The sequence below is a fragment of the Carettochelys insculpta genome, chromosome 6 (assembly GCF_033958435.1).
Source record: "Carettochelys insculpta isolate YL-2023 chromosome 6, ASM3395843v1, whole genome shotgun sequence".
Lineage (NCBI taxonomy): Eukaryota > Metazoa > Chordata > Testudines > Carettochelyidae > Carettochelys > Carettochelys insculpta.
The window spans coordinates 11,156,173-11,300,351 of record NC_134142.1 but is presented as its reverse complement, the minus strand read 5'-3'; the positions used below and the strand labels follow the sequence as shown (position 1 = coordinate 11,300,351).

Genomic DNA, 144,179 nt, shown 5'->3' with positions numbered 1-144,179 from the left:
GCTCATGTTAGATGCCTTATTACTTACAGCATCCTGGGAGCACAGTGAGAGTCGCCGCAGAATTCGGCCAGGCTTGGGGATGGAAATCGATAGCAGCGGCTCGCTGAAGCGCCAGCTTTCTTCAGAAGCGTGCGGTACAGTTTAACGACTGGGAGAACGCTTGCGGCCAACCAGCAGAGGACTAAGTTCTTCCCCTTTGAACAAGCCAAGGGAGCACTGTGGCACCTTTAAAATTCAGTCATGCCCCTGGATTATGCTGCGATTGTTGCCCCGTACGGAACAGGGGTCAGGGCCCCAGCAGTGGAAGTTCCACTGCAGACTGTTGTGATCTGCGGCCGTGGTTGGGGGGAAAAACAAATGGGCCTTATTGAACTCCAGGGGGCGCTGGCGATTAGCGTTGCTGCGGATCGGGACAGGGAGGGGAGGCAGTACCCAAAACTAAGCCAGCCAGTGTCCCCTGTATGCCGAGCGCTTGGGCAGCTGCCTGGGAGAGTCGCAAGCCACTCAGCTGATTAGCAGAGCACCCGTAGCCAGCCAGAGTGACACGTGTTTCCCTTGGTGGTCCACATCCGCACATGTGGTGGTGCACATAAAATTTATTCTGCCCATGGATGGCAAAAATTAGCAGGAACCCTGGAGCCAGCACCTGGCCAGCTGCTCTCTTGCATGAGTGGCCCATCCACTGGTCTCAGGTGAGCACCTCAGAGGTGTTATTGCAGCCCCCGGCAGAGTCATTACTCCCCCTATACATCCATGCAGGGGAATGGCAGACTGCACCCTTTTGCCTGACCTACTTTGCTGGCCTTTCAACAGACTCCCCTGGACACTAATCCCTTCCCAGGACAGGGATGGGAAATAAGTCTTGTGTCCAACAACAGCCCTACCTTGGCAGCAGAACCAGCCCCAGGGGACCAACATTGGTTCCTGGGACTGGCCTACAGCAGGCTGGTTCTGGCCTTTCTAGGTGTGGGGAGGACAGGGGGGATGAAATCCCTTCCCTATGCTAGGAGAGGCCCAGCCCAGCCCTCCTAAGGGGGAGACCAGTGACTGAGCCTGGTGCCCACAGGCACTGTGTTTTACAACAGTTGCAGAAGCTCAGCCAGCCAGGCTTCTCCCAGCAAATCAATCCAAGGCCATTCGAGTGAGGGGCCACGTGGAGAAAGAGGCCTTTGCCCAGTAGAATGTACTTCCTGTTTCCATCCCTTTGACGTCTAGAGCTGGAAGGTGAAGCCATGTTCCCTTCTCAGGGCTGAGGAAGTACTGACAGCTCCATCCATCACAGAGCATCAAGGATCCGGCGCTTCAAACGAGTGATTTAACGAAGACCTAGCTGGTTAGCAGCCCTAACAACTGAGAAACCGCTCTGCTGCTCTCGGGCACCAGCTGCATTGAAGGCATCCAGCAGTAGGGGCTATGATGGGGCCGATACACATGCTTTCCACTAGCTGAGGCAGAGAGTGGCCTCTGCTTGCGAGACCATTAGAGACTAAACAGCAACTATGAAGATGGATTCAGGCCCTAGCATGGCCATACACGGACAAATACTTGTAAACAATACTGAGACTAACTGCAGGATCAGGATGAGCTTTCACTGCCAGAGATAATGTTGATCTTTTCCTCTGCCTCCACCCCACTGAAGAGAAGCTCATTTCGCAGAGCGCTGAGGGGAGGTGACTGATTTTCCTTAATTGCGAGAGTGGCGCGTCGGATGGTTGTCCGAACATGCATTTAAGGATTGGAAGGGACACACACAAGGCCTGGATGGCCTGACGTGCTCACAGATGGGACGTTTTAAGCTGACAGGGTTTTTCCCTTGCTCTCACTAAGCCAGTGCGTTCAATCACTTCTATTTTTCTGATGTTAACCCAGCTATTATCGCGATATTGATGACTGCATCAGAGGGGTAGTCGTGTCAGTCCATATCCACATAGACAATGAGAAGTCCTGGGGCTCCTTGCAGACTAACAGAGAAATTCAGGTGCTGTCCAGCTGATTGGCAGAGTGTTCACAGCAGGCAGCATGTGGCTCTATTGGTTGTGCATAACACAATTTATTCTGCCCATGGCTGCAAATTATTAGCGAGAACACTGATCACCAGTAATTTTTCAGTAACACTGCAGGCAGGAGAGGCAGCACTGGAAGGGTTTGTGGGGCCATGGGAGTAGCCAGGATAGAAGTGTTTGCAGGATCTACTGAAGTAGCCTTCTTGCCAGAGTATCTGAACACCTCCCAGGCTGACGTGTGCCCATCCTCACACAGCCCCAGGGTCAGGAAGGCACAGAGGGACTTGCTGAAGAGTGTGGCAGAAGGCTGGGGTGAAGCAAGAACTCAAACCTGGATCTCTCAGGTCTCAGCACGGCACCCTAACCATGGGACACGCCTTCCTCGTCTTCATCGCACAACGTAAACATCCTGATCCTTCAAAGCCTTGGCCAGCACCTGCTGGGGGGCATCCTGCGTATTAAGAAAGGCCCTGCCTGCATGTCCTGGGGTCGGCACGTGGCAGAGGTAACCCCACACCTGCCAGCCCTCCCAAGTGATGGAGTAGTTTCTGAGCATCCCACGAGCAGGGTAGCAAGACGCAGAATACAATTTACTACACCCTAACCCTAACCTATTCCACAGCTGCATTATCTCTCAGGCCCTGCATTTGCATAGTTAGTAAGATGTCTCAGCCTGCCGTCAAGTTTTCATTGCACACGCACCACTCAATGCGCTGGAACAGTGAGGGGGCCGTAGCTGTCATACATCAGAAGAGCGACGGGAAAAGCCAGGCAGCTGAAAATGACTCTCTGGCAGCTGTGGCGGGAGGGCTATTTGCTGGGCGCTCTCGCTTTCTGCCTGCATTGTTAGTGACTACTGCGCTGTTGGGGGCTACAGGGGATAAACTCATTAACCCCAGGCAGAGCTTGCATAAGACCCCTCTGGGAGCCTATCAGGGGTGGCAGATTTGTCAGGAGCATGGGCAAAGTGGCAGGTGACCAGCTCCACAACCCAGGAAGGGGCAGGGGTTCAAGCAGAAGGAGAGGCTGAGGGCAGGCAGTCCTTAGCACTGTGCCACTCCCCACACCCAGGCCCCCTGCAGCCAGGCCCCCCACTTGCCCCGCAGCCAGCCCTCAGAGACATCCTAGTGAACATATTTATAAATGATCTATAAAAAAGGGATAAACAGGGAGGTGGCAAAATTTGCAGGTGACACAAAATTACTCCAAATAGTTAAGTCCCAAGCAGATGGTAAAGAGCTACAAAAGGATCTTAATAAATTGTGTGATTGGGCAACACAATGACAGATGAAATTCAATGTTGATAAATGCAAAGTAACACACATTGGAAAATACAATCCCAACTGTACATATAAAATGATGGGGTCTGACTTAGCTGTTCCCACTCAAGAAAGAGATCTTGGAGTCAGTGTGGATAGTTGTCTGAAAACATCCACTCAATGTGCAGCAGCAGTCAAAAAAAAAACTAACAAAATGTTGGGAATCATTAAGAAAGGAATAGATAATAAGACAGAAAATGTCATATTACCTCTATATAAATCCATGGTATGTCCACTTCTGGAATACTGAATGCAAATGGGATCACCCTATCTCAAAAAAGATATTATGGAATTGGAAAAGGTTCAGAAAAGGGCAACAAAATGATTAAGGGTATGGACCATCTGCCAAATGAGGAAAGATTAACAAGACTGGGACCTTTTAGCTTGGAAAAAAGACAATTAAGTGGGATATGATAGAGGTAAATACAATCATGACTGGTGTGGAGAAAGTAAATAAGAACATGGCATGAGAACTAGGGGTCACCAAATGAAATTAATGGGCAGCAGGTTTAAAACAAATAGGAAGTATTTTTGCACACAATGCTCAGTTAACCTGTGGAATTCCTTGCCGGAGGATGCTGTGCAGGCCAAGACTACAGCAGGGTTTAAAAAGAACTAGATAAATTCATGGGGACTAGGTCCATCAATGGTTATTAGCAAGGATAGGCACAGTGGGTGCTCCTAGCCTGTTTGCCACAGGCTGGAAATGGGCGACAGGGAATTGATCACTTGATGATTCCCTGTTCTATTCATTCCCTCTGGGGCACCTGGCATTGGCCACCGTCGGAAGACAGGATACTGGGCTTGATTGACCTATGGGTGTTCCAGCAGAACCCAGCATGGCTGTTCTTAGGTAGAGACTGATTTAAAGGGACCAAGGCTCCAGCTGCCACTGCAGCTGCAGGAGTGGTGGCCAAGAATTCCAGGCTTTTCCTGGGCTACAGGGTAGCTGCCACTTTTACTCCAGCCCCCTCTCCCCCAATCAACAGGCCTGTAGCTTATATATTGGCTCCAGTCTGCCATAGGGCAGCGATGGCCATAGGTTAGCCTAACTCTGACAATAGCACCCAGCTCTTGTGATTTTCATCTGTATCTCAGAGCACTTTTAAAAGGACATCATTTTCCTCCCTTATCCGAATCTATCATCTCTCTCCTGTCTCACACATCACTTATAAGCTTCTTCGGGCAAGGGCTGCCTGTTGCTTCTGTTTGTACAACACCAAGCACAACATCGTCCTGGTTCATGACTAGGGCTCCTAGGACTTGATGGTAATACAAATAATGTCATAAATGGAGAAACTGAGGCCCTGTGGGATTAAGCGACTTGTCCAAGGTCATCCACGAGGCCAGGGCAGAACCAAGAACAGACCCAGCTCTCCTAAGTCCCTCTCCCACTGCTATCCACTAATCCACGCTGCCTTGCCATTTGAAAGTTTTACCATTGATATCCACAGAAACACAATTAGTCCAGCTCTGAGCACTTTTGAAATTCCCACCCAGAAGGACATTCATATTTCTACTCTGCCAGATGCTGTTTTCAACAAAAAAATGGTAAAACAAAATAATCCTTTCTTGATAGTTTATTCAGCACCTAGCCAGGATCAGACTGGGAGTTAGTGCTACAGAAATCCCTGTCACATATACAAGGTGAATTATTATAACCCACATCAAAAAGTATTAAGAAAAGTGGAGAAATCTCGACTAAAGAGAACACTACAGCTACCCAGTGAAGAATGTAAATTAGGAAGTGGCCATGATAAGGTTGCCTGGGTAACCTTAACTGTGGCCCTTTAACATGCATTCTGACACAGATCATACTGATACCAATGGAAAGACAGCCTCTGGGTAAAATTGGCCTTAGATCAAGCTGTTAGTGTTTAATTAATCAGTCACACACTTCTCATTTTGAGACCAAGTAATATCCTGCCTTTAAAAAACCCACCATTAGGTAACATATTTAGACATCTTGTGGTGATGGATAGTGTCATGCATATATAAGGTCAACAGACCCAGCCTGTCAGCACTAGGGATTGAACCCGCAGCCTTAGGGGCTAAGGCCATGTGCCTCTACAGCACAGAAAAGAGAAGTTACTCACCGTAGTAACGGTGGTTCTTTGAGATGTGTCCCCGTGGGTGCTCCACAATAGGTGACGGGCTTGCCCGGCGCCGCAGATCGGATCTTCCAAGCAGTTTCTGCCGGACCGCGCATGCGCCGGCGCGCGCCGCTCCCTTGCACGCTCCTGGCCACATGCGCGATCCGGTCCCCGCCAGTTCCTCGACCAACCGCCTCGGGTGCCCCTGCAAAACACTAACAGAGATCCGAAGCAGGGAGGATGGGCGGGTAGTGGAGCACCCATGGGGACACATCTCGAAGAACCACCGTTACTACGGTGAGTAACTTCTCTTTCTTCTTCGAGTGTCCCCGTGGGTGCTCCACAATAGGTGACTACCCAGCAGTAACCCAAGATAGGAGGTGGGTAATCGGATTATGTGCAGCTTGTCCCCGAGAGGACCGCTGCAGAGAGACGGGTATCCTCTTGGAATACCCTGTGAAGGGCGTAATGTTTGGCAAAGGTGTCGTAGGACGACCAGGTCGCCGCTCTGCAAATGTCTTTTAAAGCAACGCCCTTGAAAAAGGCTGTTGATGCCGCCACCGCCCTGGTGGAATGAGCCCTGGGAGTGGCCGATAAAGGAGTCTTTCTGAGCTCGTAGCACATTTTTATGCAGGATACAATGTGCTTTGAGATTCTCTGCGAGGAGAGACCTTCTCCTTCCGATTTGGGAGCGAGGGAGACTAGGAGTCTATCCGTTTTCCGGAAGGACTTGGTCCTGTCTACGTAGAAGGCTAGCGCCCTCCTCACGTCCAGGAGGTGTAGGCGTGCCTCTTTGTTGGAGTTATGAGGTTTTGGATAAAACGAGGGTAGAACAATAGGTTCGTTGATGTGAAACTCGGAAGAAACTTTGGGGACAAAGGCTGGATGCAGCCGTATGGTTACCGCCTCCTTGGAAAAAACAGTGCAGGGTGGCGTTGCCATGACTGCCGCGAGCTCGCTCACCCTACGAGCTGACGTAATTGCGAGAAGAAAGGTCGTCTTAATTGTAAGGAGGCGGAGGGGAACCGTGGCCAAGGGCTCGAACGGTGGTCCCATCAATGTGGTAAGCACTAGGTCCAAGTTCCACGAAGGTGGAATCGGTTTCCGAGGGGGGTAGTGGTTTATCAACCCTTTGAGGAACCTGGTAACCATAGGGTGGGCGAACACCGTGTGCCCTTCCTCCTCATGTCTGAACGCCGAGATGGCAGCAAGGTGGACCTTTAACGAGGATAGCAAGAGTCCTCCTCTCTTGAGGTCCAGTAAATACTCTAGAATTGTAGGTATAGGCACCGAAAGGGGGGCCAGCTGTTTGGTAGAACACCAAGCCGTGAAGCGAGTCCATTTTTGTTTGTAGGTCTTCCTAGTGGAAGTCCTCCTGCTACTTTCTAGGACATGTTGTACTGCCACTGTGCATGTGCTCTCTAGGGAGCTGAGCCATGGATTAACCACGCTTGCAGTCGCAGGCTGTGGGGGTGCGGATGCACTACAGACCCCTGGGCTTGCGTGAGCAGATCCGGCGCCACCGGAAAAGGCATCGGTGGACGGTTCGACATGCGCAGGAGTAGGGGGAACCATTGTTGGCGATCCCACGTTGGGACTATCAGGATCATCCGGGCCCTTTCCCTCCTGGCTTTTTGCAAAACTTTGTGGATCAGCACTGTGGGAGGAAACGCATAAAGCAGGGGGCCCCCCCACGGGATCGCGAACGCGTCCCCCAGGGACCCCCATCCCAGTCCTGCCCTGGAGCAGAATCGTGGGCACTGCTTGTTGTGCTGAGTGGCAAACAGATCTATTTGGGGAAAACCCCATGCGTGGAAAATCGACCGTAGCAGATCGGGACGGATCTGCCACTCATGTGTGAGCGCAAAACGCCTGCTCAGCTGGTCTGCCTTCACGTTGTGCGCACCCGGCAAGTATGAGGCTTTCAAAATTATATCGTGGGCGATGCACCAGTTCCATAAGCGGATTGCTTCCGCGCATAAGGCACGGGATCGAGCTCCTCCTTGCCTGTTTATATAAAACATGGTGGAGGTATTGTCTGTACTGATCCCGACGACTTTGCCTTGTATGTGGTCTCGAAAGTGTTTGCAGGCGTTGAACACTGCTCTGAGCTCCAGAACGTTGATGTGTAGCGACTGTTCCGTGGGTGACCACAGTCCTTGAGTCACCTCTTCGCCCATGTGCACTCCCCACCCTATGAGGGAGGCATCTGTAGTGAGAAAAACCGATATTTGCGGCTGGTGGAAGGGTACCCCTGTTAGCAAGTTCCTGGGGTTTACCCACCATTGCAGGGATTTGCGCACCCCGGCTGTGGGCGACACCACCTTGTGAACGGTGTGTACTGCCGGTTTGTATACACTCGCCAGCCAGTGCTGCATGCTGCGCATGTGTAACCTGGCGTTCTGCACTACAAACGTCGCCGCTGCCATGTGGCCCAGCAGCTGCAGGCACGTCAAGACCGGCACCGTAGGGCTGAAGGTGATGACTTGCACGAGGGAACCGATGGCTCGAAAGCGAGCCTCTGGTAGGTATACTCTCGCTGCAACTGAGTTTATGCGAGCCCCTATGAACTCTATGTCCTGTGTGGGGTCTATTTGTGATTTTGCCAGATTGATAACCAGGCCAAGTGAGGAGAACGTGTTTGCTGTGACGCGTATCATGCGCAGAACCTCTCCTTTCGAGGCCCCTTTGAGCAGGCAGTCGTCCAGATACGGGAAAATGAATACCCCCTGTCTGTGCAGGTAGGCTGACACCACTGCCAAGGTCTTGGTGAAGCCTCTGGGGGCCGAGGAGAGGCCAAACGGTAGGACCTTGTATTGGAAGTGTTGGTTGCCCACCATGAACCGGAGGAATCGCCGGTGAGCCGGATGGATGGTTATGTGGAAGTACGCGTCTTGTAAATCGAGGGCTGCGAACCAGTCTCCATCGTCCAGAGCTGTAAGGATGGAGGCGATCGTGGTCATCCGAAAACGTTGCTTGCGCAGGTACCTGTTGAGGCCGCAAAGGTCTAAGATGTGCCTCCAGCCTCCTGTCTTTTTCTCCGTGAGGAAATACCTGGAGTAGAACCCTTTCCCGTGCAGTTGCTCCGGCACTCTTTCCACCGCCCCTATGAGCATGAGATGGTCCACCTCCTGCCTGAGCCTCGCTACGTGGGAGGCCTCCTGGAGGTGGGGCTTGGGTGGAGGTCGTGACGGTGGGAGCGACTGGAAGGGGATGGCGTACCCCGTGGCTATGATCTCCAGCACCCATTTGTCTGTGGTGATCCTTTGCCACTGGTCGTAGAATGGTCGGAGGCGATGGTGAAATAGCTGCTTCGGATGACCGTGTGCGATGGTAGTGATGGCGCAGCCCTGGATCTGTATGTCAAACTTGTGGCCTTTGGCCCCGCCCCGAGGACGCCCGGCTCTGTTGTGAGCGTCGCCTGGGAGTTCTGTACTGCTGGTGCTGTTGATGTCGCCCTTGCTCGTAACCCCTGTGATACTGGGGGCGCTGTTGCTGGTACTGGTACCGCCTTTGCTGAGGGTAGTACCTTTTCTTTGTGTATGGGGGGGTGTAAATCCCCAGGGTCCTGAGTGTGGCTCTTGAATCTTTACTGGAATGAAGGACCGAGTCAGTTGATTCAGCAAACAGCTTCTGCGAGTCGAAGGGAAGGTCAACTATCTTCGCCTGCAGATCCCTCGGTATACCCAAGGTCTGGAGCCAGGACTCCCTTCGCATCACCACTGCGGTTGCTGTGGAACGTGCTGCCGTGTCTCCAACGTCCAAAGCAATCTGAACTCCCATCCTCGCAGCCGCGTAGCCTTCTTGCACTATGGCCTTGAGGACCGGCTTTTTGTCCTCTGGAAGCGAGTCCATGAGGGAAGTTAACCTGGAATAGTTGTCAAAATTATGGTTCACTAAGTGCGCTGCGTAATTTGCCATTCGCAACGTTAAAGTGGAGGAGGAGTAGACCTTTCTGCCGAACAGCTCTAGCTTCTTGGCATCTTTGTCCGTTCCCCCTGTTTTAAATTGAGATGTTTTTGATCTTTGTTGCGAGGACTCCACCACCAAGGAATTTGGCTGTGGGTGGCTGAACAGGAACTCCATGCCCTTCGCCGGCACAAAGTATTTCTTATCCGCTCTCTTTTGCACAGGCGGAATAGTCGCAGGGGTCTGCCATATCGTAGTGGCGGACTCTAAGATCGCTTCATCAAGCGGTATTGCAACTCTGGAAGAGGCCGGAGGTCTCAAATTTTTGAGGAGCTTATGGTGTTTCTCTTGCACCTCTGCTGTCTGGATGCCTTGCGTGAAGGCCACCCTCTTAAACAGCTCCTGAAACTGTTTGAGATCGTCTGTAGGATGGACGTCCCCCAGGGCCGTAGCCTCGTCCGGGGAAGAGAGTGAGGAACCGCTGGGGTACATCTCTCTGGACCCTTCCGGTTCCTGCTGGTGATGGTACACCCTCTCACTAGAGGTTTGCGAGGGAAAATCTCGGGGTTCCATGACCAGTCCCCCTTAAGATGCTTGAGTCTCTGTCCCTGGTCGCGATTGCCCTCGGGGGTACGAGATAGTTTGTGGGGATCTTTCCCTAGTAGATTGCCGATGGTGTGTATGCCCCGCGTGGTAGGGGCGACCATGGCAGTATAGGCACTCTTCTTGGGAAGGTGACCTAGACCACTCCCTTGGTGCATACCCTCTGCGTCTGGGGGAGGGAGATCGTCGAGACACTGGAGAGAGCGACTTCGCATAATAGTCCAGTGGTTCAAACCCCAGGAAGGGTGAAGGTGGTCCCAGCCAGGGTGAGGCTGGTTGCAAAAATGGAGAAGGGGGCTCCGGGTAGGCTAGGGGGGACCCCTGCCTTCTGGTTGGAGTCTGCAACGTAAGCGGAGGGCTGTGAGAAAGCAGCTCCACAGCCCTGTCCGGAGAGGGGCTGCAATGCCTCCTCTTGTGTGCAGCCTTCCCCCTCCCTGGAGGAGGTGACTCCGCCCCCTGACGCACGGGGGATCCTGGCCCCGTCGGCACCGTGCTAGGCATGCTCGAAGGCAGTGCCGCACGTGCGGTGTCCTTCTGCGCCTGCAGGCTGAGTGCCTGCGCGCTCTGCACCGCCGGTTCCACTGGGGTCGGTGCCGCTGCCTGCGGTGCCGCCGGTGCCGGCGCTTGTTTAGCCGCCGCCCTGCCTGCAGTGCGGGGCGGCTGGCTGATCATCGGAGGCTGAGCCGTTTGCACGTGGCTCTCCGTGCCGCCGCCGATCAGCTGTTGCTGCGGCTGGGGGCTGCGTGCTCCTCCCGTCCCGCTCACTGTTGCTGCCGGCAGGGATCGGGCTGGAGAGACTTTCCTCCGTTTCTGCGCTGATGGAGTGAGGGAGGCAGCTTTCCTTTTAAGGGCCCCGGAGGGTCCCTCCTGCTGCGGCCACTCCGGCACGTCTGGCTGGAGGGCCTTATCAAGAAGCAGCATTTTAATGCGCATCTCCCTGTCTCTCCGTGCTCTTGTCGTTAATTTTGCACAGAAGGCGCATTTTTGTGCCACATGGGACTCCCCCAGGCACCTTATGCATAGGCTGTGCCCATCGGACACTGGCATCGCCTCTCGGCAGGACTCACATTTTTTAAAGCCTGAAGAGGACATTGTTGGTGAGTCTTTGAGTTTTATTAAGTGGGTACTTAGCACCTTCTTTGTGCTGTTTTCCCCGTCCGATGGCCTGCCTCAGCAGGAGGGCTGATGGCCGTAGCTCCTGGCCTCCGGCGCTTGTTACTGGGACTGGCTGAAGCTGTCCCGCTCGTAGTTTGTTTGTTGTTGTTTGTTCTTTTTTTTTTTTTTTTTTTTTTTGCAAAATAACAACCGGCTAACTCATAGTAGCCTAAGTATCTGAAAAAACTTTGAAAGAAAAACAGATAAAGTCGTTGAATACGCTATTTGGCCTTAGCCTAGTCGGATTCCATCTGCAGCCGACGGCGGTTAAGAGGAACTGGCGGGGACCGGATCGCGCACGTGGCCAGGAGCGCGCAAGGGAGCGGCGCGCGCCGGCGCATACGTGGTCCGGCAGAAACTGCTTGGAAGATCCAATCTGTGGCGCCGGGCAAGCCCGTCACCTATTGTGGAGCACCCACGGGGACACTCGAAGAAGAAGTCAGCTGATTCTCAGCTAAGGTTGCAGAGCAGAGTTCATTCTTCCATACCTGCAGCTTCTATGCCTGTGGGTTACTTATTTGAGAAACATACAGCTCAGACTAGGCAATTTCATATCAGACCCTTTCATTTACAAAGCTAGGCAGACGTTTTGCATTTATTCCAAGGCAGGCTATTATGGAGGAGCCACACTCTGCTCTTCAGAGACTTGATTTGCTGTTTTCTAAAGCTAAAATATAGGCCATTCTGGCTCAGTAGTAGTTTTGCAGAAAAGGACCTTGGAGTTGTAGTGGACGAGAAGCTGGACACGAGTCAACAGTGTGCCGGTGTAGCCAAGAAGGCTAATGGCATATTAGGTTGCATCAAGAGGAGCGTTGCCAGTAGATCCAGTGAAGTGGTTATTCCTCTTTATTCAGCTTTGGTGAGGCCACATCTGGAGTACAGTGTCCAGTTCTGGGCCCCCAATTATAGGAAGGATGTGGACACACTGGAGAGGGTCCAGTGGAGGGCGACCGAAATAATTAGGGGGCTGTAGCATATGACTTATGAAGAAAGGTTGAGGGAATTGGGACTGTTTAGTCTGCAGAACAGAAGACTGAGGGGGAAAATGATAACAGCCTTCAACTTACTAAAGGGAGGCTGCAAAGAGGTAGGAGAGAGGCTCTTCACAGTGGTCAGGGATGGCAGAACACAGAACAATGGTCTCAAGGTGCGGTTGGGAAGGTCCAGGTTGAATATTAGGAAGAACTTTTTCACTTGGAGGGTGGTGAAGCATTGGAATGTTCTACCCAGGGAAGTAGTGGAGTCTCCATCCCTGGAGGTGTTTAAGTGTTGCCTCGACAAAGCCCTGGCGGGGCTGATCTGATGGGTTTGGTCCTGCTTAGAGCAGGGGGCTGGACTCGATGGCTTTTTTAGGTCTTTTCCAGCAATATTGTTCAAAGAAAAAAATCACAATCAGGAGTAGACACAATGGCTAGCTCACAGCTGAGTATTCCTCACGAGAAGAGAAGCTGGATCTGAAGATGATTAATGAGCAGTGCAATAACAGAATAGTCATATATATTCATTAGAGGTTTCATCCAGTTTTTGCAATTTGCCGGATCATAGTACATTGGCATCCTACGGGTATTTCTTGCCGCTATAGGCTTGATATGATCGGATCTGCGCTCTTCTCTGTCTACACTGCAATAAACTGGCATACCTTTATTGGACTGTCAGAAATCCAATTTTACTCTGTCCAATATGCTGAGCCGATTAAACCTGATTTCAACCAACATGCATCCGGGGGGAAGAAAAAAAAGTCTACTGTGGGATGAAAAAGAGCAAGAGTTTAATAAACAGAGCCAAGAGATAAACATCTACTTTTATTCCAATACGATTCACGTATCAAAAAGCTGACAGCTGTGCCAAGGGTAAAACAGAGAAATATCTGTAAGGTGGTAACAGTCGAAAAGAAAAAGGCCAAGGCACTAACTGCCAGAGAAAAGCACACCTGAAACCAGGGTCCCAGTGTTCCTCAGCTAAGTGGTATTGTGTTACGTCTGCATGCAGAGCAGGACATTAATATTAAAGGAAAAGGTTGTGGCCCACCATTGTGATGCCGCACAGGCAGGTGACAGGAGCTCTTCCCGACCTCTTTGCAGGCACCGAACACTGTGCTAGTTTACCCCTTTGTTCTCGTTGCAAATTGCATTCGGCCGTCTCCGTTTAGGGAGCGAGTTCTTTTCAGCTGTGCTGCGACCAGTGTTGCCTGTAAGCTGGGCACTTTTGCAGCCACTCAGGCGAGAGTCAAGTGCCACCCAGCTGATCCCCAGCATGCCCACAGCTAGACTTGCTTTTCTCCTGGTGGTGCGCATGCTGTGGCGCACAAAGTTATTCTGCACATGGATGGAAAAGATGAGAGGGAACAATGGCTGTGACTTGGGGTGTATTGCGGGTTCACTTCATGGGTCATTGCACTCAGTCTGCTGAGGCCCAAAAGCGGGTGCCCCCCACCACATCTGCAGGCTGAGAGAAGCTGCAGGTAAGTACCTGGAACGAGCCTGGGACTCATTCTTGTTTGCTCCAGGACGTGGCTATGAAGCCAGCAGCCCTGTTCGGGATAGTGTGAAGCACCCAGCCTGGCGATGGCACAGCAGGGAATTTGCCTGAGTGAGGCCTGCCCATGACCATCAGGGAACCTGCTTCCTCCTCACCCCCACCCCCGCATCTCTAGCTGTGCTACTTGGACAGGAGCCAGGCTGGACACAAGTCACCAAGGGTGAAATCCTGGCTCCAAGGAAATCAGTGAGAGTTTTGCCACCAAACCAGTTCAGGGGAGTCAGGATTTCCTGCCAGGCGTTTCATCCTTAGCTGGCTGGATGACTCCTGTGCCCATCAGGACTGTTCTGACTAGAGCAGCGCCCTGCGCTGGGGGAGGAAGCCGAAAGAGATGGAGGGGGCAGGAACCTGGGAGGGATGTTCACCGAGAGAGTCCATCTCCTTGTTACCTGCAGGACTCCTGTTCCGAGTCGTGTACTGGTTGACTTGAAAGCGTCCCTAGCCTCACAGGAGTGCAGTGAGACCGGCTGGCCAGCTTCACGAGTGTCATTGCACGTTTCCCAAGAGCTGCTTGTCATATTGGAAGAGAAGAATGAGAGAACCGTCTGCCCGCAGACGTGGAGCAAAGCCGGCAGGACACGGGCCATATTTCTGGCACTGCGGCGGGCTGCCCCACAGGGTGCCAGCTCTGCTGGCGGGTGCCAGAGGAAGGGGGCAGATCCAACCATCCCCTGCCCGACGGACTCAGGAGACCCATTGCCCTGAGGCCGGGTGCTATCTGGCCAACAGTATTTTCAATGGCCTGTTGTCTGGGTTCAGGGTTATTGGAAATAGAGTCTGTGTGTCATGTGGTTCATGGAGGGGTCTGCCCTTACTCCTGGGGCAGAGGATGGTACCGCCTGCTGTGCTCATGTGATGCTCTGGTCTCCACTGCCCTACCCAGAGAGCTACAGCTCAGACACTCTCCCACTCCTGCCTCTCTCATGGGCTCCCCAGCTGGTCTCCGTCCCCTTCGCTCTCCTACCTGCCACTTCCCTCCGAGGCCCAAGGCTCAAACAATCCCCCTGCCCCCCACCAGTGCCCTTATGGCCCCAGAGAACTAAGTTCTCCACCCCCTGCTGGAGCTACTTTGCAGAGTCCCCTGGAAATCAGATCCTGACCTGGAAAAGCCCCTCCCCACTGCCCCAGGGCAGAAATGCTAGGACCACAGCGCTGCTGTGTCAGCCTCCGGAAAACATCTTCCCAGCCACGATGATTTATCCCCAGGCACAAGGTTAAGCACAACCAGGAGTGCTCAGGAACGCTGCGAGGTCCAGGCAGACCTTTGCCATTAATCATGCATGTCCTGCACACTCAGTGCCAACCGTCGAGCTGCAGTGCAGGAAGTCCTCTCTGTAGAACGTAAGACTTGCCGGACTGCTTCAGGCCTGGGACCCACAGCGTCTTGTTTCGTGGCTCTGCTGGTGGCCACCACCAGTTGGCCTGGAGGCAAATGCTTAAATCCACATTGCAAACAGCTTGTGTGGCCCACTGGATACATTTTGAATGCAGCCCCTGCATGCTGGTGCCCCTCCCACTTAAGAGATGCTCCCCATCAGCACCCCTCTGCCACTCCAAAGCATCATTGGCCACCTTCAAATCCTTCCTCCAACTTGTCCTATGCCAGGACACCTGCACCAACACTTGACAACGGTTCAGATGCTGGTGCACTGACAATCATGCTGTTTCAGTGGCTCCCTTGGGCTCCCCTGCCTGGAGCTCTCACATCTCATACAAGGACTGTATGCTCTTCAAGGGCAGGGACCATCCTTTTGTGGGGTTTGTCCTGCGCCTTACACCAAAGGCTCCCTCTCCAAGACTGGGCCTCCCAGGCACTATGATCAAACACACAAAATAACAATAAAGGAATAACCTGCCCAGAGAGACTTTTCTTCTCATCTCCTGTCAGTTAGCAGTCAGCTAATAGCCTGAAGCATGAGTCAACAGTGTGAGGTGGTTGCAAAAAACAAAGATGATTCTGGGCTGCATTAAAAGAATGTTGTGAGCAAGAGAGGTGAAGTCATTCTTCCGCTCTGCTCTGCGCTGATTAGGCCTCAGCTGGAATATTGTGTTCTGTTCGGGGCACTGCATTTCAAGAACAATGTGAAGAAACTGGAGAAGGTCCAGAGAAGAGCTACGAGAATGATTAAACATCTAGAGAACACGAGCTATGAGGGAAGACTGAAAGAACTGGGTTTGTTTAGTTTAGAAAAGAAAATAGAGGGGACAGGATAGTGGTTTTCAAGTACTTAAAAACGTGTCACAGAAGGGAGGTAGAAGAATTGTTCTCTTTGGCCTCCGAAGGTAAGGCAAGAAGCAATGGGCTTAAACTGCAGCAAGGGAGGTTTAGGTTGGTCCTGCTGTGTGGGTAGAGGCCTGCATTTGATGATGTCTTGAGGTCCCTTCCAGTTCTAGTGTTCTGTGATTTTAGGAGGGTTTTATGTCTCTTTAATAATATATTGCATCTAATTTACCAGCAGCGATATCCTGAGCAGCACAGATAAAACACAGCATAGTAACAATTCTTCCACGTCAGAAAAAGGCCATGACAGTCGCAGGACAAGCTCCAGTGGATGCGAGCTCAACCCTTCTTGCTGGCTACTACAGCAATGTTGAGTATTTGGATAGGAACTGGCACAGGGGCACAGATATTTGACTCATAGGTGAGACTGTGCTGTGTAGTTGGAAAAATGGCAAGGAACTTAGTTTCTCCTATGCACAGAAGAACCTCGTGGTGCAGGATATCACAAATATCTGCCTACTGTTCAAAACGTACGACTAAGAGTATATGACCCTGTTAAAAACACCTACAATCCCAAGGCATATGCAAGGATGGGCAGAGCAAAGGCGCACATGTGGTCTGCACTTCTCCAGGTCTGGGCCCTTCACTTTGCAAGGTTAGCATTCTTTTAATGTGCAGGGCATGCTGGCAGAGGCAGGACTTTGGGGTGCAAGCTTCTGAGGTGGCTCCCTGTCGACCACACAGCAAGGCGAAAGCCGGCGGCCTGCCTGACCAGGCTCTGTGGTGCGCCCCAGAAGCAACGTGCGGGTGGGGAGGTGGGAATCCACACACCGGTCTCACCCACCTACAGGCATTGCCTCCACAAGGGGGCAGGGGCAAAGTGGAGAGCCCTGGGCACCTCCCACCTGCGGGCTGCTTCTGGGGCACAGTGCACTGTCCGGGCAGGTGGGAATCCGACACCTGCTCACCCTAAGCAGTCCCTAGTTTTAAGCTTCCATGAACGGCGTGTAAAACGTTTGGCTGTCCTGAGCATCAGTGAGGATCTTACACAAGCAGCGCAGGGCAAGACGCCCTTAACAACAGCGTAAGTTTCGTTGGGCATGTTTGTATCTTCACAGAAAACTGAACCCCTCCCCCCGCAAACAGAACATGTTTCGATTAAAAAATCTGTAAGTTGTCAGTTGCAAAAAAAAACAGGAGTCTCTTGCAGAAAATTTGGGACAAAAACTCTTTGTGGAGCTGCAGGGGAGAAGGCACAATATAAACTGCCTTAACGAGCTTTAAGCCGGAGATTTTTTTGTCATTAATTTTATTTCTTAGGGCCACACACACTCTCCATTTTACATTACATTTGAAAGGCAGCACATTTGCCCCCGCCCCACCACATGTGCAGATTTCTCCTAAGGACAGTTTGTTGTTAGACATTGGAAAGTCAGTCTTGGAACTTGCCAACCCAAATCCATGTTGTCCCATTTCGCACTCTGCAATTCTGTTGAACTGATCTGCAATTCTACTACACCCACCTATTTCTACTTCTAATGGTCGTGGCTGCATTGTCACGGAGAACTTAGACGAAACTGACTACACTCGAGAGGAAAAAAGGGAAACCGCACAACTAACAAGTCTTCCAGACGTCATAAACACAAATATTTAAAAAATGCAAACGGAGACTACAAAGCACTAACAGCAGAAAAAATAAACCAACCATGGCCCATAATAAATATGTTCATATTTAGGTAATATTAAACCAGCTATTGGGTCTCAGTCTGAAACATTCCAGATTTCACAGATCAGATCATCCACTTCATCTGCTTTATAACTTTTGTCCCATTTTTCTATCCAACCCCCACCTAACCTCTCCGGAAACAAAAGCGCAAACACTTTTTAAAAATCAGCTCTAGTTAAGCAAATCTTGTCAGTGAAACTCAGAGGAAAGGTCGTTCTCTCCCAGACAGGAATTTCAGCTACCATTTTCCTCTTTACCCTTGAGTCTCAAAGCTGTCCAGCACATGTCATTTCTGTATTATATCCAATACTTCATGAGAATTCCAAACAAATATAACCCGCTCACAAACCCTTGGGAATGTAGTTGAAATAAGCTGTCTATAACTCCTTAAGCTGGGCTGGGCTGTTCTGTTTTCTTTTCCAAGCTTCCTCCACTATCTTGAAACCCCTGGAGATCAACCTTCCATTCTTCTCCAAAAAACACAGTGAAAACTTCTCCCTCTGGCCTTTTTTATTGTATTGATTTGTAGCAAACAGCAGCAGCTCTCCTACTGATTGTACTTCGTACCAGCAGAGCAGCTGTTGAAAGCTTAGCAATTCTGGCCTTGGCTTTCAGCTTTCCTCTTGGCCCTGGCTGTGCAAGCAGACTGATCATCTTTGGTAGAGCAACATGGGTTTGATTATAGGAGCAAAGCAGCCCAAATGCAATGAAAATGCCTGACTCGGACAACCCTTCTCACCCCTCAGAGCTGATGCTTACTCATATTATAATCCAAGTTGGTTTTATTGGGATTGCTGGTGGTTTTGCTTTTCGGCTTTGAACCTTTTAGGTGACTTCAGGACTTGTGAGAGGCTCCAGCCTGACTGCCTTAGGGTGTGTCTATAGTGAGATAAAAGTTCCACTGCACAGGTCTGGCCAGTTGACTCAGGCTCTCAGTTATGTGGGCTGTCTGGCTAAAACTTAAAACGTAGATATTCCTGTTCATGGTATGAGGTTCTCAGAGCCCAGGATCCAGCCAGAGCCCAAAGTCCACATCAACTGACCATACCTCAGACTCGGGGCCACAGGTTTTTGACCGTAGACCTACCTTAGGGACTGCTCTCCTCTGTGCATGGGCAGCAGCTGCGAAAGCTTGACCACTTTGGGCCACACTGGGAGCACCACCTCCAGAGGTAAATGTGTGGCTCACGCTCCAGGCCTAATCATCTGTGGCTGGGTACTCAGGCTGCCAACCTGGGTATCCCCATGCCAGTTCTAATGGGGATTTTTGTGGCATTGCATTGCATCAGTTAAAAACCAGGGCCAATAACCCCACCAAAAATCACAAACAACTCTGAATTTTATTCTCTGTCAGCATGAGTGGGATCAGAGTCTCCTTCCATGGCAGATTCGATAGGGAAACAGGTTGAATGTAACTGATAAGAACATAAGAACGGCCATACTGGGTCAGACTAAAGGTCCATCCAGCCCAGCATCCCATCTGCCGACGGTGGCCAATGCCAGGTGCCCCAGAGAAGGAGAACAGAAGACAATGATCAAGTGATTTATCTCCTGCCATCCATCTCCTGCCCTTGTTCTGAAGGCTAGGGCACCATACTTTACCCCTGGCTAATGGCCATTTATGGACCTAACCTGCAAAAATTTATCAAGCTCTTTTTTAAACCCTAATAGAGTCCTGGCCTTCACAGCCTCCTTGGGCAAGGAGTTCCACAGGTTGACTGTGCGCTGTGTGAAGAAAAATTTCCTTTTATTAGTTTTGAACCTACTACCCATCAATTTCATTTGGTGTCCCCTAGTTCTTGTATTATGGGAAAAGGTAAATAATTTTTCTATATTCACTTTCTCCACACCATTCATGATTTTATATACCTCTATCATATCGCCCCTCAATCGCCTCTTTTCCAAACTGAAAAGTCCCAGTCTCTCTAGCCTCTCCCCGTATGGGACCCGTTCCAAGCCCCCAATCATCTTAGTCGCCCTTTTCTGAACCTTTTCTAATGCCAATATATCTTTTTTGAGGTGAGGAGACCACATCTGCACGCAGTACTCAAGATGTGGGCGTACCATAGTTTTATATAGGGGAAGTATGATATCTTTTGTCTTATTATCGATCCCTTTTTTAATAATTCCTAACATCCTATTTGCTTTACTAACTGCCGCTGCACACTGCGTGGATGTCTTCAGAGAACTATCCACTATAACTCCAAGATCCCTTTCCTGATCTGTCGTAGCTAAATTTGACCCCATCATGTAGTACATGTAATTTGGGTTATTTTTTCCAACATGCATTACCTGACACTTACCCACATTAAATTTCATTTGCCATTTTGCTGCCCAAACTGATTTGTCAAAATGATCTATTTTATACAGTTACTGGAAGCTCTCCAGGAACGCACAGCAGCTGCCTGATCCTTGGTCCTTACGAAGAGCAATGCTCTGGCCTTGTCTACACATACAGCCTCTTTAGTTAAAATCATGGAAGTTGGAAGAGTTGGAAGAGATTTCAGGAAGTCACAGAATGCAACACACTGCTGAAAGCAGGAACAATCCCAACTAAATCATCCCAGCTTTGGTCAAGCTAGGACTTAAAAACCTCTAGGGACAGAGATTCCACCACCTCTCTATGTAACAAGTTCCAGTGCTTCACCACCCTCCTACACAGAGAGTTTTTTTCCCCTAATATCCAACTTAGACCTTCCCCACTGCAACTTCAAACCATGGCTTCTCATTCTGTCATCCTCCAGCCATTCCCTCTGGAAACCCCCTTCAGGTACTTGAAGGCTGCTATCAAAACCCCCTCACTCTTCTCTTCTGTAGCCTTAATAAGCCCAAACCCCTCAGCTTCTCCTCATAAGTCATGTGCTCCAGCTCCCTAATCATTTTTGTTGCCTTCTGCAGCACTCTTTCCAATGCATCCACATCCTTTCTGTAATGGGGGCCCAGAATTGGCCACATTACTCCAGATGAGGACTCAGCAGTGCTGAACAGAGGGAAACAATCACTGTCTGATATATCTGCTGGTAATGTTCCCACAAATGCAGCTCAATATGCCGTTAACCTTCTTGGCTACCAGACATACTATTGACTCATATCCAGCTTCTCATCCACTGTAACCCCCATGTCCTTTTCTCCTGAATGGCTGCTTAGCCAGTTGATGCCCAGCCTGAGGCAGAGCTTAGGATTCATCCATCCCAAGTAGAGGACTCTACACTTGGTCCTTGTTGAATCACATCAGATTCCTTTTGGCCCAATCCTCCAATGTGTCTAGTCATTCTGGAACCTATCCCTACCTTCCAGCGTGTGTGTGTGTGTCTCTCTCCCCCTACCTTAGTGTCATCCATGAACTTGTTGAGGGTGCAATCACATCAGCCAACTCCCTTGAGACCCTCAGATGCATTATAGCTGGCCCCCTGGATTTGTGTATGTCCAACTTTTGCAGCTTTCTCCAGCTTAAAGCAGTACAACCTCCCTCCCCATCCAATGGCCCCTCAAGCCTGTCCCTCATCCTGCTGGTAGGGTTGCAGTTACATTGGAATAAGTGTGGTTATGGTGCTGTAGCATACTCCTCCACAAGAAAGGGGTTAGACCAGTAGTTCTCAACCTTTGCAGATTATTCTCCCCCTTTTAGGAGTTGGATTTGTCTTGTGCTCTCCCAAGTTTCACATCTCTAAAACTACCTGCTTAAAAGGGTACCAGAATATTGTTACTGAAAAAACCTCTTAACTTTGTCATTCTGGCACAGTGGAAAATTTTTACCCAAGATAATCATAATACTCTTAGTGCCTTGAGCCCCATCTACACAGCCAGAGCATAGTCCCGGACTGTCAAAGTTGTGTTAATCCTGAAACAAACTTTTTTTTTTTTTTTTTGCTAGCCCTAAATTGCTGTCCTCCCATTTAGGCTGCTTCTGCACATGCCATCTCCTGTTGGAGGTGCCATGGTAATGAGGCAATTTGAAGCAGGCTAATGAGATGCTAACATGCATATTCAGTGCCTCGTTAGCATAATGGTGGCCGGGCAAATTTCAAAGTGCAGACTTTGAATTGCAGATTGACAGTGAAGATGGGGGCAGCTCCGAAATAAGCACCCCACTGTGACATTTTCCTTACTCCCACAGAATTAGATCAGAGTAAGGGAATGTTGAAGTCGCATGCTTCCTTCAAAGCTGCCCCCATCTTCACTGTCACTCTACAATCCGAACTCTGCACTTTGAAATTCGCATAGCCACCATTATGCTAATGAGATGCTGAATATGCACATTAGCACCTCATCAGCCTGCTTCGAATTGCCGCATTACCATTGCCACCTCCGACAGAAGCAGCCTTAGTTCTGATGAGCAATTTTAACATCATTTGTTTCTTTAATTCATTTTGGAACATCTTGAAAAAGACTGAAGGATTCCAGACAACGGCTGCTGCTGCAGTCGCTTTTTCACATGGCTTCTGAAAATAAAATGACTATGAAAGTAATTATAATATCTCTGCCTGGTCACTGTTTGATCTCTTTGTAGCATATTAAATGCTGTGCATAATCTGATTAATAAAACCGGTCGGGAACTTGAAACAGTAAGCGGTCACTAGCATTAGGAATCTAGGAGCGGTATTAGTGCACAAATTAATCACCAGGAAAAAGCACCACCTCTGTGCCTTAGATCAGTCTTCTTACTCCCAACACCAGCAGCTCTACCTGCAAAAGCCAGGGGTGAGTCTTTGAAAAACAGGGAGCCGTCCAGTCCAGCCCAGTGTGGAGAAAATCTGAATTGTTCAGTTAAAATATAACTGCTGTCTGAGCATTGGTCCAGTAGTTGAGGCACTAACCAAGCACTTCAGATACAGAACTGGGTTCAAGTCCCTGCTCTGCTAGACATTCCCAGTGACCTTGGGCAAATCACTTAGCCCCGGAGCGTACTGGCTGCCCAGATCCCTTAGGATCTATGTCCTAAACCCCAGCTGCTACTAATTCAACTAATACCTAATGTCCCATCCCCATCACAATGAGCTTCCTCAACATAGGAGCCCAAGAACAGGAGTGGCGCTCCTAATCTGACCAAAGGATGCTGAGTGACAGCACAAAACGTTGCCTTCTTCCACAGTGCTCCCAGTCTCTGCAGGCTTGACAAGTGAGAACTAAAGCTCAAGTCACCATACGGAGCACTCACCTTGCAGGCCAGCCTGTCAGTCCTTGGTGAAAACTGGCAGAGGAAAGCAGCAATCAGAGCCAGATCACCAGGTGTATGGATTAAATGAACTACCGACCCTTCACACATGATCCAAGCACCACATGATAGTCATTGACTCCTGAATGTCAGGAGAGATACCGGGGTAAATATAGAGTTAGCTGGAAAATGGGTTCTCTGCCTCTCACACCGGAACATTTAAATGAATACAAAAAATAAAAAGTTCTTGTCAAAACACTCTATGGAAAACTTGCACTTGGTGAGAAAAGCCATTTTTCTATCCAACAAGTTTCAACCATCCCTAGTTATTATACCCATTATACAGATGGGGAAACAGATAGGAAGGAGAAGTACTTGCCTAGAGCTAGGTCAGTGGAAGAGCAGAATTACAGCTCAGGTCTTCTTGCCTAATGCTTGTGGAGTATTCCTTGAGATCTCTCTTGTTCAGCTTTACAGCTTACATTGCATGTGTCCAATAGGGTGGCTCTATTGTTTCTGCACAAAGCCACCTGCTACCTCATGCTTTTACCATTACAATTTTCAAATTGGGGCCCACCAGCCCCATTGAAGATCCAGGTCCTATTGTGCTAGAAACCTTCAGAGAGAGAATCCCTGCCCCAAAGTGCTTATGGTTCATATACACAAGACAATGTGCAGCAGAGGAAAGAGGGGCGGGATGCCCACAGTCACAGAGCAGAGAACAGAATGAGGAGCTGTATGTGTGAGAGACACAAGATTCAGAAGCAGGCTGAGATCCTGGTGTAAAACCAGGCATATTTAATTAAATAAGCCACTCACAGAACACCAGCAGATTCCACTTTGTCTTTATAAAGGACTCTTATTGGCTCAGCCAAGCTTGCCACCCTCTGGATTCTTTCACAAGAACAAAATGTAACCATTTAATCTGGTCACCCGCCTCTCCTCTGCTTATTGGAGGAGTGTGGGAGGCTTAAATGGGAGGGAAACCATCTATTGCCCAAACTAGCTAAGAGGCAGGAGATGTTATTTGTACCTCTGACTACCCAGCTGAGCCAGCTCTGTAACTGGACCCAAATCCCTCTCCAGGCTCACAGCCTGAACCCTTCCCATTGCCCTACCATGCACACACCAGGCTGGGCTGCTGCTCAACAGCCCATAAGCCTCAGGATCTAAGAAATCGCTGTGATGCGCACATCTTGCCTTGGTGGGATAAGGACCATCAGGAGTGGGGACGACACCAGAGAATCCCTGCAATTCTCCAGTGATCCCGGCTGTGTGCCACTATACCAGGAACCCAGGCAGCAGAACTGTGCCCCTTCACTCACCGGAGGCCAAGCGTTCTGCAGCATGCTTTCAACAGCCCGTGCACAGAGATTCTTACTGGCACGAGCAGCCTTCATGGCTGTGGAGCAGAGGACTAGGTTTGGCCTCCAATGCCAGGTGTTCCGCTGAAAGGATTTTCATGGTCAGCCCAAGGGCTCAGATTTCCAGTTGCCTTCTGCCACGGCCTCAATAGCAGAGACAAATGGATAGAACAATTTAAACAACTTACCTTTTAGAAGCAAGTTGGGTGCTGTCCACATCTCGTCACAAGATAATGAATAGTCGTGGCAGTCTAACAAGCTTCCCATTAGACAACTGCATCTACCTAATGCCGCCTGGGCTCGCCATCTGATATAGCATTCACCACTGCTGCCAAGCTACACCCCCTTGGCAGCTGCGTGTCTCTAGAGGGTCCTTTTGCATGGATGTTGTAAATCCTCTCTCATTTGCTTCAGAGGAAAAGGGGGATGGGCAGAAGGCAAGAGGGGAAGGTGCATGTGCTGTCAAATGAACGAGGGCATCGGCTGAGGTGGTCTGTGAGCTCTTTTCCCACAATGAGGAATCCCAGTGTTCTACCAGGGACATGGAGCACGACGATACAGCAGAGAGCAGCAAGCTGTGGAGGTGACTTTCCATCCCCACTCTGGGAATTCCAACCAGCACAACTGACTGTCTAGGTCGCGCTCTGGGTGCAGCTGCGTTGTTTTACCCAGAGGAATGTGTTGCTCCTGCCCGAAACATTTGTTTACTCCACCTCTGCTTTTGGAGTTTCCCCCCTTCCCTTTGAAGGGCTGCAGAGTCACAGCCACTGAGGGATTTCCTACTGCGAAGCAAAGGCAACAGGAAAAGTACCACTGTCATATGAGCAATCTCACATCAAAGGAAGTTATCATTTGGCCAGCAGGAGGGCCGGGCTGGGGGATGCCAGCTGTTTGCTGTACCAAGGCTGAAGCGCTGCATTCCTGTTACCCTCTAAATTGGTTAGTCTCATCCCTTGAATTAAGGGCAACGTGCTTCTATAGATTATCTGTCCTCAATGTTGAGTAGCGCATAGTGACAACAGCCGTGTGGGCAAGCCAGAATTTGCACAATCCAAACAAAGCAGGAACACACGCCTGTTGCACACCATTAGAACAGATTACCCAACCAGTTCTTAGAATGCGTTGGAAACAATTTTTTTTTTAATTTCAAAAGGCGGAAAAAGCTCCGGGAGGAAAGCAGCCTTCGATCTGGTTGAGAATTTGAAAGTGGCAGGTAGCCTGGGTGAAAGTGATCATGTAATGACAGAGTTCACAATTCCAAGGAGCGATAGAAGCGAAAACAGAAAAATAATGGCAGGGGATTTCAGGAAGGCAGACTTCAGTAAACTGAGAGTGCTGGTAGGTAAGATCCCATGGAAAGCAAGACTAGGAGGAAAAACAGTTGAAGACAGTTAGCAATTTTTTAAAGGGATGTTATTAGGGGCACAAGGGCAAACCATTCTTCTGCGTAACAAGTATTCGAAGTGTGGCAAGAGACCAGTTTGGCTTAACCAGGAGATCTTGAATGACCTAAAAATCAAAAAGGAATTGTATAAAAAGTGGAAACTAGATCAAAGTACAAAGGAGGAATAGAACAAATAACACAGGAATTTAAGGGCAAAATTAGAAAGGCAAAAGCACAAAATAATCTCAGTCTAGCTTGCGACAAAGGGAAACAACAAAGTATACTACAAGTATATTAGAGGAAAGAAGACCAAGGTCAGGGTAGGCCCACTGCTCAGTGAAGAGGGAGAAACAATTAATGATTTCCTTATTTCAGTCTTCACCAAGAAGGTTGATGGAGACTGGATGACCTAACTCAGTGAATGCTTGTGGAAATGGGGTAGGTCAAGAAGTTAAAATAAGGAAAGGAAGTTAAAAAATTACTTAGAAAAGTTAGATGTCTTCAAATCACCAGGGCCTGATGAATTGCATCCTAGAATACTCAGGGAGTTGATAGAGGAGTTATCCGATCCACTAGCTGTTATCCTTGAAACGTCGTGAAGGTCAGGAGAGATTCCAGATGACTGGAAAAGGACAAATACAGTGCTCATCTACAAAAAGGGAAGTGAGGACAACCCAAGAAGTTACAGACCCGTCTGTTTAACTTCAATGCCAGGAAAGATGATGGAACAAATAATTAAGGAATCCATCTGCACACATCTGGAAGATAAGGTGGTGGGTGACAGTCAACATAGATTGGTCAAACACAAATCATGTCAAACCAACCTGATAACTTTTTTGATAGAATAACAAGCCTTGTGGACAAAACAAAAAAGCAGTCCAGTAGCACTTTAAAGACTAACAAAATAATTTATTAGGTGATGAGCTTTCGTGGGACAGACCCACTTCTTCAGATCATAGCCATACCAGATCTGAAGAAGTGGGTCTGTCCCACGAAAGCTCATCACCTAATAAATTATTTTGTTAGTCTTTAAAGTGCTACAGGACTGCTTTTTTGTTTTGACAGTATATAGACTAGCACAGCTTTCTCTCTGTTACTATTCAACTTGTGAACAAGGGAAGTGGTGGATGAGGCATACCTGGACTTTAACGGAAAGCATTTGATACACTACCACATGACCTCCTTATCAGCAAACTAGGGAAATGCAACCAAAATGGGGCTATTATCAGGTGTGTGCATAACTGGTTGGCTAACCATTCACAGAGTGTAGCTGTTAATGGTTCACAGTCATGCTGGAAGAGAACAAGTGGGGTTCCATAGGGTCAGTTCTGGGGCCAGTTCCGTTCAATGTCTTCATCAATAATTTAGAAAATGGCATAGGGCATATACTTATCAAGTTTGAAGATGATACGAAACTCGGGGCGGGGGGTATGGAAGGTTGCAAGTACTGTGGAGTTTAGGGTCAGAATTCAAAATGATTTGGACAAACTGGAGAAATGGTCTGAAGAAAATATGATGAAGTTCAATAGGGGCAAATGCAAAAGTAGTCCACGTAGGGAGGAAATATCAATTTCACAAATACAAAGTGGGAAGTAACAGCAACGAAGGGTCCTGTGGCACCTTATAGACTAACAGAAAAGTTTTGAGCATGAGCTTTCGTGAGCACAGACCCACCTCATCAGATGCTGGTCAGCATCTGATGAAGTGAGTCTGTGCTCACGAAAGCTCATGCTCAAAACTTTTCTGTTAGTCTATAAGGTGCCACAGGACCCTTCATTGCTGTTACAGATCCAGACTAACACGGCTACCCCTCCAATACTTGACAAAATGGGAAGTGACTCTCTAGAATGGAGTACTGCTGAAAGGTATCTAAAGGCTATACTGGACCACAAGCTGCATGAGTAAATTGTGTAACCCTGTTGCAAAAAAAGCAAACATGATTCTGTGATGCATTAACAGGTGTGTTGTGAGCAAGACTCTAGAAGTAATTCTTCTGCTCTACTCTGTGCTGATTAGACCTCAGTTGCACTACAGTGTCCAGCTCTGGGCATCACACTTTAGGCAAAATGTGGAGAAACTGGAGAGGTTCCAGAGAAGAGCAACTCAAATGACTAAAGTCTAGAAAATCTGACATATGAGAGAAGATTAAAAGAACTGGGCTTGTTTAGTTTGGAAAAGAGAAGGCCAAGAGGGGACATGATTGCAGCTTTCAACCGCCTAAAAGGGTGTTACAAGGAGGAGGGAGAAAAATTGTTCTCCACAGCCTCTGATAGAGGCAGCAGCCATGGGCTTAAATTGCAGCAAGGGAGGTTTAGGTTGGACATCAGGAAAAAATTCCTGTCAGGATGATTAATTGCTGTGAAAAATTGCCTAGGGTAGTTGTAGAATCTCCATCGCTGGAGATACTCAGACTACTGAATAACTAACTAACTGGGATGATCTAAATGGTGCTTGGCCCTGCTGTGAGGGCAGAGATCTGCTATTCATGACCTCTTGACGTCTTTTCTAGTTCTAGTATTTCATGATTCTGACTCAAACTTTTTTGGAAGCTCTTAGAGTTGGCCAGGTTGCCTACCCATGCATAAAATGCACATTCTCCACTTTACCCGTGACACACATCACATATGGATACCACAATGCTGTCACACTTGCACCGCCAGGGTCATCACTTCAGGCTTGTTTATTAGGCTTCCTTCTGCTGTCTGCTTCCTCATCTTGGAACCTACCTTGCTACCAGGGGCTACCTGGAGTGGCTGAGGAATGCACAATTAATCCCTCATGTTACACTTTTACCTACCTTGGAAATTTTTTCATAACATTGTTCTAAAATAAAGAGCATACAGGGGACAGTCTCCCTTAATAAAGAACTTCAGTCCCTCTCAACATTACAATGCTACAGCAACATGACACATGGTGCACACACAAAGAAGAGGGAACTGGATCCACAGAAATTGAGAGCAATAGCAATACAGTGATAGCTGCCAAATCAGCTTTCCTCTGACCAGACCATCAGGGTTTGGCGCCATTCAAATCTGGAGAGAGGGGTTCAATAATGGGACTTCTGTTTGAAAGGAAGCAAAATGTTCGATTGACACAGCAATAACTCAGGGGACTTCAGGAAATTGTGGGCCTCAATGCACAGTAGAAACTATGAACAGAGAAACAATTTCTCCCAGGTGAAATGTTCATTACATCACTCAATGGCAGGAACAACAGTTTGTAACAGGAAGTGAAGAGTACTATATGCAAATCAAGATGGGGATGAAAGGAGCCAGAAGGTTATAAGCACCCGTATTGAGGTTGTGACAGAATAACACTCAGTGCTGACCATAAGGTGACAGCCTCTGTCCCCGTAAATGTTGGGCCAGGGGTTGGCAACCTGCAGCTCTGGAGCCGCATGTGGCTCTTTAAGGAGCTACTTGCAGGCTCTGAGCGCTGCCACCGCTGACTCCTCTGTGGTTCTGGAGGTGGCTGCCACTTTAACGGAATTTATTTATTTAAAAATAAATTATTTTTAAGCAGCAGCAGCTCTGGAGCCACTGAGCAGCCAGGGGTGGCAAGGCAGGGAGCCCGGAAGTGAAAGCCGGCTGGGCAGAGAGCTGCCCCATGTGGGTGGAAGTCAGCTAGCAGGAAAGCTGGGGGAAGGAGCAACTGAGCCTGCCCGTGCTGGAGCCGTGCAGCCTGCCAAGACAGAGGAGGTGGCAGCTGCGGTGGAACTGTTCGCTGAGGTGAGTACAGCCTGGAGATGGGGGTAACAACATTTTAACAGGTACAAATCATTGTGTGTGTGTCTGCACTGTTATTTAAACAGGAGTGATAAAAAGCACAGTTTAATGTTATTTATTAAGGGGTGTCTTCTATTCATGTGCATTGCAGCTCTTGAACGATCAATTTTGTAACTGAATTTGAGAAAATGGCTCTTCTTGCAATTTCAGTTGCAGACCCTCGTGTTAGGCATTGCTAGAGATAAGATGGGTGAAGTAAGATCTTTTAATGGACCACCATCTCTTGATGAACACAAGCTTTTGAGCTCCACAGAGCTGTTCTTCAGGTCTATATTGGTAATAACTTTCCATGATAAAGCGAGGAGGGACTTCAGAACGCGTGCAGACAAGCTCTTTGTCATCTAAAATTATTCATGTGTGATCTTGAGTCAGAAAGTTACTTTGCAGAAGTGTATAATTTGAAGGGTTTTCTTAAAATATTCAATTTTGGAAAAAATGCCTTCTTTTAAGAAATGTAACTTACTGTAAAATCCCTCTCAAAACTTTTAAGTCTTGACTGGAAGACTTTTAGAAACAGTAAACAAGTTTTCTGCTCCTGAGCACCTCTTGCTTCTTCCGTACTGCTATCAACAGCTGTGGGGCTTGGTTTCATACCAAATTAATCTTAAGCGTAAAGTATTTTACATCTGAAGCAGTACATCTTCAATTCTATAAGAAATGAAACAACCCTCTTATGCCTCAGAATTTGAATTAAGGTCCATAAAACTTGCACCCTCCCCCCAAAGTTACCCACGTGAAGTATGCTTTCATCAGAGACGTTGGTGGGTCCTAAAATGCATGGCATGTTCTACAAGACACATGTAACTGTTCAGGGCTGCGTCTACACGTGCACGCTACTTCGAAGTAGCGGCAGTAACTTCGAAATAGCGCCCGTCACGTCTACACGTGTTGGGCGCTATTTCGAAGTTGAAATCGACGTTAGGCGGCGAGACGTCAAAGTCGCTAACCCCATGAGCGGATGGGAATAGCGCCCTACTTCGACGTTCAACATCGAAGTAGGGACGTGTAGACGATCCGCGTCCCGCAACATCGAAATAGCGGGGTCCTCCATGGCGGCCATCAGCTGGGGGGTTGAGAGATACTCTCTCTCCAGCCCTTGCGGGGCTCTGTGGTCACCGTGGGCAGCAGCCCTTAGCCCAGGGCTTCTGGCTGCTGCTGCTGCAGCTGGGGGTCCGTGCTGCATATACAGGGTCTGCAACTAGTTGTTGGCTCTGTGTATCTTGCACTGTTTAATGAAAGTGTGTCTGGGAGGGGCCCTTTAAGGGAGCGACTTGCTGTTGAGTCCGCCCCGTGACCCTGTCTGCAGCTGTGCCTGGCTCCCTTATTTCGATGTGTGCTACTTTGGCGTGTAGACGTTCCCTCGCTGTGCCTATTTCGATGTTGGGCTGAGCAACGTCGAAGTTGAACATCGACGTTGCCAGCCCTGGAGGACGTGTAGACGTTATTCATCGAAATAGCCTATTTCGATGTCGCAACATCGAAATAAGCTATTTCGAAGTTGGGTGCACGTGTAGACGTAGCCCAGCAGATGTTTTCTGTTAGTTTTGTTTTGTGCTAGAGCTTTCTGTTTCTCTCTCCTCACCTCAGTCCTGGCTCCTAGCATCATCTCTCCTTGAACACAACACAGAAGAAGAATTTCTCCACACCTAATACTATGATTGTAAACAGACGACAACACCAGAACTCCTTAACCTATCAGGCCCAGCACAGCTATTTTCGTCTCCTTCCCACTGAACTTTTCAGGCAAGTAGTGCTACTACTGATATATGTGGTTTTGCCTGATAAAGCTTGGGTGGCCAACTTTTTAATATATTTTTCAAGACACTATAGATTTCCCAGTTCTGGAAAGTAACATTATTTGCACCAGTAATTAAACAGAAGCTTAACTTTAGGCCTGTGCTTAAATTTCACAGAAGACAATAACATTTACAGGTGTAATTTATGTTATCTTCAAAATGACTAAACCTAAGCATGTGCCCAAGTGCTTTCCTAAATCCTGGCCTAAGAATGCTTCAAACTTTTTGAAGGCCACAATCCTTCTTTCTCTAAATACACATAATTTTAAGCACCCAAGTACACAACAGCTATGCATGTTGTTCCGTTTATTCAAATACTTAAATATCTGCAAGATTAGGACTCATGTAGAATAGAGAAGCTACAGGGCATATTAGCGGTGTCTGTGAAGAAGAATGATTCTCAGGAGTGGGTTTTTAAGCAGGCATTTGAAAGACAAAAGTGTAAATGAAGCAGCTACCTACACAAGACCAGTTTAAAGGTAGAAGACTGATAGATATTTTTCCATGTATACTGGTGTTAACTGTACATTACAGATTGAGCCATTTATATACAAATAATCCCATCTTCTGATTTTCCTAGAGTACCAGACTCCCTTGAAAATTACTTAAAAATACTTGTCCACTAAAAAAAGCCTGACAGAAATCATCATACCTTCCATGCTGAGAAGTTGCAGGTTTTCTTGTTTTCCCCTCCATCCTTGCTTCAGTATAATCTTTTACACCTTCACTCCCCCTCAAACAAAGAACCTCTCATACACAGACAACCATTCTTAGGTCATTTAAAAATGGAACTTATGCATTCAATGTGTGCATATAAAAAAGGAACAAACACAGAGATGCAAACAAAACATTAAAATTGTCATTAGGGTACTTAAAGTCACAGAACATGTTGTTCCTGGAAATTGCTTTTATTTAGCAATGATGTTAACACCACAAGAAGGCAGCTGGCATAGAAAGCACAAGAAAAGTTCAATTGAAACAAAAAGCAGATAACTGAAATTTCTGAGCATTTTCACTGAATACACCCCATAATGTTGTCTGCAAAGAAATTCCAAGACAGGGTGTGTTTTGTTTTATTATCCTGACTTCAGTAACTATTTTTTTAACTGACAATTACATTGAACTGACAACTTTGGAGGGAAAAAATAATTAAAGGAGACAAAGTCAATATTCAGGTAACATTTTAATTATTTTAAGGTTTTCCTGTAAAATGGCTTGTACTTCCACAGGTACAACAGTGAAGAAATAAGTTCTGAATCCATTTCACATGGCATATAAAAAGTTGGTTTTACAAATATATCCTGAAAATTTAACAACTGGTAACACTGTATAAGGTAAACATGGCCACTTCCCCTTGATACTGGGCTTACTGTTTAAAGAGAGATTTTTCCTACAGCTTCATTACAACACAAGAGCCCATGTAAGGATACTGATTTAGTAAAACGTGATGAAGGCGGAAAACAATGCACACTTTATCCATCAGTTACCCATGATGCAACTAAAAGAAATGCAAGGTACTTGGTGATGGTTAACAACCCATCTGGAAAGTATAAATATGTCCCATTAAAATAAAGTGATCTGAGAACTACTGCTTTCTGCAAAGTAACTTCTGTTTGGTGTCCCAATAACTTACAATTTGTCTCTGCTGACAGAAACAACAAAGAGTAGCAGTCAAAGTAAAATTATACACTCCAGCCCCCATCAATTAGTTAGGAACAGAAGGCCAGATTCTGCAGTCTTTTCAAGAACAAAACTAATGGTTAAGTCTATTCAAGCAAATTCACATTAGGACCACAGAATCTGGGTTGGAGTTTTATTTGCGTAAGGAAGTCAGAAACTGATCCTGAATGAATAGGGATATGCGTCACTGTTCCTAGCACCTGTTTTGGGAGCTACTTATAATGCAAATCAGAATTAAAGATAATGGCCAAGACAGAATGCCGTGCCTCTTTACATCTTTGTGGTGAAACAAGCCTGAAAGGATTTGTTCATTAAAATAGTACCCCTCTCCCAACACACTGGGGGGTTTCTTGCCCTGTCTACCTCCCAACTATATGGATACAGAACAAGAGGAAATAAAATACCACAAGAAGAGTGGTATCAACTGAATATCAGAGAGAGGAAGGGATTTTTAGCCAGAATATTTAAAACTATTCAGCTTTTAAATATATTTCTAATTCAAGTGCCTAACGACTTTCTTTCCTTTAAGTGTTTCAGGTTCAACACCTCTGACAGAGTTCCCACATGGCATTGGAGATAACTCCTCCACCAAAGTGAGGAAGACAAGACTTGGCATGGCTTGTATGGAGTAAATCCTCTCAATCCTTTGTAATCACAAAGGATAAAAAGGGGAGCAAATCTTGTTTTAAAATGCCATTTGCTGCTCTTACCTTTAATATAAATAGGAGCCCTGGCAAAGAAGTTCTGTACCACAGGAAGCTCTGTTACCAAGCTGGAGTGTAATTCAGGGCTTTCCATTCGCAATGATGGCCAGATGATGAATTCTGTTTGGCTGCTCTTCTTCAATAAAATTTAATGTCAAAGCTTATCAAAACTCAAGAGATACAAGCTGACTTCTCTTTCACAGCTCTATCTTGAAGAAGTGCCATTTTCCGTGGTATGCTGAAACCTTTAAAATGTGGGCAAGAAATTAACTTAGTTGCTGCAACAGGCCCAAACAGAGAGCTATCAGAACAACAATCATGTTTGGGCTATTTTAGTGTGCTTGCATGTGTACATATACAAAATAAAGACACTATGTAGTCTCTCAAAAATAGTGAGTTATCTAAGTACAACAATTAAGCATCCCCAACCCCTCTGCCTTCCGGCTATAGTCTAAAACAGGATTCTCAAGTCAGAGTCAGGAATAAAGAATACAAAACCCTTGCCTCCAACCCCAGTAAAGCAGCAACAAGAGAGTGAAATATTTTCTTAATGAAGATTTGTTGGACTTGCCTATAAAAAGGCTTCTCTTCAATTTTTGACTATGTAATACGTTAAACAAGTTTAGAAAAAAATCAAGAGATGTATGAAAATCAAAATGGCTACAATCACATTCATATCCTATTTTGCATCAGAATCAGTTTTTTGCTCCTTATGGAGCCTTTTGTTAATGGCTTTCTCCTTCTTTCCAGCCATGTGTCAAGAAATTACTTCTCTAATCATCTATGCCAGGCTACTCTGAGGCACAAAGGTACGATAGTTCGTAATTGAATATTGAGTCATGATTAATATGAATTATTGTGCTAAATGTTTTTGCTTAATTTGGACCATGATTCAAGATCAGGCAACTTATTACTGAGTCTTCAGTGTAGACTTCAGCCCTCTTTGCAAAAAGCTGCCTGAAAAAAGGACAATGTGAAATCTTCAGCAAACAAGAACTGACAAGCAGAGACTAAAACAAAGACTAGAAAAATACTTGGATTTGTGCTTCAAGCAGCTTTGACTCACTCAAATGAAAATGGTGGAGTAACTTGTAAAATATTACTTATGGAATACATTATTGCTGATTTTTGTTGAGGGATATGCAAACAGACAAGTCTGATGGGACGGTCAGTGAAATACTGAAGTGACTTTTTTTTTTTGACTAAAGGTGATCTTTCGGTGATTTCTCTTGCAGGTATATATTAGAGAAAGAATTCAGAACAAAACTGAATTTTCCTCATCTTAATTCCAGAGTTATGAAGGGATAGGGAGAGGAGAGGCAACACACTCCCTCTGATTGCAACTCCTGGTCGACGAGAGAGTACCTGGGTTCATAGAAATGAAATTCTAGAAACTGGTTTCATTGGTAAAACCCTTCTGCAGCGTAGCTTGTGTTAATCCAAGCTGGATGGGAATAAAAGAGTTTGGACAAAGTCTTTCAAGTGCTATCTCTGCAGCTGAAAATCAAAAGCTCCGAACACCAGTCTTGTACCTTAGTATTCCTGGCAAGGCGAGCGTGCAAAATAATAGCATTTTACACCCACTTTACACAGGTGTGATTGGTCAAGGTTGGGGGGCATCAGATCCCACACCGAGATTATTATGGAAAAGGAGAAACAAAGAGGCTTGGTATGGCGGTGTCTTGGAACTTTTACGACTACAGCCCATTAACTTGGATGGTGAGATCATCCTTGCAGCTTGCCAGAATAGTAACTATCCCAGGGGTGTGAAGCATATCTTGTCCAGTGAGTGCAAAAGGTCTCGATATCAAGGGCACCAATTACCACTGTGAATCCCTCTTGCCAGCATTCAATCTTGTGACCTTGAGACAACTATGTACACTTCCTGAAAGTTTGATTTTATAGTCTCTCTCATGACAGAAGATCTCTAGCTAAGGGACACTGTTCAACAAAACAGGCTGGAGTCTGCCTCTCATAGATGAGGTATATGCTAGGTAGAACAAATGCTGCAGAATGCATGTGGAACCTGAGAGGAATTTATACAGAAGACAGCCAGGAAAGACACATTTAGGCCCTTCTGTTTATGCCAGAAATATTGACAAAGAAATGAAGACTAAAGGCTCCCTCCCCACCCCCCGGCTGGGTTGTCCTTCTTGGTGTAACATTAACCATAAGATGTGGAAGTAAGCATCTGTAACATGGAACCATGCAAGGATCTCACTGAAAAGGCACTGGGAAGAAGTGTATAGTTCTAGACTAACCAAATGGGACAAGCAAATTGTACAATTTGGGAGTTGTAACAGGAATGCTGCAGAATGAACACTACCTTTTACAGAAAAATGAAAATAAAAGTTTCAAAGAGAAGTAAAGCTCATTTCAAATTATTAAAATGCCAAAAAATTTTACACAGCAAAATTATATTAAACAGCAGCAGATGACGTAATATATGTCCCACAACCATAGGCAAGGAACATTTTAAATGTTTATAAGGTTAATTATAAAATGTATTGACAACCAAAATATGAACAGTCCAATTCAAATATATACACAATATATTAAAATCATATAAATTATATATTTATAAAAAGGGCACAAGTATAGCAAATTTCTGATGACAGAGTAATCACTTTAATAGAACCGAGTTTTGATAATCAGTTTCACCCTTTGAGGATTTTCTCCCAAAGCCTTTCCACCTGGAAAGACTGATATCTCAGATACCCAGATTTCAGAGAACAAGGATCAAAATTATTATTATTCTCAACTAAATGAAATGGCAGAGTGGGATGGTAGATCTCTCATGAAACTCTGATTTACCTAGTAAACACTATTTGTTCTCATAAAATCAGGAACTTAAGATTACCTACTGCAGATGAAAAACATGCTCTGTTGTGTGTATTCACACTTGAATTTGATTACATTTGAATTCTGTTTGATTTGCAAGCATTTTCAAAGTAGATTCCAGCACTTCTCAAAGTTGCAAGAGAAGATGGCAGTAAGTCAAACAAAAGTGACAGTTAAATTATGGAAGGATGCCCTCCTCACAGCATTTTGGTTAGTACTACGTAAATGAACTTAAAAACACCCAGTAGCTTATTTTAAATCATTTTTTGATTTCAAAAGAAAATAGTGTGGTCCCATCCAGTCAACTATTTAAGCTCCAATGAAAGTCAAAAGGGCTAAAGATGTGCTTAAAGTTAAACATGTGCTTAGAATGCCTTGCTGGATTTAGATTTATGTGCATAATTCCATATAACAGTACCTAACCCTATTTACTATTGCTGCAGTGCTACCCCTTCATTGATGCATTTCATTAAAGGGTTGCTACATTAATTAACCCAGTAATTCCAGGCATGCAAGCAAGGTGAGCAACAAGGGCAAGCTACATTAAGCAGAAAGAAAGCAAAGGCAGGCCTAAAATATACAGGAATTCTCTCTTTAAAAAGGTATAAACAAATTTACATGTGTAAAAGTAATTCAATTTCACAAAATGCAGGTTAAAAAAAAGATCAATCATAGTACATATCACGAACACTGGATATCCACTACAGTGAAAGGAAATCAAAGCAGACAGGAATTTCCCAGTTTCAAGTAATCCTCGATGCCTCTTTGGCCAACTGCATTATACTGTAGCAGGTAATTTAATAGCATATGTATGCTACAATGTATGCAGCTAACCTTTCACGTCGGATCCAAATTGATAGTTGTGTCTAGTTAACATTCACCTATGTTTGCCCACACATTCCAGATTAGCTCTTTGAGAAACTATTCAAGTTAATTATATTGCAAATTAAAGACAAATTACACTCTGTATGTTCCTTCTAGATTTGAAAAAATAGGTTTTTAAAGGCTTGTCAAAGTTTAGAAGAAAAGAATTTCCATTAAAAAATCCAAGATTAAAAAAAAATCATTAAGACTTTTCTCTTTTACTAAGGACACTAATAAAAAGATTATTACAAACATACTACAACTTGACCAAGACGACTTCATGAATATGCTGCTGATGAGCATGCAACACCACTGGTATCTGTCAAGTTCCAGGTATCAAGGTATTCCCAGTTCACCCCCATCAGGCCCCTCCCTTCACCTTCCCAGTAACAACGGTGTTATAAAAACGGTAAAATCTAGAGTTAGTGGCAAAATTTTCACAGTAAATTGTTAAAGAAAACGTTATTGTGGTCATTTTTAAAATGGCATCAGTCGACTGGACCCTGAAAAATTAGTTTGATGCAGTTGTGGTCCCCAGCCAGCTGTGTTGCACAAAAAGGGCAGGCAGCATGAAATGCATGAGTACCATGAGGCAGTGGGATTTGAGACCAGTATTTTGCAGACTTCTCAGAACACACATGCCCACAAGGGGTGAAAGCATAAGTTGGAGGACCAGCATCCACGTAAAACCCTGCCTCGCAACCAAGCCAAAGAGGCACATAGGGACCAACGGTTCTGCACATAGGGCATTCGCGCTCATTGGCTTCTGTGTCACTCCGATGTCCCCAGTTGTGATAGCCATGAACATGACCGCAGCTAAGGTAAGCCCAAGGTTGTTTCTCTTCTACCACATCTTTACGATTAATGCTGGGAAACGCTAAAGTATTCAGCCCAACAGGACACTGTGGCCTAGCAGCATTTATTTCCTGTCGCAAAGCTTCAATGTGTTTCTGAGTTGGTGTGTGAAACAGGCCATCTGCTGTTCTCCACAGAAGAGTGGCTCCACACAAGTCAATGAGAGAGCCATCTTGTAGGATATTGGTTTCATTTTCTACCTAAAGGTAGAACACAGACAGAAGTTTGAGATGCATCTTTTACAGACAACTGAGCTAACTCTGCGAATGAGTTTCCTCAACAAATACTTCTTACTCCCACAATTCTCTGGTAAAATTCTCAAACTCTTTATAAATAACCTAGTTGGAAATTATTTTCCTCCCTACCACTTTATTGTAAGTGTCTCTCTCCTACCTAGCATGTCTTTCTCATCCTCTAGCATGAATCATTCCTGGGTCTCTCTCTTACCTTCTTAGCATGGATCTTCTCTATGGTTGTCTCTTTTCTACTTACAGCCAATTCTGACATGCTATAGTGAGTTCTCACTTCTTCATTCCAAGATGTATGCAGGGCGGACAACCGTACCAATCCTTTAGAGCTTTCTGCTGCATTTTGCTTCCTTTGTTCAGGTGGGCAAATGACATACTACCTTGCAGATACCAAAGGTAACCAAATGCACAAGTTCTATTTTAAGTTTAATACAGGATTAGAAAATTGACAACTAAATTTTAATCCCTGCATTTTCAGACATGATGAGCACTTTTTACTCATACTGAAGTCTATGGACACTATAAGGACTCTGCTCTTCTGAAAAAAATAGCTTATACAAACTACAACAGAAGATGTACTGTCTAAAATTTCATGTTTTCTCTTCAGAATGTAAATTGGTGATTTATGTAATATTTTGAGAGACTATACTAAACAGGTGCAGGAGCTTTCAATTTGTTTCAATATCACAAACATATACACAACTTGTGCTGTTGCTGATATTCTTGAAATAATAAATGCACATTAAAATGTTTATGTGACATTAACGGAGAACAGACATGCTACTCTGGAGTGAGAAGTGTTTAAGTAACCACCATCAGCTTTACACATTCCTACAGGATGAACATCCTGTACTACTGTCATATCAAATAAATAGCCTGGATGTTAAACAGAGCATTTCACTTGACCACACCTGATGTATTACTTTAGCCCAAATCTGTGGATTAAGAACAGTTATTGATCCATAATTTACAGCAAGTACTACAGGTACAAACTTCAGTGAACAGAACAGAAGCTTATCAGAGAAGGAGTACCTCTGTCAGAGAATTCTTTACAAACAGAAAAATAAAAGATCGCTTGGTATCATGGACTGTATACACTGCAAAGTTTGTGGATTCATTTTTGTGAACACCAGCCAAAGAATATAATTCACAGCAGTATTAACCAGTGTGTTGTGTATTTTTATTTAAAATTAGAAGCCAAGTTATTTTGGCTGTGGGAGACAACACAATTATTTTGGGGCCATTTATCCATAGGAGCACTAAATGTGTTTTGCTAACATTGTACAATTCTAGTCTGTCACTGTATTTTTGACTATAACAGAGGCACCTACAGTCCAGGATACGTTGCCTTCCTTCTTTCTATTAGTAATGAACCAAACTAGAATGAAATAAATCAGTCCGTCACTGCAAGAAGTGAGCACACGTTGGGGAACAGCAAGTGCCTAAATGAGATGGGGAGGGAATCTGCTTTCCAACAGCTGCAATCCTAAGCAGTCCAGGTAAAGAGTGTCAGTCCTCTTCCCCATATACCCATAACAGTGAGTGGTGGAGGGTAGGGAGAGAAAGGGTAGAGAAAAATAGCTCCTGAACCCCAGAGTTGGAATGTGACCACAGAGTGGGGAGGAGGGGCAGAATGGGTTGCTCAGTAAGAAAAAAAAAGGAGGATGAAAATGAGAAAGTGGGGGCTGGAAAACTGTTACCTACACTATTCCCCAGTCCTCAGTCTAACAGCTTCATGGCTGAACAGCTACCTCTCCTTAGAAAGGAAAAGCAAGGAGAGCTGGGAAGGAGATCACTATAGCGAAAAAAAGGAAAAAAAAGGGCAGAATAGGGAATGAGATGTGCAAAGAAGCCTGGTGGTAGCATGGGGACCCTTCTCTCTCTTTCTCTCCTCCAGCTGGTGGCAGCTCAAAAGGCAATCAGGGCTCTTGGAGGGGTGTGGGGGGCTAGATAGCTATAGAAAGAGCAGTGGAGCTGACTTTTCAGGACTTATCCAGTAACCTGCCCAGACTCAAACGCATGTGCATGTGCATTCTCTCCATGATTCCCTGCGCCACTGCTAGCATGACAATGCTCACACTCAGTACAGTACTTCATGTACCTCACACCTCTAACCTCACAGTTTTCAGTGCCGGAAACAAGGTTTTCCTATGTTAGTAGTATTTTGGTTTTGAATAGCTGCGCACTGTCAACTTACTAGCTTCCCCCTTTGTTGAGCAGATCTGGTTTCTCGTAGAGTATATACATCGCCACAGACTGAGATTTCCCGCCACACCCCAGGTTTAGATTCTTCTGTAAACCCTCCTTTTGGATGCATGACCAGAACGCCATTGGTTGTTAATCCATCCATGTGACCATCAGGATTTTTCCATTTTGCAGCTTTTTCCTAGATACAACATCATAACAGTCAGAAAGAAGGCAGACTTTTACTTTCAAAGCCTCATGTTGGAGTGGCATTCCAGAGTATTTCACCAGCACTTAGCATTTATACAAGTAAAGAACATTTTGCTGATGAATTCTAAGGCTGGTAGCTGATATTTTCAAAGCAGTAAGAGATTTAGCTGTACATTTTTAACCAGGATTTAGACTTTTAAACTGCATAAAATTGTTACTTCTAACTCAAAAAACCAAATGTCACACAAGATGCTTATACAATCATTATGTTGACTTTATAGATAACGTATCAGCTAACTTAAATCATGAAGACACTGTTAAACATTGTAAGTTATAAATAGCAGTGTTGACTGTGGTTTGTACTGGATGGTTATTATCTCTGTCATGCATAGCTAGCACTTATATACCCCAAACAGTCCCACTTTAAGTTAAATTAATGTTGAATGTCTAGTCAGCACTCCTGTCTTGCTTTGAACAACTGTTGCCGGTCTTTTCCATACAAAAACAAAAAGGGGCCACTAAACTGAAACTTTGATATTAAAGATAGGTAGAAGGAACACTGAAGAGTTCACAGAGTGGCAATAAATCTGGCTAATAAATTGGAAGTTCCCATACATTTTTCAAATAATAGAATTACTGATGTTTTAATAAACCTAGACATCAAAATCAATGTCTATATAACAATTTATAATAAAAAATATCATTCATATTACATACAGGCTATCTTTGCTTGTAGCTATCAATTGTACTTACTCCAAGAAATATGTTTTTAGAAGAGTCAAATCCTGCTGCAAAAATCCTTGCTGTATATGGTGCATTCCTATCGCAGACGATCCTACATGCAAACCTGGATATGGTGCTTTGCGTGATCTGGGTTTCATCATTGCTTTGAGTGCCAGAAATTGTATCTGTTACTACAAAGTCTATAGGGCTTTCTGTTGATCTGCCAACCTGCAAAAATTCAAAATACATAGCTGTTTAAACATCTTTAAACATACCTCACAGTACAACAATGTTCCCATCTTGACAAAGTTAATTTTGATCACATGAACCCTCTACTTTTTGTGAACCGTTTTGCATGAAAGGTGAAATCCCTGCTGTGGACTTAGTCATATTTTCACATATTTGCCCGAAGCAAAAATTCACCATTTTCATAGGAAGATAGTTTTGTAATTGCTGTAGCTGCATACACAACTGCAAACAGGAAGCAAATTATTTTTAAAGGGGTGGTATTTATGCCAGAAGTGTGGCAACTGCTGCATATCTTACCACCTTTTCTGATATTAAATACTATCCTCCTACATTAGCATGGCTATTTTGAAGATTTGTGCCCATGTAGACACACCCTCAGAGAAATACAAGTTGAAAGAACTTGATGACATTTTAAAATTGCCATGAAATAAAATTTTAGACCAAACACATAAGTTTTAAAAAAAATCTTAAAAATGAGTCTAATTCATATTTTAGACATCACTGCATCTTGTAATTCTATAAATAAGATTTTTCAGGACAAGATACTCATTTGGCCAGATGTGATAGAGTCACACATTCTTTTATACAGGATATTTTATAGAAATCATTCGTTCTTTGAGAAAAATAACAAGCTGAGGTAAGGAAAGGAATCTCTTAAAAAGTCATATGCATTTATTCCCCCACAACACACATTTATAATACTCAATTTTAAAACAAGGAATGTGCATTTAGAAACAAAAAATTATAAAATGGACAAAGGGATCTGACTAGCTAACAAAGATGCAGACACAACACTGAATTGGTACCAGTATTTCCATATGTAAGTCATAGGCCATGTCTACACTAGCCAAAAACTGCGAAATGGCCATTTCGAAGTTTACTAATGAAGCGCTAAAATACATATTCAGCGCCTCATTAGCATGCAGGCGGCCGCGGCACTTTGAAAATGATGCAGCTCACTGCCGCACGGTTCATCCAGACGGGGCTCCTTTTCGAAAGGACCCTGCCTACTTCCAAGTCCCCTTATTCCCATCTGCTCAAAGGAATAAGGGGGACTTCAAAATTGATGTGGCTCGTCCAGACAGGGCTCCTTTTCGAAAGGACCCCACCTACTTCAAAGTGCCGCGGCCGCCCACATGCTAATGAGGCGCTGATATGCATTTCAGCGCTTCATTAGTAAACTTCAAAATGGCCATTTGCATGGCCATTTCACAGTTTTTGGCTAATGTAGACATAGCCATATTGTTACATCACTCTGGACAGTAATCAGGCATTACAAGTTAGGGGTTAAAAAAAATAATTTAAAACACTTCTGAACAATGCCTTATGATCTGCTGCTAACCAAAATAACCATGCAACAAACCTCACTGCCAGCTCTGCCCACATATCTACACCAGCAACACCATTATAGGACCTAACCAGATCAGCCACGCCATCAAGGGTTCATCCAGCTGCACATCTACCAATACAATTTATGCCATCATGTGCCAGCAATGCCCCTCTGCTATATACATCGGACAAACTGGACAGTCTCTACATAAAAGAATAAACGCACACAAATCAGATATCAGAAATGGCAATATACAAAAACCCGTAGGAGAGCACTTCAATCTCCCAGGCCACACAGTAGCAGACTTAAAAGTAGCTATCCTACAGCAAAAAAATTTCAGGACCAGACTCCAAAGTGAAATTTCTGAGCTACAATTCATCTGCAAATTCGACACCCTCAGCTCAGGCTTAAACAAAGACTGTGAATGGCTGGCTAAATACAAAAGCAGCTTCCCCTCCCTTGGTGTTCACACCTCCAGATCAACTGCTGGTAGCAAGCCTCACCCTTGCTGACTGAGCTAACCTTGTTATTCCCACCCCTGCTCTGGCTTATTTATACCTGGCCCTGCAGATTTCCAAGACCAGCATCTGATGAAGTGAGTCTGCACTCACGAAAGCTCATGCTCAAAACTTTTCTGTTAGTCTATAAGGTGCCACAGGACCCTTCGTTGCTGTAACCAAAATAAAATCATCAACCTAGTTTAATGCCAAGAACCCTCATTTATATGTAAGTTAATAACTTTTCAATGAACATCTTTAAAAAGTTTAAGTAGGAGGTAACAATCTGTGTCACCTCCTTTAAGTCAAAGGACAGCAACGGGAACACAAACATATGGATCCATCATGCACATAAACATTTCTGCAGGCAAACTAAAAACACACCCATGTTAATCCACTCTATTTGAATAAAGAAATTCTCTAAGAATTTAGCAAATATACAACACTGTTACTATTCACTATATCAAATGAATCAATGAAACAAAAAGCAATTTCATTTTAAATTCTACTTACTTACACTCTGAACATCATACTATGTAGCAAACCCACACATACATGCTGAATCTGACATTTTGACATAAAATATAAAAGCAAGTGAGAATTTTCCCCCTCCAGCTCCATATTGCTTTTAGACTTTAGTAAATTTGCTAAAACAAAACCACATAGAAACAATGCAAGTATTAATCAGTCTAATCAAAACTATTCACTTCTGCTGTTCAGTGACTGTAAAGATTTTTAACAGAATGAACAAAACAAGATGGAGTAAAAATTAAGTATACAAAGATGGCCGTGTCTCAGAGGAGTAGCTCTGTTAATCCGCATCTGCAAAAACAATGGAGGAGCTGTGTGGCACCTTAAAGGCTAACAAATGTATTTGGACACAGGCTTTTGTGGGTAAAAAGCACTGTCAGATGCATGTCATGCATGATAAAATAACTGTGACATTATGATCAAACCAGATGACAAAGGGGTGCTGTAGTCAACACGAATAAGTCAGACTGTGAATAGGAGGCAACTAGACAATACCCCAACACTACCTTTCACAGACATCTTTCTTCTGATCCAACTGAGGAATGCCAAAAGAAACTACACCATCTGCTAAAGAAACTCCCTGCCTCTACTCAGGACCAAATTTACACAGACATGCCTTCAAAACCCCGGCCAGGATTATTCTATTTGCTACCCAAAATTCACAAACCTGGAAATCCTGGATGCCCTATCATGTCAGGTATTGGCACCCTTACTACAAGACTATTCTGCTATGTGGACAATGTGGACACCCTCCTCAAGCCCTATGCTACCATGACTCTTAGCTATCTCTGAGATTCCACTAACTTCCTGAGGAAATTACAGAACTGAAATCTTCCTGAAAATACCATCCTTGCCACTATGGCTGTAAAAGCTCTTTACACCAGTATTCCACATGAAAATGGACTACTAGCCATCAGGAACACTAGCCCAGATGTTACCACGGCACATGTGGTGGCTGAGCTTGTGATGTTACTGAATTTTTTAAGATAATTATAACACCTTTTCTGTGATGACTGTACTACATTTGCACCAAATTTTGTGCTAAGTGGACCAAGTGAGGGGTCTAATGAAAGCTGGTGTACGATATGACTAAATCTCTTTCTTTTCAAACACAGAAGTATTCTAACTCTTCTGCCTTTTCTGCATTATCATCAATAATGAGAAAATTGCAGCTCCAGCTTAGAAGACCAACCAGAATGTGTTTGTAAAAAAAATTCCAAACAAGTGTGAGAAAATAAAAATGGAAGAAACTTGTACTACACTGTAACTTACAGATGGGTCTGTGGATGAAACGCCAGAACCCGCTCAGTATCATTTTCCTATTTTATTAGTTTCCTTAGACTGGCCCATTCTTTTGTTTCAATATATTCACAGTGGGCAATGTTTATTTGATATTGCATGGAAGTAAATTTAAAAAGTGAGATTACAGAAAAAAACGACAGTTCTCATTAATCACTAAATGGAAATAATAAAAATTCATGCACCATTAGATTCCCTTGGGAGAGCTTTATGTGGAGCAAGAACAGAAAATGATTGAACCAGAGAATATTTACATGTGGCTAGTTAGGCCTTTGCCTCTCCTCTTCTGTTAACAGAAAGAAAACCAAGTGCTGAACACTGTTAAGTACAACTGAACAAACAAAGGCATTTAATAACTCAATGTAAGCTGATTTAATCACTGTTGAGATGAAAGCATGTGGGCCTTGACAAAAAAAAAAAGGTTGAATAGAAACAGGGAGGTAGCGGTGTTAGTCTGTATTCTAACAAAACAAGCCAGCATGTAGCACTTTAAAAACTAACAAAATGATTTATTAGGTGATGTGCTTTTGTGGGACAGTCCCAGTCAAGAGAAGGGCCAGAGCTGACATGGTAAATTCAGTTACAGAGGATGTGGCCTCCCTTCTTTTCACAATCCTACAAATTTAGCGCCTCCTCTGGAACCCCCAGTCATGCATATGACAAAGCAGGTCTTTGCCCACAAAAGCTTATACTCCAAAGTATCTGTTAGTCTATAAGGTGCCACAGGACTTGCTTTTGAAGATACAGACTAACTCATTTACCGCCCCCCACACACTCTTCTCAAAATTAAAACAGTGTTAGAAAATCAGGCTGCTCGTGCACCTATTTTGTATATATGCATTATGATGCAGTGTTAATTACCAGATTACATACTATTTTTCCATAACACCCATGCATCCTTCAAGGCATACTTCCCATCTCTGGCTCCCACCTCTGTTCCTATTGCTTTTCCTACACTCTCCAGCCACTTTTTGCTCCTGCCGCTCCCTTCCCTCTCCCAACTATAGCAAAAGTCCAGTTATCCAGCACTTGGGGTTGCTTGCAGAGGCTGCCTAACAAACATGTATACTATTTTAATAAGCAGAGTCTTACCTGAAACATATCTGTATCTTTATCATGTGTATACTCCACAACAACTGTCTGGTTTCTGGATAATGTATAAGAGATACTGTGCTGACCTTTACAGCTGATGGCCTGTTGAACAAGAACAACAAAAGAAAAATATTTCCATTTAATATAAGATTGAGAAACATTATAACTAAACTCATTTCACTATATAAGTACCTCACAATAATCATGAAAATAAAAAAACAGTATATTACAACATTTATTTCAAGGCTGAGTAAACTAATACACAAACAAATCCCTGAGCTCTTAAAATAGCTTTTCTGATTCAAGAACTGTATCTCTTTGCTCCCTAAGTATTTTAAGACAAGTGTTCCTAATATTTCAGAAATTTAGATCCCCAATGTATCACATTCAATTCTAAAACTCATCATGGGCATAAAATTACCACACCTCAGAATTCGGGTATCCATATACCCCACTCCATCTTCCTTTGCAGAAAAACAACAAACGTAGCCATTATACTTATACAAGGATTATTTTGTAATTTATTTAATTTTCGCAAGAGTTCTCTGAAGCTTAAATAGCATCAGTAATCCACTTTTTATATATACAAAGTTTAAAATAGTAACTCTGTTGAAATAAAATTATTTTCAAGCTTTCTGAATTCACCAGAATAGCATTACACTGAATATGCAACATAACCATTATTAAAAAAAAAGAAAAATCAAGTCTGACAGATAACAGAAGACTGCTTTAACTGCATATAAATTTCATAATTTCTAAAGAACATACAATGCAAATAATACTTGATGTATTCATATCACTTTTCAGCCTCATTTTTCAAAGCACTATATTAAGAATTTAATTTAACTTCTCTCAGTTTCAGAAGGGGATACCACGGAAAGTGAAGTACCAAGTATCAATGACTCAAGACTATTAGAATCTAATAATTACATCTTAAAAAAAAAAAAACAGCCAACATTAACTCATTCCAGATTAATTCTATTTTTTTTTTTAGTTTTTAAAGACAGAACAATTCAGCTCAAGTTACTGAGATCAGCACTGTCTGCAGAATTAATAGTTATTCAGTATGTAGATGCATCTATAAATAGAAATTCTGCAGTACAGAGTACATGTAACAATATAATGGAAATCTGAGTCTGTTAACACCCAACTTCAACATTGTTTCAACACTACAAGATAATGCCATAATTAATTATATCAACTGATTTTTAAAGAGATTGACTATGACACTGGTGATTTATTCATATTTCTCTTGATCTACAAAATGACAAGTATCCATTCTGACAAGGGACAGTTATACTGAACAAGTTAGTATATTTTCTTTATTGCTTCAGATATAACAATTTTCAGTGACTTTACCTCACTGAGGCTACGTCTACACGTGAAGCCGACATCGAAATAGGCTATTTCGATGAATAACGTCTACACGTCCTCCAGGGCTGGCAACGTCGATGTTCAACATCGACGTTGTGCAGCACCACATCGAAATAGGCGCTGCGAGGGAACGTCTACACGCCAAAGTAGCACACATCGAAATAAGGGTGCCAGGCACAGCTGCAGACAGGGTCACAGGGCGGACTCCACAGCAAGCCGCTCCCTTAAAGGGCCCCTCCCAGACACAGTTGCACTAAACAACACAAGATCCACAGAGCCGACAACTGGTTGCAGACCCTGTGCATGCAGCATGGATCCCCAGCTGCCGCAGCAGCAGCCAGAAGCCCTGGGCTAAGGGCTGCTGCACACGGTGACCATAGAGCCCCGCAGGGGCTGGAGAGAGAGCGTCTCTCAACCCCTCAGCTGATGGCCGCCATGGCGGACCCCGCTATTTCGATGTTGCGGGACGTGCAATGACTACACGGTCCCTACTTCGACGTTCAACTTCGAAGTAGGGCGCTATTCCCATCCCCTCATGGGGTTAGCGGCTTCGATGTCTCGCCGCCTAACGTCGATGTTAACATCGAAATAGCGCCCAACACGTGTAGCCATGACGGGCGCTATTTCGAAGTTAGTGCCACTACTTCGAAGTAGCGTGCACGTGTAGACACGGCTTGAGACAGTCTAATCTAACCCAAAGCCACAGAATTAAATTATATGAACTACAAAGAGAATTTTGCAGTACCATTAGAGGCCTGAAAAAGACAAACAACGAGGAAATGGAGCAAAGTAAAATTTCAGACATAAAAAATATATAAAAAAACCCAAAACAAAACAAAAAAAAAAACCCACATATTTGGGATGTTAAAGTTAAACCAGTTAAGTGGTATGGGCTCTAGCAGCCCATGGGCAGGGGGTTGCTGCAACCTATATATAAGTCAGCTGTCTGTCAGCATGTCAAAAACTACAGGACTGGGACTTAGCTTGTAAACTGTTTGGATTGGGGCACTCTTACACAGAACCCTATTTAGCACAATAGGGTTCTGAGCCCTGACTAGAGTCTCTATGTGCTATTGAAGTATAAATAATACAGTGAAAACAGCATATGTAACAACATTTATATAATTTTAACCAGAAAGAGCAACGTTTAATATATATAAGCAAATTTACAAACGTTAAGACAAAGTCAGTATATAAATATATGAAAACATTAATAGGGGGTTGGAAATATCAATTATCAACTCTGGAACCAATTCTAGAATACAAGTCCTATCTGCCTCAGAGCTAATGGGCTCTTTATATAGGGCTCTCTATAAATCAAAGAACAAATCAAGTGAACTCTAAGCTTAGATGGTTACACTAGTCAATTATTATTTGGGGGAGGATTGTTTTTGGGAGGGTTGTTCCCTCCCCCCACTACCCTTTCAGCATAACAGTCTACCAATGTCAATGTAACTAATGTTTTCTACTTCCATAACTTACTACGGATCTTTACAGGTACTAATTATGTGACATAGATTGCAAAAATCTAATCGGTATTTTGGCTACATTAGCATGTCTGATCATTTTAAGACTGACGTTAACCAATACATTATCAGGCAGTGGGAGAGATCACTAGGACAGGACTTGCCAATAAAGTATTTTTCTCTCTATTCCTCTAGCCATTAGAGTGAAGCCCATACTAGTCAGTAAGCAGTGTAATGCAACCTGAAAAACTAATCTTTCTGATGTATGCACTTTAATATTAAGCCTTTCATTAATATCACCATATTCCAATGAATCCCATACCACACACTCATTAATGGATTATGGCTTTAACTTCACTATTCTCATGTGGGCCCCCTTAGCAATTTACTAAGTGATCTAAGCTGCAGATGCTTTATCTTAGACTCATATACTAACTACTTTGTAAGTTGGTTTACCTAAAATGACTTTATGCTTCTATGCTTTAGAAAAAAATCATTAATATTGCCAAAGGTTGTCATTCTCTTAAGGTGTGAGAAATGGAAGACATATGAAGTACTATATCTAGCCAAAAAAGAACACCTTTTCCAATCTGTTATATCACAGGGTTTTACTCCCGCTTCGTCTTTAAAACTGTCTTTAAATATTATGACTTTAACAATGCATTTCCTGGTATTGTATAATTGCGTTTCAAAATACTAAGACATTTTTCAAAGAGTGTAAGAAGACACTTTCCCCAGGTACTCGCTAGGTTCAAATAAATTTCATATGCAGTTTTTATGACTTGCTTTAAAAAGAAACTGGCCACTAAAGTAAAACTGTAAAGTCCAAGAATTAAAATACATATTATTTGTTTCTAGAAGCATCTAGTGCATCCGGCACAGTACAAGCACAGGAAAGTAGAGACCATACCTTTCTAACACCTTGCACTTAAGCCAAGGCTTTGCCATACTGGCAATTGTTCACTGGTACGGTACATAAACTCAACAGTACTGCTGCTTATGAGGATGGATGTTTTTTGTTCACAAGAGTGCCAATAAACACCATTTACACTGCCCACATTTTGGCCACAGGCACAGTAGCTAAAAACTGGGTAGTGCACACAAAGCCCAAGAAACAAATGACAGAGAAACAGTACAGGACACAGGAAAGGGCGAGAGAAGAAGGGGAGCAACCAGGTAAGATGGTCAGATGGCAATATGACACTGCCAGCTGATGAAAAGTTTTAATATCACAATTAAAAAACAAATCTCAAATCACACAATCCCAAATTACCCCTACAGTCACATGACAGTATTATCAATACCAAAGCCTTCTAAAAGAGCACCGTGAGAATGTTTTAAATCTTGTTATTTTAAGCCAAACATACTTCAATTGTATTAATTTTATTAGCCTTTGTGGTTTGTGGTTTCCAGCTTTCCATCACAACCATAAGGACAAGAAGTTTATTTCATTTAAAAAAATACAAATACAGTTGAGATTGTGATGTAATTGTAGTGCTCCATGAACTGGTGTTTTGAGAAAACACACTAAATATCACAAGACCTGTGATAAAATTGCAACAAAAGTTGGTCAATTCACTACCCAAAAAAATTGTCACTAGTGCAGCACCTCAATACCTTCTAGAACAGGAGCGGGCAAGGGGTATTCCACCAGGCCACCAGATCCAGCCCACAGGTCACCTCAGGCACAAAGCAGTGGCTGACTGCTCTAAGTGGCTGACTGCTCCCTGTAGCTCTCTGATCTGCATGCCAGGAGAGACAAGGAGGCTTCGCATGTTGTTCCCACCTCCTTGCAAAACATCTCACCTCCCATTAGTGGCTTATGGTTTCTGGCCAACAGGAACTCGGAGATTTTGCAAGAGAGATGGGGAAGGAGGGAGGAAAACAGCAAGAGCAGCATATGAAGCCTTTTCCTTCCCCTCCGGCATCTGGAGCAGAGAGCCACCTGGAACTGGGAGCAGTTTCAAGTGGTCTGGGGCTGCAGCAGGTAGAGACCCTGTTTCAGGGCCTTGCAGGGCTGCTGGTCATGAGTTGCCCAGGTAAGTCTTCCAAACTGCCTCTCACACTCCAGCCCTCTCTCCTCCCAACTCTCTGACCCCTCCGCACACAACTCTAAGCCCCTCCTCCTACACCTATACTCCCTCCCAGACTCTGCACCCCAATCCCTGGTCACAATGGGCCCACCCTAGCTTGCAACCCAAACCCCTCTATCCCTTCCTGAACCCCAGTCCTCTGTCCCAGGTCACAACCCGCTCCTGCCCTATGTCACAGCCCTAACCCCTGGCACCCCTTCCTGTATACCAGACCCCTGCTGGTAGGACTGCCTCCTTCTACCAAGTCTGAGAAGTTTTCAAACAAAATCCCTTTCAGTTCACACAATCATACTATTTATACCCAAAGACTGATGGGTTAATGTAAAAAACTAAACATCAATTAAATAGCCAGAATTATTGATTTTAAAGCACTAGGCTTCAGTAAAGCTGGAAACATATATTGACATGATAGCTGACACAAAAGAGAACATTGTAATGGAAACTTCATGGCCTTTGTACGCATGGAGAGGGAAGAGAAAAGTGTCCACATCGACCACCAAAATCTGAGTCACAGATATTTAAAAAGTTTCCATCTGCTTCCTATTCTGTCGCATATCAGCTCATTTCATCTTATTTTGTTTCCTTATAAACAGGACACGTGAGCATTTACATTAGGATTACAACAAGGTCTTTAAGCTTAATGAATTTCAGCCTACCGAGCACATTTTATCTGGGTATCTGCACTCACACCTCCTCACCTTTTAACCTCTCAACTGTCAACATTTGCCTATCAACAGCTAAATGAACAACATGGAACACTCATGAGATTGGCCCAAGTCAAAGGGTTAGTAAATCCAGACAGGAAAAAGGAAAGGCCACTTAAGTTTTGTCTACACTATGTGTTGCTAAAAGTCAGTAGTGTAAACGCTATTTGTCTCCACTTTTGCAAAGAAAATGCTTCCAGTCCCTCTCAGTAGGGTTAGCAGTTGATAGGAGGGCACGGCATGCCTGCTGACAATGCTCTGCAAAACTTTTGTCTTGGGGACGGGGGTGGGAAGTTAAGCACCAGTCAGCAGTGGAAGTTGTGTCACTCAACTTTTAATGTAGACAAAGCCCAAGACAAAGGCTAAGCTGTGGTTTTGTTTTTTTTATTGTCATATTTATTGAACATTTTCATGACAGGAAACACGTGCGGAACCAGGCAAATTTCTGTTAAAATGGAGGGAAAAAAATCTGTGCATTTGTTTAACATTTACTGAAGAGACTTCAGTTAAGCTCATGGTCATTTTTCTAAATCCAAATGATAACGCTAATAGTTAAAATCATGCAAGAAATCTTTTAATCTGAAAGACTGTAAATGGAATATATTTTTTCAGTTTCTGGGCCAGTTACACAGTCCTGCTGTAAGTTGCATCAGGACGAAAGCTGACTCTCTGTCCATATGATACAAACGATGCACAGGAGGCTACGTTCAAAGGGACAAATGTGGCTAAAAAGGACTTTCAACCAGTTTTTTTGACAATATTGTGTTTCCTTAAAGAACGGTTTTCATATTGATGTTACAGGCTCTACTGTTGCAGAGAACTACAAAGGTGCTGAACACAACATTCCTTTGGAGTCGTCATCAGGGGGTTTTTACGTGACAGAATCCAGTTAAAGGAACTGAAAATCCATTACTTAATCACCGCAGTACATTGCTAGGTACCCAATGAGGCGAGCTTGCCCATCTGAATCACATATGGGGTTTATCACTGTCGCTTTAAATGTCATACCAGACATAACTACTTGCAAGGAAACTGACTTACTGCCCTGAAGACCACCTCAGCCCAGTGACTGCAAAACAATTCTTCAGCAAAATCTCTGGCAAATGGAAGCAGTTGGTATTAGCTAAAATTAAAGCTGCTGGAATTCCTGGTTGAAAAGGGACCCACAGCTCCCACCAGCACTGCTGACTGGGCCACTAAAATTTTGTTTGGCGGCACAGTGAGGCTAAAGCAGACTCCCTTCCAGACCTGGCGACGTGTGGCTCCTGGAAGCAGCTGGCTCCTCAGAGCAGAGGCAGCAGTGGGGCTCCACACACTGCCCCACATTTCAAGTGCCAGCTCTGCAGTTCCTGGACAAAGGAAGTTGTGGAGGTGGCACCTGCAGGCAAAGCCAGTAGCAGAGACCTCTTGGCCTCCATCATACAGGAGGCAGATGAAACAGACAGACATGCAGCCTGTTTCTGGAAGCCACCTGAGATAAATGATGCCCAGCCGGAGGCTGTCCAGCCAGAGCCTGGCACTTCAACCCCTGCACCCAGTGAGAACCCTCTCCTGCATTAGAACTCCCTCCCAGAGCCTGCATCCTGCACCTCAAGCCTGAGCCTCTTCCTGCACCCTACACCCTTATCCCTGGCCCCACCCTAGAGACCACATACTCAGCTGGAGCCCTCATCCCCGTGTACCTCAACTCCTGACCTCAGCCTGGAGTCCCTTTCGACATTCAAACCTAGTGAAAGTGAAAGTGTGTAAGAGCAAGTGCCAGCACAAGGGGGGAATGAAGTGAGTGGTTGCAGATTCTCAGAGCAGAGGGCAGGGCATTCAGGTTTGAGCAATTAGATACCAGACAACCCTAGCTAGAATACCTCCCCCCACCAGTTTCTCCACTTCTTTCCACTTCCCTGCTCCTATGATTATTCTAGGATGGAAACATTTGTCTTTAAAAAAGGTTATTTACACCCCTTAATACTGGATTTTCCACAGAACTCACTCACAATTTACAACTTTTCTTGCCTTGTGCTCACCACACATCTGCAATTTTTGTGCAGTAGTCCAACTTACACATGGCTGGTGAAGTCATGAATCCCTACCATCTGCCTATAAAGGCTACTAAAGTCTACTTGCTCCATTTTTGTAGAATTTGATAATGCATGTGATTTAAGGTGTGGGGGAGGGAGGGGGTATTTGAGAGAACCCAGCCACCAATGGATAACACAGACTGCCGTTTTTCCTAAATCATAGAACACTAGGACCGGAAGGGGCCTCGAGAGGCCATCGAGTCCAGTCCCCTGCCCTGACGGCAGGACCGACCACTATCTACACCATCCCTGATAGACATCTATCTAATCTGTTCTTAAATATCTCCAGCGAGGGAGATTCCACAACCTCCCTTGGCAACTTATTCCAATACTTGACCACCCTGACAGCTAGGAACTTTTTCCTAATGTCCAACCTAAACTTCCCTTGCTGCAGCTTAAGTCCATTGCCTCTTGTTCTCTCCTCAGAGGCCAAGAAGAACAAGTTTTCTCCCTCCTCCTTATGACACCCTTTAAGATATCTGAAAACCGCTATCATGTCCCCCCTCAATCTTCTCTTTTCCAAGCTAAACAAGCCCAATTCTTTCAGCCTTTCTTCATAAGTCATGTTCTCCAGACCTTTTATCATTCTAGTTGCTCTTCTCTGGACCTTCTCTAATTTCTCCACATCTTTCTTGAATTGGGGTGCCCAGAACTGGACACAATATTCCAGCTGAGGCCTAAGCAGCGCACAGTAGAGCGGAAGAATGATTTCTCATGTCTTGTTCACAACACACCTGCTAATGCATCCCAGAATCATGTTTGCTTTTTTTGCAACAGCATCACACTGTTGACTCATATTTAATTTGTGATCTACTAGAACCCCTAGGTCCCTTTCTGCTGTACTCCTTCCTAGACAGTCTTTTCCCATTCTGTATGTGTGAAACAGATTATTTCTTCCTAAGTGCAGCACCTTACATTTATCTTTATTAAACTTCATCCTGTTTACTTCAGCCCATTTCTCCAATTTATCTAGATCATTCTGAATTATGACCCTATCCTCCAAGGTAGTTGCAACCCCTCCCAGCTTGGTATCATCTGCAAACTTAATAAGCGTACTTTCTATGCCAATATCCAAATCATTAATGAAGATATTGAACAGAACTGGTCCCAAAACAGACCCCTGCGGAACCCCACTCGTTATGCTTTTCCAGCAGGATTGAGCACCATTAACAACTACTCTCGGGGTACGATTAGCCAGCCAGTTATGCACCCACCTTATTGCAGCCCCATTTAAGTTGGACTTGCCTAGTTTGTCGATAAGAATATTATGCGAGACCGTATCAAATGCTTTACTAAAGTCTAGGTATACCACATCCACTGCTTCTCCCTTATCTACGAGTCTCATTATCGTGTCAAAAAAAGCTATCAGGTTGGTTTGACATAATTTGTTTTTTTACAAAACCATGCTGGCTGTTCCCTATCACTTTACTACCTTCCAAGTGCTTGCAGATGACTTCCTTAACTACCTGCTCCATCACCTTTCCTGACACAGAAGTTAAGCTGACTGGCCTGTAATTTCCTGGGTTGTTCTTGTTCCCCTTTTTGTAGATTGGCACTATATTTGCCCTCTTCCAGTCTTCTGGAATCTCTCCTGTCTCCCATGACTTTCCAAAAATGAGAGCTAATGGCTCAGCTACCTCTTCTATCAGCTCCTTGAGGATTCTAGGATGCATTTCATCAGGCCCTGGTGACTTGCAGACATCTAATTTTTCCAAATGGTTTTTAACTTGTTCTTTTTTTATTTCAAAAACTAACTCTACCCCCTTTCCACCAGCATTCACTATGTCACGCATTCCTTCAGACTTCTCTGTGAAGACCGAAACAAAGAAGTCATTAAGCATCTCTGCCATTTCCAAGTTCCCCATTACTGTTTCTCCCTCCTCACTGAGCAATGGCCCTACCCTGTCCTTGGTCTTCCTCTTGTTTCTAATATATTTGTAAAAGGCCTTCTTGTTACCCTTTATGCCTGTAGCTAGTTGGAGCTCATTTTGTGCCTTAGCCTTTCTAATTTTACTCCTGAATTCCTGTGTTATTTGCCTATGTTCATTCTTTGTAATTTGTCCTAGTTTCCATTTTTATAGGATTCTTTTTTAGTTTGAGATCATGCAGGATCTCCTTGTTAAGCCAAGGCAGTCTTTGCCCATATTTACTATCTTTCCTACATAGGGGAATAGCTTGTTTTTGGGCCCTTAATAATGTCTCTTTGAAAAACTGCCAGCTTTCCTCAGTTGTTTTTCCCCTCAGTTTTTCCTCCCATGGGATCTTACCTACCAGCTCTCTGAGTTTACCAAAATCTGCCTTCCTGAAATCCATCATCTCTATTTTGCTGTTTTCCCTCCTACCAGTCCTTAGAATTGTGAATTCTGATTTCATGATCACTTTCCCCAAGCAGCCTCCCACTTTCAAATTCTCGACCAAGTCCTCCTTATTTGTTAAAATCAAATCCAGAACAGTTTCTCCCCTGGTGGCTTTTTCAACTTTTTAGAATAAAAAATTGTCTCCAATGCAGTCTAAGAATTTATTGGATAGTCTGTGCCCCGCTGTATTAGTGTCCCAGCATATATCTGGATAGTTAAAGTCCCCCATCACCACCAAATCCTGGGCTCTGGATGATTTTGTTAGTTGTTTAAAAAAAGCATCATCCACTTCTTCCACCTGGTTAGGTGGCCTGTAGTAGACTCCTAACAGGACATCACCCTTGTTTTTTACCCCTCTTAAACTAACCCACAGACTCTCAACAAGTCCATCTCCTATGTCCATCTCCACCTCAGTCCCAGTGTGTACATTTTTATATATAAGGCAACACCTCCCCCCTTTTTTCCCTGTCTATCTTTCCTAACCAGGCTGTAGCCTTCAATACCAACATTCCAATCATGTGTATTATCCCACCAAGTTTCTGTGATGCCAATGATATCATAGTTGTATTTTTTTATTAGCACTTCCAGTTCTTCCTGCTTATTACCCCTACTTCTTGCATTGGTATACAGGCATCTTAGATATTGATTTGAACTTTCCCCCCAGTTTTTTCCTGGCCCTCTTTTTACTCTGACATTGTTGCCCATGCTCCCTCCTACTTCCGACCCATCTCCCAGGTTTCCATGTTCTCCACTTACCTGCGGGCTTTGCTCCCCTGTCCCCGGAAAACCTAGTTTAAAGCCCTCCTCACCAGGTTAGCAAGTCTGTGTCCGAATATGGTCTTTCCCCTCCTCGAAAGGTGAACACCATCTCTGCCTAGCAGTCCTTCCTGAAATAGCATCCCGTGGTTGAAGAAACCGAAGCCTTCCCGGCGACACCATCAACGCAGCCAGGCATTCACCTCTAGGATGCACCTGTCTCTGCCCGGGCCCCTACCCGCAACAGGAAGGATTGAAGAGAATACAACCTGCACCCCAAACCCCTTCACCTGTGCCCCCAGAGCCCTGTAGTCACTCTTGACCTGCTCAGCATTACACCTCACAGTATCATTAGTGCCCACATGGATGAGAAGCATGGGATAGTAGTCTGAGGGCCGGACAATCCTCAACAATGCCTCTGTAACATCTCGGATACGAGCCCCAGGCAGGCAACATACCTCCCGAGACGAAATGTCAGGGCGACAGATGAGTGCCTCCGTCCCCCTCAAAAGAGAGTCTCCGACCACTCTGATTTACTGTGCTACACCTTGCCAGTGTAGACAAGGCTGAAGTTGTTCGCTGCTAGCTTCATAATAAGAGACCCAAAGACAGGTGAAGTAATATCTTTTATGCGACCAACTTTTGTTGGAGAGAGACAAGCTCTCAAGACATACACAGCTCTTCATGTCTGGGGGGAAAAAAATCATGGCTAAATCCTAGAATCACAGCTAAGTGCAAGACAGAGCAGACTGTTTGTGTGCACTATCCAGGGCTCTTTTTTTTTTTTTTTGGCAGAATGCACTGGAACAGAGTATCGGCACCTTTCTTCCGTTTGTGCTGTTATCACTAGTGCTCCACAGAACACAGTTTGGGAAACACTGCCTTAATGTAAGCAAAAGATGTGAGTTTCTGTGCAGCAAACTGAGCCACATGCTGCCCACCCCGCACCCCCTAAGTTAATGCCAAGACCCTAACCATTGGTAGTTCTGCTTCTGATTCACTGACACATACCAGGCAACTTATTTGCAGCTACAGAAAAATACAGCTTGCAGCAGGTCACAGGACAAATCTCCAATGTGCGAGGTCTGCCATGTGCTAGCTGCCCATGTGGATCCTGCTACCATGGGCTAGGAGTACTCCCACTTCAAAGGCTGAGATTCACACCCTGACATACTACACATTACTTCACCATGTAAACTGCCCTTAGTTGTACTTTAATTGTATAAGAACTTCACTACTACACCCCTATATCTCAGGAGCAGAGTAGTCCCTAGTGAGGAAAAGGGGCTGGGGGTAACCATCCACTCACACCAGGCTCCACCCCCGCTCTGTGCCTATTGCACCCCGTCCCTGAGAGAAGTGACCCTGAGGAGGGAGGGGGGACTGGTACAGGACAGCAAACGGGCTGGACCCCCACGCACTCAGCACAGCAGTGGGAAGCAGAGCATTCTGTGCTTCCCCAAGCCCTGAATTGCTCAGGGGAGCAGCACACAACAGGCTGGGTCTGGGTGGCTCTGCTTTCTGCTGCTGTGGTGAAGCAGAGCAACCTGGCTGAGAGATGGTGGTGGTGAAGAACAGCCAACTGGGTCACTCCACTTCCACTGCAGAGAAGTGGTGGGGCCAGACCCCTGCTGCCACACCACATCAACCCCTCCTCATCCCCAGTAATCCTCCAGGCTGCTCTGGGCCCTGTGGCTAACATAGAGGAACTGTCCCACCCAAAGTGCTCTGCTCAGAGTGGTGCAGGTTACTGTTATTTATTATTTGTACTACTGCAGTGCATAGGAGCCTCATCTGTGCCCTCAGCAGGCAGTGCTTAGAGACGACTGATTAAACCAGATGGAACAGCTAAAGCACAGAATATATACAACGCACTGAGCTCAAGTTACCTGCCAACCTTTTTAATATAGTTTAACTCCTGATTTCTTTAAATTGACTCCAAAACCTAATCTAGGGTTCCCACCTCTTTCCCTCCTCTTCATTCAAAAGTCCTACCACTGCTCTGCCTCTTCCCCCCAGACCTCATCCCCCTTTTCCACCTTCTTCTCCCAAGGCCTTGTCCCCATCGTTTACTCCTCTCTTCCCCTCTTCCCACAATGTTGTTCACTGTATCATCTCAAAGAGTCTGCCTGCAGGTCGAGGGTGGCCCCAGGTAAGCAGGAGTTAGTGAGGGTTAATGACTCAAAACATCCTCCTGCCCTGCTGTAACTAGCCTTTTGGATACGGTGCCATTTAGGGTTGCCATGTCTCAAAACACAGATACCTGTCAACCCTATCTGTCACGCAGACGCAGAAAGACACCAAAACCCAAATGGGCAGCAATCCTACCTTACCCCTTTTCTTTCTCCTGTCCCATCCTCCATCCACTTCCTCTCCACACCTTTTCAGAGTCAATACTTTCCAGGATACAGTACCCTACTGTGTAGGCACAGCCTGCCTTCTAACATCCTACATCAGGGTCTGCAGCCAAAACAGCAAGAAGAATCATTTTTTCAAATTCAGTTGCAAAATCAATACTTGAAGTGCTGCAATGCATGTGAACATAAGACAGTCCTTAATAAATAACCTCCAACCATACTTTTTACCACCCCTATTTTAAGAACAGTGCACACACAATGATTTGTACCAGTTAGAAAATTTAAATTACTTTCAATCCTGGATTGGAGAACAAATGAGGACAAGGAAAATGCTGCACCTGTGGATAGACTCTTAAGCAGGAAGGAACAACATTCACATCAACCCTCAACTCCCAGGCCCTACCTCCCCTCAGCCCACAAACCCACCCCCCATCTCCAGGCTTCACCCACCTCAGCCCCCAAATCCGCTCCTATACCCAAGTTCTCTCCCACATCGCGCAAACCCGTCCCCCATCACCAGGCTTAACCCCTCACAGCCCCAAACCTGCCACCCACCCTATACCCAGGATTAACTTCTCAGCTCCAGACTGGCTCCCAGAACTAACCCACTCACCCCAAGAGGCCCTCAGAATAACCTTACCTGAACAAACTGGCTGAGGAGCCCACGCTAGGCAGCCACGTGTGCCCAGCAGAAGGCTGGCTGGTGTGGAGGTATTCTGCTGGTGGGGATGAGCCAAGCCACACCCACCAGAGAGGTGTGGCCACTCAGGTAGTAGGGCAAGTGAGGGACTCTCTGCCGCTCCCTGCCCTGCCACCAATGAATTAATGGAACTGAATTCAGTTGGTTTAACGTCCAGATTCTTCCTGCTGCCCTACCGGCTGTTAAATCAATTACATTTAGTTCTACTGTTTCAGCAGCGACAGGGCAGAGAGTGGCAGAGGAGTCAGTGGCAGTAGGGTCTGGAGCTGCAAATGACTCCTTAAAGAGCCACATGCAGCTCCGAGCCACAAGTTGCTGACTCCTGTCCTACATGTATAACTTTGCATTTAGCTTTATTAAAAGGGGTTTTATTTTAAAAAAAAAAATAGGTTCAGGTTACCAAGTGACCCAAATTGCTTTCTATGTCTGCTGCCAGTATTAACCATTCCCCATATATTGGTGTCATTTTCAAATTGTAACAGCTTATTTAAAATGGTTAATATTTACTTCCACATCACTGATGAGTAGTAGCATGAACAGATCCATCCCCCATGGAACTTCACCTCCACTCTGTAATGATTTGTCACTGATGATTTCTTTGAGATCAGTTAACCAGTTCTTTATCAATTTAACATGAGCTCTAATGATACTATCATTTTAATTTTTCAAAATCAGAATGTTATGCATATGAAAACAAACACCTTACAGTTTAACGTACAATCACCTATGCCCAGTTACCCTTTTCAGCTAACCTTGTAATCTCAAGCAATGAAAACCAGGTTTGTTGGGCAAGACCCATTTTCCATAAAACTATGTTGACAGTAATTACTTTCCTATCTTTTATTAACTGAGTCCCATTGCAACTTTTCCCTTGTTTTGTCTAGGATTGATGTCAGGCTAACTAGCCTATTTTTATCCCAGTCATCTCATTTGCTTTTCTTGTACATTGGCACAACACTAGCATTCTTCTAGTCTTGTAGAATTTTTTTTATTATTCCAAGATTCATTACAAATTAACACCAGCATGCTGAAGTTCTTCCAAAGTTACAGCCAATGAGTTTAACATTCCAATGACGCAGGTTATGCCACCACATCGGAGTAATGCCAACTGTGTAATATTTAAGAGAACTCCTTTTCTTCTACTAGCATTGGTAGCATTGTTCTAGCATAGGTATACAGGCAATGGAAAAACAAATTCTTTTCATCATGTTGGTTCAATTTGTTAGCGACATCCTGAGTTTGTACGTCATTTGTCTTTTTAGCTTCCTCCTCTTTTGTTAACTGATGAAGAACAGCTGGAACAGTCAGACAATACAAACAGAGGTTAGCTCTCCTGCAGACGTATAATGCTGCCTCCTTGACTCCTACGATAGTCTTCCCAACCCACAGCTCAAAAACTGGGGAACCTATATAGTCAAACAAACAAACATTCTAAAAGACAGGGAGAGCGTCATACAAGATGAAAGAGACAAAGGGCAGGTGGTCGGGCAAGACACAGATGAAGAATCACTTACAGTGGGCCAGATATGACAAAGAAAATGCACCCCTGGATGGACAACTAACAGGTAATGCAGATAGCAGAAGAATTTGCAGTGGCCCTGGGCATTACAGACTTAAAGGCCTGCATTGGCTTGAGTGCTTTAAAAAACAAAAGGAGATTGTTTTTAAGAAAATGCATTGAAAAGCCAAAAGACACAGATATTAGGTCACATAAAGAATGGTTAGAAAACAAGTGCATCAAAATGAGATGCGACTTTGCTGAAGAAAACATTTGGACTGCAGTGTAATTTACTTTCAAGACCTGCCTGATGGCATTCTGACCTTTAAATCAGACAATAAAAAAAGGAGGAAAACAGTCTAAAGGCAGGATTACTCTTTTGTTATCTGATTCATGACTGGTAAGAAAAAAAGACCTTTCCTTCAGCAGGAAAAATCAAAATCTAAAGTGTTTTTAAAATGTGAGATATTTTCCAATCCACAACACTGCAAATGTATCTGCCTGGATGACAAGGTATCTATTCAATGAACAGCTTAAGGACTGGAACTGAAAATTGGGCCAGGAAAGGAGAAAGATTTTGCTACTTGTGGACATCCCATGTGACAATAGAAGCTGCACTGAGATCTGACTTGAATTCCGCACAAAGAACACTAATACTACCATTTGTGCATATGATCAGGGAATTATAGAACTTGCAGGAGAAAATGGCTTACAGAGTTGCACCACACTAGTTCTGCAAACAATAAAGCTACTGCTGTTGAAGTTGCCAGGAAGATCAGTCTTTTAGATACAGTTAACTCTTTCATACCCAGCAGCCCCAGGACCAGGAGGTTGCTGGCTATTCAAATATTCTGGATAATAGAGAGGTGTACCTAACAATGCACACCACTCAACAAAAACAAGATTAAATATTGAGAAACAAACAAAAATGTATGCAGAGTACTTTATTTACCAACAATAGTAGTACACTGTAAACTTATATGGTATTCGCGGTATTTATTTGTGCTTAGTTTCACTATATTGTACATATGGAAAAAATAAAAAATTTACTGATGGTTATAATGCTGGTTGTTTGAGAGTTCCAGATGATAGAATGCCAGATATGTAATAGTTTACTGTACCATTCTCATTCATGCAAATGCCTGATCTGAGATGCTGATGCTTCAACAATCCCCAGTCCTTCCAGCCAGAGTGCCCAGCAACACCATCACCAGGGGATCATTCATCAATTCTCCTTTTATGCTAATCTCCTATCTTGTACAGGCCAGCAGGCAGGCTCTGTCACTGTTCCACTAGCCCCCAGCTTTCAAATCCCCAGCACAGGAGCAAGCTAGGCCAAGGGCCTGTAACCAAAATAGCAAGAAGAGCCATTTTTTCAAATTCAGCTACAAAATCAATACTTCAAGAGCTGTAATACATGTGAATATGAGACAGTCTTTAATAAATAACGTCAAACTGTACTTTTTAATCACCCCTCTTTTCAGAAAAACACATACACAATGATTTGTAGCAGTTACAAAGTTTAAGTTACTTACGTCCCTGGATTGGAGAGCAAATGAGGACAAGGAAAATGCTCCACCAGGCGCTTACGGAGGAAGGAGCAATGTTTGCATCAATCCTCCATACACACATACCCCATTCCCAGACTCTGCCCCTGTCAGCCCCAAACCCACCCACCTATCCACAAGCTTTACTGCCTCATCCCCAAGCTCAACATTGCTCAGCACCAATCTGTCCCCCATCCCCAGGATTAACCCCTCTCAGCCTCAAACTGGCCCCCCATGGCACTGCCTGGGGAGCCTACAGCGGGCAGCCATGTGCACCCAGTGGAAGGAAGACTGGCATGGAGGTGTTCCACTGGTATGGGTGAGCTGAGCCACATCCACCAGAGGGGTGTGGCCACTTGGGTAGCAGGGCGAGCGAGGGGCTCCCTGCGGCTCCCTCCCTTGCTGCCACTGAAATAATGGAACTAAGTTCAGTTGGTTTAACGGCTGGATCCCTCCTGCCACCCTGCTGGCCATTAAACCAATTAAATTTAGTTCTACTGCTTCAGTGGCGGCAGGGCAGGGAGCCGCAGAGGAATCAGCAGTGGCAGCGTCTGGAACCACAAATGACTCCTTAAAGAGCTGCATGTGGTCCCAGAGCCCCAGGCTGCTGACTGCTGGATTAGGCCCTGTGCTGGTTCCTTGCTTTCAGCCTCACTCCAAACATTTCTTCCCTTTCCTCCATTCTACTTGCTTCTCCCTAATCTTTTGCAGTCCCAGGTGACCCAGCTTTATTTAAAAGGGGCAGGGCATCCTGTGACAGATTTCCATTGTTACGATCACCGCTTGAGCAACACCAGAAGCAGAACATCTATTAAATTAATCACTTAATGCCTAATACTGCTATATAAGCACATTATTAACGTTCCCTCTTTTTTTTAATCCATGTGCTGAATAAATTTTGGTATGTGCACCAAAGACGTGTAGATGCGCTCACCAACAGAAACATGCTACCAGCTGCAGGCACGCTGCTTATCAGCTGTGCAGCATTTGAATTTCTCCTGGGTGACCACCCAAGCATTCAGCTTGCAGGGAACACTGCTGATTATTAATGGTTATAGTAGGACATCATGAAGTTCTGAAGAACAGTTTAGATATTCATAAAGGATGTTACTTGTTTTATGTTCTATTTGTCCTATATGGTATCATATGATGGCAAATAATCACAGACTACTTGATTCTGTATTTGTGAGAGGAAATGGATATATCTGGGAGGAGCAACATTGACTTAAATGGGGCAGTGCGGTTGCAGCAGTGTGCTCACATGCAATGCACTGCAGGACTGGGGTCAGTTATAAAACTTGTGTTAAAGAAAAGTGCAGTTTTGTAATTCAATGCGAGAGAATTTCTGTTTATATACACAGGGCTTTCTAACGAATGCTCATAGAGAGTGCGTTTTTTCTTCTCTCTATATAAAACTTCCTCCTGGGCAACAGAATGACAAAACAAATGCATCTCTCTGCCACCCAGCTGGTGGATACAGGGGAGAGTGGAGGCCAGGACTGGCCACTTGGCTCCTGACCCCCTGAGCGTTGGGGGGGGGGGAGTGGTTGGTGAGAGTAGCAAGCAGCGGGTGGGTGGTTGGTTGGTGTGGGCAGCAGGCAGGGAGCACAGCCCCTTAGTTAGCCTTTAAGCAAGAAGGGGGGGAGGGAAGACACCTTTCAAGGCAGCGGTCACCTACTGGTAGGTCTTGGGGCCTTTGACAAGTTAGCCTGAGAGGCTATCAAATGCCAGCACTTCAGCTGCCTCTTCCCACACTGCTGTACTGCTCCTGCCCTCTGCCTGGGAGCTATGGCCTGGGAGCCTCCTGCTTGCTGTGCAGAAAAGACGGTGCAGACATTAAGGTGTCCCTCCTCCCCCTGCCCCATGTACCCCATCTCCACAGACTGACCAGCATGGGGCCTCAGAGATGAGACAGGAGGCAGGGCAAGATTACTTGGGTGCTTAAAAAGGTTGGAGACCACCGCTCTAAGAGTGTGTCTACACTGCATTAAGCACAGATGTCTGACTCTTGTCGTCTGATTCGGATCACAGTGCGCAGGCTCTGGGACTACACACCTGTAGCGCAGATGTTCAAACTCAAGCCCAGGTTTTGACACCAGGCAAGGTTCTAGAGGGCAGTCTCCAGCCCAAGCCCAACATCTCCAATGCAATTAAACTGCTCCAGAGCCCAAGCCCAAGCCAGCTGACATGGACCAACCACAGGTATTTAACCCAAGGGTACGCACACCTAACAGATCAGCTAGGCTGGAGTAATGGCATTTCATATTCCAGTGCAAATGAAACATTCAGCCAACACGAATGATAGTTTAAATTCTGCCCTCCTCAGGAAACAGATCAATTTTATTGGTGGAAGTGAGGCTCAGAAATGTGCCATTTGACACAGAGATGACTGACTGACACTATCTGGCTGGAAGCTCGTATTAGGAGAAATATGACAAACAAAATAGTTTTGAGAAACAGTAGCTATAAGGCTCAGCATGCGTGCTACACTTTTCTCCTTAGTAGAAGAAATGTCAAAACTGTACAACCTGGAAAAATAAACAGAATAGTTCAAACATTTAAGGTCAGAAATCACCTCCTATGTGTAATTTCTATTTTGTTAGTAATGCACATGTATAACCAGAGTGTGCATAAACTGGCAATTTTCCATCATTTTATTGGTTTACAGATAGGCACTGAAAGGCCTTTCCAATTTGTGAATTACAATGATCATGTGTTAAAAACCTCACTTAGGTTGTATAAGTATAGACTCACAGAAATGAAAGACTGGAAGGAGCCTTGCAAGCCCACTAGTCCAGCTGCCTGTACTGAAGTAGGACTAAGTACTTATCTAGAGTGGGCTGGGTCTGATCCCGGCTTACCTGGAGCCAGCCCACAGCAAGCCTCAGACCTCCCACCACAGGCTGAAACATAAATGCCAGTGACCCTAATTCAGGTCAGTGAGATGTGTGGAGGGGGACTGGCAGTTTAGCAGGCCAATGCTGAAACCACTGAGCTATCTCCCCCTACATTTGTTATCCCTCCCGCAAGTCGTTGAGAACCAGGTAAGTGAGGTGTGTATGTGGCTTGTTTATGGTCTTTTTGCTTCTCACTAGTGTATGGCCCCAAACTGTAAAAAGGATTCCCACTTCTGATCAAGATCAACTCTGACAAGTGTTTGTCTAATGGGTTCTTAAGCACCTCCAATGATGGATCCATAGATTCCCTAGGTAATCTGTTGGAGAGCTCATCTATCCTTACAGTTAGGAAGATTTTCCTAATGTCTCTCTTACATTTCCTTGTTGCAACTTAAACCCCTTATTTTTGCCTTGTCCTCAGTGAATAAAGAGAAAAAGTTATCCCCACTCTGAAGACAATTCTCTGAAATCTTGGTAGCAACATGTCAGTTACAAGAGAATTTCATATGCAAGCAAATCACAAATGATTTGACCATCTCAGATTTATTCCATTTATAGTGTTTGCACAGCATGCAACAGCAGTACTTTCATGGCCTACAGGCACATTTTTCAAGACAGCAAGCACAGTCTGATTTCACATGTTTAGCATTTTTTATTTATAAAATTAAAATCTGCCAGATACAGGAGGGTGGGGGGGGCATGTTTAATGAGCCACTTCACCTTGAATGCCCCTTGAAATAATTGTTAACTATTTATGCTACACTAATCTGTTACATCTATTACTTTGCTGTGACACTATTAAGTTTCTAGGACCTGGGGAAGAGCTCAAAAGCTTGTAACCAACTTACATCAGCAGAGTGCGTTGACTCATTTGCCTTACTTCAGGTGGAACACAGGACATCTACCTGCCTCCACCACTTCACTCTGTCACAGGACAAAACTTCTAGCTGACCCTGGGAGTACCCCATCAATTTCAGTAGATCTTTCTCACGTCCGACATCTTCCTCTTTTGCGTTTTGTTTGCAGGTTCCATTTGAGAGCTTGACAGACTATGCTGGATGATGGTTGTCTGAGGCTGGGGCTATGCTGACCTGTTCTGCCAGCAGCTTCATGCTAATGAGCAGTCTCACAATTGCAAATGGCTGCTAATTAGAATAATCCCAGGGCTAATTAACATAGCCACACAAGATCTCCTTGCCAGCTGAGGCTGCTGCCGGCATTAAACAGGCTACATAGACCAGCATAAGGAGCTGGCGACACAGGGGCTTTTAGCCAGCACGAGAGCTGGGGGAGGACAGCCAAGCCTGCCCTTACTGGAGCCGTACAACCAAGCTGGGAAGGAGGAAGAGATGGTAGGGAGCAGTGGGGGGAAGCGACAGCTGCCAAAGTAGCAGAACTGCACACACTGAGGGGAGTTAAGCCTGTGGGTGGGGAAGGAGGTTGAGATTCAGGAGGGTTAATCTTGGGGATAGAGAGTGGGTTTGCAGGATAGAGGGGTAAAGCCTGGGGAGGGGGGTAACAACTTCCTAACTCGTACAAATCATTGTGTGCACTGTTCTTAAAGTAAGGGTGATAAACAGTAGGGTTTGATCTTATTCATTAAGGACTGTCTCGTATTCACATGCACTGAGGCTCTTGAAGAATTGATTTTGTAACTGAATTTGAAAAAAAAAAAAAAACAAAAAAAAGTCTCTTCTCACAATTTTGGTTGCAGACCCTTGGCCTAACACAAAGAGAGAGAGTCCCTGCATCAAAGATCTTCAAGATGCACCAGATATGCTCAAATAGCCAGAAGTCTTAACAGATCTGCAGAGGTTCCCAATAGGAGTCACTCCCAGGCACTTCAGACAATTGGCATGCAGGCTAGCCACAGGCATGAGCATGCTGCAGGAGGCACGGCACTTGAAACCTGGAGATGGAGGCATGTCCCAGTACTGGAAGCACACAGAATTCCAACAACAGTACAAGAACCATCAACTACACACAACTAATTTACAACAGTCCAAGCTGAGAAAAATAAAGAACTGAGAACAGAGAACCACTGTAAAAGAACAAAAATCACTGAGTATGAGTTTATGGAACACAGAAGAGGTGTTCCAGCAACAGTCACGGGCAGGGTCGACTGGCTTAAATCAAGTCTATTTAAATAAATTGATTGCATCAATTTAAATCACCAAAATCAACTGATTTAAATCAAGTTACCAAAAAAGCTAAAACTGACTGTGCTTAGAGTGCACTTAATTTTGGAGTAAGTCCCACTGAACTCACCGGCACTTCTGGTTTTTTGAAAAAACAAGTATAGAATGGAGTTGCTTGGGAAAAGCTGGGTTATGTTGAAGTAAAATAGGGTATAGACTTAAGGCATCATCATTATGGTCTGCAGGCATGATTTTCCAAAATAAAGGGCATGTATTATCTAAGGAAAATGACACTCTCTGGTGACGGGCAACTCTAGATTTCTCTTACTACAGCTTTCTGTACTATAATATTTGAGTGACAGAGTCTAAACCTAGTTAACTAACTAAACGAGCCATAAGGATTAGCTAAACTGAACTTTTCCTTTTTTTTTTTTCCCCTAGCAACATCCAACACAGCAAATACAGTAAACTCTTTCATATCCAGCAGCCTCAGGGCCAGGAGGTTGCCAGATGTTCAAATATTCTGGATAAGAGAGAGGTATACCTAGCACTGCATAATACTCAAGAATAACAAGATTAGACATTAACAAAAATGTATGCAGAGTACTTTATTTACAAATGGTATTATTGTACATTGTAAACTTATACTGTATTTATTTGCACATAGTTTCACTATACTGTACTTAAGGAAAACATAACTAAAATGTACTTGATCTTTAACCTAAACAATACTATGTACTCTATTTTAACTTTCACTGTACATGTACTGTGCTTGGAAAACATAACTAAAATTTACTTTAACTTAAACAAATTTATTGCACCACTCTAACTTAAATGCCAGTTAAAACAGAGTTTACTGTACTGTGGGAATTTACTTGTCAAATCACATTCGTACAAAAAGGCTGAGAGAGAGACATAAATAATCAATTTTCTTCCAATAAGCAGTTTTACTTATGTTTCATTCTTGCAACTAGGCCCTACATCTCCTCAACACCTTTCCTTGTTAACTCAGGGAATGAGTTTCTTGAAGATATTCCCAAATAGAGTCTCTCTTACGCCCAGGAGTCCCAACAGTTTTTCTGCCGCAAAAGTGTGGGGGAATATAAGAAACTGTATGTGGTGAATAATGTCTTCTCTTTTTCTTTCCAGTCCACTCCACTGTTCCTTTCTATGCTGCCTCCATCCTTTCCTATATATTGTCTCTGTCTTTAAGATAACGTCTTAACTAATTCCCCTGCCTTACTTGGCCACCACATAAACACAGAACAAAAACAATCCCATCCAGCTGATGTCTGTCTTTATGTGTTAATTTGTAGTCTGCTAAGAACAGAAGTTGAAAGCTCAGAACTTTCAAAAAGCAAAAGCTGTTTATCTGGCTCACGCGTATTATGGAGGAAACCCTGAAGGCCACAACAGCAGCAGTTAGAGATAAAATATACAAAAGGTATTGTCAGTAAAGTTACATAGAAAGCGCAATTTAAGATTCAGATGTGTGGCGAGTAGCAAAGATCAAGGCAGGCTTAAGTCTCCTCTGATCCAGGCCACATCATACCCACTCTCCACCCTTAGGGTTTGCTCTCCTTTCCTGTATACCCTTAAGCCAGCAGGAGAGCTCAGCTTTGGCCAGCAGCAGCCAAGAGGGGCTCAGGACTGCAGCAAAGTGCTTGGGCTGGTGATGGCATGTTGAACAATTCCATTTCACGATGCTTGTGGACAGTTTTATACACAACACTAAGGAAACAAAGAGGAAATTCTTCACGTAATTATGAGCATAGAATGATGGTAGGGGAAACTGGCAGCATCTTCCACCGGCAGTGGTGATTTTAGCAGCTATTTCACTTATGAAGATGACAAAGGCTCAGAGAGAACAAACAGCTGCTCTCAGCCACCCAGGTCCACATGTCACTAGCCTTTTTACTTTTTAATTCACACTGCAGGGGTTGTTTCCCCTCTCATCTTGTCTATCTAGCTGCCAACACTTTGGGAGCAAAAACTGCTTCTCACTTTGTACAGTGCCTGGTTGAGATCCAATGCTGGTTGACATCTCTAGGCAGTGCTGTAAGACTTTTTTAAAAAAGTATCAATTACTGATTTTGGTTTAGCTAAACATTTAACTGTGCTCATGTGACACTCCCATTTTTGTTTTTTAGAAATATGGTGTACTTAAGTTTGTTTACTTTACATAGACTCTTAAAGCTCTTCCAAGTAGCCTTTTCCTAAAGACATGGAACTGAAACAAGTCAGATCCCTCTCAGTACTCCAAGAACATCCGACAATCTGTTTGTCTCATCTGATCTCATTATATTACAAAGAAAGGCTACTGCACAAAAACAATCTATGAGTAAATGAAGCCAAGTGTAAATTATACTAACATTTTGAAGCCAAGGGCAGAAGACCAAGAAAATCTATTTGTGATGCTGGCACTAAATTCGTGTTTTGCTTACCCTATTAATAAAGCCAAACATGCAGAAACACAATAAGTTAATAGTGTAGTTAGCAATACATCATTGAATTTGACCAAATTAGCTGTTTGAGGATTTATAAGCTTTAAAGAAAATAGATAAAAATGTTTCTAGAACTATGAAAGACCTATAAAATCATGCCCGGTGAAGAGAAAGTAAATAAAGAAGTGTTATTGATGCCTTTCTATAGCAAGAACTAGGAGACACCAAATGAAATTAACAAGAAGAAGCATTTCTTCCAGTAATGCACAGTCAACTAGTGGAACATTCTGCCAGACGACGTTGTTGAGGCCAACACTATAACAGAGTTCAAAAAAAACAAAAACAAATAAATTCATGGATGATAGGTCTACCAATAGCTACTAGCACAGATGGACAGGGAAATTTAACAAAAGCTGGGAACAGCAGGCAGGGGATGGAGCACGATAATTACCTGTTGCGTTCATTTCCTGTGAAGTACCCGGGTTGGCAATAGCTGCAAGACAGAACACTGGGTCAATGTACCTTAGGTCTGGCCCAGCATGGCTCTCCTTATACTGTATATTATTCTTACTTGCGTAAAATGTGACACTTGCCTCACCTATAGGTTTACAGCACTATATTAAACCTCATCTAGAACACAGAGAAAACAAGCTTTCAAATGCTTCGATAAGGGCATGTACGGTGTGTACATGAAACTAAAATAAATATGATTCCTTTTAGAAGAGCTATCAAACACTAATGTGATCTAAGAGCTCTCCAATGCCAACTGGTGGAAGCCCACTATACTGTATCTTTTACACTCCAGACACTTAGGCAATGAGTTAGTGGTTGTGAATGTATTTATAGATAAAGTGTGTGATGTGAAGTATCACATGAAAGCTATTGCTACCAGTTTTTGTATAAAGATTTATTTCCAGCACACATATATGTGTTCTTGGAGTACAGAATATAATTAAGTTGATTCTAGATAAGGGAATACCTGTTTATCTATGTCAAGCAGTCCTGTAAGAGGGTCTTATACAAGAAAGCTCATTACCTAATAAATGTGGTGATCTTTAAGGTGCTACAGGACTGTTGGTTATTTGTGAAGCTACAGACTAACACAAATATCCCTCTGAGACTATTCACTTACATGTAAGTTGAGCATGGTGATATCAAAAAACACGGACAGCTCATTTGCATTTGGAGGTAAACACTAGTTATCAAAACAATGATGAAACAGCATGGTGTCAGCACACCAGAAGATACTGACTCTTGAAGCAAAGACAACACAAAGACAACAAACATGTAGGGAAAAAGAGAAAGAAAGGGCATCTTGTTATTCATACTAAGGAAACAAAGAGGTCCGTGCTTTTTGCATAACCATATAGGGATGGTTATGTCTGTAAGTAAGACAAATACTGTAGATAAGGATTATAACCCATTCAGTTTTAAATCACTAGAAAGTGTGAATATTATTTATAATCTTCCATTTCTATCATCTCTGTTTGGTATCTCTATTCTCAGTTCTTTACTAATAAAATTCTTCCTGTTTTATTATAAATTTATCTCACTGCTGCTATATTAAAGTGAAGCATGCTTTCCTCACTAACAGGTTGGTGTTTGTTTCACCTCAGACACAACAGAATTGGTATTTCTGTAGGTATCCAGTGACACAGGCTACATACTGCAAGGCAATGCAGACGGAGAAGTGGGAACTGAAATACACCAAGGGTTACCCTGCAACGATAGAGTTCTGAGGAGTTTGTTGGGCTGGTTAAGACAATTTAGTAGCAGGAAGTTGTCTCTTGCTGAAGCAAAAAAGTATCAAGAAAGCATTTCAGTATATACAGACTGTGAAGACTTCAGAAAGAAGACCTGGACAGTAATAGTTCAGCCCAAGTAAAACTCAGATGCTCTTAGTTGAAAATCTGAACAGTAGTTTAAGACAACTTTAACAGCTAATCCCTCCATCACCTCATTCCATAGGAATAGGTAGACCACACTTCCCTATGGTGATTACAGGACACCTGGTAAAATTAGATGTATTTAAGCAAGTTCAATGCCAATCAACTGGAACAACACAGTACAGATATTCAAATTAACATCGAGTTGACTGAGCCTCTGTTAAAGAAATACTTCACTTTGCAGCTGAATTAGTTTTAATTCACCTTGTTTTAAGGCTTTTGGGTTCATATGGGGAGAGGTGACACACCCCACATACACAGGGAGAGTTGACACACAATCCTGTACACCTCTCTAACACATGGGAAGGGACAAAACAAAACAGCAGTCATGGAGCAATTTAAACACTAACAAAATGATTTATTAGGTGATGAGCTTTAGTGGGACAGATCCACTTCTTCAGATCTATAGAATTTCCAGTCCAGACTGATATATAGTACAGAGGTCCAAAAATATTGCAATAAAAACTGACAAAGCAAATACATGAACTGAAGGAGGGGGAAGAGGGATGGGGGGATGTTAAGTGTCTTGCCTGAGATCATTACAAACAAAGGAAGGGAAGCAGTCCTTGCAATGCCTGAGATAAATTGTTGTCTTTGTTCATACCAAGTGCTAATATGTCAAATTTGACACTCCCATGGGGAGTCACCAAGCAAGCCAACCTTTCCTACCCACCACTTTCCATCCGCCATGCCTGGCTTTGTCCCCAGGGCAGCCCCTCCTCTCCTGGTACATGAGATTGTGTCTTCCGACAGGGTCACAAGTCCCCTCTCTCCAGATTTCTGCCAGGGTTCATATTAGAAAGTGGCTCCCAGGGTGAGGGGAAGTGAAGACCAGGCCCACCTTTTTCCCCAGAGCTCACCTACTTCCCTCCCCTTGCTCATCTATTGCTAGAAACAGCTTGTCCCTCCCTTCCTGCCTGCCTACCGTCAAACCACGGGTGACCCTCCAGGCTGCTGCCTAATGACTTAATCTTGCTACCTCTTGTCTTCCAGCTACAGCAGCACAGGCAGGAAAGAATTAAATGCCAAGGACGCATTGTGTACCAGGATCCAGAGTACCCGACTGCAGGGGCTTCTGCAAGCCCAGCAAGAGAGATAGCTCAGAAGGGAGAGTGAACTGGTGACATACCACTCCCACACTCCCTGGGATCAGGACCCAGGGTGGAGGTAGCACATTAAGTAGGTGCTAAGTCCTTGCCTTTGAGGCTTGCTGGGGAGCCTGCAGAGTTGGGACATAAACAGGCTGGAAATCAATTGTCCCTATCTACTGCTGATGGTTGTAGAGGCCTCCCAGTGCCAGTGTTGTGTGGAGCTTTGACTTTCGCTTCTGCTTCTCCAGGCCAGAACCCCAGAATGGGGTTGGGCTTTCCCAGGGACCATCCAAGCCTGAGGCTGATGGCGGAGGCAGCACTGTACCAGTCCAACAGAAACACATCAGTTGCTGCACTTGTGCTCTAAGACAGGGATGCTCAATTGAGGACATTAAGAACTGGTGTTTACGACAAAAACCTAGAGACGTCCAGCGCTATCTTCCAAAGAGCAGTCCACTTCTGACTGTTTAAGAAACCATTCGTGCTCATCTTTGGGTCTGCAACTTAAATTCCCTTGCTATCAACCTTGTCTGCCACACATAATCTATTAAGCAGATGCTATTTCAAAAAGGACTATCACTTCCGCACAAAGTGTTCCCTGCTTCTGTAGGCAGAACTCTGTCATGAGCTCTATCAGAAACTGCACAGTGCAGCTATTTCTGTGGAGATAAAAAGATGCACGTGTTACACTGTAATAGTATGTGTTCTTTAAGAGCACTCAAACAGCAGTACAATCTTTATGCCTGGGAAAAAGTTGTGTATACTTTTGCTTTTAAAATTAGCCTAAATAGCGAAGGTGAAGGTGCACAATTTGTGACCTTGTAAATACCTGAATGCAAAAGTTAAAAAACACTATGATCTAAAATGATAGTCATATTGATGTAGCTCTGATACAATGCTTGATATTAATATCTGCCATTTCATATGTATTTATATCCAAGGTGAAACTAACTTAATTTCTTACAAGTACTATCCTGTTGCAACCCCGATCATTGCCAGCTCTTTAAATAGCTCCCTGCAGGCTTTTGCTGCAGCAAAGCCAGCTCTTGCAGGAGTTGTGCACCAGGGCACACCCACTTACTTTCACCTCTGATTTATACTTGTACTGAACTCCTATAGATTCTTATGGGTATTTTTGCACCGAATTCCACAACAGCTTCTCAAATAAAGAGCCGCGCAGTAACAAAACAACAGAGCCTAATTTTATAGCTTGTTAAGCACATCTTGATTCAGAACAAGCTACGTGCTCTCAAGAAGGGAAATCCTTACTTAAAATGATGGAATCCTCATATGACATCAATCCCAGTTGCAAAACACATCATTATGCAAGGTTAGATTTTTACAAAGCAATTGAAAAGTTCCACATCAAAGGTTAATTTCTAGGTTGTACAGCCCTAAAACGAGAGGGAAACTGGAAAGAAACTGATTATGTGCAAAACAGTAGGAAACAGATATAAATGGAAAATCCTCAAAGAGAGAAATTAGGGAAGGAAACATAGCAATGTATTCCAGCTCTCTCATTTTATATTTATACACACACACTCACACAGAGTAGACCCCCTGAGTTACGTGAAGGTTAAGTTCCTGGGCAACCTCATGCAACTCAAGCTATGTGCAAGTTGACAGGAGCCAGAAACCAGGCAGCAGCCTGGCTCCCAGCTCCCCTGCACTTGATGAAGCCAGGAAACTGACCAGCACATCACTGGTCACTTTCCCTACACCCTGCCTGCAGGGACTGGAAAACTGACCAGCACAGTGGCACTGGTCATCTTCCTCTCTCCTGTTAGTGACGGGGAGCTGACAGCCTGACTCTAGGTTGCCCACTGCTCACAGGAGAGGGGAAATCAACCAGTGCTGCTGTGCTGGTCAGTTTCCGTGCTCCTTTGGGGGCAGCAGTCTGACTGCCCAGCCCCATAGAAGCCAAGAAATGGACCAGCACAGTAGTTGTTCACTTTCCCCACTCCTCTGAGTGGCAGGGAGCTGGTGCCTAGCAGCCCAGAGCCAGGCGCCAGCTACCCACCACTCAGTTGCATTAACCCAAGATACGCGCAGGTTGGGTGCAAGTATCTCAGGGTTCTACTCTCGCTCTCTCTGGAGTGGGGGGGAACAGGGGGACAAAGGCAGTCTGGTATACAATGTTTTGATCAATGTATCTGGTTACAAATCCTCTCTCAAAGTGCCACCAATACTTATTAGATTCCACTTTTCCCCAAATGCAAGAGAATTACCAAGGTAACCACAAAAATATACAACAACAAAAATATTAAGTAATCTGAAGACATTCACTTGCATCACTTGATATGCAAGTGAAGCACTGAGACACAATACGCATCTGGAAGGATGGTCTTATGATTAAAACACTTGAGCATCAGTTGGGGTATCTGGGTTCAGTTGTCAGTTCTGCCACAGACTACCTAAGGCCTGATCTACACTACAAACTTAGGTCAACATAAGCCATATTAAGTAATTTAATCACGTATGGTTCTAAATGACCAAGTCCCTTCCACCAAACTGCATGTCTGGTAGACTTCTGTACTCCACTTCTGCAAGAGGCACAGTGCGTGATCTGATAGCCACAGGTTGACATTGGATAGTATAGACAGTGCACTGTGTAATATGAACGAATTAGCCTCCAGGTGGTGTTCCACTGTGACTGCTCTGGAGAGCTCTTTCAACTCCACTGCACATTGCAAGCTTCCAGGTGCAAAGGAAAGAGCCACACCCATTAAAGCCCTGGAAGTTCTGAATTTGCATTTACTATTTGATCAGCGCAGAGAGCTCGCCAGCACAGCTGATCATGGAGACTCAAGCCCATAAATGGGCTACCAGTATGGAGTACACAAGAGGTGGTGGATCTTATTGCTGCGTGAGGAGAAGAATCTGCGCACAGAGCACTGATTCAACAGAAGAAATTCTTATGTCTATGCCAAGATCTCATGGGGAAGAAGAGCTAAACCATAGACATGCAACACTGCCACATGAAAATAAAGGAGCTATGGCAAGCGTACCAGAAAACAGGAGAGGCAAATAGTCATAAGAACATAAGAATGGCCATACTGAGTCAGACCAAAGGTCCATCGAGCCCAGCATCCCATCTGCTGACGGTGGCCAATGCCAGGTGCCCCAGAGAAGGAGAACAGAAGACAATGATCAAGTGATTTATCTCCTGCCATCCATCTCCTGCCCTTGTTATGAAGGCTGGGGCACCATACTTTATCCCTGGCTAATAGCCATTTATGGACCTAACCTGCAAAAATTTCAGAGAGTTAAGTATAAGAACATTCTGGTTCTGCCCCACAGACATGCTGCACTTATGAAGAACTGCATGAGATTCTCAGAGGCAACTGCTCCACGACCCCAAAACGCTCTAATTCTGGCTAAACAGCCTGGATCTAAGTACACATTTGGAATAGCATTCTTTTTTTAAAGCACTTCAGTTTTGCTTGTCTACCACTATAAACAATATTTTACCATTTTGTTCACTCACACCATATATGTGAAGGAAACCAGCTGTTAACAACGTCTCTTCTTGAGCTACACAGATGCAATGGTTTTCACTGGATAAGTCAACATGGGAATCGCGGATACGTGCCATTTCCCTCATTAATGAACTGAAAAAAGTCTCTCAAAAACAATTATATTTATGCATCTGCACTTTGTCCTTTTCAGGAAGCAGCATGAACTTGATTAGACTGCAGCAACCATCAGTAACGGTCATACCGCTGTTGTGATGGCAAGAGGCTGAGAGAATCAGGAATCAGAAAGACCCTGTGCACATAGCTTGAAAAAGCTGTCTGCAGAAGAGGGAGAACATTGTCTCTACTCACCACAAACCAATAAAAATGAAACTGTGTGTAGAAAAACAGACATACCTGTAAGGAGATATGTACTGTTCCTCTTCTCTCAGTTTTTTTCAAATGTTCGCAGGGTAATTTGCCTTCTTAGGTAAGGAAAACCTTAATGCCCTAATTTTAACAAATCACTCAGCTGTTTGTTAGTGCAGTGTCAAAACATAACATTTGATTTTTAAATAATGGAGCAGCCATACTTAATGTTACGAAGTAGCTCCTTCCTTTAATCTATAATATACTTTTGTCTTAAATTACCCTATTTTGCGAGTGATGTGGCTATGCTCTAACAGACATGCATGCTTAAACGAATATTACTAACACTGCCAATTCCTTTTGTTTTGTCTTAAGTCTGGTGTTATTTGGTACTTTTCTTTAAGTTCCAGCTCTTTGAGTTGGGAAAACAGGACAGAAGCTTAGCTTCCATTTAAGTGTCTAGCCCTAGCTAGGGCATGTATAGACGATCCATGTCCCGCTACGTCGAAATAGCAGGGTCCTCCATGGTGGCCATCAGCTGAGGGGTTGAGACACGCTCTGTTCAGCCCCTGTGGGGCTCTATGGTCGCCGCAAGCAGCAGCCCTTAGCCCAGGGCCTGTGGCTGCTGCTGCAGCAGCTTGGGGTCCATGCTGCGTGCACGGGGTCTGCAACCAGTTGTCGGCTCTGTGGATCTTGTGCTGTGCAGGCTGTGTGTGTCTGGGAGGGGCCCTTTAAGAGAGGGGTTTGGGGCTTTGCTGGCCCCTTATTTCGATGGGGAGCACTTGTGTGTGTGGATGCTCTGCATTTCCTTCCAGGGTGGTTCCTTTCAATGTTCTCCGTTGCTACTTCGATGTTGAATGTCAATGGCACCAGCCCTGGAAGATGTGTAGACGATGTGTAGAAGTAGCCTATTTTGATGTTCTTACGTCGAAATAGGCTACTTCGACGTAGTGTGCTAGTGCAGACATAGCCATTAAGTTTTAGAGGAGGTTGATGGTAGTATAGCCACACCAGAGGAGCTGCTGGCACAGGATACTGATTGCTGGGAGCACCTGTTCATGAGGCTTGCCACTGAGGTTCCCAAAAGACAACTCCACAGATACTGATTTATATCTCCTGTTTTCCACATCCATGGACATAAATTATGCATCCCCACAGGGCTCTACTGAAGAGCGTGAAACAACGGGTAAAGAGTCACCATAATTTATTGAATTTCATGTTATTAGCAATGTAATATTAGCAGCTTAATCCACACTGTAACACAATACTGTTTGCATCAGCATTACTACACCTGAATATAAAAAGACCTGGAAAAGTGAGCCCAGCAGAGAAATTACTGATGTCTCTTGACTTGTGTTTTATGTCCCCCATGGTGCAGGAAGACAAAGTATCTGTCTAATGTGTCTTGAGCTCCACAGAATGCCATAGTGTAATAGCAAATTGCCTGATGGCTCCCCATATGCCACATGTACCTTCAACTGTGTGTTTGACTCACACACATATTTAAGTGCTTTGCGAAACTGGGGCTTGAGACACCTTGAGTCAGTCTATGTAGAGACCATCTGATGTAAAAACAGCCCATCCACTTGGAACCATTAGGCCTGTTACATTTTTATTCTTTATCTTTCTGCTAATAACGTAAATCAAACTTTTTTTTTCCCCCCGAAAAACTTCTTTCTGGTCACTGTGCCCACAGGAAAGATGGTTTATTTCACTAAATATCAGAGCAAAAGGTATCTTCCCCTCAAATGGAATGAGAGCAGCAGTTCAAAACATTGATGGGGTGGGGATGCCAGGGGCCAATAAAGCAGGATTACAAATACATAGCCAGGAAACAGACAGCAGGAAGAAGGCTGCTCATTAACATTCTCTGCAGTGAAAATTTCCATTACTATCAGACAAACGAAAAATGCAAAGAGCTATGCTGAAGGGCTAGAGCAGAACAAAAAATTTAGTGTCAAGTTATAAGTTATTATCAGGAACAAAAAAAAGACTCCTCTTTATTCACTCAGTTTCTGGCGCTACTCACAATGGGGAACACAGAAGCTATTGGTAGTATACCTGATTTTGTCTCAGGTTCTTCGATCCAAAAAAGCCTGTCATCAGAAGGATTTTTAAAAACCTGGGTTCTTTTCACATCAGAAGGCTCACCAGCTGCAATCCATTGCATCACTGGTCTCTGGCATACATCCATAGGCCTTGCCACACACAGCAATAACAAACAGACAAAAGCTCTTTTCTAAGGGTTTGAAGGAAGTACAGAGGAGTAAGTTCAACTTGATCTATCTGAAGCCAAGACTCAAAAGAGTAAAAGGTTTTAACTATCAACTCACACTTACATTATTGTCTTTGTAAAAAAGCAATAACTGGTATATTGTACACCTATTGTAGTACATGTAAAATGTAATATGCATGAGAGCTGTTCTGTTAGCTGACTAGATGCCTCAGGCATACAGAATAGGGAGATTGGCAGGTGGTTAGCTACAATGATACCCAGATGTTTGAAGATACTGTATTCAAAATCTTGGCTTTAAGATTACCATGAAAATTTTGTGTAATGCTCAAGACAGACATGTTTTTGCTGATCATATAAGTAGGGTAGACTAGAATTTACCAGCCTGTCCAAACATCACGCCAGAGATAATGAAGGGGACAGGTTTGACCTATATACTTTAAGTCTGGAGTTGCATCTTACTCATTTATCCAACCTCCCCCTACTTTCTTTAGAATTAGGCAAACTGCAATCTTATCTCCAGTACTCCTTTTCATATTTCTCTCCTTGCTTCCTCTGTCATTTAACACACCCTTTATTTCTCCATTTCTCTTCCCCAGATCCTACGCTCCTCCTTTTTTTCAGATCCCTTTGTCTCTAGAAGGGGTGTGCTGCTGTCCAGTCTTCTCAGTAAGCATCTTGTTCTTTGTGCACCCCTACGGGAGTATAAGTACTTTGGATGGACAGTTGTTCAAAGAACATGTGAAAAAGCAAAGCACAGGGCCTATGTTTACAGAAAGGCCACCTGTTACTTTCTGCTCTCCCTCTTTAGCCCCCCAAGTTAATGGGCTATTAAGCTAGCACTTTCCTTTAGCCCGTTCACCATTCACTTAACAAAACATTGTGTTTTGTTTTGTTTTTTTGTTTGGGGGGGTGGAATGTTAACAGAGCTAAGGCTGAGTAGCACTGCCACACGCTCTTCCAAAAACGGGGATGAACTTAAACCCCCGAGTCAAGAAACAAATGAATATATACAGCAGAACCACAGAACTGCAAACTGATTTGTCAACCACACACCTTCTTTGGAAGCAGAGCTACACAACCAAGCACTAACAGAGACAATGACAAAAATGAAACAGTATGGTACTTTTAAATATAAACTAAGGGTTTGACAATGCAACAAAATGGTATTTATTTCCTTTAAATTAAGATAGATACAAGCAGCATTTTTTCTTCAGCATGGTAAAGTTTCAAGGGTGTATTAGGCCAGTGATCAGTGGAAAGCTTTTCAAAGAACCACCATATCACTTTGTTCAGTTACCAGAATTTCAGAGCTATAAACAACCTCCATTTCTGAGGTGCACATTGTACAGGAGAATCTCCCAGCGTATGCACTCCCTCAAACCTGTACCATGATGGCACCACCATAGTTCAGAAGACTCTCTAACCCAAGGGTATGATTTGGTCCCTGTGCCTAATTCCAGGGGGCAAACAAAGTTGGGGGGTAAATAGTTATGCGAGGTTAGCCACCCCACTACCTTATGGAAAGGCATGAGACAGAGGTAAGCAGGCTTAGTTTTCTTTAATATAGAATGGACAATATGCAGCACATAGTTAAATTCTGGTCACTTATTTCTGCAAGCTTTCTGGCTTTCAAGGGACACACAGGTATAGTGTTTATACCATTGGAGCTAAACAAAGAGTTCCTGTCTATACTGTGTTCATCTTTTGAAGTGTACAGCAAATCACTGTGAATGGCAGAAAGCTATTCTTACGTTAACTCATGTAACTAAATTACCAGTGATGCATCAGAAATAGGTCTTTTTTCATTTTTTTTCAGGCATAAGAGACGGCGACGGGACGGGGGACCCTAGCCAACAGAGGCACATCCACACCGCCTCTGTACTGGCAGCACACCTGCCCCCACTCCCCATGCACAGCAAAAATTGACAGCTGTTGTAAATAGGAGTTATCAGTGACTTTAAAAAGTATGTCTGGCACTTGGACCTTTCACAAAGGTCAACAGGTTAAGTTTCAGACTCTACCTCAGGAAGGTCGCTGACCCCTGTGACAGCACAATATTGAGAGAAACAAGTTCATGTGAAAACATTGCAAGAATGGGAAAGTTTACTGTCAGGACCTTTAATTCTATTCTCTCACATGGAACCCTGCCCCCAAATTTGCCCCAAATCCACAATAAATCTGGGTATGCTTGTGAATTTTAAAGCACACTAAGAAAAAAAACCTAGATCTTCAAAAGAAGCTCATCTTAGCTTTAGAAGGGAAGAGTTGGCCCTGCTGCATCTTCAATTTCTACTAACCCTCTCTCTTCCAATCTCATGAAGATCGATCAGCAAATAGCACATGTCTGATCACAAAGATGCACTTCATTTTTTCCATCACTTGTGTTACTGTCTGGGTGACTGCAGTGATCACATGCAGCTGGAAGAACCACATCCATGAAGATGATTTTGCTTCTTGGCTGAATGGAAGGTCACCCTGAAGGCTGAGCATGATCAGATTAGATGATGACTACATTTGAAATTTAACCTAATCTCACAAGAGGTGTTGATAATTCTCAATTTTTTATAGCCAATCTTCCACGATTTGGTATGTTTCTTAAATTCCCCAGCTCCGAGCGTCCCATGAATGTGAAGAATGTGGTAATTATGTGCATAAATAGTCATAAAATTAATGAGTCATCCTGGGGTTTCTTAAAGACTAATAAATTTATTTGGGCATAAAATTTGTTAGTCTTTAAATTGTCACAGGACTCCATTGTTCTCACTGAAATAGTCAAACACACCTGCTTATTTGAAACAAAAATAAGGTATACTTCTGTTTATTATCATGCTGTTTGCTACAGGGTTGCACAGAGTTAACTCAATCCTGGGCACGTTTTGTACAACTGCTGGAACCAAACTCAATGGCATGTAGATACTTAAGCACTTTAAAGTGACAGCACAGGTTCTGCTGTTTTATCTGTCCACGTGGAGGACAACCACCTCCGCACTTAGGAAAGAGCCTTCAGGCACAAAACTGTAAATGGAGAATTTAGAAAAATGTTACAGAAGCAGCCACGAAAGGTCTACAGAAAAGCAGATGGAACCCAGGTGGCCCAGCAGTGGGAGAGTGCATGGGAAAACCTGGAAAATGACCTTCCCCATAACTTACAACATGCTTTATTATTTTAACCTGTCACCAATGTCTAATTCAGATAGTCTGAAAACCAAATATTTTTTGTCTGTTTGGTGTCCCTGGATTCTCCCTCTGGTAGCAGTTCCCTAAAGGAAAAATCACTGCCATTCCCAGTCCCTACATAGATCCATTTTGATGGTGTCAAATTTGCATATGAATTCCAGCTCCGAAGTTTCATGCTGCAGTCTGTTTTTAAAGTTTTTTGTTTGAGAATGGAAAGTTGCTAGTCTGTAACTACACATCCAGGGATGTTATAGGTGTTCTCCCACTGGTTTATGTATGTTACCATTCTCAAGGTCAGATTTGTATTTATTTATTCTATTGCATAGAGACAGCCCGGTTTATCCAATGCACATGACAGAGTGGCATTCCTGGCAAGATGGCATGTATCATATTAGTAGATGTACAGGTGAACGAGCCTTTGATGGTGTGGCTGATGTGGTTAGGTGCTATGATTGTATCACTAGAGTAGATGTGTGGACAGAGTTAGCTTGTTGCAGGGATTGGTCATTGGGTTAGTGTTTGTATTATGAGAACTGACAGGTTGTTATCAAAATATACTCTAAAGCAGGAGTGAGCAAACTTTTTATGTCAGGCTTCACTTTTCTTCACTGCTATTGGTAACCCTTCCCTCCCATCAACCCCTGGTCTAATGTAATCCGTTTTGTTTATGTTCATATGGTTTAAAAAAACATTTTGGCATGTGTAAGAAAATGTAGAATGTAAACGTTTTATTAATCGGTATATAAAATTATATATATACATAAAAACAGCAACGTATTTCAACATCTGTAATGAGATGGCTGAGCCTCAAACCCAGCAGTTGACTGTGCTATGCCCCTCGTAAGAAACTTCAAATACCCCCAATGGGGCCCACCCCCAACTTTTCACTTCCCTATTTGAAAGGGAGAAAAGCAGAGAAGGCAAGTAAAAGGCTCTCAATTTTCTCTTCAAGAAGTCCTGGGGTATCTGATAGACTAACAGATGTACTCGAACATAAACTTTCATGGGGAAAGACCCACTTTGTCAGATGCATGCCCATGAATGCTTATACTCCAATATACCTGTTCGTCAATAAGGTTCCACAGGACTTCTCATTTTTGTCGATACAGACTAACATCGCTATCCCTCTGACAATTTTCTCTTCTTAAAACTCAGTTCTATTCATTTATTCAATAGACCAAACTTGAATACTAAAGATTTTAAGCATAATGTATAATTTAAATAACTATACAGCTCATCTTCAACAAGTTTTTCCATGTGCTAGAAATCTTTTTCACATAGATTGTTATTTCAGCTCTGCAAGGCTGATTGTTCCCTATTCAGGTTCACCTGTCCCATGAAGTTCAACATACAGATATCTATTAACCATTCTTTAGGTGTGTTTGTAGTACACAGTTAACACAATGGCAAATGTTGTCCTGTTCTCTGGAATTTGTTTTACCAGTGTTCTCTTCACATTTCCTCATCGTACACAGATTCCTATTCTGCTCACCATTCTTTAAGTCAGGGTAGGTAATTTCTAAAGTCTCACCATTCTTAAAGTCAGGGTAGGTAATTTCTCATTTTGATGTTAAGAATTTTATTAAGTCCCTTAAACTGAGTAACTGCATTTTCTAGCATCCTTACATCTAACCAAATAAAACCACACTATATTTGTACCAAAAAAGCAGTCACGTAGCACTTTAAAAACTAACAAAATAATTTATTAGTGATGAGCTCTCGTGGGACAGACCCAGTTCTTCAGATGTGGAGACAGTGTTGTATGGAAGCTCCCTGCTTGGGACTATGAAGCATGCTGCTCCCAGCTGACAGAGAGAGGGGCATAAGGAGGAGGTAGGGGATAAGTGATGGGAGGGTGGTCAGTGGGGAGGGAAGTTTGAGGAGCCTTGTCTCTCAGATCGGCTGCGGTACCCAGACAGCTGACTGGAGAGGAAAGAGATTACTCTTTACAGTGGTGGTTCCCAACCTCTTCACTAGCGCAGACCCCTACTCATCCCCCAACACCATTCACAGACCCCCATCACAATTGTTTCATTACACAAAACGTCCACAAGATAATTGCTGGCAGAAAATCTAACATTGTTGGAAGATATTTTTAAATTAAATAACTGATTTTCACTTTACAGTATTTAAAACTTATTTTCTATTATCATTTTTATTTTTTTCCACTGGCCCCCTGCAACACCCCATGAACCCCAGAGTGCGAACCACTGCCTTACCGAAGCATCTGCTTGTACTCCCTTCTCCAGTCCCAGCACTCTCCCAGCCTCCAGCTGAACGGGGAAAGGGAGAGGCAAGAGCAGACCACATGGGTCAAGAAGGTTTGGAGAGGTGAGACTGGGGATTGGGGAGTGAGTTTGTTGCTGGTGGTACCTGCAACTCCAAGAGCCAGAATTCTCCCCCAGACTCTGGCTGGGCTGAAGGGGCAGCTGCAGATTGCATTAGGTGAGGGGAAAGAGGTGAGTGGGTGATACCATCTGTGTGTGGGGTGGGGAGTCTGTTGGTGGGCGTGGCGTCTCCTGATTTATTCTCATTGGGACTGTAGTACGAGTTAGAGACACTCTCTGACCTGGGGTACACAAAGGTCGATCCCAGATACATTGATTTTAGCTACATTAACGGCATGGCTAGAATTGTGTATCAGGATCAACTTTCTTCACTGGTGTAGATAGGGGCTCTTTGGGCTCGCACCAGCGTCCCTTACTCCACGTGGCAGCACGGAGCATCACCACTGACAGCCAAGCCCAGAGAGATCAATTTTACTGCAGCTTCACTGATGCAGCAAAATCAAACTCCAGCGGATTGACCACAGCAGGTCAAACCCACAGGAAGTACAGACATACCCCGTCTTAGCACAATTCAGGCTTTGATGAATGAATACTGGAGCTAGAGGGGTAGCTCATGGCATTTGCATGATTACATTTTAAAGAAAGAATAACAGAAATGTAGCTGTATTAGTCTGCATTCTAACAAAACAAACCAACAGCCATGTAGCACTTCAAAGACTAACAAAATAATTTATTAGGTGATGAGCTTTGGTGGGGCAGACCCAGTTCTTCAGATCTATAGCATTTCCAGCCCAGACTCGATTATATAGTACAGAAGTCCAAAAAAAATTGCAATAAGAACTGACAAATACATGGAACTGAAGGAGAGGGGGCGGGGAATGTTAAGTGGTTTGCCTGAGATAATTATCCTAATTATCTTAATTAATTACAATAATTATCTCAGGCACAACACTTAATATCCTCCACCTCCTTCAGTTCCATGTATTTGTCAGTTTTTATTGCAATTGTTTTTGGATCTCTGTACTATATAATCGAGTCTGGGCTGGAAATACTATAGATCTGAAGAAGCGGGTCTGTCCCATGAAAGGTCATCACCTAATAAATTATTTGTTAGTCTTTGAAGTGTTACATGACTGCTGTTTTGTTTTATTTTAAAGGAAGTTTAACAAGATGTTAATGGCTTAATGTACCAGAGAAAAAAAATCTCAGCAGAATTTTTGGAGCGTTGTAGATACCTGAAAATTCTGATCTTAATTTTTTTTAAATCCTTTATTACTACTGTATACATGATAAATGGCTTAAACTGGAAGAACGTTACTATAGATCCCTGTTTATGTGGCTTAGTGATTTCTAAGAAGTTTTAGAACTTAGTTGGGTAGGAGGATTAGCATTAAGGCCAGATCTTTGTTACCTGGTAGAGTTCTAGCTAGTAAATATTGTATTAATATTTGCAAGGACAGCATGATTATTTCTAGTTGACTCAGATTTGTTTATCATCTTAAATCTGAGCAATGTGTGGATGATATGCAAGAAGGATAGCTTTGTGAATTGCTTTGGGAGCAATTTTAGCGGTGGAGATTCTGACGGTTTATCTGTCTATGAAGTAGTTGTTAAACTGGAACTCTCAAGCTTTTTTTTTTTATGCTTTTACTGAATGACCATGTATTTTATTTTTTTATATAGCTGTTCTCAGTATGCTCCATGTGGTGTGTTTACCAGCCTGAGTTGTTAGAAAGGATGATAATACATGTAGTCATTGTAATTTGCTCCTTGTTAACTATCCCTCATTTAAATATTTTCTTATTCTTCCATACCTATCAACTGTATAGAAGAATCTAGCTATAAATATATATCTTATACTGGTAGTTCACAGGCACACACAACCTCAATATTCATGTTGCACATACATTTCTAGTCACCGAAAAGAAAATTCAACCCACCCAAGGATGGAAAATGTTAGTGGGAATGCTGCCTGCAACCCTTCCTATATCCCTCCACATCCATACTTCCCTAAGAGACCCTACACACCTGACCCAGGTCACAACCCTCTTTTTCACCCAAACTTACTCTCAGACCCCCCACTCTCTCCTGCAACCATCCCCTATCCTGAGCTTCTTCCTGCACCCAACCTCCACCCCAACACTACACCCCCTCCAGAGAAAAGTGCCATAATGTCACAAAATCTTATAGTAGCCCCACATCAAAAATGTTTGCCCATCCCTGCACTACAGACTTTTAATCAGACTAGGTCATTTCAAGTCTAAAAACATAACTGAAAAGATGGCAGCAAGGGAGTTAAAAAAAGCAAACAGCACCCAAAAAAATTTTACATCCAGCCAATATCAGGAAGCAGAGTTCCCCAACTGCCACATACCTTGGATGCTTGGGGCGTTGATATCACATGAACAGTGCTCGGTTTGACTCCATTAGCCTTTGCTCGCTTATAGAGAGCAAACCTGCTTTTCCTGCGTCCTCTGTCACCATTAGAGAGGGAACCATTGTACCTAAGAACAAACAAGAAGTTCATGTTTATTCCAGACTCTCTGGCATATAGCAAGGAAGGGAGGCAGAGCTAGAAATGCAATTATCAGATCATGGGCCATAAAGATTACAAAGCATGAGGCAGCACACCTTGGAAAGCAACAGAGAGGAAGTCGTGCTAGTCTATACGCTATCAAAACAAAAAGCAGTCAAATAGCACTTTAAAGACTAGCAAAATAGTTTATTAGGTGAGCTTTCGTGGGACAGACCCACTTCTTCAGACCATAGCCAGACCAGAACAGACTCAATATTTAAGGCACAGAGAACCAAAAACAGTAAGCAAGGAGGACAAATCAGAAAAAGATAATCAAGGTGAGCAAATCAGAGAGTGGAGGGGTGGGGGGGAAAGCAAGAAAGTTACTTATTAGAAAAAACCAGTAAGTACAGCTTTCATGAGCTAAGGCAGAGGCCTGCTACCAAAATATCACTTCTTTAAATTCAGTAAAAAACTCAATGATTCAAGAACTGCACTGCATGTAAATACCAGACACTCCTTCATAAATAACGCCAAATTGTACTTTTTGTAACGCCTATTTTTAGAACAGCGCACACACAAATGATTTGTAATGCGATACATTTTTATTCCAGGATGTTCACGGTTTACTGAAAATAATCAGGAGGCTTTTTTTTTTTAAATAAACTTTGCCATCATAGCATCAGGAGCCACAAAGAAGTTCTTAAAGAGACACGTGGCTCCAGAGCCACAGGTTGCAGACCCCCTGTTCTAAGGCATTTGAACAATTTAGTAAATTACAGTTTAACAGATTATGTCACACACTAAAAAAAGCTGAAAGTGTTAAGTGAGAGTTGAGTGCAGCAACTTTAAAAGTGCTAGTTTTACACGCTCTGGAAAACATTTTTGCATCTACTGGAACATCAGTTTGGTTTTATGACTCCCATACTTCTGTACTTTGAGTGCAATTCTAGCTTTTCTACACATCATAGAGTATTGGAAATTTTAGAAACATTTGTTGCTCTCTTCTCCAGAAACCACTACAGGAAGGAGATATGGTTTCTAGAAAACTTCTTAAATCCTTAGAAGTACAGCAAAAATGAAAGAATGGAATTTATGCTCCTAAATCATTTAAGGAACTTCTTAAAAAACCCACCAAAGGTTTAATGAGGATTGATTTATTATTTTGGAAATTTAAACACTCACATCCTTTTCAGTGAAATAAGACACTTGAACAATGTCATTGACAAGGCTTCATCAGGAATATGGTATGTATTAATATTCCCTACCTCCTTCCTTTCGCTCTACAGAGAGCTACCCCAAAGTATTTGTTACCCACAGGAAGGTTATCCAACCTCAGTGAGCATACAGCTTTCTTCAAGGAACAGGTTCTTTGAGGTACATGAACTTCAAGATGCCTAGCTTTCCCAAATCCTTTGATGAGGAAGATGCTTATGGCAACCCTTGTGCACAATGCAATGTACTTGTCAGCTATATGAACAGACTAAGATTAGCTTTATAAATCTGTCCTCTAGGTCTCTCCTCAGTGCAGTTATCAGAGATGCCTCTCCATAAATCAGTTCGTGCCCCTTCTGTGCTCTAAATGATAAAGTGGTCCTGCAGAAAAATACAGTAGAGCATTTAGTTAAATTGTCCCATAATGCTTATGTACAAGGTGGCCAAATACAAGATTGCACAGGCAACATTAATGTTGGTATTTCCTAACTTGAGTGGTCACTTCTGCAATCTGAATATTTCTTTTAGCATTTATTTTTGTATATGTATGTATGAGAAGTCATCTATGTAAGACAACAATACCTGTGAAATAAGTAGGCATGTCTTAGCTTGCCTCAATACTCTTGCTTTTCAAGCAGGCATTAACTACATTTGTAGACATAACTCCTTAAGTGATCATACAAAGAATAATTAGCTTCTTTTTATGTTCTTCTGTATTTTTAATTAACATTTTAGGATGTAAACTACTAAATGTTTATTTCCAACTCCCACTAGGGCTGCTTGATAACTGACAATGACTTGGAACACTAAAGCTTCCATGTAAAAAGGGTCTCAGCATTTTAAGTACACTACAAGGTTATGCTTAAAATATAATTTGGCTGAGCTTCCTACATTAAACTCTTGCAGATCCAGCATTCTATCACCCAGAACTCTCAAATAACCAGCATTTTAACCTTGCGTACATTTTAGTTATATTTTCCATAAAATGCAGTATAAGTTTACAGTGTACAATACTACTATTGTTGGTAAATTAAGTACTCTGCATATATTTGTTTGTTTTTTTTAATAACTAATCTTGTTTTTCTTTAGCATTATGCATTGCTAGGTATACCTCTCTATTATGCAGAATATTTGAATATTTGGCAACCTCTCGGTCCCGGGGCTGAGTTTACTGTATATTGCTGGGCTTTTAAAACCTGTAATTCAGAGGCAGAATAGAGATTTTTAACTAGTATTTTCCATTCATGAAGCTGTATAGACTTCTTTTGGCATGTTTTCATGATTGATAAAATATTTTTAATATACAAAATTAAATTAGTGGCAAGATATAGAGATGCAAGGAAAGCAAATTCACTTTTATAAGACGTATAAACACTACCATCTAACCCTATGGATTAAGAACTTTGCCAGCAGCCTGTCAGTCATCACTCACGTTATCAGAAACGCAAACAACAACAATCTTCAGAAAGTGAAAGCACAGAGAAGGTGTCAGATATACAGGACTAAATACATAAAGGATTTAGAGACTTTGAATTGTACCCAGAATCCAAAGGAAAGTGACACAGACCAGACAGACAGGATACCATTATATAATGGCCTCTGGGGTTGGAAAATACCTAACAACTGGTGTTGATCTTGTACCTCCTCCATGGGTAAGCCGAAGGGTGAAAATAGCTTCCCTCTTCTCTCCCGAAAGGGCTCCTGGAGGTGCAGCTTAGGGCTGGGACAGTCCTCGACTGGTGTGGGGTGTGCCCACATCCAGCTATTTTCACTTGCTTGCTGCTTAATGCAACAGCCTGAAAGAGAGCTCTGGGGGGCCCAGGTAAGAGTATATACCTCACCTCCTCCTGCACCGGAGTACCCCATCCAGCTCCGAACAGACCAGAGCAAGCCACCTGACTTTCACCTCCAGGAATGTACAAATCAAGAGCAATTCTCTGCAGCATATCGTGGACTTACTTAGGATGATTAGGAGAAGAAAAGGAAGTGACACAGTTCCTAGCAGTACACTTTCCAGCTCTGCTTCTGAGCCCTACAGTTCTACTGCAGGAGCCTGGGCAGAAGGGTATGAAAGCAGACAGGGTCAGTAGTAAAGGTCCCAGAGTAGACAGCATGGTTGGGGTTGTGGCCAGGAATATGGCACAAAAAACAAACATAGGAAAAAGACAAGTATGTGACAAAAATAAAGTCATTCTGTATTACACATTGTTCTTCCCATCCTAAAATTATTGATCCTTTAAACGAAGACCCTTCACAAAATGTTAATGCCCCAGTACTTCAAATCCTGAAAAATCTGCTGTTCATCTACTACTGTGCAAGCTGCAGAAGCTGAACCTTACTGTGCAGTCAGTGTTAGTAATTGGAGATTATGCAGTGTTAGCACAAAGAAGTCACCTTGCTTGAAAAAATTTACAACTCTTCTCTTTCTTTTAAAGTCAGTTTTCTAGACTATCTTGGAGATTTAAGGGTGGCTGTCTACAGCACAATCCAATAAGAGGCTATTGGTGTGCAAACAGCTGAACATAACTCAGGAATAGGATCTTGATTTATCTAAGGTGACCATATTTCCCTATGTGAAATATCGGACACCTGCTACATTGCTTGCAGTTAAGTGAGTTCAACAGCAATTCAGGAGAACCATGCAGTATAAACTCAAAACAACATTAAGTTGACTGAGGCCCCATTTAAAAGCTATACTGCATTATTATAACAAGAATAGGTAAAAATTAAAAACAGATAACTACAATTGAGTGGTTACTGCTCTGTAAAAATGTCTGCCTTTTCCTAATCTTGCTGTCCTTCAGAGTGTGGGCTGGTGGTGTGAGAGACATTGGAGCAAGAGGCTGAGGTTTGCGAGTGAGCTCCTGGAAATCAGGGCTGGGTGTGCACGCAGGAGGGCAGGAATCAGGATAGGATGACGGAAGTGGGGAGGAGCCCTGGGGCTGGGTTCTGGAACAATATAAGCCATTTCATATTTTTGCAGTAGTACAAAAGGGGAATCAAAGGCCAGTTCTCCCTGCTCCCCCCATTTAATTTCACTGGAGTGAGTGGATTTACAACAGATAAACCCTGAGCTTTCAAAGTGAAACAATATATTATTCCATACCCGATACCTTTCAATACCTCAGTGTATTCGCTATACCACAGCATACCTTCTAATATCCATACACACTTGTGCCAAGCCCATGGCCAAACCTTCCAACCTGCCACCAGTCTGTATACAACAGACCTACAGTCTAATGCCCCACTCTGTACACAGGATTTTCAGAGCTTTTAACTTACAAGTCCCCACAAGAGGGCTTGGAAATCCTCACTCCTTGCCCTGACGCTGCCTCCCATCACCTCCTGCTGAAATTCCCCATCATGGGCTTCTCTCCTCCAAACAGTGCTTTGACCTCCCATCTTAGCACTAGGGCCATCTGCCCCCCTCTACTCCAAAGATGCCCAATCTACATGTACACTACTGTACAGATAAATGACAGTCACAAATACCACCCTATACCGAAAACCCAAGGACCGCTATGCTTATCTACACGCCTCCAGCTGCCATCCAGGGCATACTACACAATCCATTGTTTACAGCCAGGCACTAAGGTACAACCGTATTTGCTCTGATCCATCAGACAGAGACAAACTTCTACAAGAGCTTTACTAAGCTTTCCTCAAACTATAATACCCACCTAAGGAAGTGCGGAAACAGACTGATAGAGCCAGATGGATACCCAGAAGCCACCTCAAGACAGGCCTCACAAGGAAAACAAGAGACCACCACTGACCATCACATACAGACCCCACCTAAAGCCTCTCCAGCACATCATCAGTGATCTGCAACCCATCCTGAACAATGATCTTTCACTCTCACAGACCTTGGGAGGCAGGCCTGTCCTCGCCTACAGACAGCCTGTCAACAAACAAATCCTCACCAGCCACTACAAATCACAAACCAGTGACTCTAGGCCTGGAACCAGCCCCTGCAACAGTCCTCGCTGCCAACTCTGCTCACATATCTATACCAGTGACATCATCACAGGACCTAACACCAAGTATACCATCAGGGGGTCCTTTACCTGCACATCTACAAATATAATACCTGCCATCATGTGCCAGCAATGCCCCACTGCAAATTTACATTGGCCAAACTGGACAGTCTCTCCATAAAAGAATAAATGGACATAAATCAGACATCAGGAATGATAATGTACAGAAGCCTGTGGGGGAACACTTCGATCTCCCTGGACACTCAGTGGCAGATTTAAGGGTGACAGTTCTGAAACAAAAAAAAATTAAAAATCAAATGGAGAGAGAAATCTGAGCTACAATTTATTTGCAAATTTGACTCCATTCACCATGGATTAAATAGAGACGGAGAGTGGCTCGCAGCTTACAAAGGCAGTTTCTCTCCTCTGGGTGCTAACAGCTCCCCATTAGACACTGACAATGGCTCACATCCCCCTGTCTGATCTGACTTGTTTTTTCCTCTTTTGAAAAGTACTGTTGATACTGGGCCATTTCCACCTTGCTGAATAGACCTTGTCAGCTCTGGCCCTCCCTCTTACTGGTATCCCACTCTTTAAATACCCCTCTGAAACCACCCTCCCCCCACTCATGCATCTGATGAAGCGGGTCTTTGCTCACAGAAGCTTATGCTCCAAAATATCTGTTAGTCTATAAGGTGCCACAATACTACTTCTTGTTCTCCAAGCTACATGGTGCCTGTTTCCTAGTTGCTGCCTGTGGGCCATCCTTTCCAAAAAGTGGGTCTAACCCACAAAAGCTCATAACCTAATATATAATATTGTTAGTCTCTGAGGTGCTACAGGACTGGTTTTTTGTTTCATGAAGATACAGACGAACACAGCTAGCTCTCTGAGACGCTCCCACCCCCTGTAGTCCTGGCCTAGCTAGCTCCCCGATTCCCCAGAGCAGGGGCAGATTAAGCTAATGGCTGCAGCTAATGGTTCAAATACCCTCCCCAAACAAATACTAAAACTTGATGGAAACAAAAAGCAGTCAAGTAGCACTTTAAAGACTAGCAAAATAGTTTATTAGGTGAGCTTTCGTGGGACAGACCCACTTCTTCAGACCATAGCCAGACCAGAACAGACTCAAAATTTAAGACAGAGAGAACCAAAAACAATAAGCAAGAAGGACAAATCAGAAAAAGATAATCAAGGTGAGCAAATCAGAGAGTGGAGGGGTGGGGAGGAAAATCAAGAATTAGATTGAGTCAAGTATGCAGACGAGCCCCTATAGTGACTCAGAAAGTTCCCATCATGATTTAAACCATGTGTTAATGTTCCGAATTTGAATATAAATGTTAGTTTGTCCGCTTCTCTTTCTAAAAAGGAGCGATAATGTCTCTTCAGTAACACACATACCTTGAGGTCATTGACAGAATGCCCCAGTCCATTAAAATGTTGACTAACTGGTTTGTGGATCTGGAGTGTTTTGATGTCTGTTTTGTGCCCGTTGACCCTTTGTCTAAGGGAGTTAGAAGTCTGTTCAATATACAAAGCACCTGGGCATTGTTGGCACATGATGGCATATATGATGTTAGTAGAGGAGCATGAGAAAGTGCCCGTGATTCTGTGAGTAACCTGGTTAGGTCCAGTGATGGTATTTCCAGAGAAGATACGTGGACAAAGCTGGCAGCAGGCTTTGTTGCAGGGAAAGGTTCCAGGACTGGTGTTCCTGGGGTATAGGCTGTGGCTGTTAGTAAGGAACCTCATGAGGTTGGGAGGTTGTCTGTAGGAGAGAACAGGCATGTCACCCAGGGGCTTCTGGAGTGTAGCATCCTGATTAAGAATAGGTTGTAGGTCTTTAATAATTCACTGCAGTGGTCTGAGTTGGGGGCTGTAGGTGATGACCAGTGGTGTTCTGTTCTCGGCTTTTTTGGGCCGATCTTGGAGTAGCTGGTCTCTGAGTATGCGTCTGGCCCTGTCGATTTGTTTGTTTACTTCTCCTGGTGGGTAATTCTATGAATATTTGGTAAAGTTCTTGTAGTTATAGGTCTCTGTCAGTTGGATCAGAGCAAATGTGATTGTATCTAAGAGCTTGACTGTAAACAATGGATCTAGTCACGTGTGCAGGATGGAAACTAGAAGGGTGTAGATAAGTATAGCGATCAGTAGGTTTTCGGTACAGTGTGGTACTGATCAGGCCATCCTTGATTAGTACTGTAGTGTCCAGGAAATGTAAAAAAACAGTCTGGCCCAGCCTGGTGCACCCCCTCCCATATTCTGGACCCATGATTGCTGTGCTTACCACAGATCTTAGGCGAGCTAAGTGCAACCCTCCAGCAGCTGTGACCCCTCCCCCCCCGAGGGGCTCCCCCATTGCCTGCCATAGGGCCCTGCCCCGCCTCAACCCAGTCCTATCACCTGCCAGCAAAATGTGGGGGGTGGGAACTGAGACACAGCCTCAGTTGTCTTTCTCAGGCAGAGCGAGCAGAATGCACAGCAGCCACACATCCTGGTTCTGCCCTGCCCCTGCCTCACACACACACACCCCACAACCCAGGAAGCAGCTGATAACAGCAGTTTAAACAATGTGCTTTAAGAGCCTACACACCTTCTGCAGACAGGTCTTTAAAACAGACAGCCCGTGCCGCTTCAGGAGCTGTCTCTTTAAAGTTCAGGTCCCTGCTTTGCCACATACAGGACAATTTTTTATATATATATATATATATATATTTTTTTTTTTTTTTTTAAAAAGGAGTCAGGACCCTCTCCAAGGAGCTAAAAAAAGGGAAAGTCCTGGCTAAAACTGGATAGATGGTCACCCTAAATTTATCTGAGATTTATCTTTTAAAAGTAGAATTTATACAAAAGCGCAAGTTACTAGAGTACAATACAATTAGAGGAGGTGGAGTTCTTTGATAAAGAGTAACACAAGTTCATTCCCATGTACAACTATTTTTAATCATAATGCTGATGACTGAATGTAGAATTAACCCAACTGAGACTACCCTTTTCAAATACAGGTTGAACCCCTCTAGCCTGGCACACACTCATCCAGCAATATCCATGATCTGGCATGATTTTAGTTTGCAGGACAACCACTTATCATGGGTTTGATCAAGCTTCCCATGGTCCCATAAAGTTTGTTTACGGCCACCAGCCTTGGCACCCAGTGTTCTTTGCTGTTATTTATCTCTAACTTACCCCTAAATATTTTCTAAGAGCCAAGGAAGTGGTGGAAATGTTAGCAAAGCTTCTATACAATACTGACCTCCCTTGGTCCGGAAAATTCTCTTGTTCAACACTGGTCAAGTCCCAAGGGTGCCAGACCAGAGAGATTCAACCTGTAGTTATGCTAGTACAAATCCGGAGAAACTCAAGTAGTAAATTGGGCCCTAAACAACTTCATGAAGTAACAAATTATTCAGACAAATCCATGATTTGAGATTTGATGTCCACAAGAGAGTCAGCAGAGAAAGACTACCACCTCAGTCTGCCCTTGACTTGTCAGTGGGTAGCACTCATCCTTCCCTTCAGGGTTCCTCTGGGATAATAGATACAGGTGGACTGTGCTCTTCACCCCTTGATTTCAAGAGAGGAGAAAAGGAAAAAGACAGCTATGTACCATCTTGTGACTGCTGTTCTTTGAGATGTGTTCATGCCTATTCTAAACAGGTGTGTGCACGTGCATGATGACCATGAATTTTTTCCCATAGCAGTGCCTGTAGGAGTGGCACCTTCATGAGGGAGGAGAAGCAGGACATTCATGCTGGGGGTTGCTGACCCCGTGCTAGACGATACTCATAAAAACACTACCAATAAAATCTGAACGGCCTCTTCAATAGCATTCCTCTTCTCAGAGCAACGGAAGATCAGGTATGTAATGTACCTTACCATTTACAGCTTGAGATGCAGAACAAACAGAGTTAGACCATCGAGAATTCTGCTATTTATCCAACACATATCTATCTATTCAGCTGTGTCTCCAACTGTGCATCCCTTCCTCTAGAAGTACATACAACTCACTATATAACAGACCAGCTTGAACCATTCGTAATCACCTCTCTCCTTCCGCCCCTCCACATGTTCATCAACTTTACTGTTAGCAGGACTGAGCTCAAAGCCAAACTAGGGGGAAAAGAAAAAAAAAGCACACCAGAGAAAACAAAAGCCAGCACAGGAAGAATGACTGAGTCAGCTCCCAAGAGCATTCTCCCAACTATGTGACGCTTGTATTTTCTCAACAGGGCTGCCCAAAAAAAATTGAGGATAATACAAGTGACAATTCCTACTGCATGACTACACACTTCCACAGGAAAAGACTGGTTCAAATCAATTACAAATTCTTAAATCCACATTTGTAAAGACCAAGTTTGAAGAGAACTAAAGAAGCCAGTCAACTTGTAATCTAAACTATAAAAGAATCTTACATAGCTCTCCCAAGTCACCCTACCGTTACACTATGTATTGCTTTTGTCCACCCAAACAGTTTTGTGCGCACTTTTCTCTCCTATCCCCCCCTTGGGGAAAAAGTATATATACTACAAATAAAACAGTGATGATATTGACTATTAAAAATTTTAACTGCACAAAAACAAAAGCATTCTTAGTTATAATAGATATTAAGTTTAATATTAGAAAATGGAAAGTACTGATAGAGAAAATCTGATGTTCACATCTAAGGGACACAATTAACCTTGGTTTTCGTATTATGAAGGCACACTATGCATCTTTCATTCTTTGAGCTATTAGCTTTGTTTAACAGTTACATTGCCATGATATACTGGCTCAAAACTTCAATTTTCTAGATGCTGATTTGTCACTTTTACTCTATTAAATCCAAAACGAACAATATTTGCCAAACCTTTTGCACAAGATAAAACAGGAGTTCTGAAACCATTTCATCTGGACCTACATTACTACAGGTTAAACCTCTCTAGCCCAGCATCCTGGGGTCCTGACCAATGCCAAACAGGAGAATTTGCTGGACTACAAGAGGTCAATATTGTCTACCAACACTTCCACTGCTTACAGGGCTCTTAGAAAACATGTAGGGCTAAATTACAGATAAATAACAGCACAACAACTGTTAGCCAGATGACCACTTTTTGATCTGAGAACCAGGACTCGTGGCTGTAAACAAACTTTATGGGACAACAAGAAACTTGGTCACGCCCATGATAAATGGTCATTTGGCTAACTGAAAATCACACTGGATTACGTAGGTTGCCAGACAAGAGCATGCAGAATTTGAGCTGTTCAACCTGTACAATAAAGTACTTAAAACTAGCCATTTATCTACAAAAGGATTTTACCACAAGATCATAGAAGGAGGCATGTGATTTATCATTTGTCTGCAAATCTGACACTTTTAAATCAGGCCTTAACAGGGATCTCAATTACCTTATGCATTACAAGGGCAATTTCCTCACCTTTAAGATTCACAGGAATGGCACACCTCCCATTTAATTTGCTTCTTTGACTGCCCTCCTCCTTTCTTCCACACCCCCGCCCACACCCATCCCCACCATATACACCCTGGATTCGAATTGTCTACTCCAAATCTGAGGAAGTGGGTCTTATTCATGAAAGCTCATTACCTAACAAGTATATTTGTTAGTCGTTAAAATATGACAGGACTACTTGTTATCTGTATAATATTACACGAGCAATGAAGGTGCGCAGTTGCCCATACAAAGGGAAATATAAAATTAACAACTTCAAGGCAGCAATTAAGAAATATTCTTGCATAGGATTTTTGCAGAAATACTTTATACAAAAGATTCAATTCTTTTAGAAAGCAATTTTCATAGAATTGTAGTACTCAAGTCTGGGGAATGCAGAAAGGATGCTGCTTTCAGAAAACTACAGCAGCCAGAGCTTCTCCAATGGAAGTCATGTGAGCTGGTTGTTCAAACCATATATAAGAAATCATACAATGCAAGGTCAGCAAACTTTGCTATCACTGCAGCTAGAAGAGACAAGAAAATTACAGCCAGTTCCAACATAAATATTTCTTCCAGTTCATTCATTGGGGGTAGGGGTGAGAGAACAAGAGAAGATGAGTTTGCCCAACAAAATAGATTCAGAACCTGTATACTTTTAACTCATGATTGTATGCAATGTAATTGTAGCCCAGTTGGTCCCAAGATATTGGATAAACTTCTATTGGTGAGAGTGTGGAGAAAGCTGATATAATAGCTACATTAAGCCACCGGACAGTGACTTAGAAAAACAATCAACAGAATCATTAGCAAGCCATTTCAGTTCTCTGTATTTGGTTTGCCTTTCCACTCTTTGTAGTCTATGCAGACTATAAATTCTTCAGGGCAGGGATAGTCTCTTACTACCAATGTTGGCACCTAATACAGGGTTCTAATCTCACTTTGGGCCAGGGAGCTCTACAGCAACACAAATTTACAAGGGAGACAGAATTGAATGATACTTAAGTAAGATTTAAAATCAGCAACTAGAAAACCCAGTTAAGTAAATTTTAATGTAATTTCATCTATTTTGTTATTTCCCTAAAAGAAAAGCATAACCCTCATTGGCTGGTAACCATTAAAATGGGAATTTGTAATTATGTATGTTTTTCATACTATTTGTTACTTCTTGCTAACTAGCTAATAACCCTATGCACAATTAAAGAAATTGTACACTAACTTTTTTTTCAGATTTTAATTTTTTTTACTTCATTCATTTTATGAGTTTTTTTAGTCCTTGTATTAATCTGCATTTAGATGGATATTGGGGTTCAGTTTAACATGTACAAAAACAACATTCTAAAATTATTAAATAATCTAGTGTGCTGGATATATAAGGGTATAAAAACAAGTTCTGCATTTAAAAACAAATCAAAATATTAATGAAGGAAGTATTATTTCCAGTTAGTACAGAGAACCAATCAGAGTTAGTTTTCGGCCAGAGTTTTCCTTTACACTCACAATCTGTTTAAGTTTGAATAAAACCATCATTTAACTGAACTGAGCGAATAAACTGGAAAGACGACAATTTTCTTTGCCTCCTGTCAAAAGCCAGCTTAGAACTTCAAAACCTCTGTTCTTGGATGCTTAATCCAGAGGCTTTCACCAATTCAAAGGTTTGACTTTATTTAAAAATACTGGCAGAGAACAAGGAAAAAATATTAAGCAGTAATTTAAGTGATTTTAACGATTTATGGCTAAATCTGAAAATATTACAAACTGTTAGGAACTAAATTTGCTCTAGTTTAAAAATATATATATATCCACCACGGAGGGAGGACCCAGACAAATGAAGGAAGGAGCGGGAGATAAAACAGGATAAATTCTTTCCCTGCACACCTGTAGCCATTCCAGCCTCATTATAACTAGGTAATACCACTGTTGCACTACCATTAATAGCAATAGCATTAGCAGCATTTTTAGAGAGGCAGACAGTCCTGCATCATTTTAACCTTCCTCTAGACAACCCTGTCCCCTTCACATCTTTTGTATTGTTCTTTGACTAGAATTTTTGGTTCTCTAATATTTTACATCTGGTAAAGATTCCAAGCAACATCTTTGTGTTGGCAAAAGTATCAGTTCATCAAATACAGCATTCAATATATTCTGCTTGAATTATGCTTATCATTGTATTTCAGATGTTAAAGCAGTGTGCAAAAGCATACGAAAACCATTACAAAAATCTGATACAGAAAGGCAGACCATATGTAACAACCAATAATATCCCATCATTTGGGAGTACTGGAAAAAGAAGATTTTAAGTCACGTACATAACATTTTCTTAAATTGTATTGTTTTTAGAACCTCTGAATGCTATAGTCCTCAATGACAATATGAAGAATCAGGCCCTCACAGATTTTTAACAATCTAGTCATTGTCTGTAATGGTATTATCACCCAGAGACTACTGGATGTGTGCTTTATTTTCAGTGATTTAGTCAAACATGCTCAGTCGGCTAAAAAACTAAGATGCATGTTTGCACACATGCACACAGTCTCCCCGTACAGCATTTATGCATCGTAGATCTGCCCTGTTTTCTTTTGGCAGGGTGGAGAGAAAAGAAGCTACCTTTAAAATGGAAAAGGGCAATAGCAACACTGTGTAACACAATCTTTAAAAAAAAACTCTAAAAATATACCCACTCCACCCATCTTTATGTAGACTTGGCAGACAATTACCACACAACTGCTCCAACTCTTCACAAAAAAAATCTTGTACAAGCTATACCAAACAAACAGGTGTGGAGATCCACTTGTGTCCACAAACAAGACCCAGCATCAGGAGTTTTCCAAGGGTTCCCTACCTATACCTCTGGTAGGGCAGTAGTACCATTATGCTCCTTGCTTAGTGGAGCCGTATCAAATTAGGCAGTTCTACTGCAGCTGCTTTTTGTTCCTCCTACAGGCCTACCAAAACCATGAGGGGGTGTCATGAATGAACGTCTGTAAAAGGTTAAATCCACAAAGTGGGTTCTTTGTTGGTAAGCAGCCAGGTGTGCCAATGGGAAGAAAGAGGGATCTTTTGAATTGAACCATTACCTGCTGAGGGAAGTCTCTTTTGTCTAGACGGAGCAGAGAGACCAAGATGTTTAATCCTGAGCAGGCTTAATAAATTCACTAAATATTCAGGCCACACCACAACCTGGCCATACAGATATGTAAGTAGAAGAGAAAATGTTCAGTCAGACACGATCAGGTTGCTATTTTGGGTTTGGTGTGTGACTTTTTGGTGTGACACTTTCGAACTGTGCACGGCCACCATTATGCTAATGAGGCACCGCTTATTCATGGCAGCACCTCATTAGCATCTGCCGAAACCCCTCATTACCATGCCCCTTCCGAATGGAGGGGGCTAGTGTAGGCACAGCCTCAGAGTACAGAGTGAGGATTAGCCCTGAACACGGGGGGGGGGGGGCGGTTTGAAACGAAGTAAGCTCTTGCATTCATTACACAATGAAATCTGAGAAATCAGGGATGGCTTCCAATAATCCTGCCACCATCTTTAGTGGCATCAAAATAAAGAATCCTTTGTAAAACATTAAATAAATTCCAAATTGGCAACCTTACAAGTTTTGGATTCTAAAACACTATGGCTGTGTTTAGACTAGCCCCCAACTTTGAAGGGGGCATGGTAATTAGTGTGTTGGGAGGTTACTAATGAAATACTTCATTAGGCTAAATCTCCCCCGCAACAGCTTCAAAGTCTGAAACTTCAACATGCCGGCTTGCATGTAGCTGCAGGTCAGCTGCTTCTACTTCGAATTTCAGCTGCCATCCTGTTGCCCTACTCACCCAATTTAGAGAAATCTCTTTTTAAATCTTCACATTCAGCTCTGGATTTATCGAGAGTAATTTTGCATCACCTGAAAATCTTGCCATCTCACTGTCTGTTCTTTTCCAAATAACTTAATGTGTTAAACACCACAGGTTCCAGTACACATCCTTGAAGGACCCTGCTATTTACAGCGCCCCGCCCCAACTTTCACTGAGATCATTTATTCCCACCCCTTCTTTCTTTTAAAACCAGTTACTGATAAATGGGAGGACCTGCCTTCTTATCCAATGACTGTTTACTCTCCTTAGCTTTGCTTTCGGTGAGGGAAACGGACAAATATTTCTGAAAGGTCAAGTACATTCAACCACTTAAGTCCACATACTCATTGACTCCCTTACAGAATGCTAAGATGTGAAAAGGGAAATCAAGCTTAAACAAAAGGAAAACTTAAGCAAAATATACAGTCATGGGATAACACGTTTTATCTAAAGGTCTTAATTTTTTTTCTTACTAGAGTTTCAGCCACCTTTCCTAGTACGGATGGTTCTGAAGTCAGGCTTTGAAGATTATAATAAAAAGATGTTACATTAGCTATCCTTCAGTCATCTGGTACAAAGCGTGATTTAAATGATAGGTTACATATCAAATTTGTCAGGCCTCCTGGTTCACCTGGGGGGGGACACCCCTTCTAGCTGCCCCCAGCCCTCCAGCACCTGGGACTCTCCAGCCCCAGACAGTCTCCTGCAGAGCTTCCCAGCCCACAGTAGGGCTACCCACAGCAGGACTGCCAGCAGGGCTCCCTGCCACCAGCAGGAGCAGCCTGACAGGCTCTGAGCAGCTGGGGCTCTCTGGTCCAGCACCATACATGGTCCAATGTTGCCAGATGAGAGAGAGAGTGTCAACCTGTAGTTAGTATTTCCTTTTGCCCCCCCTCCTGCCCCCCCCTTTTTTAAAGTCATGTGGCTCACAGACAATACCAAGTATCGGAGGGGTAGCCGTGTTAGTCTGGATCTGTAACAGCAACGAAGGGTCCTGTGGACTTTCCATGTCAAATTCTGCTCAGAGCTAGAAAGACTTCTGGGTAGTAAGAAGAGTGACAACCACTCCAGCATATCTAAACCAGAGCTCTCGACATTGCAGTGGAGCTGAATTGATGCAACAATATAAAACGTTAAGAAAGAAGCTAAGCATGGACATTGCCATGGATGCAGCTGAAAATAAGAGGTAGCACCATGTGAACTGCCAACTTTCAGCAGATCATCAAGTACTGTGCAGACTACAGTTTGACAAGAGCTGGTCTCAGCAATTTTCTAATAAATTTATGGCGCATTATCGGATGCTTTCAAAATCAGGAGCGGCGTTAAACAAGGATGCATGCTTGCTCCGACATTGTTCGGGATCTTCTTCGTACTCCTCCTGAAGCATGCCTTTGGATCTTCAACAGAGGGCATCTTGCTGCACACAAGATCTGATGGGAAACTGTTTAATCTTGCAAGGCTGAAAGCTAAGTCTAAGGTGCGGGAAGTCCTCATCAGAGACATGCCGTTCGCAGATGATGCTGCTGTAGTGGCTCACACAGAAGACCAGCTTCAAAAACTGCTGGATCGGTTCTCCAAAGCGTGCAAGGACTTTGGGCTTACCATCAGCCTAAAGAAGACAAACGTACTCGGTCAGGATGTTGCTGAATCCCCATCAATCAGCACTGACAACTATACGTTAGAGGTCATCCACGAGTTCGTTTACCTCGGGTCCACCATCACTGACACCCTGTCCTTGGAGACTGAGCTAAATAGGAGGATCGGAAAAGCGGCCACAACTCTGTCCAGACTCAGCAAGAGAGTGTGGAATAACAACAAGCTGTACACTCACACCAAAATGCAAGTCTACAGAGCCTGCATCCTCAGCACCCTCCTTTATGGCAGCGAGACTTGGACCCTGTATGCCCGCCAAGAAAAGAGGCTGAACGTCTTCCACTTGCGCTGCCTCAGGCTCATCCTTGGAACATCATGGAAGGACAGAGTGACCAACACCGCCGTCCTCGAGCAAGCTGGAATCCCAACCATGCACACCCTCCTCAGGCAGCGTTGGCTCCGCTGGCTTGGCCATGTGCACAGGATGAATGATGGAAGAATTCCAAAAGACATCCTGTATGGTGAGCTAGCCTCTGGCAAAAGACCTCCCAGACGCCCCCAGTTGCGCTACAAAGATGTCTGCAAGAGAGACCTCAGAGAGGTAGACTTTGAGCTGGACAACTGGGAAGATCTAGCAGACGACCGCAGCAAATGGAGGCAGGGGTTACACAAGGGCCTTCAGAAGGGCGAGATGAGGATCAGACAGGTAGCAGAGGAGAAGCAAGTGCACAGAAAGCACAATAAGGACTTGCCAGACACCCACCACATCTGCAAGAGATGCAGCAAGGACTGTCACTCTCGTGTGGGTCTTCATAGTCACAGTAGACGCTGTAAATGAAGTCCTCAATTGAAACTTTAAAGGGCGCGATCCATAGTCTATGCAGACTGAAGGATGCCTACCTTAGTCTGTCCAGATAATATTTCAGGGTCCTTTCGGCATCAAGATCACACAGACCAACTTCAAGGGAAAACATGGTGAGCATGAGAGAAAAGGATATTATGTTGCTTTCTTTGGGAGGGAGTCAGACACCACTTTGACTAAAAAGAAATGGAAACACAGCATGTACTTATCTTTACACAGCAAAATGTGGGGGTGAGGTAAATATTCCCCAAGCTTGCTACCCTCTTGGCAAAGATTACTAGTCAAATCTAGTTTGGAGAGAATGAAGAACCGCAGTTCTCAACACGAGAGAGGCTCAACAAGCATAGTTAGAGCATCACAGAGTAACAGAATGATAAATAGTCTGTATAGGACACAAAGAACCTTCCTCTAGCAATTTTGGTAAGGTTCTATAAAAAAGGAGGCAGTACCAACAGAATACCTCATAAAAATTAATAGGACAGGAGAGGAAAGATTAGCAAACTGAATAAAGTCTAATATTACACTGAAGAGGTACAGCAAACATTTAAGAGGGAGTAAACTGCCTTTATAAGAACACTTTATGCAGATTTTTTTAAAAGTTAGATTAATTTTATTTAGCCTGATGTGCTAAAAATTACGGCAGGTGTAGTGGGGGAAAAGAGGGATTTTCAGAAAATGATCACTTCATTAACAGTATTCAAAGAGGTAGACATGAGAAAAGCAAAACAAGGACACTGGATTTCAGAAAGGTGGATTTCAATGGACTCACAGAAATAGTAGACAAAACTTCATGGAAAGACCAACCCAGAAGAAAAGGAGTAGCAGAGGGCTGTCAGTTCTTAAAAGACATACTATTAGAGAATCAACAACATCAAGCTATTCTGATGCAGAAGAAAGATAAGAAAAGCCACAGGAAGCCAACGTAATTGCACAATGAGCTTTTTAGATCTGTCATAACTACAGGAACCATACAGGATATGGAAGGAGGGACATGTCACTAAGGCATATACACAGGAATAGCAAAAGTAGGGACAAAAGCCAAGGTAAAAAAAAAAAATGAGTTAGGGCTAGCCAGAAATGTTAGCGACAACAGGAAGAGGGTCTTTAAATACCGACAAACAAGAAAGATCAAGGACACTGTGGGTCTGCTGCTCAATCAAGAAGGTGAGCTGGTAATGGACGATCACAGGAAGTCAGAGCTGCTCAATGCCTGTTTTGATATAATGACCAAACAACTAGTGACTTTACCATAAGAAATAAAAGAATATGTGCAGATTAAGATAAGTAAAGAACAAGTTAAGAGATCTTCTGACCAATTTGAATAAATTCAAATCAGTAAGGCCAGATGCTATGCACTCAAGGATACCAAAGCAACTATCCGGAAGAAAAAAAACAAACAGTCTTAAAGCCACTGGCAAGAATATTTACAAATTCATTAACGACAGGAGAGGTCCCCGCAGACAGGAGAAGGCTAACAGTGCCATCGTTGAAAGCGCAGAAAGAGAGGAGCTGTGAAACTACAGACCTGTCATCTTGACCTTGAGTCATGGGAAGCTACTAAAGCAAAGTATAGACCATTCTACTTGTGAATACCTGGAAGATGAAGGGGTAATCGCTAGCAGCTGGCACAGACGTACCAAGAACAAATGATGCCAAACTAGGTTAAGTTCCTTCTTTTACAGGATAATTGAATCAGTGGATAGGGGGAATGCAGAGGATATAATATACTTGATCCTCATCCAGCCTTTTGACACAGTCCCCCATGACATTCTGATACATAAGCAGGAGAAATGCAGGATCAACAAAACTACCATTAAGTGGACACATAACTGGTTCAACACCATAAAGAGGAACTATTAAAGGAACGAAAGATTAAAGGGAGGTCTCAGGTGGGGTTCCACAGGGATCTGTTCTGGGTCAGGTGTTGTTTTAACATATTTATTAATACAGTAGAAACTTGATTTTCCAGTAACCCTGGGGAACAGATGACTGTTAGTTGAGAGTGCCAGTTATCTGAATGCCAGATAACACCAGTTTTACTGTAATCTGTATGTAGGTAGAGAGCATACTGATCAAGTATGCAAACATCACCCCATTGGGGGCTGACAATACCTCTGAAGCTAGACCTAAGGTTCAGAAGAATCTTGATAAAGTGGAGCACAGGATTACACATAATAAAACTGAAAAACAACAAAAACATAAAGGTGCTACACTTATGCAACAAAAACCCAAATGCACTAATACAGAACAAGGAAAACTGGTTTGGTAGCAGCACTGGGAGTTCTGTTGGATCACAACCTCAACATGAGTCCGTGATGTGATGTTGCAATAAACAAAAAGTAAATGCAATTTCACATTCCATGCATGACAAATTAAGTTTCATAAAATACAGTGCTATCTCTGTGTGTGTGTGTGTGTGTGTGTGTGTGTGTGTGTGTGTGTGTGTGTGTGTGTTGCTTCAGTTACTTTCATACAATAGACATGCTTAGTTTACAGGTAACAGCTTTTTCTCTCTTTACGTGTGTGCACACGCATGTTGTCAACTCTGGAGACTCAGACTTAGAACATTGCTTGGCTTCTTTCTGGCCTGGAGCTGAATATAGAGTCTGCCAATGGAATGAGGCTAACACTGGATTTCAGCTTCCTTCTCCTTGCCTATGTTCACCCTGCAATGCCAACACAAGTAGTGAAAGCTTATCTTTGAAATTAAGTGGTATGACTCCTTGAATACAATAATGGACCACATCGCTTTGCTTCTGAACAGTTATTTTACAGTCACTTCCGAGCATGATGGTTTTAAATAACTGCCAGTATAATATCTTAGGTAATCCACCTCCTGCCCTAAAAGAAGTTTTATATTCTAAATAGCAATAGTTTCTGGGAGGGACCCATTACACAATTTTAATTCTGCAGAGGAGAGTTCTGATGCATAAAAGCCACTCAAGCTTTGCTCTTCTACTTTGTGTTATCAGAAACCTGATTGTATTATACTCCTGAAATGGTTTATAGCCTGTGTGTTTTCTTATGGAGAAGTGCTGTTTGACCTTTACTGATTTTCTGGTATGTGCCTAGAGAGCCTTGCATGGAAAGACACATTTAAAACATTACATTTGGTTCACTGTGCTGCCAGTTAACAAAACTGGTAGGAGTAGATACATGCTTGAGTGCCTAAGCAGCTGGAGGTTTGATTATGCAACTGTACAGAGAGAGAGAAGACAGGGCTGGATCAGCAATCCAAACACAGCATTTCGGGCTGGTGTGTTAGAGATGAAGCAGAATCAGAAGTTAGGTCCCTTTTTGCTCCCACATCCAATATGAGATAAATGCTGCAAAGAGCATGTTCAGTCCCCGAGATTAAGGGACAGGAGTGTATATTATTAAAGTGCTTTTGAGAAAGATGGGTTTAGTCTTTAGATCACAGAAGCATTAACTATTACACACACCAGGTGAGGAAGATTTTAGAATTTCAGTTGCAGTTGCAGTTGTATGTCTATAAAAGTCAGTAAGGCTAAAGGTACAGAACTTTCTAGTAGTCCAAAAAGATTACAAAAACAGACTATAGCTTTGCCTGTCAAAAGAGAACTACAATCCATCCACAGCCAATATCTGTCGAAGCTGAAGATCAAAAAACAGTCATTCTTTCTCTTAATTGCTTAGTATTCTCTAAATGCAAGGTTAAAGTTCTAAAATAACTGGCTTGTTAGTTTAGTGATGCTTAAGGATCCCTTTCAAGGTTCTGATTTACTGTTCTCATTAACCCTGGCAGGATTAAGGATAAAAGCTGTACATTCATCTTAAAAGAAAAAGAAAAAAAAAAAAGCCAAATCTGTGAGTATTCCCAGAAACTGAAAATCAGCTACCTATATTTCACACACACACACACACACACACACACACACACACACACACACACACACACACACACACACAGAGGAAAGAAGCTACAATTAGGGCTCTCACTTCACAGTGACCAGAAAAGCCATTTCAACTTTCTATTCAGAACAGCAAGTTTTAGACATGGGTACTAGCAGGAGAATGAAGATAAAATTGTACAAGGGTTCCCAAATCCCATTTGAAAGATTCCCTCACATTCTGTCTCCTCAAGAACAACAAGAGAGTGTCTTTTTATAGTACCCAGAGACACTGAATATTGCAGCTATTTGAAGCAGAACAAATTGGAAAAGACGACAAGGTGGTTTGAGGCACAGCAGGTTAAAATATAAATATCCATCTATAGTAAACAGAAGGATTCATGTTATAATACATGCAAAACAGGACAGAGGTATTTGTTGCCAACATCTTTTTCAATAACAATCTCTTCTATGAAAAGAGAATTCCTATTAAGAGAGGTGATTAGTGTATACTTGTTGACTTCAATGAGTCACTGCTTCATTTAGTGAGTCAAAATAAAGACATGCTTCTCTATGTGAAAATATAAAGCTGTGCTAAAGTTTCAGCCCATTAACTTCTATGCTCAAACTACACAAAGCATGTGGAAAAGAATCTGAACATCTGGTGTCCAGTTTATTTATAATATTCAAGAAAAGATTTGAACCTTTATTAGCATGCTTCAGTTTGTTTAGTTTCTTAGAGTAACTAACGTCCTTCAGTCAGTAGTACACTGTCATCTGGGGTGACGTTTTATGCCCTAATGCAGGGATGAGTTATAATTTTCACTGAGGGGCCACTCCATGAATTTTTGTACTTTCAGGTTGGCTCTGGAAGAGGCGGGGTCTTCGGCAGAAAGGAGTGTTCTGGGCGCTATAAAGAGAAACAAATTATGAGTGTTAAAGAAAAACACTGTGAGCGGGAGACAGACTTTGGGACACAGATTTAGTGTTTGCTGCAGTGGATGCATGACTGTGACTCTGTGTGTGAGAGAGAGGCAGGCAGGCAGACAGACAGATACTGACACAGATTGTAGGTGCTGGCTCCTGCTGGATAAGTTTTTAGGACAAGCTACCCTCTGTCCTGCTGGGCTGTCTCCCCACTCCCCTCCTCAGCGCTCCTAAGTGAGTCACTTATTCATGCTTCAGACTGGAGCAGCTCTACTGCATGTCTCCCTCTCCCTGATCTGCAGAGACAGGATACAGGGGCTGGGGAACACACTGACTTCAGCACTACCAGCTTCCCTCTACCCCTTCCCCATCTGCACTGCTAGCAGGAGAATCCTAGGAGCAGCTCCTTTACAGACAGAACAAGGTGGGGGGAAGGGCAGCTGAAAACATGCTACTGGCTTTAACTATGCATGCCCTGCCAATCAGCTGGGCAAGCAGGAGAGAAATGCTTGGTAGGTTGGATCTGGCCCCCAGGGGCTGATTTTGCCCACCTCTGCCCTAAAGGGACACAACTCATCTGTTAAAAATCTACAGTTCATTACTCAGAACTGAAGGTACACCAGCTAAAAGAATAAATTCTTCCATAACAGAATGCACCAACTTACTAGACCGAGATAAACTGGAATATAAACCTATCAGAACGGAAGTTAAAATGAAACCCGCTAAACGCATGACTGCAGTTAAAATATGAACAATGGTCTTGCAAAATTATTATGACGTTTACCAAATAAGGGGCATGATCTAATTAAATCTGTTTGGAGAAGACATGGGGGTAAGAAAGGAGAAAGAGAGGATGGATATGATGGCAAAAAGTTTTCTGCCTTTGGCAACCACAATTTTGGAAGAGTGAAAGTTGAAATCTTAAGAAATTTTTTGGCCTACTCTCTAATGCACAGAATACTAGAATTGGAAAAAACCTCAAGAAGTCATTAACTCTAGTCTCCTGGACTCACAGCAGACCAAGCACAATGTACATCATCCCTGATGGGAGTTTGTCTAGCCTGTTCTTACAAAAAAAAAAAAAAAAAAAAAAATCTACAGTTATGGAGATCCACAACCTCACAGGAAGTGTTTTCCTAATGTCCAATCTAAGCCTGTCTTGTTGCAATTTAACCCTATTGCTTCTTGTCCTACTCTAAGGTTAAGGAGAATAATTTGTTTTCCTCCTCCCTGTAACAACCTTTTGCCAGTCATGTAGCACTTTAAAGACTATCAAAATAATTTATTAGTTGATGAGCTTTTGGAGAGCAGACCCACTTCTTCAAATCTGGAAACAGTGTGGAAAATGAACCGGCACAACAGGTATATAACAGAGAGAGAAAACAAAAAAATTAAATGAAAACTGACAAATCAGCTTGGGGGGGGGGGGGGGGCAAAGGGTGGGTAGGAGGTGAAGAAAATTATTTATTCCAAGTGTCTATTAAGACAGACTAACACGGTTACTTCTCTGTAACTAATCATCATTTTAGGTACCTGAAAAGTTGGTAAGTTCCCTCTCAGTCTTCTGTTTTCTAGACCAAACAAACTCAATGCTTAAAACATTTTCCCATAGTTCATGTTTTCTAGACCTTTAACTTTCTTTTTGTTCCTCAATGGTCCTTCTCCAAATCTTTCCTGAGTTGTGCAGAGCAGAGGAATTACTTCTCATGTCTTGCTTGTAACACTCCAATTAATACATCGCAGAATGATTTTTTTTTGCAATAGCGTCATAGTATCGACTCATATTTAGCTTGTGGACCGCTATGGCCTCTAGATCCCCTTCTGCACAACTCCTTCCTAGACAGTCATTTACCATTTTGCAGGTGTGCAACCAATTGTTCCTTCCTAAGAGGAGTACTTCGCATTTGTACTTATTGAATTTCATTCTATTTACCTCAGACCATTTCTTCAGTTTGTCCAGGTCATTTTGAACTTTAATCCTATCATCCAAAGCACCTGCAACCCCTCCCAGTTTGGTATCATCCACAATCTTTATAAATGAACTTTATACCATTAATATCTTTGCCAGTGATTTCAGTAAACAGAACCAGTCCCAAAACTGATCCTCAAGGAATCCCACTTGTTATGCCCTTCCAGCATAACTGTAAACCATTAATAGCTACTCTCTGGGAATGGTTATCCAACCAGTTATGCACCCACCTTATGGTAGACCTATCTCGGTTGTATTTCCCTAGTTTATTTTTAGGAAGTCACGTCAGATTGTATCAAATGCTTTGCTAACATCTAGGTAGATCTGTCTGCTGCTTCCCCCTAATTAACAAGGCTTATTGTCCTATCAAAGAAAGCTATCGGGTTCGTCTGACACCATTTGTTCTTTAAAAATTCATGCCGACTCTTATTTTTCAACTTATCATGGTAATACAAGGAGACTGAAGCAGATTGTACAGAAAGATCACTGCCATAGCTTCACATAACAGCAGACCATTTCTGCTGCAATGCCAAGTACTACATAGGAGTACACATTGCCCTCAAGCCATGCATTTCCCATCTCCAGTTTAATGCATCAGAATCTTTTCCTTGCCAAATGAGTATGTTACCAGTTCACTCTCCATGAAGCACATTAATGTCCTCTAGAGTCAGTCAAGACACGTGATGTGTCCAAATGCCACAACAGTCAGAGCTGTGAAAAGGGAACTCAGCATCTGAAATAAACCACTTCTGTAAACACAGATAAAAAAGGAGGATTTCCTCATGGCTCTCCCTTAGAAAAAAATTATCCAGTGCTACCAAGAAACAGTCACATTTATGAAAGTGTAACATGATTAGTATTAGTTCATGCCTTACCAAGAGTCAGCTTATCTCAAACAGCCATTTTATTAACATCACTAATCCCTCAGTGTTGCTGGGGTACATCAACATCCATTTTGATTGTGGAAAGGATTTCCAAAAAGGTTGAGATTGAGTCTGCAGTAGGCAATTTTTAAAAATTTGTTTTAGTGGAATAACACTTCTCCCATCATCATTTAACAATTGTGGATCATTTAGTCTTACATGACAAACAGCACAACCCCAGATTCACTCACCCCCTGCCAAATTATTAACAAAACAAAACAAAAACTAAAAACATGGGTCAACAGGTTTGGATTAGCTGAGCTCACGCTAGGGCTCTAGTAGAGCTGGGTAAACAGGTCTTTGAAGTTATAGATAAAGGCTCTTAGAGCTTGGGCTCTGAAACCAGAAGGAGGCCTTTAAAGGCTTCAGAGCCTGCACTTCTAAGTGCTGTCTACACAATTTTTGTATGCATTAGCTAATGTGTTCATTAACACAATGCTAGTATCTTTCTGTACACAACGTTATCTGGTTAGCTGGTAATGGTAAATCCCAGTGGTTGGCAGCTTCATTAGTTAAGGCTTTAAATGCATAACTTACCTTGTCTACACCGGGGTAAAAATCAACTTAAAACATGGTAAAATCCTAGCTGACATACCCCTATAAAGAATGTGTCACTGGGGGAGGGATGTTTATTTTGAAGAGGTCAGTACAGATGAGAGATGGATTTGCTTGTTTCTCACCCTTCTGGCTGATATCAGTCATATACCAGTCCTTTATTTGAGGATGTCTGCTACTAATTAAGAATTAGCAATGCTTTTCATCCAGTTTGTTTGAGGGAAGGGGTGAGGGACTAAGCAAGGAAGAGTGCATGGCTGGCGCTTGACTACATCTACATACTATAAGACCCCTCTGATCCCCAGAGTTCCCTGTAAGCTAAGTGCTTGAGCGGCTGCCCAGGAGATATTCAGGTGCCACCCAACTGATTAGCAGAGCACCCACAGACTGCAGCGTGTGTTTCTATTGATGGTGCACAGCCACACAGGCCTTGGTGCACATAAAATGTATTCCACCCATAGATCGAAAAAATTAGGGGGACTATTGATCCCCACCCACATTAAGGCTTTCCAAATCCCTGTGACAGCCTTCAGGTAACAGGCCACTGCAGAGATGGCCAGATCAACCAACTTGAGATTTTCTGCTACAGTATCAGAGACTACATTTGACTCTCTTCTCCCAACCAATGTTTCCTGTAAACTTGATTTCCTAGAGAAGCCTCCGCCTCTTTCCACTAAGCCTACCACATGACAACCTCTAGACAGGAGATGGGAAGCCAGGGCTTTCCAAAATAACGACATCTCTTTATACTTATCTATGGGGGAGATCAAAATGCACGTTCCCCACCATCTTAGCTCCACATGTTCACAGTAATTCAGTGCAAAGGATCACTAGATTGTCAAAAGTTTAGTGCTTTGCTTCAAGACTTAATGGACACTGGTATAATAACAGTATGCCTGCTGTCATTTTGCAGTGGACCCCAATGGATTAGTGCAGTATCCACATATTCATGTAGCCCAACTGAACATAAATGGCTATGCACCACTGATCTTACTGACAAAAAGATACAGATTTTGGCACTGTACCTAACGTGCAGTAAACAGAAAGCCAAGGAACCCAGAAAATAAGTTTGTTCTGCTTGCTCTCTTCTGAGTGAATGCTTACTATATCCTCCATATGCTAAAAGAGAAAAGCATTTATTCCACTTCCCTGTGTGTGACGGTCTTGCTGGGGTGAAGGGAGAGAAGAATTACAGTTTACTTTTGCAGTGCACCAACTTCATTTTCTAGCAAGTATTAAACATGCAGTATGCTTGATATTTTGCTGGAAATTACAATCCACATATATTTTCGTAACATGTAAACCCGTCTGAAGTGACTGATGTTATTTATTTTAAGTCACTAGCTGGGATTTTACACTGATGTGGCAAGGCAATGAATGAGGGCAGATGTTAAGTAGACATAGGATTTAAGGGAGGTTCTTCCACGCTTCCCCCACAAAGAATGAGGTATATAGCAAAATTCTGTCCTATTCCTAGGACTTCTACAAACAAAGTTAAAGCTATATTTTATTTAAACCAAATTAAAAATAAACTTTTGCTCAATCATGCTCCATGCTAGCTTTTGTTGAGTAACCATATAATCTTATTACTGCAACTGTCTTCCTTCCTTTAGCCACTCCCTACTGTTTTACCGCACACTTCATTGCATCACGTCTAAATTTCTACTCAGGTTCTAATACCATGTCCAACGCTGTAGTATCTGAATGTAATTCAACTGAAAGATCTTGAGAGGACAAGACCACATCGTCTTAACCTGCATAGTTTACAGAACATGACATTATACAATATCACCATGAAGTGTGTACACTTTAAGACATCAATGACACTACTGGTGGTAACATATAAAAGAAAATCAGCTTCTGCTGAATTGCGCCCTTCCAGGGTGACTTCTGAACAAACCAACTGTGTAAACTCTTCTGTTCCCCAATACAGTAAACAGTCCCTTATATTCTGTTCTACAGAGGTAAAGAGTGTATATAAAACGTCAAGCTCTGAAGTAAAAACTAAACACACATTAGAGGAGGCTGCAGTACTCCTGAAAGAACTCTGCATACCTCCTGGGATACATGGTTGAAAAAGACTGATCCAGCATGTGGGATACCTCACCATCCTGGCTAATAGCCATTTATAGACTGGTCCACCCTTTGGACTTACCTGGGCCTTTTTTTGAATCCTGCCATAAGTTTTGGCAATCACAAAATCCCCTAGCAATGAGTTGCACAGGTACATTCAATGAAGTATTTTCTTTTGTTGGTTTTAAACCTGCTGACTATTAATAGTTTGCCAGTCCCCCACTAGATGACCTTGAACAAGTCATGCCTGCTCTGACTCAGTTTTCATAACTGTAAAAAGAAAATAATGATACTTAGCTTCTTTATAAAGTGCTTTGACAACCAGTAATGAAAAGCAGTATTAAAACACATGTAAGCCAATGCTTGAAGCAACAGCTCTAACAAGTTAAATATCTAAAGAAGAGACATGAGGGGAGGGAGAGTCACAGTGAATAATCCATTGTGATGCTGTGGACAAAGGAGCTAATGTGAATCTTGGATATATAAACAGAAGAAAAATCAAGCAAGAGTTGGGAGATATCTTCTATCTGGCACTGGTTCTAGCATCCACAATCCAAGAATGCTGATAAATGGATAAGGTGATAAACATTCAGAGACGAGGGATGGAAATAATTAGAGCATTAAAAGACATGCCTTATAGTGAAGAACTCCAGAAGCTCAAGCTATTTAGTTCACCAAAGTGGAAGTTAAGGGGTACTTGATCTAAGAAGTTGATCAGTGTTATAGGTTTACCCTACATGATCATTAAATGTCCAACTAGGAATCATGGCTACAGCTATCGACATAATACATTCACCTTTTGACATTAAGTATAGTTTTCACAGTGAAGTTTTTTAATTGTAAGTTTTAGCTCATGTAGAACACAACCTTGATCATGACACTATTAAATGTAAGGAGACCAGAGTGGGGGAAGAAGGAAAATTTCTTAACATAAGGACTATGTGCAATGGTTTGCAGAGAAAGTTAGCTTCACTATGCATCATCTGTTTACAGATATCTAATTTAAACAAGTCTTAGAGCATTCCTGAATGATGAAAGTTAACTAGTCTGTGGAACTCATTGCCAAGTGATGTTGAGAAGGCCGAAAGTATAACTGAGTTTAAATAAAAAAAATTAGCTAAATTCTTTAGTCAAAATGGTCAGGGACATGGAACCCTATGCTCTGGATATCACTAAATCTCTGACTACTAGAAGCTGCAACTGAACAATAACTGGTGGATCACATGTAATTGCCTTGTATTTATTCTCTCTGAAACATCTGGCACTGACCCCTGTCACTAACATATTGGAATAGATGTACCATTGGTCTGATGTAGTATGACCATTTTTCTGCTCATGTCCAACGCGAAAAAAAAAAAGAAAATCAGTATTTCCTATTTCAGCTGTTTAAATATCATTGTAACTACTATACTGAATTATTTTAAAAGTATTTATTGAAAAGCGCATTTTATTACTGCACTCTTAATTAAGCAATTGCCACCATGAGTTACACATCTGATATTTGATTTTTTTATCATTTGGAACTGTTAATGTGAATCTAATACTCCAAAAATGAGATTATGTCATTTAAAACTTTGTAACCTGGAATTCTTCATCCAACTTTCTACAAAGACAATAGGCAAAACAACCTTTAAATTTTCCTAATTTTCAGAACACTGAAAAGATGCTCAACTTGTTATAAGAGTTCCCAACAGTGATTCAATACTGATATTGGAAAAAATAATGTTATGCTATTTATACAAGCAAGTGTTCTCAGTTAGAGGTTTAGGGGAGGTGATAAGAGGAAGGATATGCAGCAGATTATGCAGTCATAAATTAGGACATTACACTTTAATTCTGACAAAATGGAAGATATACACCATGGAGTAACTTTGTTTTCTGGCTTTGTCCTATCTCCACAACATTAGCCTACTATAGAATATTAATGTGTTTTAACAGTTTGCTGTGCTCAACAAAGGCAAAGCTAAATATGCCAAGACTTGGATGAAGCACTATCAGATTCGAAGAGTTACCTGCCTGGGTAAATTCTGTTGTGTGGAGGGACCCCCGCAAGATTAGAATCTTTACATCTTGTAAAAAGGTCATAAAAGTGTTTAGTTTGTATGAAGGTGTTTCTGTACATCTGAAGAGCACAAAACAAGATGTGTCCTAACCTATTCAAACCAACATTATGTTTACTGAAAATCTCATTATTGTAAATTTCATAATTGAATTGAAATGCATGCCACTAAAAAGATATTTGCTTATATCAATCATTAAGATCATCACACTGATTAAAAAAGCAGAGCAGAAGCTACCAAATTAAGATCAGAGCCAAATATTTTATACTTAGGCATTTGCAAATACTGCTAAATATAGCAAAGCAACAGAAAGGGAAATATGTTTCCAGCTGCACACAAAAACCTCTGCAGCACAGCAATTTATACAATCTAATTAAATTAAAAAGATTTAACATTGCAGTTTGATTCTACAGTGAGGGAGACAAACTGTTTCACAGCTGAAGTTATCCTCCATTCTCACTGCATCATCGCAGTCAAGACACATTTTCCTGCTCTCAACAGCCCGACATAGATTTTCCAACTTAAATTGCAGAAATACGGCTTTTAATCGCTTTTCAAAGATTAGTAGTTGCACTTATAGCAAGAGCTGAATTCCACTGCACAGTAGCTATGTTGAGATATTATTCTTGTTGCCAGACACATATTTATTGTTACTTAAATAAAATGACCCCATAGGACAGACTGCCTACCAGAGCAAGATTAAAATGCTTTTCCTTTCTGTTAGATTTTGAAATCCAATTAATTGCTTTGCAAGAGAGAATGCCTTTTTTAAGAGACTGCTAATTTAAAAATGATTACGGCTTTCTACTTTATTCTAGAAAGCACATAACCGATTTGTAATGAGGAAGGTAAGTTATTAATATAGGAACTCTTTGACTGTTCAGGAAATCTGCTTCAAGATCCATTTTAAAGCTTTATGTATTTATTTGCTAAAAATGTATCTGCTGAACATATATTTAATTTTGCCAACTGTAAACTTATGCATCTTACAGGGCTCTCTGGGGGCGCTAAGTGAATAAGGCTTACATGCCTTATGTTCATCAGCAGTTTCTATGATGTTCAGCAGAAAAGCTTCAAGCTCTAACAGCAGGGCTAGGAACATTAATACCAAGAGGATTACTTTAACATCCATATCAAGCTGATAAAAAATAAACATTTCCACTAAAAATCTGAATGTAAATAAAACAAAAAAGCAGTCCAGTAGCACTTTAACTTTTTTGTTTTGATAGTATATAGACTAGCACAGCTTTCTCTCTGTTACTATTGAATGTAAGTAAGTGCCTCTTTCTCCTCCTTCCACCCTTAATTTCCCTGCACCCTGAAGAGAGGGACAAACAATGGTCATATGAACAAAGATGCCACTCGATATAAGTCCATAAAGGGAAGTTTTTAATTGTTGCAGTGTAATGATTACCAGCAACTACCACCTACAAAGTATAGATAACACAGAGAAAAGTAAGGAGAATCTCTTCTCCTACTCCATAAACAGTGTTTAGAAACTTTGACTGTGTATGTACACATCTTTTCACTCATCATGCTACAAGGTTGGGAACTTTGCAAATTTGCTAAAGAAGAGCTAGTCTTACCAGGATGTCATCTCCAACAGTGCCAGTGCTGCTGGGACACAAGCATGCCCAGCAGTGCAGGGCCCAAAGCTCATCACACTGTGGTCAGTGCTCCTGAGAAACAGGGTCTATAGAACCAACCCAGTTACTATCCTTACCCATGCATAGCAGGCCCCCCTGCGTGAGCCAAGCAGCCAGTGTAAATCCATCCCACAGATCTGCATTAGGCTAATGGGGAGAGAGGCAGAGGCCACCAGATACTCAGGAACCACATGGGCTTTGATTACACAGGGGGGAGGGCATGCATAACTTCCACACTCGCCTTGCCATGGAAGTTGGACCTGGTGCAGGAAGACGGCAATATACATACCAGTAGCAACACAAGGGCAGCAGGACAGCCAGCCCTACCCCTCACACACAGTGTAGAAAACATCCCCCAGGCGAGCATGGTGGTCCAATCACATGCACAGCCAACTCCCCCCACAGCCTAGGGAAGAGGGATGCTCCCCCACCCCCACTCCAGTCCCTCCACGAGCAGCCCTGAGCTGGGGAAGGGGGAGCTCCCTGCTCTTGGGCTCATGCCCCCTAGAGTTCATCTTCACAGCCATGCTGGAAACAAAGATTCCTGGGCCATGATGCGGGTGGTAGGAGAGGGACCCTCCCCACGTGTCCTCCCTAAGTTCTCCACTCAGGGACCTTCAGGAGTCTAACCTCCCCCGCTCAGGAGTCTGACCACCCCCCCGCACTCCATCACTCCTCCCCCCCTCACACTCTGTCACTCCTGCCCCCCTCACGAGTCTGACCCCCCTCCGCACTCCGTCACTCCTGCCCCCCTCACGAGTCTGACCCCCCTCCGCACTCCGTCACTCCTGCCCCCCTCACGAGTCTGACCCCCCCCGCACTCCGTCACTCCTGCCCCCCTCACGAGTCTGACCCCCCCCGCACTCCGTCACTCCTGCCCCCCTCACGAGTCTGACCCCCCCCGCACTCTGTCACTCCTGCCCCCCTCACACTCTGTCACTCCTGCCCCTCTCACACTCCGTCACTCCTCCCCCCTCAGGAGTCTGACCCCCCCCGCACTCCGTCACTCCTCCCCCCTCAGGAGTCTGACCCCCCCCGCACTCCGTCACTCCTCCCCCCCCTCAGGAGTCTGACCCCCCCACACACTCCGTCGCTCCCCCGCAGGAGTCTGACCCCCCCCCACACACTCCGTCACTCCTCCCCCCCCTCAGGAGTCTGACCCCCCCCCGCACTCCGTCGTTCCTCCCCCCCAGGAGTCTGACCCCCCCCGCACTCCGTCGCTCCTCCCCCCCCAGGAGTCTGACCCCCCCCGCACTCCGTCGCTCCTCCCCCCCCCAGAAGTCTGACCCCACGCACTCTGTCACACACACCCCCAGGATCCGACCCCCGCCTCCCCGCGCGCGCCCGCCCCCACTCACTCAACTCACCCCAGCACCACCAGCTCCCCGTACTTGACGGGCTCCTTGTTGGGGGCGCAGTGCTCCTCCTGGCTGGGGGAAAACATGGGGCCGCCGCGGCTCACCCGCCGCCGCTACAATCCCATCGGGGTAGGGCGGGAGTCCGGAGCCAGCTCCGCACTGCGCCCGCGAGCGCCCGACAACAGCCACTAACGCCGATGGCTGGGGGCATACCAACTGGCATCGGGAGTCGGGGGGAGGCGCAGAGTTCTGGCGAGTCCCTCCCACACCCCGCTCCCGCGTCCCCCCGCCCTCGCGCGCTGCCCGCGGGCTGGGGGAAGGACTCGACGTTTAGACGGGCCTCTCTGACTCTCCGCCACCCACGCCGGGCACCGTAGTGGTACAACCCGATGTGTTATGTAAACATAGAGTAAAGCGACAGGACGGCCCTTAAAGGGGCCGCTGACATTAGCCACGGCTCCCTCACTGCTGGGTCTGCGGCTCTGCACCTCTTCCTGCCTCCCCCGGGGCCTCACTCCCAGAGTGGGCGAGCGGAGCTGGAGGAGCCCGGCTTCTGGAGGGGGTTCTAGATCTGTGACATTCTAGATCAACATCCACCGACGGGTGGGTTCGCGGGGCTCTAGGTCTTTTGTGCATAAGCAGTGTGTTCTAGGTCAGCCAGTGGCGCTGCGTTCTAGATCAACAGGCCAGTGCAACAGCTTGAGTCTCACAGGCACCTCACCTGGCATCAGAAACATCTTAATGATGCTGGAAATGCTACAGATCTGAAGAAGTGGGTCTGTCCCACTAAAGCTCATCACCTAATAAATTATATTGTTAGTCTTTGAAGTGCTACATGACTGCTGGATTGTTTGTTTAGCAAAATCCTCCAACAACCACTTGAATAGTAACAACTTTCTTTTAGAGCTTCCCTCTTTACCAACCCTCCCCCTTCTTCCCAAAAGGTGTGCACATTAAGAACGGCAAGGATGATGACAGGGAGACATGGTCACACTGACAACATTCACTGCACTGCCCAGGACATTACCTTATGACATACAATTGCCTAAACACTCACTGGGCAAATAAATTAATGAATAAGCCAATGTGCATTGCCTTTAATATTGTAAATATCAGCACTAGCACCTCTGAGATTTTCCCCAAACAGTTTTTTAATTGTTTTGTTTTGTGGTGGGGTAAAGGAAACATTATTCAAGGTGTGTTTATTAGCAACTTTAAAGCCCACATTTCCAGCCACTTATGCTTGGTTTCATCTTCTAATGGCTTAAAAAGCATTCTATGCTTTTGTTCTTCAATCAGCCCTTGTTTTATGCTTTAAAAAATTAAAGGGCAATTTTAAAAAAAAAACTGTTTAAAAGGCCATGTTTCCACTTGGCAAACATTTTTGCTCCATTTTATCTGTGCAGGTTTTGCAATGATCCTGAGCATCTGAGAATTTTTTCTCTTTTTAAAAAAACAATTCCCTAAATACCTTCAAAATCTTTCCTTTTAAAAAATAATGTTGTATAATGGTGACCAGATTATTAATGAGTCCCACTGCAGGCAGTAGGAATGTTGCTGTCCTTTTTTTTTTTTTTTTTACATTTACAGGAAAAGAGCATTTCAACTATTCTGTAGTCTGCAGTAGGCTTCTTCAATGTCAATCTTTTCATTTGATACTTAATAGAAGCATAAAAATCAACCAATGCTAAATAGAAATCAATGTTATTGAACTGGAAAGTCTCTTGTACACAATATTAAGCTCTTACCCCACTGAAAACATACTAAGAATATGAAGAAACTCACTATAGCGATTCATGTTACTGATTGTTATGGCCTTGATTCCACAATGGGAATCATATGGACCTTCATATAGCTCACTCCAGTATGAAACCTCAGAATGCATTAAATTCCATTGCTAAGTTCTGATTTTCTTATTGAAAGATCTGATTTTCCTGCACTGAAAGTGTACTTGGCTATTAATTTCCCTGGCACTTATATTCTTCTGTCACTTTTGGTGACATGGTAAAATGGAACTCTAGCCAATCCTACAGGACTGGAAATTTCTTAAAGGCTTTGAGGAAATGAAAAAAATATATATTAAAAGATAGGAAGCTGAATTATTACCGATATATTTATCTTCTTTATTCCTTGACACAAGCAGCAAAGAAAGCTAGGCAGTAAGTCACTGTCAGGAAAAAACAAATACAAAATCAAACACAAATGTGAAAAATTCCAACACACTAGCTGCATCCTTTTCCAGCTTTCCTGCATTGCTCCTCTTCACCTCCAGCATGAACAGGAGTTTGCATTAACTCCTCCGCTTTTATATAATCTAAACACAATTAATTACCTTAACTCTCAAAAACCGCTCCAAAATAATTCAGCTCCGGCCTACTGCCACTAAGACAAAGCAAAACGCCCCTGCACTTCCCTGGGAGTAGGATTGTCTTTTGAACTAAAAGTTCTTTTGTCAGCCAAATGTGTGGGAGCATTTTGTGTTCTCTTCTGCAGGCCCTTTTAGAACGTGTAATCATCCAGGAACGCTAGTCTAGGAAGTAGAGGTTGTGTACAGGAGCCTGGAGAAATACACTTCCCTTATGATATCTCTGATAAAGGTTTGAATGGTTTAGGTGCCTATGAGGACTCCAGAGTTGCAGCCCCTAGAGAGTTGGTTAATAGAAAGAAGGAAGCCTCCTGATACCTTGTATCTGCCAGCGGAGAATATGGGTGCTGCCTCTCACAGCTTCGTTCAGATGCCACCATGGGAGTAATCAGGCACATGGGGAGTTGGTGCAGGAAACTGCACAGAGAACAGTTGCATTTCACGGCAACTTTTGAGGTGTTGCAATTTAGTTTTTTTCTGCATTGCAGAAAACGACCCAATTATATTTTGCAAAAACACTGAACAAGATGGTCAGTTTCAAATAGGCTTTCAGTTCATGTCTCCAGCTCATCGAAAGTGACCACCAGACTCCAGGATCCAAAAACACTCTTCCCAAAGAAAACTTTGTGGCACCTGGTACATCTCCAGAAAATGCTTTAGCTCCCACAAAAACAGCAGATCTTGTCAAAATTGTTCCAACTGTTCTAAGAGTGCAGGGGAGCAAGCAGCACTCAGAGACCCAAGGGGGAGTTCTGTCTGATTTGAGTTAGAATCCCGCGTGAGCCATTCAGGCCACACACGCTATTTTGTTCACGGCACCCTAATGGCTGTGACTAAGGGGCTGGATTCAGCAGTGCCTCCTGGCTTGAAGTGTTTTCCGTCATATGCACCATTTATAGTTCAGTTCAGTGGCACCTCCGCTATACAAATTGAATTTCTGTTTAAGAGGATACAGCATACACCTTCCATACCCTGCCATATTTGCTGGCCCTCCCCACCCAGTGTCAGAGACCTTCATGCCAGAATGTGCAGCTTTTTTCCCCTATGGGTTGGGAGCTTTTTTTGACAATATCAGGAAATCAGTTTGGCAAGACAGCCCCTTCCAAGTGCCTGGACCAGCATGCCTACCTGCAAGGGCCAGTCATGTAAGTGCATAGCACTGGCAGACTTCTCAAGCCTTCTCCAGCCAACCACTCTCATCAACAGCTAAAACCATTGTTTTCTTGACACTTACCAGTAGGAGTAGTGGTGCATTCTAGTACACGACCTGGTCCTGGACTGGCAGTCAGGAGACCTGGCTTGGCTGCTGCACTGCAGGTTGAACCTCTCTATCCAGAACTCTCCCATCCAGCAACACCCATAATCTAGCATGATTTTAATTAGCCAGACAACCACTTCTCATAGGCATGGCCAAGTTTCCCATAGTCTCATACAGTTTATTTCCAGCCACCAGTCTCTTGGTGTTCTGTGCTGTTATTTAGCTGTAATTTGTCCCTAAATGTGTTTTAAGAGCCCAGTAAGCAGTGGAAGTGTTGGTAAGACTGCTAGACAGTACAGACCTCCTGTGGTCTGGCAATTTCTCTAATCTGGCACCGGTCAAGTCCTGAGGGTGCCAGAAGAGAGAGTTCCAACCTGTACTGCTGTGTGACCTTGGGGAAGTCACTCCACAACTTATACATCTGTTCATTCTTGCTCCCTTTGCCTGTCTTATCTATTAGGATTGGAAACAGTTTGGTCTCTGTGTATTTGTATCTTATCTACTACCCAGAGATTTGGGCCAGGGCTTCTAGATACTATTGTAATACAATTAATAAATAATATATAACAGCTTACATAGCCATGTTAAATTACAGCCCCGGAAAGAGTCCAACGGCAAACATGGGGCAATCTTTGGGTGTGACGCATTAGCAGGAGAAGAGGGAGATATTTGTAGGGATCTAAGCCAGATAAAATGGCAAGACTTGATCACAGATGTGGAGCTTTTGAACAGAGCAGGACAAGAACCACTTGATGTTCAAATCAAGCGAAGAAAGTGGGGCTGTCTAGGCCACCCTCTCAGAAAGCCATCATCCAGCATAGCTCTGCAATGGAAACTGCACGGAAAACGCAAAAGAGGAAGATTGTGGACAAGGTGGAGAAGATCTCCTGAGATTGAAGGATAACTACTGGGATACTCCTGGGGTGAGCTAGAAGTTTTGTCCTGAGACAGAGGAAAGTGGAGGAGACTTGTAAATGACCTATGCTCCACCCGGAGTACAAGGGTTTAAGTCAGGTGAGCAAAGCTAGATTAGCCTAGAAGAGTGGTGGACAACCTGCAGCCCACTGAGGTTCTGTGTGTAGCCCATAAGACATTTTATTTACCATTGCCCATGCACAGAGTTGCCAGATTCTGGTGGTTTGTCCACGTAATTTTTTTTCCTATCAGTATTACAAAGCTGATACGCACATAAAGCAAGGGCATGCAAAATGAGGTGCATGCAGCTTATACACCAGGCGCTCCCCGTGCATCCAATCTAAGTTCTGCTACAGTTCAATCAGAACAGCGCAACCTCTAGGTGCACAAGCACACTTAGCAAAACTGCCCTATCTCAGGAGAACTTCTTGATTTCACCAATCTTCTGGCCTGTTGGGAGGAAGGAGGGCCACTCATGCAGCCCATTCACTAGCCTCGTTTGCCCTACAAACAAGGTAAAGGCATCCACTTTCACATCTGCGGTTGAGGACTCTGAGCTAACCTGAGAGGTATTCTGCACTCAAAATTGGATTGCTGATTTTTTTTCTTTTAAAACATGTTTGTCTGTTGTTTTGACAGTGACTTACGTGATGCTGTCTCTGCTGCTGAGCTAGAGCTGTGAAGAAGGAGAGCAGCAATAATAGTCTCTTAATCTTGAAATTCCATTTTCTCTCTCCCAGGCTAAGGAGAAGGGAGGGAGAAGGGAGGTGTGGGTAACAGCTCAGTCCTTATAACCACAAATAGTTTGAGGGGGCTGATGGGCCTTAAAAGTACAGATTTCCCCATGGAAATTTCTAAGGAAACTTTGCTTCCAACACTTTTAATCTTATTTTTTGCGGTGAAGCTGACTTGTTCTGTCCTCCCTCCACATCCAAATGGCCTACGTGGGTTCCAGCATCAAATCACAGTGCAATTATTTTCTATAGCTTTAGAAATTCCTCCTTGTAACTGGAGCAAGCAACATGTCTCTGGTGTTTCTCTACAACTCCACTGTTGAAATAATTTAGCAATGGTCTCACAGCTGCATTCAATTATTGGTAAGAACTTTAAATATCTTGCGGTCTCAGGATTGTGAGTAACTTTTCAAAGTAGGGAAGGGAATCTGTTGACGAGTGTTCCTTGTTACTGAAAATTGTAAGTATTTTTGGCAGTTTTGATGTTTGATTATTTTGCTGATAGGAGGGAGAGCGTGCATCCAGATTTGCAACAAGCAGCTGTTTTATGCCAACATGGCCGATCAGAAAGAAGGGTTGGAGATACCAAACTTACTGTATTCAGAAAAGTAAGTTAAAAATCAGTGTTTCCACATAAAACCCCCACAGCCTAAAGTGAACTGAAAGTACATTTAATTTCAAACCTTGATAAGAAGTTATTTTAAAAATCAAGGAGGATCAACAGGGTTGTGGTTCAGGAAAGGATTTCAGCATGTGCTTAATTTCAATCACTTGGATGGTTGCATGAATCAGGCCCTCAAACTGATTTAAAGTGGAAGACTGTTGAGCAATTTGAGTGCTATCCATGGTCTAACAACCTATGCAGAAGGAAAAATGGTCAATTGATTTATTATTTATCTTTATATGTAAATATGCAGTGTGGTCCAATCATAGAAACCTAGGGCTGGAAGAGACCTCAGGTGGTCCTCAAGTCCAGCTCCCTGCCCAAAACAGGACCAGCCCCAAATAAGTCATCCCAGCCAGGGCTTTGTCAAACCAGGATTTAAAAACCTCTAGGGATGGAGATGCCACCACCTCTCTAGGTAACCTGTTCCAGTGCTTTACCGCCCTCCTGGCGAAATAGTTTTTCCTAATATCCAATGTAGATTTCTCCCAATAATAATAGTCGCAGCACACATATTAAAGAGCTGCCACCATTTTATTTGCTACAACCAGTAACTTCCTGGACAGATCAATAGAAATTCCTTGGGATTTTGCATTCATCCGTTATAAGAGCTAGCAGTTGATCAGACCTACACACTGGGGGACAAAGGACAAAACATCACTGGGCTTACTTGACTACTTTGCAATCTGCACTGGGCCTTCAAAGGACGGTTTACTGTTGCCAGGAATCAGTCAAGGAGTGAGAATCAGGTCTTGTGTCAAGCTACATTAGCACTAGACACAGGTGTTACTGTTGCACCTTGGAGCTGCAGTGCCCCTTGTGCTATGCACTGCACAAACACAGAATAAAAGAGAGACAGACAGACAGACAGACTCAGCTCTTTGGGGCAGAGACTAAATGTATGACTACGTCAGATGTCTACCGAAAAACTGGCAGGGGAAGGTACCAAGAGAGAAAACATTCTCATACTCCACCAGGGTTGTGTCTACACTACAAAAATAACTTCGAATTTGAGCATCTACACGCACCCTACTTCGAATGGAGTAAGGGCTTCGAAGTTGGGCTTCCTACTTCAAAGTAAGGGGAAAAGCGTGTGTAGACTCTCTACTGGCTACATCGTTGTAGTGCTTAACTTTGAATTTAACTTCGAAGTTCGTTCCTAGTGTAGATGCACCCCAGGTAAATGGACACCTGCAATTCCCATAAACAGTAACCACGTTGTCCTGTCTCTATTAATATCGGTTTCTTTGAGGGCTAGGAGCTTTTGGAATTATATATGGTCATTTTCACTATATATAGTCCCTTTAGTCAATTATTAAGTCATTAATCTTGTAAACAGAAAGGAACTCTCATATAAACCTTGATTCCTGCTGAGTTTTCATTATTTCGTTGTCTAGAAGCTATGGCCAAAACTGTTTTTCTTACCAATAAGATAGTGACTGAATGCCCCAACCCAGATTGACTGTAATAAGCAGCATACTTTCCACTGACATTAAATAATTAAGAGGTGCAGGTTCTCAGTACCCTGCTGGATCAGACCCTTATAATTAGCAAAACAATTGAGTTCTATTGCAAGAGATAGGAAAACCTTTATCTTTTTGATACAAAAAAAGTTGCTTAAAACTAATTGCAGAGAATACTAACTACATTAACTTAATGAGGCTTCTATATGAAAAGAAAAGCTGTGATTGAGGCAAACTTATATAAAGAAAAATGTGTGCACCTCTGTTACTACCATGTGGAGAGATGAGATGGATGAAGAGCCTTCTTTGAGTAAAGAAAATTATGGATTCATTGCCAAAAGGAGTTTTAATGACCACCGACAGCACACATGCAGCTGAAAAATAGATAGACCCTCTCTCATGTGATGGAAAGGAAGGGAGGGGAAAAAAATTACTTGCTAATGAAAATAGCCAGGTGCTTTTTAGTATTAAGAACAACCTCAGCTCAGATCCTGATGTCAAACCAGAGCTTCCGGTAATTTTCCATGAAAGTAAAACAACCTTATAAATCCACGTTTGGACCTTAAGGATCTGAGCTAGTGCCAATTAGAGTTAGAAACAAAACTCCCATAGACTTCATTGGTGCATGCTAGGGTCCTAAGTAATGATTAAAAGTCTCCTCAAAAGCAGAACAGATCTAGCTGAAAATATATCCACCTCCAAATTTACTACAGGCTAAAATTATTTTCAGTTAATTGTGTGTTAGGTGTGATGTACACAAAGTTTTCCAGAGTCAGAGTGACATGAAATAGTTTGACTTAGTCTCCAGCAACTGCTTACAACTGATACCAGGAGAAAAATACAGAACCAGCCCTGTTTTCTCATGCATTCCTTTAAACACACTTATTCCCAGGCACACAATATAATTAGCGATAAGGAGGTGCTAAAACCTTTACTAGGAAGTACAGGGCATGACAGTCCTGTGTGCAAAATCAGTTATTTTATATCTAGTTAGCATTATTTTTGGAACAGATGGGGACAAAGCCTCTGCAAGCTTCCTCATTCAAATTGAGGTCCTTGCTCATAATTAGCCATGTACTGCAGTTCAACTGCTTTCTTAGCCCATCTGCAGCCAACCGAAACCTTGATGACTCACACCACCACCTGAGACCTCTGTCAAGCAATTGCTGCTTGTAAATCTTCAAATTTGAAATATGCATCCAATCAATAATTACAGGGGGGAGGAGAAGAGGGAAGCATATGGACACTGAAACAAAATCAAGTCAGCAGCCATAGGTGACTTTCTCCACACAGAAACGGTCTCCGATGATGCAAAAGTCATTGGCTAAGAGTGGAGACAGATTGAATTTTGAGTGTTTGTCTTGCTCCTCTTCACCAGAAATATGTATAAATATGACTTTCTTCCTCAATCTGTGGTGTCCAATATGCTTTCTGTTTGCCACATGTGGTGAACTGGACACCATAGTGCGGCAAAATGTGGCTCCTTAGAGCCACACATGTGGAACGCTCTCCGCACTTGTCTCCTGCTTGGTGGGACAAGTGCATGGTGACAGTGGCAGCTGTGGGCTCCTGTGGCCTAGCCCACCATGATGCCAGGCACAGTGCAACTCGCTCAGCTCTCTCAGCTGCAGGGCAGTGTCTCCAGAGGCAGCTCTGCTGAGTCACTGGCAGCTTGTGCAGGGGAGTGAAGGAGAGGTGCCTGCGTCTGGGAGTGGTGGTTCCTGGCTGTGGGGGTGCTGTAACAACCCTTACATCTCCATTGGACACCACTGTCCTAGAGCATCCACAGTGCTGCTGGTAAGATAAGGCCTTTGGGAGCAGGTTCTTAGGTCTTCGTTTCACACTGCATCATAACTATAAGCCGACTCAAGGGGTTTTTTAAAGTCATTTGTTCCTATTTTAACTCCAGGTTTTTCAGCACAGTTTGCAGCACGGGACTTCAGATAAATCCTTTCCCTTGGCAAAATGAATGTCCACTCTTTGCAGCAGCTGCCAGCCCATTCCCTTCCCGCCACCCATCCCCACTCTCCTGCTGCTCAAGTGGATGAATGGATCAATAGGACTTGGTGCTTAAGGGTTTCATCTCAGCCACAGTTTTCCCTCTCTCCCCTCCTTTTTGCCCACAGGACATGACTGGCACTGTCAAGGCCATTCAGACAAAGCTTTTTCTTTTCCACTCCTGTTTTCAAATGCGCTGCTGTTAGAAGGAACATTGTCAGCAAGTTGATGGGAAGTACAATGCGACAGCTGTACTGGACTCCAAACGACGAGTCAGCTCCATTCACACTTTTTCAGAGGACCGTGGTGTTATACACTTATATCTTTGTTGCCCCCAAAACACTGGCTGCTGTACATTTAACTAAAGAGATAATAATCTATCCCGAGAGAATTCTGAAGTGAGCACAGCAAGGCACACAGACACTCATAATTAAGATAAACGAGGATATATTTTCACCCAGACTATCGCGTAACATCCTCTTTTTCCTATCCTCTGACTTTTTCCTTCCATTCTTTTATTAAAAAAAAAAGAAATCAAGGGTAGGATCTTCAAAGGCGCTGGCCTCTCTCTGCTCCAACAGAAGTCAAAGAGAGTTTTAACTTAGCAAGAGCAGAATTAGATCATCACTGAGAGCTTGTGAAAATTCCATGTCAAAGACACCCCCCAACACACACACACCATTTTCTGAAATGGTGAATGTCCAGAACTTCCCTTTAACTCATTTTGAGCTGCAGGCATTCAGCACGTCTGAAAAATAAAGCCCTTTCAGATTTTAAGTGACATTTGTTTTTTTTTTTAATTTCTATGAAGATGGTAAACAGTGGAAATCTGTAGCTTTGTAATTTAGAGCTCTTCATTAGCTCAGTTCCACCCAACCACTGAGAGCTGCAGTTGGATTCTGTTACGTCTTGTTAGCATCAGCCAACAGTGTCAGCAGCGTTTAATGATTTTGGGTGCCTGCCTGCAGTGGCCTTTAGAAGGGCCTGATTTTTGGAAGGTGGGTTCTTAGCGCTTTGTGAAAATGTGGCCCCTTAATGTATCTCAAGCAGATGATAAATAAATAAATAAATAAATAAATAAATAACTGAATGCAAAACAAGATATGCAAATCTCACTGGTCACTTCTGAAAATCTTGGCCTTTATGCTAATTGAGGCAGTTGGTAGACCTGACGTAGATATAAAAAGATTTACAAGTGGGGGGTTTAAGTAATAGAGTCACTGTGACCAGCCTTTTCTACCACAGGAACGAAAATAAAATGGACAGTTAAAAACCAGATAAACCCACCTCCAGGCACAAGCCTGGCTGGGACTAGGGTAGTAAAGGGAGAACTTATTTTCTCTCTCACCTCTCGCCTTCATTGAGACACATGTGGGCTAATGAGTCATCTTTAGCATCAGCTATAGCCAGCCAGGAGATCAGTAAAGAGAAAGATGACTAGGTTCAAAGTTTCCGTGTGGTCAGAGCCCTCCTTGACCTATTCCTCAGTGCCATTAGCAGCAGGGAAAGCCGCCTCTAGACTCACATTATAGGAATTGTTCAAAAATATGCCATTTGTCTATGAGAAACACAAGGGGGAATTCTCTCGTCGCATCTCTTCTACAAATTCTCTTTGGTTGTCTGACCCACAATCCCTGCTAGTCAGCATGGAGGATTTCTTTCCTAAATTTAGCACTTCAAAGCCTCCATTTTGCTCTGCTATTTTTAGCTTTTTCACACAGGCATTTAAAGGTTTGGCTCGGTGCAGATATAAACAAATTTGAAGAAACTCTCTGTTTACTGACCTGACAGTTTAAATCTCCTCAAAGCAAAGCTGCCATTATGAAAACCAGTGCCCATCAGCCTCGCAAGGGAATTCATATTCACGGGAGAGCATAATCTCATGTGAAAACCTGTCAGGTTGGCTGCTCATTCTCCACAGTTAAATGGTTTAAAGGAGAAGGAGAAGGCTCCTGCCCAACAGTAGTTCTAAATGACCATGTTTTATGCAGCATCAACCTCGCCTATTCATCTCAGAAAATCTAGGATTTTAGCAATATACCAGAGCAATCACTTATGCAAATTCTACCGGTAAATATGGGCCATTCAGTGGCTGTGTTTTTAATTTGCCGCAAGCAGAATTAAGGCCAGAGAACTCCTGCCTGCCAGAAAACTCGAGAGTAATCCTGTCATGAACTATTAATACAGAGCACAGTATTGGCACTTGGCAGCAAACCACCAAACCCACAAAGTTGTGTTTAATTTGCTATTAGAGAATAGACTGACTCTTCTTCCCACAATTGTTCTGAGGTGATATTTCAGCACTGAGTCCTGGAAAACAACCATTGCTAAGCTTCCAACAAGTCCTGCGTGTTCCCACAGAGGACAGCAGCTTCTCTAATCTTCCAGAGACCCGGGGGCGGTGGTGGGGGGGGAAATCAGAGCAATATGAATCTTCCTATTGGACCCACTGGGAGTTCTCCTGCTGATTTTGTTCAGTGGAATTCAAGTTGTGGTTTTTCCAAAGGAAGTTTCAGGAGATTCCGTTTGCAGAGGCAGCTCCAGGGCCATCAGTCACTGTGCCCCGCTCTTGCTTGCTATGCAGACACACACACACAAGGGCTCAATCCAGCCTCTGTGGAAACCAGGAGGCATTTTACCACTGACTTCAACAGGCTTTGGATTAGTATTGCCTGCAGCACAGGCCAAAAGGCCAGCAGGTCCTGGCTTTTTTTAGTGTAGTATTAATTCTGAATCCTCTTGGGAAGCCTGTGAAAGAAATTACAGATCCCCTTTGGATTTTATTCTCAGCTGGTGGGAGACCCGGCCCACACCCTGGCAATATCCACGCAGTGGTCCAGAAACAGGCTCCAGTTTCTTATTTCTTGCAAGGAGGACTCTGCCCTTTCCAGGCTCTGAAGTCCTTTCTGACACTGGCCACTGAAGGGAGGGAGACAAAATACTGGGCTAGATGGAGCTATGGGCTGACTGTACGGCCACTTTTATATTCATATGGGGGATCTAAAGGAAAGTTGCCCCAGCACTCCAAAGAATTGCCAGAGCCAGTTCAGAGGGGAAAAAAGCCAAGAGTATCTTTGTTGGGCCATCTGCAGAGCGGTTTTCAAGGAAACCTCCTGGCAGTGCTGCTGACTCAGTCTCATTCTGTAGCATCCTAAGGGTGCCCAGTCTTCCCTATAGGGCCTGCAGGGGAGATCTCCTAGATGGAAGTTCCCTGGGTTCTTCAGGAGTCACTCTGGCAGTTGCCCGCTCAGGGTGATTATCTCCCCAGCTGACTGCAACATTTCCCCTTTTTAAAAGGCCTCCCTTCTACCATACACAGTTGAAAGGGCTGGAGGAATACAGCTCACCCGGCACATATGGTGTCCCTGGCACCTTCCTCCTCAGTGTGGCGCCTCTACAGCACCGCACACTCTGGAGAAGCATTTGAAAACGGCTTCCAGAAGTGCACACAGTTTGACCTGCAGCCAGTCAAATTATATTAGAAAATGGTTCAGCGCTAACCCCACCTCCCTCCCGCACCACACAGCATGAGAGGAAGAGGAAATGCAGAGAAGTCACTTTACAGGCAAAGGGATGTTTTCACAATACCACCTCTTGTCTCTTTCTGCCCAAGCCAAGGCGGACCGGCACAGTGTGAATCCTGTAGAAATTCTCTCCTCAGTTCACATTGCCCCCCACACTATGCCCATGTCATCCCAGTTTCCTCTGCCCCTGTGTGTTGGAGCATGGGCTGTCCTCTGCAATACCTACTTCAAGCAGAGCCTTCCTTTGTCTCTCTGCCTCATTGACTTCCCTTCTCTCCCTCTAGTTCAGTTCACAGCAAGGTTTTTCCTCCTTTTCCGGGATGTAAGTCCATTCTCTGCTGTTGTAACTTAACTCTCTTTAACTCCTTTTAGTTTTCAGGGCTGCAGTTTAGATGAAATATATTGCACGGAAGATAGTTTCAGGCTGCACTATGCTCTGAAGGAGAAATTAAAATAAAACTTACTTTTCCGGTCTCAGATAACCCCAGCCGCACTATTGGATTTTATAGAATTAATGGACAGAGAAGGAAATATTTTCCATGGCTTTCTGCTTAGTAAAAATTCTGTTAATCACATCCCTGAGACATTAAAGGGTAAAGTAGATAACATGACCCCTCCTGGGCTAAGCTACTGCATATATGTTTTAAAGTAGAGGAGTTTGGGCCAGACATGCCCTTTTCTTTGATTTTATTGGAAGTACCCTTGCTTGCTTCAGTCACAGTAGAACTAGGAAACAGGTTATATAGTCCAATAAATGGGCTGCACTACAAAGCAACTATAAAAGCAATACACGCAAATGCACGAGCTCTAGCACAAACTACAGTACATGGAAAGAGGGCTGTGCTGCTGGCATTAATTTTGTGCTCCACCAGCTCTGAAGCCTATAGGTTTAATATTTCCTGCCTTTTGTTCTTCTACTTAGGGGCACAAATCCTGAATTCCAGGCATCGTTGATTTCAGGATCAGGCTTTGCCTTTGTTTCAAGCACATGGGTAGATGCAGAACTACTATCATTTGGGGAGGTTTTGTTTGTTTGTTTTTTTGCATGCAGCAATAAGAGACTCCAATGCAGACTCCAGGGAGAATGCGTGCACGTTCTTGAGATTCCTTCTGGAATGTTCCATGGACAGATTTAGAATTTTATTTCCCCAAACTGGGAAAGCTTCCAAATTTAAGCTCGTAAAAACTTTCCACTTCAAAAAAAAGTGTTCCCCCATTCCACCCACCCCTCCACAACACACAAGAGCCTCCTAATCAACAGGGCCTCTGCAGACACATTCCTATATCACACTACACAACTCTAGTGTTCCCTGCTGAAAAACACCACTTCCCAGTCAGACTTCAGTTATTTACAATCACGGATAAGGGCCATCTCTGATGGACATGTGTTCTCCCTAGTCAAAACAACTCAAGAGAAGCACAAACAACAATTGCTCATGGCTCTAAAGAAGCAGAGATCCTAGGCCATAACCTGGCACCTACACTGCCTGCTCTGGGCTGTTCCTACACTCTAGATTGGGTGAATACCCAGGTGGCAGTGGCTCCTGGTGTGGTAGACTGTCTGAAGTCTCACTGCAGCCACTGGAAGGCTCCTTGCCTTTGTGCTAGAAGAGGGAAGCTGGCTCTGAACACTGGGACTAGTCAGGGGCTATGAGAGCTATTTTGGCCAGGGTCTCCGATTTAGACAACATTCTGAATGGAGACAAGCAGGGCAAGACTGCATTTTCCAAGGCTAGGCTAAGTGGCATAGTGGTAATTGAGATGATGAGCACCTGTATGAGAGTTTTAGCAGTAGTAGGAATAGGAAAGGCTAAGTCTTAGAGATGCCCTGCAGTAGGGGTTAGCATGTGTCATGCTGACAGACTTGGGTTGCTGGCTCCAGGGATAGACCCTGCAAGCATAGGGTCTAAAGCCTGGCACTCTACCACATGAGCTAAAGGCCAGCTGCCTCTCAGCTGAGGCTGAAGAGCAGAGACTTCACTCACGCCAGATGAGGGCTCACTGCCTCTGGGTACTACACATGGATTTTGATATCCCCGGGATGTAAGGACGTAAAGTGACCTGAGTCAAAGGTGATACACAGGTTATGGGCCCAAGGGACTGGCAGCTTGGTAGTGGCAGCTTTCCCAAAGACTGAGAAGGGAGGTTGGGTGGGTGAGAACTTAGAGAAATAAGGTGCACTATTTTTAAGCCATGTTTAGCTTGAATTGACAGCTAGACAGGAGATGTCATGCCACCTGAGATTTTAGCTTGGATGCTAGGAGACAGATCAGGAAAAGAGAGAGAGAGAGAGATCTGCAAGTCATCCACACAGAGATGGTAATTTAATTTGTGATTGCTGATGAGACTTCCAAAATATATCATGCAGGGGAGCAGAGCCAGCAGAGAGAAGGGAATCAAAGGACAGATCCCTGTGGAACTTGGCGGTGCAGGAGGGAGGAAGACCTGAAGGACACATTGAAGGAGCAATTAGAGAGGTGGGAGGAGAAATGGGAGAGGAAAGTCAAGGAAGACACAGGAGGACAAGATTTCAAGAACAGCATTGTTGACTATGTGGAAGGAAGCTGACAGTTTCCTGCAGAGGTTGGAAAATTCTGAGAGTTCTGTTTTTCCCCCCATCCTGCTACTGAATTTAGTTATTTTCCCTAGGCAACAGTTCCACTGTGCCTATGCCGTCGGAGTTTCAATGGTGCTCAGGCTTAGATCTTCTTGTGTTTGTCATCTGCAACCAGACCCACGTTTTCAGCAGAGCTCAGCTCCCATTTAGACACCCACAAAAAGGGGGCCAGATTTTCAAATGTGCTCAGTGCCCAACATGCCAAGCATCTGGATATGGGTACCATGTCCTTCTGCAAATTCTGGCCAAGTTCTGATCTGGGGGTGGGGGAAAGGATGCAGAGTCACACTGCCCTAGCAGTGGTCCCAGGAGGCCATGTACAATGTGCTAGCTGCTACATCATGGCTGGTCAGCTCTTCCTCATACCACCTGGAGCACTACCTAGGAGCTCTCCTTCCATCCATGCTGCGTCTACACTTGCATTCCTCTTTCAAAAGAGGCATGCAAATGAGGGAAATCAAAACGCAAATAGGGTGCAGATTTATATATCTGGTTCCTCATTTGCATATTCTCCTTTCAAAAGAAGAAAAGCAGTGTAGACGCGGCTCTTTCAAAAGTAAACCCCATCTTTGAAAGAACCCTTCTTCCTATGTTTTTTTTTTTAGGAAGAAGGGTTCTTTTGAAGATGGGGTTACTTTCGAAAAAGCCGTGTCTACACTGCTTTTCTTCTTTTGAAAGGAGAATATGCAAATGAGGTGCCAAATATGTAAATCTGCACCTCATCTGCATTTTCAATTTCCCTCATTTGCATGCCACTTTCAAAACTGGAACGCAAGTGCAGACACAGCCAGAGTGGAGGACAAGGAACAACTCCCTCAAAATGAGATGTGCCTTCATTTGATGGTCTTGCCTGTAACAGGTAGAGCATAAAACAACAAGAAGTCTTTTGGCACCTTATAGACTAACGTATTTTGGAGCATAAGCTTTCATGGGCAAAGACCCACTTTATCAGATGCCAGAGGATAAGTCCACCAATGGCTATTAGTCAGAATGGCCTGGAGGCATCCCATCCTCTGAATGTCCCTAGTCTCTGCCAGGAGCTCGGAGTGGACAATCACTCAATGATTGTCCCATTCTGTTCATTCCCTCTGAAGCACCTCGCACTAGTGACTGTCAGAAGACCAGATCCTGGGTTAAATGGGCCATTGGTCTGATCTAATATGGTAGTTCTGTGAACAATAAGGACCCAACTCAATCTACTAAGCTGGTGTCCCTAATGGGTGCAGACCAGTGTAGGTCCATTGACTTCCACAGAGCTGTGCTAAGGATTTGGCCCTATATATTTTAAACTTCTGGCTAGGATAACTTAAATCTAATTGAGCACAATCTTAAAAAAAAAACCAGATCAAATGCTTATTTAGTGAAGTCCTTCTACCTCCTAAGCCATCTAGCACAGAGGGGTCAGTCTTCTAGCAGGCTTCAATGTCAGACTTCCTCCTGCTGTTTCAAAGAAACCCACACACCCAGAGATTGAGTTCTATCACAATATTGTTGAAGCGCTACCAAATGCACTCTTGGATTAATCCCAGCAATGCACAGGCTTGAGATCTAAAGAGACAGCCATCCGCATTTTAACCAAATTAAGACCCAAAGCTTTTCACCCTAATGGATAGCAAAGGTCACTCTTGCTTTATTTGACAAATGACAACCATGCTGCTACATTTGTCTTGGAGCTGGCAGTGCGGAGTTCCTCTCAAGTTCGCGTTAATGAGATTCCTCCTATCATGTAAACAAAACACTCCAGTGAGACACTGAAAGGATCTTTCCCTGAAAGGCCTATTTCACACTGGCACCCCAGGAGAAATGTAGCAGAACCTCCTAGCTCACTGGCTAGGTGCCACAGCAGAGTACTGATGCAATGATGTTCTCAGTGACAAACCTCTGGCATTTGGTAGCAAAACATTCGAGCAAAACATTTCCCTGACTCAACCGAGCAACAGCTGAAAACTCCAGGGCCGTGGCTACACTAGCAACCCCCTTTCGAAAGTGGGATGCTAATGAGCCACTTCGGCATATGCTAATGAGGCACTGTCATGCATATGCAGCGCCTCATTAGCATAATGGTGGTCGTGCATGTTTCAAAAGTGCCACTTTCGAAACGCACACCACCGGTGTAGACAGGGGCCTTTTGAAAGGACCCCCCAGATTTTGAAAGCCCCTTGGGTTTTTGGGAAGAAGGGGCTTTTGAAATCCGGGGGGTCCTTTTGAAAGGCCCCCTTCTACACCGGTGGTGCGCATTTCAAAGGCAGCACTTTTGAAACGTGCACTGCTGCCATTATGCTAATGAAGTGCTGCATATGCATGGCAGCACCTCATTAACATCTGCCAAAGTGACTCATTAGCATCCCCCTTTCGAAAGCGGGGTGCTGGGGTAGCCACGGGCCAGGAGAATACAGCCACTCTTTAAAACACACGGAACCACAAGCCTTGTATCACCATCTGAAGGCAGAAATAGTCAAGTGACCAATGTGCAAGAAATAGATGGTGCATCTATATAAAGAACAAACTGGATGTGGGGCATGAACTGTGGAAGTCTTAGCAACAAATACTTTGTATTTGTCAATGTCTTCCATGAATTTCAGATGATTTCAATATGTTAATTCATTAGGAGAGCAGGGTGGTTACCCTGCTCCCAGGGGAGAAAGGGTTAAACTCAGCCCTGAGAGAGGGCTGGGCTAAGGAGCCAGAAGTTGGGACAATTAGCTGCCAATTAGAGCCCAGCTGGGTCTATATAAATGAGGACTCCTGGGGGGAGAGAAGACTCTTGCTCTACCTGTGGAGCATGAGGAACTTAGCCAGCAAGGAGGCTACAGAGGCTTCCTAACACACAGCGGTGCTGGAGCAGCTCTGGCCAGGCAGGTTCCCAGGCTGCAGGGCCTGAGACAAGGCTTGAGGGCACCTGCAGGCAGTAGGTCCACAACACCCTTGCCAATGACTAGTGGCCATTTCAGACTGCAGTTTACTTCTGAGCAGTGGTGGAAAAATTATCCCAGAAAGTCACTTGAGTAAAAGTACTGATACTTTGAAAAAAGGTGTAACTAAGTAAAAGTGCATCTATCCCTCTGAAAAACTACTTGAGTAAAAGTACTAACCTGTTGTGGCTTAATTGTACTCAAGTATCCAGAAGTAAAAAGTAGGTGTCCTATGATAATCTATGGTAAAATGTTATCTTTCATCAACAACTTTGTTGGACTGGCAGGTGGTTAAGAGGTCTGATCAGCACCTCCCAAAACAGATTCTGTTTTCCAAGTTGGAGGAAGGACGGAGGAGCATTGGCGGCCAGCGGAAGCAATATAAGGACGTGCTGCAGGCATACATGAAAAAGTGAGGCATCAGTGTCGACACTAGGGAGAACCTGGCTCAAGACCATCCCCAGTGGAGAGCGGTAATCCATGAGAGGGTGGTGCAATTTGAGGGGTCCCACCTCAGTGCTGACAAGTAGAGGCAAAGAAGAAGAAAAGAGCAGCAAAAACTGCCCCACGCCCTTCCCACAGCTGTCAACACCTGCCCCTTCCGTGATAAGATCTGCAGCTCCAGAACTGGGCTGGTCACCCATCAATAGACTTACACATAGGAGAGTGACATGAAGACGTCCTACTTGTTACTGAGCGATCATCAAGAGAAGATGGTTAAACACCTGAGTTATCATAGGGAACCATTATTTTTCATATATACATCATACACAACACACACACACACAAACACAAATATGAATACACATATAAAATGTGCATATGTGTATACACACATACTTGTGTGTGTTATAGAATTATAGAACACTAGACCTGAAAGGGACCTCAAGAGGCCATCCAGCCTCCTGCCCTCACAGTAGCACCAAGCACAAGGTCTATCATCCCTGCTAGACACTTATCCTACCTGTTCTTAAATATCTCCAGGGATGGAAGTTCTACAGCCACCTAGGCAATTTATTCTAGTACTTAACCATCCTGACAGGAAGGAAATTTTTCCTGCTGTCCAACCTATACTACCCTTGCTGCAATTTAAGCCATTGCTTCTTGTCGCCTCTTCAGAGGCCCAGGAATTTAAATATAGTCGCAGCCTTCAGTTATAAATGAATAAACAGATGAAAAAGTAGATTTGTGCAGAGCTAGTCTACAGAAACTAAGCCACTCCACACTGGACAGGGAAAGATGGAAGGAAATAATGAGAGAGGCGTCAGACACCAATGGGCGCTGAGCCCACGGTTATGGATGATGATGATGATGATGATGATGATTCAGGAATAGAGCTTTAGACTGACAAAATACAAGAGTCAAATTACAGAAATTCCAAATTACTGGGGTGGGGGTGCACTGGGAGTGTGGCTGCTTCAGCCCAGCTGGAACTTCCCAGCGCACATTGCGTCCAGGACCACCGAGGATGGGGCAGATCTGACCCGTCTGGAGCACCCCACCCAGTGGGACACCCAGGCCGCTGTGGAAGGGAGCTACTCCAAGCAGGTGGGGACACTCCCAGCCTGGGCTGCTGCAGATGGGGGTTGCTCTGGTCACATTGGAGTGCCACCCATTCACAGCAGTGCCATGCTCCAGCCAGACCACAGCAGCACCAGTCCCAGCCTGCCACGAGTAGGGGCACCCAGCCTTCCCCTGCACACACAACATTTAAATCAGTTAACTGGTTTAATTTAGCATGTTAACCAATGAAATGGGATGTTCCATCGATGGGAGATAGGGTGCTGGAGCAGGCTGGGAGTGGGGTGTCTGAGAAGGTGCCGGAGTGAGCTGGAGGTGGGTGTCTGGCCGGGGGGAAGGAGCAAGGGAGAGTGGAGAAGCTGACTGGGGCTGGGAGACTGGGCAGGGGAAAGGAATGGGGATGAAGGGGCTGGGCTTACCTGGCTCCACACTCTCTGCCACTCCAGGTACCACCCTCTACTTCTCCTATTGGCCAAAATCTGTCCAATAGGAGCAGTGGGGGAACCTTCCCATGAGCAGTTTTCTCACACTGCGTTCTCCCAGCCAGCGGGAGGGTTTGGGGCAGTGCCCAGCGCCACACTTTTTCTCCCCTGCACCCTAGATCCAGCCCATGAGGACCCTCACCCATGTGGAGATACTGTTTTTTGAATGAAGGGGTTGAAAAAGCTACATTGTTGGCAGGGCCATTGCACCTCTTGATTGGTTATTTTCTTAAAAAAAAACAGTCTGAATGATGATTGGGTGCTGTGCGCATGCGGCTGTGCTTTGTCCAATCAGAGTGCTGGCTTGGGCATGTGTCAGTGGCGTGATGAAAGGAGCGAGTGACTAAACGTTTCTGGAAACGGTAGCGGAATAAAAGGTACAGTATTATCTAGTATTATCTTGAAAAAGGACTTGAGCGAGAGTTGAAGTATCACCAACATAAATTACATGAGTAATGGGCAAATACTGAAAACCATGCTTGAGTAGTGTAATTAAGTATTTCTAATCAGTTACTTTCCACCTCAGCCTCTGAGGTAAGGACCTAGATGAGGACTGGCTGTAGGTCACTGAGGCAAGGAGGGTATAGGGCTCTGGGGTTCCCTAGGCGGGGAGGACCCCAGAAAGAGGGGGCAGTTGTGGTAGAGCATTCCCTGAGGAAAGGGCACCCTCAGGCCTGCTCACCAGGGTTGGGGCAAAGAGGTAGTTGCTACTTCAGCAGCGGTGGCAGCCAGAGCTCTGGGCCCCTTTGAAGTGCTGGTAGCACTGCTATAATGACCATTTAGCACATTGTAATTTGCATCAGGGGAGGGAATCTCATTTCCTTACATGATTTTTCTTCATGATTCATCTACCTTCCCTAGCATGCAATTACAGAACATCAATTATGAAAGCGAGTTTCCATGCAAGTAAGTCTAAGAAGCGCAATGCCCGGTGTAAGTTTACTCTGCCTATTCTGGAGGATGGCATTTGTGTGTTTCCTTGGAGACTTCTAATATCCATCTGCTCATTCAGCATTGTCTTACCATAGCCCCAAAGAATCACCTGATAAACCAGGGCCCCGTTGTGCTAGGTGCTGTACAAACACAGAACAAAAACAGATGGCAGCTGAACCAAAGAGTTCGTGATCTAAGCAGACCCAGAGGCATACCTTGTGTGAGCGAGAGTGCATTATAGGGCTAACAATATGAATGAAGTCCCCTAGGCAATAACCCTACATCCAGTTTGCATAGTGGTGAAAAAAAAAAAAAAAACTTGCTGCTGCAGCCAGAGTTCCATTTCAAGGATATATTGTTAAGGCATCTTGAGACATCCTAAGACAGTCTCAAGAGGGCCCAGTCTGGCAGTTCCTCCGTACCAGTATGTAAGTGCATGAAAACAGCCACTGTTTTTTCTTATGCAGATGGGCCACTATGTACAGGCACTGTTCAGAATTTTAGTAGGGGTTTGCAAAGTGCAGGCCTGTGCTTGTGCCCAAGTGCAGGTTGAGAGCTGAAAAGTCAGCCCCAAAGGGGCATTTATGAGCTAGAATTTGCATGGGAGTGAAGCCAGTTTTCTCTGCAAAATAGTCTGTGGCGATCAGGTGCACGGCGTGTGTGCAGCTGGCCTGTGAAAATGGACTGGAATAAAGGCCAGTGTCTGCCATCTTATTCCATAGGATGAGCCAGGCAGGTCAGACGCCAGAATTTTTTCTCCCAGAGACAAACCAAAGAAAGTGTTTAAGGTTGAGTCAGAATTCCCTCCCCGATCCCGCCCTCTTGCTCCAGGAGGAATGATTTACTGGAGCCCTTTACAACATGCCACTTACATTGTCACTCTCATCTCTAATGGGTGGAGAGTGAAGGGGTTAGAACCAACCTACTGCTTGGATGCAGGATGGGAGAAGGGAGTGGCCATCTCGGTAGGCAGGCCTAGCGGCTGGAGAAGAAGTGAAAACTGCACATTATATTGGGAATGGGCCCAGAGTCGTTCTGGACGTGGGCTTTAGACACAGGCCAGGATCAGCATTGAGACAAGAACCCACAGACAGGCCAGAATCAATATTGTAGCTGGAGTGCAAGCCAGGGATTGAAGCCAGGTGGTCAGAGTCCAGGGACAAGGTGCATCGGTACCACCTAGATACAACCCAAAGATCAAAGCTGGCTAATCAGAGTCTGAGGGCCCAGGGAGTGTCAGGGAAGAGAGGTGAGGCTGGAGTGAGCCAGAGTAAGATAAAGTAGGACAAGGACAAGCATGGAGCAAGGCTGGGGCAAACACAGAAAGGGGATCAAGAGCCTCAAAAGCGTGATGTGCTGTGAGGCAGCAGGGGAGTTCTCAGCCTGACAGAGCTGTTACACAGATGGAGCTGCAGCCCTGGTAGGGTTGAGTCTTCCAAGCCAGGCTCAGCTCAGGTACAGGCTTCTGCTGTGGGTGGGAGGATTGAGTCACTACAGGCCTGTTGGAAGGGTCAGTCAGTGCAGCAAGGTTGTTGTTGTATGGCTGAGTGGTGACTTACCTCAGCTCCACAGAAGGGGCACCTATTGTGTCACTAGCTCCCGCGTGTAAAGGCCCTTCCTCCCAGCCGAAGGGGAGGAGCTGCTGGACTCCTGTTTTAAGAAACTTCAGGGGACAACAAATGGAAACAAAACAAAACAAAAAAAAAGAAAATCAGGGATGGGCGTGAGGGTGAAGAGGTCAAAAGCAGGGCAGCAGAAGGGGGACAGATGGAGCAGAGAGCCCTGGAGAGCTTCCACCACCCTTCAAAGGGATCCAGGGAGCCAGTGGGCATGGCCCAGGGAGACAACGCCAAGAGGCATGACTTTCTCAACATAGGCCTCACAGCTGATGAGCACGCCCTCCCCTCGGCTCCACCCCAGGCCGCCCGGCATTCTCCTCCTGGCACAGAAGCCAGGTGCCTTGGCCAGTGCCAGCAGATCGATGAGGAGGTCCCGTCACTTCACAGGGCCATGGATCTGTGGGTCTGTGGAGATCAGACGGCGGGGGAAGAGGAGCAGCCAGAAAGCAGGAGGCAGATGAGAGGTTTCAAGCTGGTGCATTGCACGTAGATGTATGCCAGGGTCTCCCTCATGCCACCAAAGGGGCAGCAGCAGCAGCTGGATCCCCAGGATCCTTTGACTTGCCACCGCGGCACCACTCCGCGTGACTCTGAGCGCTGGGGAGGGAGGGCACACTGCAGTCCGCGTGGCTCTGAGCGCCGGGGAGGGAGGGCACACTGCAGTCCGCGTGGCTCTGAGCGCTGGGGAGGGAGGGCGCACTGCAGTCCGGGTGGCTCTGAGCGCTGGGGAGGGAGGGCACACTGCAGTCCGCGTGGCTCTGAGCGCTGGGGAGGGAGGGCACACTGCAGTCCGGGTGGCACTGAGCGCTGGGGAGGGAGGGCACACTGCAGTCCGGGTGGCTCTGAGCGCCGGGGAGGGAGGGCACACTGCAGTCCGGGTGGCTCTGAGCGCCGGGGAGGGAGGGCACACTGCAGTCCGCGTGGCTCTGAGCGCTGGGGAGGGAGGGCACACTGCAGTCCGCGTGGCTCTGAGCGCTGGGGAGGGAGGGCACACTGCAGTCCGCGTGGCACTGAGCGCTGGGGAGGGAGGGCACACTGCAGTCCGGG

At 43.9% G+C, this 144,179-nt stretch overlaps 1 protein-coding gene across 2 annotated transcripts; it reads right to left on the bottom strand.

Annotated features, from left to right (window-relative positions):
* Positions 1–32,215: 32,215 nt before the first annotated feature.
* Positions 32,216–120,297, bottom strand: PELI2 (pellino E3 ubiquitin protein ligase family member 2). 2 transcript variants are annotated; one of them, XM_074996242.1, is made up of 6 exons: positions 120,137–120,297; positions 87,701–87,830; positions 46,359–46,460; positions 41,391–41,588; positions 40,441–40,629; positions 32,216–38,195 (listed from the first exon to the last, which is right to left on the bottom strand). In XM_074996242.1, the coding sequence occupies exons 1-6, from the start codon at positions 120,211–120,213 to the stop codon at positions 37,629–37,631; spliced, it is 1,263 nt and encodes a 420-aa protein (XP_074852343.1). In that variant the 5' UTR covers positions 120,214–120,297; the 3' UTR covers positions 32,216–37,628. The 2 variants fall into 2 exon arrangements, with proteins under 2 accessions (XP_074852343.1, XP_074852344.1); XM_074996243.1 differs by lacking the exon at positions 120,137–120,297 and adding an exon at positions 118,710–118,809.
* Between the last annotated feature and the right edge of the window lie 23,882 nt (positions 120,298–144,179).

What these genes read in the sequence shown, in the direction of transcription:
- PELI2 (XM_074996242.1), bottom strand. Translation starts at nt 120,213, where the DNA reads ATGTTTTCCCCCAGCCAGGAGGAGCACTGCGCCCCCAACAAGGAGCCC. An exon ending in GGGGAGCTGGTGGTGCTGGG is followed by an intron (nt 87,831 to 120,136) that starts GTGAGTTGAGTG and finishes GTTTGTTCTTAG; the next exon opens with GTACAATGGTTCCCTCTCTA. An exon ending in AAGATACAGATATGTTTCAG is followed by an intron (nt 41,589 to 46,358) that starts GTAAGACTCTGC and finishes GAATTTTTGCAG; the next exon opens with GTTGGCAGATCAACAGAAAG.